The sequence below is a fragment of the Venturia canescens genome, chromosome 7 (assembly GCF_019457755.1).
Source record: "Venturia canescens isolate UGA chromosome 7, ASM1945775v1, whole genome shotgun sequence".
Lineage (NCBI taxonomy): Eukaryota > Metazoa > Arthropoda > Insecta > Hymenoptera > Ichneumonidae > Venturia > Venturia canescens.
Window position 1 is genome coordinate 9938359 of NC_057427.1, and position 142430 is coordinate 10080788.

The 142430-nt window shown below is 44.0% G+C and overlaps 8 protein-coding genes and 1 long non-coding RNA gene across 24 annotated transcripts in view; 5 read left to right on the forward strand and 4 right to left on the reverse strand.

Moving 5' to 3' along the window:
• Positions 1 to 767: 767 nt before the first annotated feature.
• On the reverse strand, positions 768 to 24919 carry for (cGMP-dependent protein kinase for). 3 transcript variants are annotated; one of them, XM_043424961.1, is made up of 11 exons: positions 16094 to 16123; positions 13623 to 13975; positions 12632 to 12798; positions 5478 to 5697; positions 5327 to 5390; positions 5064 to 5236; positions 4781 to 4927; positions 2868 to 3314; positions 2347 to 2646; positions 2188 to 2250; positions 768 to 2005 (listed from the first exon to the last, which is right to left on the reverse strand). In XM_043424961.1, exons 1-11 carry the CDS (start codon positions 16106 to 16108, stop codon positions 1840 to 1842), a joined length of 2115 nt encoding a protein of 704 aa, XP_043280896.1. In that variant the 5' UTR covers positions 16109 to 16123; the 3' UTR covers positions 768 to 1839. The 3 variants fall into 3 exon arrangements, with proteins under 3 accessions (XP_043280896.1, XP_043280895.1, XP_043280897.1); XM_043424960.1 differs by lacking the exons at positions 13623 to 13975; positions 16094 to 16123 and adding an exon at positions 23482 to 24919; XM_043424962.1 differs by lacking the exons at positions 12632 to 12798; positions 13623 to 13975; positions 16094 to 16123 and adding exons at positions 10351 to 11224; positions 11306 to 11563.
• A 7924-nt stretch (positions 24920 to 32843) lies between these two features.
• Positions 32844 to 61654, forward strand: Drgx (Dorsal root ganglia homeobox). Of its 4 annotated transcripts, XM_043424966.1 has the most exons (6): positions 32844 to 33376; positions 48118 to 48400; positions 53050 to 53255; positions 55661 to 56163; positions 56633 to 56708; positions 60659 to 60905. In XM_043424966.1, exons 2-6 carry the CDS (start codon positions 48316 to 48318, stop codon positions 60770 to 60772), a joined length of 984 nt encoding a protein of 327 aa, XP_043280901.1. In that variant the 5' UTR covers positions 32844 to 33376; positions 48118 to 48315; the 3' UTR covers positions 60773 to 60905. The 4 variants fall into 4 exon arrangements, with proteins under 4 accessions (XP_043280901.1, XP_043280899.1, XP_043280900.1 ...); XM_043424964.1 differs by lacking the exon at positions 56633 to 56708 and having other exon boundaries at positions 60659 to 61654; XM_043424965.1 differs by lacking the exon at positions 56633 to 56708 and having other exon boundaries at positions 60662 to 61654.
• Positions 61655 to 74191: 12537 nt separating this feature from the next.
• Mtp (microsomal triacylglycerol transfer protein) lies at positions 74192 to 83086 on the forward strand. Of its 5 annotated transcripts, XM_043425183.1 has the most exons (7): positions 74192 to 74459; positions 76318 to 76447; positions 76541 to 76637; positions 77473 to 77496; positions 78902 to 79095; positions 79540 to 80196; positions 80717 to 83086. In XM_043425183.1, exons 3-7 carry the CDS (start codon positions 76568 to 76570, stop codon positions 82472 to 82474), a joined length of 2703 nt encoding a protein of 900 aa, XP_043281118.1. In that variant the 5' UTR covers positions 74192 to 74459; positions 76318 to 76447; positions 76541 to 76567; the 3' UTR covers positions 82475 to 83086. The 5 variants fall into 5 exon arrangements, with proteins under 5 accessions (XP_043281118.1, XP_043281116.1, XP_043281117.1 ...); XM_043425181.1 differs by having other exon boundaries at positions 76318 to 76637; XM_043425182.1 differs by having other exon boundaries at positions 76321 to 76637.
• On the reverse strand, positions 82693 to 85530 carry LOC122414187 (protein decapentaplegic-like). Its single transcript, XM_043425193.1, has one exon. It carries the CDS (start codon positions 85492 to 85494, stop codon positions 84190 to 84192), a length of 1305 nt encoding a protein of 434 aa, XP_043281128.1. The 5' UTR covers positions 85495 to 85530; the 3' UTR covers positions 82693 to 84189.
• A 460-nt stretch (positions 85531 to 85990) lies between these two features.
• LOC122414185 (long-chain-fatty-acid--CoA ligase 1) lies at positions 85991 to 96977 on the forward strand. 5 transcript variants are annotated; one of them, XM_043425186.1, is made up of 9 exons: positions 85991 to 86437; positions 87783 to 87937; positions 91255 to 91378; positions 93116 to 93452; positions 93619 to 94087; positions 95015 to 95305; positions 95466 to 95687; positions 95763 to 96080; positions 96334 to 96977. In XM_043425186.1, coding segments are annotated over exons 1-9 (2055 nt in total). In that variant the 5' UTR covers positions 85991 to 86436; the 3' UTR covers positions 96472 to 96977. The 5 variants fall into 5 exon arrangements, with proteins under 5 accessions (XP_043281121.1, XP_043281126.1, XP_043281124.1 ...); XM_043425191.1 differs by lacking the exons at positions 85991 to 86437; positions 87783 to 87937 and adding an exon at positions 87965 to 88076; XM_043425189.1 differs by lacking the exons at positions 85991 to 86437; positions 87783 to 87937 and adding an exon at positions 88547 to 88712.
• On the reverse strand, positions 88963 to 93216 carry LOC122414189 (uncharacterized). Its single transcript, XR_006261714.1, has 3 exons — positions 92373 to 93216; positions 90186 to 90474; positions 88963 to 89094 (listed from the first exon to the last, which is right to left on the reverse strand). It is a non-coding gene; the product is annotated as an uncharacterized lncRNA (long non-coding RNA).
• LOC122414188 (Vesicle transport through interaction with t-SNAREs 1a) lies at positions 96579 to 99114 on the reverse strand. Its single transcript, XM_043425194.1, has 4 exons — positions 98865 to 99114; positions 98589 to 98647; positions 97867 to 98217; positions 96579 to 97667 (listed from the first exon to the last, which is right to left on the reverse strand). Exons 1-4 carry the CDS (start codon positions 98956 to 98958, stop codon positions 97509 to 97511), a joined length of 663 nt encoding a protein of 220 aa, XP_043281129.1. The 5' UTR covers positions 98959 to 99114; the 3' UTR covers positions 96579 to 97508.
• Positions 99115 to 99898: 784 nt separating this feature from the next.
• On the forward strand, positions 99899 to 105836 carry ergic53 (protein ERGIC-53). Its single transcript, XM_043425192.1, has 8 exons — positions 99899 to 100278; positions 101727 to 102054; positions 102466 to 102565; positions 102637 to 102748; positions 102874 to 103045; positions 103168 to 103364; positions 103719 to 103909; positions 104510 to 105836. The coding sequence occupies exons 1-8, from the start codon at positions 100110 to 100112 to the stop codon at positions 104750 to 104752; spliced, it is 1512 nt and encodes a 503-aa protein (XP_043281127.1). The 5' UTR covers positions 99899 to 100109; the 3' UTR covers positions 104753 to 105836.
• A 21013-nt stretch (positions 105837 to 126849) lies between these two features.
• rhea (Talin_middle and talin-RS domain-containing protein rhea) overlaps positions 126850 to 142430 on the forward strand; it is a 34662-nt gene continuing 19081 nt past the window's right edge. The window contains exon 1 of one of the 3 annotated variants that reach the window (XM_043425234.1): positions 126850 to 127155. The gene's annotated coding sequence lies outside the window, so the exon portion shown is untranslated. Of the gene's footprint in view, positions 127156 to 140500; positions 141112 to 142430 lie in introns of those variants that run through there. The other 2 variants (XM_043425236.1, XM_043425235.1) reach the window with 2 other exon arrangements.

Below are 142430 nucleotides of genomic sequence, written 5' to 3' on the forward strand. Positions count from 1 at the left end.
CTGCGATCGTGGCATTTATTTATGCTGAATTTTCAATGAGTTTTCAAAAGTTTTGAGCTCGATACGCCCACGAATATGAGAGGAGCAGGGACTGGGGATTGCTGCAGAATCGATGAATGTTCAAGCCTCCTTGTTTTGGGATCAAATTTTTTCTCTTTCATAAGATTTCCATTATTGTTGTTGATCCGTCCTTCGTGTCTTGATGCTCGTTTATTGTGACAGCTGAGACAACAGGATCACTGCAAATCGTGTTGACATACGCTCCGACGTTTCTTTTGCTTACTCAATTTTAACTCTGTTACAACATTGTTGTTTGTTCATTGAAAAATATTTGTTTGCCCCGGGCAAATCTCTTTGTTTGCCTCGGGAATTAGCATGAAGGTAAATTGAAATTTTTTTCGTACTCGCTGTACGAGGGGTATGAAATTCCATTCGGTTAGAGCTTTTTCCATCTCGACGCTATGCAAGACTCGAGCGTCCGATGGTTAAATCTTCGTGGGGAACGAACTTATTTTCCGTTGGTAAAACGGCAGAAATTTTACGCACGATCGATAACGAATCTCCCCGTTGGGTGCAAAAGTATTTTCTATGTTACCGATTGCGAGTAAAAGATTGCCTTTGAAAAACGCATTTTTAAGGAATTTTTTTAAGAGAGTCGACGCTTCGATTGCATTTTTTATCCACTCAATTCTTTATCCAGGAATGAATTAAGAAAACAAAGAAATTATTAAGATCGTAGGAAACAAAGCTTGTCACAAAAACGACGATTTTTAATATTCATCGAACTTTATTGTCCTCCGATTATTCGTTTGTAGATATTTGTGATTTTTTTTTCATTTATTTACACGTTCGTTTTGCTTTTCGATCTACATAGATTATTATACACATTGGATAATTCGTAATAAACTATAAGAAATGAATAAACAACAAATAAATTGAGATACGTTGGCTCTCTTCACCGAAAAATTCCTTTTTTTCCTCATTTCGTTTCATTTTCTCCAGAGCTCGTGTGATTCTCCATGTTTACTTTTTCATTTATCTTCGTTAACGAGAGCACATCGCCAATGGCAAGAAAAAATACGTCATTTTATGAAGTATTAGAGCTTTTATTTATCTGTTTCTGTTCTACGTTTTTTTTTATGATTTGTTTTCATGGCAAATGCTGAAGATTCATCTACGCTTTTGTGATAAATCAAAGCACGTTTAAAATTCGAGGTGATGGAGAAAACGTCATAAATAATGGCACTTGGCGCACTGGCACACTTACTTTTTCGCCCTATTTCATTTAGTGGGAAAATTGCGTTGACATTTGATTTTATTTTTTATCTTCTTCCTTCTTTCTTTCTTTCTCATTCGTCATTAGAATATATACTACAACAATAATACCGCCTCTATTCAACACTCTTCGCAATGATTCATTCAAACACTAATTATTCCATCACAGTCCCCAAATTTGTTTTAAAATCCTCCACTTTTTTGTACGCATGTGTATAAAAATCATTGTTTTCTTCTTTATTTCTCAATTCCCGAAACGAACCGACGATTATTCGCTCGATTTATAAAATTTTACAGTTTTACCTGCTTTCTTTTTCTCACGAGTGGTAAAAATGAAATTGATATTCGTGAAAAATGTCGTTGATTGGCGAATTTTTCTCGATGTCCTGCACGAGAGCCGCCTTCGTTCGTAATTTTTCTTCTATCTTTATTATACTTTCATTTATACTCGCATTTTTTTTTTGTTTACTTTCGTTATAGCAATTGCAGAATTGATGGAAGACATTTTTATCATACGATACATACGATTCACCTCTCCAATTTCGTTCTCATATCAATAAAATTCTAAAAGTCATTGTCCCAACCAGAAACGTCATCCGGTGGCGGTGGATCAGAATCTGGTGGATATTCGTCAAAGTTCGCTGTGTCTGTGGCACTCTGAACTCGCGGCATTATCGGCGGCTCTAAGGTTCTGGCTCGGAGACCTTCCCAATTGAAACCGTCGAACCATCTAAAAAAATCGCAAAAGTAATGATAAAATCTCATAGAATTTGTGTCTCTTGAGGAGGAAAACCGACTATGAGCCCTTAATCAAAAACTACATTCGCCAGATTTGTTCACAGGAGAAAGGCAGGGAGATGAAAAGATTGAAAAAGAGGAATTTGTAAAAAATTCTCTTTTCATTCGACTCACTTGTGTTTTTGTATTTCACTAATTCCACCTTTCTGATATCCAAGTCGCTCTGCTGGATTATCCCTGAAAATAAAATAATAGAGTCAAAAAATGACGAATTTATCAATAAATTTCGTCAATAATTCGTCATAATTGAACTAACGACGGCCAATAGTTTACCTGCAAAGTTTTTTAATTAGCGCAGTCGCGTTTCTAGTTATCGATCGTGGAAATTCGATGGCATCGATGCCCTTGAGAATAATATTGTAAGTCTTCATAGGATCAGAGCCAGTGAACGGTGGTGTACCGGTCAACAGTTCGAACATGAGAACACCGAGTGACCAATAATCTGCGCTTATGTCGTGACCGCGATTAAGAATGACTTCCGGTGCTACATACTCAGGCGTACCGCAGAACGTCCACGTTTTTCTTCCGTGATCAAGACGTTTCGCGAATCCAAAGTCGACGAGCTTCACGTATCTACATAGAAATAGAAAATTAACAAAAATTGATGAAACGATATTTCTACTTTTTGTGTACTTGAATGTTTTTTTTTTATTTTGATTTTTTTTTTCCATTCTACTCACGAATATCATGAAAAATATTCGAAAGCACACTTTTATAGGATTTAAAAAACTATGCGAAATCCGAATCTAACTTTGCGTTCGCTTGATCGTAATACAAAAATGATTGACGCTCACCCTTGGCCATCGAGCAAAAGATTTTCTGGTTTAAGATCTCTGTAAATGATATTCCTGGAGTGTAAATAATCGAAAGCCTCGACAACGCAGGCCGTGTAAAATCTGGTGGTACTATCGTCGAAATGTCCTTTGTCGCGTAATACCGTCCACAGTTCACCGCCGAGGCAAGCCTCCATGAGCATATAAAGATATTTACGATCTTTGAATGTCTTGAATAACTTTACTACGAAATCACAATCTGCCTCGCCCATGATTCTCTTTTCCGACATAATATGTTGTTGCTGTCTGGTCTCGACGATTTGGGCCTTTTTCATTTGTTTAAGAGCGAACGAGCGACTCCCGTCGCCGTTTATTTGGACGAGTTCGACCCGACCGAAACCACCGACGCCCAGAGTCGCCAAAGGTCGAAGATCCTGCAGTCTGAGCTCCCGGAATTCCTCGTTGAGCCTGAATAATTAATTGAATTATCAGTTTGTTACGATCGGGTTTCATTCTGATGGCGCAGTTGTGCCCAAACCTTTTTTATTCTTCGACTATAACTCGTTTTTTATCCATGTATCTCCGACATGATTATATATTTTTTTAACGTATCAATAATCGGATGAAAAATGTTAATTTTTATACAGAGATACTATGAATATTTTAGCAAGTCCTCAATGCCTCTCGCACGCAACTTTTTTGCTTAATCGTTTTTAATCACGATAGATTGGAGGATTAAAAAAAAATCGATTCACCGGACATGTGTCGGGGAAAGTAGAAAGTTCGTCAGTCGAATTAAATGTGTAGGTAAGATAATTGTTGGTTATGCATGTACGTAGCGGAAAGTTGCAAACTTGTGCTAAAACCATTCGACTCCTCCCCAAATATGGGTTGTTCGAGAATGATTAAACAAGCTCTCCTGATCATTTGAAACCTCGTGTCATTTCTCCTTTTGTAATCCTACTGCGAATTATTATTTAATTTATGACAGCAACGTCGATAACGTTGAAAAATATGGTTGAAAATATAAACTGAACTTGGTTTGAAATAAAAAATTTGTCGACGATTCTCCGCTGCGTCGAAAAGCCCCATGCGCTAGCGCAAAATTATTCTACACCGGTAATAAGCATAGAAAAATCTGCACTAACCGGTCGCGTGCCTCGAGTTTCACTCGACGAATCATCCGACATTTTTTTCATTCAACTTTCATCGATTCATTTTTCGCTCTAATGCAAATCCTCTAGAAAGTTATTTTTTGTTTCGTCTTTTATACTAAGAAATCGAGTCCCCAATCGCGCTGTTTCACTTTTTTCAAATTCACTGTTTCCAAATACCACTATTTTATTATTTTCATAGACCTTTTGAACTTACGTCTTCATCGACTGATCCTTGGATTATGCGTGAAACACGAGGATACAGACATGTTTACTATCGTTCTAAACCTTTCTCTACTTATTTAGAACCCATTAAAACGACATTCTACTTTCTCGGGGTTACAAAAAGTCCATTTTTTTTCATCCTTCTCTTCGGAAGTATGTCGATTCGGGGAGTAACGTCCGCCAGCTCGAGTATGCCGAATCTTCGACACGTTTTTTTTCCTTCTCAACTGTTTGTCTAATTTAGAAGAATCGATTGCAAAAAAAAGCTTGTACGATCAAAGGGTTCCCAATTTTTTTTGAATTCATCAACACTTCGTCCTTTTTATCACATCAAAAATGTGGGCAAATGTCTTTTCGACTCACACTTACAAAATGGGTCGTTTAATTTTGAATTTTGTGTCAAAGTTTCGAGCTTTCTTTTAGAAAAAAGAAAGCTCACAGTGGAACGGACGGTTGACCGAGAAAGTAGAATATTAAAAAAAAAAAAAAAAAAACAGCTAATTATTCAAATTCTGTCACGTGAATGATCGGTATCAAGACTTTGGATTCTCTAACCTTCTACGTTCAACGAGCTCATCCTTGTATCTCGTGCGAATCTCGTCCAGGGAAGAGATCAATTGGTTGAATGTTTCTCGATCGATTACGAGACAAGTGACTCCTTCGGGATCATCAGCTACGATATTTGCCGTTCTAAGATCATCGCTGTCAAATAAAAGTGAAAGAAAATAACGATTAAGCGTGTACGAATATGGGAGGAAAGGCAATGAACGAATGAACGAACTCGGGGAGTATTTGGTTTTGGATTTATAGGGGGAAAAAATAATTTTTTCTGACTCACCCTTGAAGGGCTTTTTCTCCAAAAAAGTCCCCCTTTCCGAGTGTTCTTATGAACTTTTCGTCAGTGCTTTCAGCCTGTTTGATCGTAACGCGAACTTGACCCCGGCTTATTATGAAGAAAGTATCGCCGCGAGCCCCCTGTCTTACTATGTAATCGCCATTGTTGTAGAAAGTCTGTCAAGAGCCCAAGGAAAATTGAATTTTAATTGTCCAAGTTTCTAATCCCATTCCCGTTATCTGAAAACGAGTTATTTTTGTTTTTACCTCTTCAAGAACGTCGGAAATTTTGATGAGCGTTTCCCCCGGAAGATTCTTGAATATTGGAACGCTGAAACAATCGTTTAAACGTATATCGGTATGAGAGCAAGAATCGTGCAAATACAGAAAAAAAATCATGCTCCGTCGATCGTTTTACCTCTTGAGAAAGTCGGTGTATTCGGCCTGTCGCGACAGACCGGTTCGCATCATAATAGTTTGGAAACATTGTCGATCGATCGCCCACAATTGACAATCGGTTGCTGCAGTTATCGTCGCTGTTCTTTTGCAGTTGTACAAAATGGCAAGCTCACCGAGTACTTTACCCGGTGCCAATGTACTCAGGTATTTTCCATCTCTCGAAACTTCCACTTTGCCTTCTGTGAAAGGAAACAAAAAAATGTGTTTATTACCGGAGGTTCGATGAAATCGAATTCAATCGTAAATTCAAAAAATAAACATTCAAAGTGAGTAAAAATAATGGAAAAAATGAATTTTGACGTTGCTAAATTTGAGCTTCTGACAGAAAAGTGAGAAAAAAAGTAGCTAAAACCAAATGCATTGAGATCACGGGCGCAGAGATGAAATTCTGGGAAAATAACGTAATCTGAATCACGAGATCTCCTGGCAAAGCTCATGAAATCCACGATTCCGGGTATACTCGTATCGTCGCGGTTGAAAGAAAGAAAAAAAAAGAATTTCATTGCCGGTCTCGCGATTATTCACGCTTGCTCTTTCCGTATAGTAAAATCGGTCGAGTTACGCAGACGCAAGAGCCTATTATTACGCAAAAATGAGTGCTACTTTGCTTTTTCTGTTTGAACGATCGCGGAGGATTTATGAAACCTGAAATAGACGGGGAACGGTCCACGGTCATTTATTGTCCGGTTCGTTGCTTTCACTTCCCTCGGGTACTTCACAGTGCAATAATACTCGTACAAACTAACTGTATTGTCTGCTTGAAGTGCAACTGTAACTATTCAGTAATCTGTGAATGCTCTGACAAGAGAAAAAGCAAAAAATTGTACGAGCAGCATTTGTTGCAATCAAATTTGTGCTGCATGCGTTTATTCATAGAGAAAAATCAATTTTCAGCTGAACAAGTTTTTCCTCGTTCATTGGAACAGTGTTAGCTGTACTTTGAGAGCATTAGCAGTAACAAATGGCTCGCGAAGGAACCGATCAATGAAGACGGAACAAAAATAATTGTGAGAAAATGCCTCGATTTTTCGTTCTTCGTCATAGAAAAAAAATCGACCGAATCAATTAAAAGAAAATTCCAACGTTTCCGCAATTTCATAAACCGGGAGTGTCGAGGGTGAGAAAAATGTCGGGGACACCGAAAATAATGCCGAAAAATGAGCAACGTTTTTTAGGAATCTTTCCAACTGAGACGAACCCACTTAAAAAATGTTTCTCGAGCTGCCAACTAAAATTGACACGGAACACGATAATCGGCATGATTACAGCCCAATTCATCCTCGCTCCAGCAGGAGCAGTATATCGATAACATTGTTCTCTTTCCTCGACACATCAATACACAAAGGCTGGGAGGAAGAAGAAAGGATTTCGAATGGCAAGAGGGCTTCGTACATTAAATTTTGCCCCCGCAACAACGTCCCACGTCTTGTGAAAAGAAGGAGAATAAGAAGAAGAATGATCGTCATTAGAGTAGCACTTGCTCGTGACTAACCAGACCCCATGAATTAATGCGCCTGATTTAAGATTATTCTCTCGCCCGGATGCTGGCCTATTTGTCTCTCCGCCCTCGTTCTCAGTTGTCGCACGTTATCATCGAGTTTCATAACTTTTCGAGTCGATTAAATGTTGTACGTATTTTCTCGCGTCTTTAATAATTCCCATGTACGCACGTCGTGATATACACACATCTTTCATGTTTTCTCGAGTCTTCTGCAATCTCCGGAGCCAAATAGAGCATCGAATGACTCGTTCGAGTGCCCAGAGGTTCCCATTTCAGTTTCCATAACACGCCACGAAATCGCTCAATCTTTGTAACGAGGAAAAGGAGTTTCGAGTGTCTGGATTATTGGAAGAGGAATCGACGAGACTTTTCAGTATTTTGATGGCTCGCTGTTCGTCATTTATCGATTTGAGAAACATTTAAACATGCGGGAATATTCAGTTTCCAGTTTGAGATGGAAACCTAACAGAAAATATCGATTTGTTAGAAAAAAAGGTCTTCCCACACGCTCGCGTATGCGTGACATATTCGTCAACATTTGTTTCTCGCGGAGTCGTCCCGATGTTTTGCAACGCGCATCCGGCTCTCGAGCGATGTGTTTGAAGGAGCGCGAAAAGAGAAACAATACAACAAAGAAAAGAAACCAGAAAGTGGTTCGAGCCACTTCCTTCAGCACGATCGCGTATATTTGTCCTCTCTTTTTCAACGACACTCGTAATTTCCTGTTTGCAAAAAACTATATTTCATCGGAGGGGAGTTTGTCGAAATACGAGAACGGCGACGCGCGGTGATAGTCGTCGTGGCACCGGTTGGCATTTAAATCCGCGAATCTGTGTTGCGAATCGTGAATAATAAATTAGGAAAAGTTGCCGATCGATTCCGATGCTTTTTTAATAACACGAAGAAAACTTGGAAACGAATTCAAAAGCGTTTGATCGCATTTTTTTGCACAATATTCACCTCTCATTCAATGGAGTAAAATTTTGTTTGAAACTTCGTCGGTCTATGAAGAAAAATGAATAAAAGAGACTGAAGAAATGGAAAATCAAATTCCACTGCGAATGAAGATACTCGACGACTTCAACGTTCTTTCAAACGCGAGTGACGAACGCCAAGATCTTTAATCGGGCTAGCTCCCGCGACGTTGATTATCAAAACTCAGATAAAAATGGATAATCTTCGATCCCTTAGGGCCGACAGATTTCGTCATCGAAAAGAGAAAGTTTGCGAAAGAAACGATTGTCTTATTTCGTTGGGGAGATCGAGAAACGAGGCGAAGGAATACGCAGCCTGGAAGGGCAGGGAGTCTGGTGGAATGCTTTGTGGTTGTCCGGGGAATATACGCCACTTACGACACACCCGTACAAGAAATATCGAAGATGTGTGAGCGCGAGTAAAGTAAGCATGTAGAGAGTCTAGAACGGCGACGCATGTAACCGGACAAAGAGTTCATGCCTCGCATACGATACTCTTTGCTCCCATATAGTACGCAGCAACCGTGAAGAATTCAGAAAAAAAATCGGCCTGCATTACGCCGTCAACGTAGGAAAGTTTGAACATTAATTCACCGCGGAGCAATGACAATGGACGGATGAGGCAAGAATAATTGAAGGGATCTGGATCCCTCGGGGATTGGGGAATTTCTATGATTTTTGTTGTGGATTAAAAATGTATAAATTTTGTGCTGAATCGGATCAGGGAATCGCGGGCACGAGCAGAAACGTCGAAGCGTCAGAAAATTTCATAGAAAGAGTTTTTTTGGCGCGATTCAGAGACGAAGAATTCCGAAACTATTTAATATTTCGTCATGAAATATCTCTCGATCGGGCATTGAGCCAAAGAAAATTTCAACCTGGCTCGAGACCAAGGAAAATGTCTAGGATTGAGAAAACTCTTGACAAATTCTAGAAAATAAGTGCAACGCGAGAGTCTCCTATATTCGTCGCTTTTCCAAGCCGCTTGCGATACTTTTTATTCAAGTATATGGAAAAGCGATGAAACAGTTTTATTACGAGAGAGAGTATATAACGAGAATCCGAACATGGCTTGCGGTAGAAAATCCTCGAGTCGCGTGTGAAAGCGGAAAAATAAGTGGGGCCGAACGCCATGTTTGTGTGCAATCGCGTTACGATTTAAACCGGGGGATTCCGAGCGAGTAATCGTCGTTGGACTTAAAAAAACAAATTTTCATGTTTCGAGAGCAAAAGGAAAACAGTGACCAGATCGATTGAAAGTTGGAAATTTTCTCCATTTTGTTTCAACTTCAATCGCCTATGCTTCAAATTATTGGACAAAATAAAAAAACATTCTTTTCCCACCAGCCAGTTTGAGGGGAGCAATTTTTGTCGTCCCGCAGCTGGAGACTGGTCGACTGAAAAATATGACACCGCAAACGTATAAAATCGTTTTGGTAGCCTCCATAATTTCTGGAGTGGAAACAGCAGAAATGAAGGTAACCGTACCGGGGCGGGGGAGGAGAAAGAGTCGACAATTGCAGGTCGTTAAAATGACCGTCACAGTGACCGAGTCATCGCCCTTCTACGATGGGTGCGAGTTGAGAGCGTTGTGACCAAATTAGATCGGAGTCTCCAGACGCCCCCCCCCCGTGAGTCAGATCGTTCGAGACTGAGCGAGCGCGAAAATGTGTTCATCGGTAGAAATTGACGAGAAATCCATGGAAAGTTTCCGCGACTCCGTAGTCGCGAGCGGAGCGAGAAAATATGTTGGAAGAATGTTGACGAATAAAATAACGCGGAGCTTGTCACGTTGGTTATTTTATTGATTGTGCCAAGAGAGCAACGAAGATCGGAGCTTCGCATCCATCGGCCAGCAAGCAGCATCGCTTCCCATTATCCTTGATCCGTTCGCCTTCTCTGTACTTTCTCCACGGTCCCGTTTTCTCGCTTCGTTTCCCTCTGCCGGCCCCCCGCCTCTTTCTACGTCTAAGAAAGCACCTACGATCTCGTGGCAATAGCGGACGAGAGGCCGCGCGAGAGCTCGACTACTTCTGGGTGGATCGGACGATCCTGTGTATAAAGACAATTGGCGCGTGCAGGAGGAAACGATTGGACGATCGACTAATGGCGAGAAGACAATGCGGTCGACAAAGTCAGTGTTGCTGTCGATCAACGTCCGGCGTTTTGTCTCGAAACGTCAGTACAGTAAACTACGGTGAATTTTGATAAGCCAAAAAGTCTGATGAAGAATAAATGGACCTATGAAGTCGTTAAGATCGAGGCCGAAAAGGCTGAAGATTAATTTTGAAGCTTTCCGCAGGAGATTTGAAAATCGGAGAAGAAAAATAGGAACGTTTCATTGGCTGGTCGTCTACCTTCCCGTTGTCGCCGCCTCGTGGGCTGAGGAGCTCCAGTTCTCCTCCGTCTGGCATAAGTGTGAACAGGAACAATGAGCCGAGGTCGCGGTATGAGAAATCCGCTTTGGTTGGTTTGCTGCTGTTCGATTTGTTGTTCCTTCCTCCGCCCATCCAAAGCAGTGAGCAAAGAGCCTTCGTCGCTCTCAGAGCTGGTTGTTCCGTTGCTGGATCTCGGGGACCGATCTTCGGAGGGGCTGGTGGATGAGCCACCTTCGAGGACGCCCTCGAGCTGAGTTATCACATCGGCGTAGGGCTTGTTCCTGGAGGCAGTTTCGTCTTTGGATCGATCGGTGCTCGACGCCGCGTCATATTTATTGGTTCTCGATGGGCTGGTCCAGTTGACGCCACATTCGCGCCAGCTAGCCTCGTAGAGGAGCTCCATGGCGCGACCTCTCGTAGCATCCGGGTCTAACAAGAGTTCCGGGTCCTCAAGGACGGCCCGACCTGGATAACTTCTCACTTTCATTTTTATATTATTATTTGGTTATCGAGGCACTGGCGATCTCGCGAAACAATGAATTTGGAAAACCGTCAGACGAGGAGGATGTTGACGTTATTCGAGGGTGTACGGTGGTTGCGAGTGTCAAACATAGTCGGCGGGCGTTGCACTGAGCTGCTCGGTGTCCATGAGTCACTGGATATCCCTGCACGATAAAACCCGAATCCCAAGACACTGTAACCTGACCGAATGAAAGTCCGATGATACGCAATTGGCAGACTTCCAGCCTCCCGCATGTCTCCCGCGTTCATCCGATTTCAATTCGCCTTGGTCCCATGAGAATTTCAAGGTGGTAACACCAGTGGCTGGTGTTGACTCGCACTTTGTATTCAGCTACAGAAAATTTGATCACAATTAAACACGAACGATTCGTCGGCTATGATCGAATGAAAAAAGGACCCGCTCGATCCCTACTGAGAAAGTATCGATTCGGGCTAGTTCAGCAGTGATTCACAACGGTCCCCGCAGTAGCACACAGTTAACTCGAGTGCAAATGGATCGTTCTCCGATCGTCTTCCCCCTCTGGATGTGCCGAGCAAGAATTTCATACTCAAAACTATGCCACAGACACTTGGGACTCTGTACCGAGAGTTGTTTTATCAGGCATTGGAACTAGAGAACCACGCGTCTTCTCACTGACAGCTCCCTGGAGTGTACTGGCTGGTAAAATAGCCAGTGCGAGGCGTCGAGCTCGAGGAACCACGAGCCGCTAACACAGCCGAGACGAACCTCCGTTCTCTTCCCCTCTTTTAACGACACACATTCTCTCAACACACAAGAGCGCGCACACAGGCCCACACTGACATGACCTTACGAGAGAGCAGCCAAGGCATACGGCATAAAGCGAGCGAGTGGGCAATCCTATGCAGCATAAGGAGGAGAACAGCAAAAGCTGAAGCACGGACAAGCAGCGTTTGCTGCTGCTCCGGTGCTGCACACAAGCCACGCAAATCCCCACTGCCTTCTCCAACAGCAGAGCCGCTCTCTTGGACGAGCGAGAGAAAGGACAGCGGTTCTCAAATCCTTCCATTATTCAGGACGTCCCGCGACCACAGCCAAAAGGCGCTCGAGGAACAAGGACGTTCTCCGCTGAGCCCTCGAACACCCTACACACTGCATGCAAAACCATCTTCTCTCCCTCGATGAGTCATTTGGAACAGCTGGCTCTTATGGGCTCCTCGGATTTAAGGCACTATTTTGGAGCCCGGAACTGCGGGGATTCTTCGATAGAGGGACAAGGACTGGTTCCTTCTGTTTTTTTTTTTTTTTTTTTATCTGGGACCGTTTTTTCCCGCCCTTTAGCGCGCGACTGCGAGAATCGAACGAGAAGAATGACGTCTTTGAAGAATCTTTTTTGCAGTGAGAGCTTGCAGTACATCGAACGATTGCGAGATCGAGAATTCCGAGTGATTCAATTTTTTAAATAAAAAATATTGCTGTATCAGCGCTATTCAAAGGAGGGAAATAAATCACGAACTTATCTAGTGGACGGGTTCGCGATACGAGTTTCTTAAAATAGTCGATCACTCGAGCATGTCATCGCGGGGGATTACCTTGAAAGGATTGCCGCAGGGAGATCTTTGTCAGCGGATTATTTTCTCTTTACTCTCACCCGAAAAAGATGGAATGGAAGGTTTGATAATCGTCTCGATTACAGGGTCGAACAATGGAAATAGTGGTTTAATGTGAATTACGAAAGTACAGTGAAATCATTGAAAATCGTTGACGTCTCGTTCTTACCTTCCATAACAAATACGATCGAGCCGACATCCCCCTCCCTGATAATGATCGAACCAGCTGGAAAGGTAACTGGATACATACAGTCGACGATCTCACATATCTGCGTCAGCTCGAGGTTCTTCATGAAGTCATTGTCCAGTATCGCAGCCTTGATGAGCTCCCGAGATCTTGGGGTGGAAGATTTAAAAATCAGTCTGTCGTTCGAGGCTCGTCTAGTTTTATTAAGTTTTTCATTCGTCTCGTGAGAACATTGATAAATCATGATAAATCAAGGATTTGTCAATATCTACAATTGTGTGAACGGGGCAGAATAAGTGCGATGGAACGCGAGCGTAAAAACATCGAAACTAGAATTGCATATAAATTGGAAACATTTTTTTTCGGCAAACGCATGAAAATATTCGTGAAATATATTATAATTTCGAGCACTTTTCTCTGGCTCGAGCTCCACGAACACTAAATAAATCATTTTTACTGCTCATAGCTAAACGGGATGAGAAATGAGACGAAAAAAACATTGAAAATGAAAGAATCTCGTATCAGGAGAGCCACGAGGCCGTGGATCAAAGCAGCGAGTCACGTATACGCGAAGTAGTCGCATTGCTCGAGGCAACCATCGCGGGGGAGCGCCATAATTTTTCTCTTCGCCCTTATAAGGCCATCCCTCCCCCCGGCCCTCTTCCGACCGCCACTTTACCTTGTGTGTACACAAGATCGAGAATGTTTCATGTTTGCACTCTCTCGAACTCGTTCGATCAGACGAGAGAGCCCTTTCGATGCGACCTTGACCCAGAGAGTGAGAGTTACGCGTGAAGGACGATTAAGGGCATCGTTCGAAACGATTCGGGGATGAAACATATTCGGAAAATTGAATTTTTCAAATTACGCCAAGACTACCAACAGTGAGAACATTTATTCTCAAAATGTTAAATTTTAAATCGCATTGCATTGAAAAACACTCGTTTGCTCGATTTTCATGATTTTTCTCTACCTTTGAGGCTTGTTGAACTTGATGATCGGCTTCGAATCGTTCCTCGATGGTTCAGCCGAAATAGCCTGTCTTTTCGACCTCTGTCCAGGGCTGAGTGAACCATCGGGCATGCTAAGTTCGACGATTTGACGAAATTTGTCAATCTCGTTTTGCAAATAGCGTATCGTAGCATCGCGTTCGTCGAGAGTCCTTTCGAGCTCTTCAACAGCTTCGTCCTTTAGCCGAAGAGCTTCTGTTCTTTCGTACAAAAGTCTTTTCAGATCCGCTATCGAATCCATGCTCCCGGAATCGCGCACTCGGCCAATTTCCTCACCGGAATTATGATTTTTATGTTTTTTTATAAAACAAATTCGCTTTTTTGTCAATTACAAAAACAAAAACAAACAAAAAAAACAAAATAATCAAATTATTCACAAAACTTGATTGAAATTTTCGACGATAATTTCCCACAATCCCATCGAGTTCCACAAAGCCAAAAAAAAATCGCGTAATGACATTGAAATTTTTAAAAAATCAAAAACTTCACAAACTCGATCCACGCGAAAGCCACGACAAAATTAGTCTGCTGGGCCCTCAAATATCAATTTCACATTCGAACGAACAGCCCCACGAGAGTTATAAAAATGAAAACGTGCCACTCCGGTCACAAAAGAAGCGCGAGTACTCCGACATTATTGAAGGCGGTTAGCGACGAATGTAGCAGTCCCCAAAACTAATCGAGGAAAGAAGTTAACTCGGGCAAATCGCGCGTAGATGGAGGAGAGGTTTGGAAAACGTTACGAGCTCGAAAGTGTTGAGCGATGTGAGAGAGAGAGAGAGAGAGAGACGATGTCGGTGGTGTGCGGCAAGATGGGAGCTATCCAGTCCCAATGGATATTTATTTTCGCGGATATACGAGTGGAAAATTGGCGGATTTGTGGAGAGCGAATGCAGAGGAAGGACGGAGCCGCGAGAGTGAATCCGGTGCGAAAGTTACGTAACTGTAAGCGAGAGAGCTCGAATCGCGCGGATACAAAATCGTTCGTTTCCACACCGGGAAGACGCGTGTTTTTCTTGGATCAATATCCCGATTTAAAGCAATCGATATTGCGACGAATTTTCTCCGATAAATTTCCGATTTAAAATCCCGATCAAGTTCATGGGCCGAAGATGCTGCGAGTGCCGGAGATTCGTCGAAATCGTTCCGAGGAATCACGTGGGGAAAGAATTTTTATTGAATTTTTTAATTATTTATCTTCGAACGTCGAAACGAGACTTTTTACGATTCAACAGACACGTTTGAACGATTTGTTTTTTTTTCCAACATTTGATACTCCCGATGATAACCCTGATTCAAGAGATCTCTCTCTCTCGTCTTCGCAGCTTAGATGCTCGTAGATCACTGTCATACCCGATCACTCTCATTGACGACGCTCGGATTTTATTCCCTCACTCCACTTCTTCACGTCGATCAATGATCATGATCCTCGCACGAGGAGAGAAAAAACGTATACACACGTATTTGATCATTCGTATATGTGCGGGTACCGAGTGGCCTACTAGTTCGAGTCCTTGGAAGTTCATACGTGGTCCCCGCGCATACCCTGAGGTTTCGATGCCAACATGAATTCGTGATTAATAAAAAACCCTGCTGGATGTAGTTCGTGGATATATTAATTGGTCGGTGTTAATTTGTGCTTCTGAATGGGGCATTGAAATTTATTAGAAATGATTATGTGAAAAGCTATAGAAATATGAAATTCTTTGATTTTTAACGGTCTTCTAAATACGAGGATGAAAATTGAGATTCGTCGCTAACTGACGAGCGTTTGATGAAAGTAGAAATTCCATAATTTCATTATGACGGATAAATAATTATTGTTTATTATGAAAACAGCACAATAAACTGCCAAATATCGCAATATAAACGTTCAGCAATAAACAGCGTCGAGGCAAGGAAAAAAAAGATAATATTGAGCGCGGAAAGTAACGGGACGAAACCGAGAAACTCGTGAAAAAGAATCGCTCGAACGTTTGGCCTTGCCTCACTTTCGTTCCTTGCCAAAGAAGGTACGTGGCCTAATACCCAAATGGTTTCACGTCATGGACTCTCGTACGGGTTCGAAATATTGCCATTCTCTCTCTCTCTCTCTCTCTCGTTTCTAATACGTATCAACGGTTCCTCCGATGTGTGTATGAACCTTATCAAAAAAGGCCTTATGAGTCATCGTAAAACATAAGTTATCTGACGATGAATTTTTTTCCAATAGCGATCGTATTTTTGGTGTGTCGAACGTGCGTAAAAATGCTTTGCTATCGGAACGTTCGTAACTGGCTTAGAACTTGAAAAATCTCGATTGAATTACTAGCTATTTTTCTCGTTCAAGCATCCTAAAAATGTCAATAAACGGAACATTTGACGACACAAAATTCGGGCCGAGTCAGTCGACTTCCACAGAGTAAAAAATCGTAAGTATACATTTCTCTTTTACCCAGTGACAAATCATATTTTCGATAAAGTTTAAAAATGCGCTTCTCCACGATCGGCGGCTCTGCCTTTCGTTATTGTACTCAACACACACGAACATGCGCGTATGATGCTTTTGAAGTATCGCCCGCACTTTGAATTATTTAAAGCACGCGTTTAAACGCTCCTTTTCATGCTTTTTTTTCCTTCGTCTCGTAACGATTTCACCATTATTCGTATTCGTCCATTTACGTAATTCACCAGGTTTTAACGAATTTCACCCGTGAATATTTAACACGCGCGAGCACTAACGAAATCTTAATTCGTCGCAACGCTGGATCCCCCTCCCCTGGACGTTGATTCACCCAAATGGTTTTTTCGAAGAGCAACTTCGCAGTGCGACGATTTTGACGCGTAAATATTTTCGGTACTTCATGAAAAATACAGCTTTTATTGGTTTTATTATTTTCGAGCACTTTCACAACAGACACGATATTAATTTGTGAAGCACGTTCGTGAAAGTGACAGTGAGACTCGAATTGCATCATCCACAATTAAAGATCCATCTTTTTGTTATTTATTCTCCTCTTTTGGAGCTTATAAAATGAAATATAAAATAGTCGAGAGACTGCTCAGAGCATGTTACAAAATATATACGTATATTTACAAGGAAAGAATTGAGACTATTTATGTACGGTTTGTGGATCGACGAATTCTCGCCCCGACGAACTCTTCAATGATCGTTGAACGAGGAGGCGTGTTTCGTCAATATAAACCAACGAGTTAAAACTCGTGACACTCTTACAAAATACGATTTCTCGCGATTCGAGAGACGACGAAACGAACGCGAGTCACTATTTTGCCGAGGATATATTTTCATTTTTCTCATCGTATTTTTAGTGTTTTCTTTATTTTGCAAATACTCTTTTTCTCACGATAAGACCGAGGAGACTCGGAACTTTTTCGTTCGCGCCTCACCTAGCCGCGACGAGACCCGCTGGCGACTAATTCCTCCCGATAAAAAAATCGTCGATTCAATTTCGAGCGATATCAATCGACCCATATTCATCGATGGTATTTTATCCAAAGGGTGTCATCGGAGTTACGACAACCTCGGATCTGTCGAGTCTCCCAGTCCTCAGAGAAACGCGGCCCAGAAATTTCTTCCGTAAATTTTCGTCGTTTTTCTCCCTCGGGGACCTGGCAAACTCGAAAATTCTGAAAAGTTCTTTGTCCCATTTCTCTGGGACGCACCGTTCACGAGATACCCGGTCGAATTGGGATCCACCAATCCGCTGGGGCGAGCGAAAGCGAGCGTAGTGGGGGAAGTGGCCCCGCCCCCGGGAGCTCGCTCCATTGGCTGGCATCGTTTCATCGATGTCCGATCAACGTTGCATCAGAGAGAAAAATACCTGCAAACTTCCCAGAATTTTGTGATAATTCTCCCCGAGCGAGTCAGTGACGCGACAACAAAATATGAGTGCGTCCAAAATTTTGGTGCTAGAACTCGCGACGACGCGGGGGACAGGAATAGAAAGAACGGCATAAATTTTCATACAGATGAAAATTAGCGACCCGGAGTTTTTTAGGTCGTGGAGTTCAAAAGTGATCTCAAGGAGCGCAAATTCGTCATCCTCCCACAACAATGGCACCAGAAAATGCTGTCGGAACGACCGCGTCACTTTTGGGACAATCTCTACACAAAGATTCGAAAAGCCCGAAGAATTCTTGGTCGTCAATGTAACAGTGGGATCAGCCAAAGGTATGCGCACGCTGGGTTACTGTTACAAATCTTGTTACTTCGATAGATTAGATTCGTGGCGAAGATTTGCGAAAATAATCTGAAAGGACAAGTAAGATAACGAGCCCGAGCGATTACGTGCCAATCACGATACTCTATACGTGCTCGGAACCAGTAATAGAAACAAAACAGCGGCTAATAATAACAAGCAGGCATATTGACATGCAGCGATGGTAGGATTATCATTATAATCATATCTCAGGGCTATTCTAATAGAAGCGACACAAGAACGGACGAGGAATGAATAACGGGGGGTTTCGAAGTGCCTTAAAAGCGAGAATTTCACTGCATACGGAGAGCCAACATTTCGAGAAATGTTAAAAAAATAAAACGATGGAATCGATGATCGATTGTGATGGGAAGCGAGGACGAGCGACTCGAGTGGAAGACAGGCATTCTTCGTCGTCGAAACCCAAGCGATCCCAAAAGACAAAGAGTAGCGGTTGAAAAGGAAGGAAAAAAGGATTGCGGGCGAGTGCGAATTCTGTTTTACCGGCCGATCTATCGATCTCCGTGATTCGTGAGAAGAGAATGAAAATATCGCGATGAGAATAGTCGCAGGAAGCCACGAGATGGCGTTAAGCTGGACTCGAGGCAAGAGAGCTCTCCGAAAAGACGAGATGCACACACGAGGGAAAAAAGTGAGCGGTAAACAAAGCGAGGTGGAGTGCGGAGTGGAAAAGGCGATGGTAGCGCCGCCTGAGACGATGCTCGGGATTCAGGCCTGTGCCAGGTTAACCGTGGCGGTTTATATTCCCGGCGAGCTCGTTTTAACATGTCGCCGGTGGCCGTGACAGCAGTTATTTTTAGCTCCGGTGAGATAAGCGTTTTGCTGCCGAGAGGGGAAATGACGAGGGAGAGAGAGAGAGAGAGAGAGCTGGCGATAAAAAGAGAGACAAAATCGTCGTGGAACGAGGAGAGGAAGGAGATTTAAGAGTGGGAGAAAGGAGTGCATATTTGACGGTCGTACGGAGGCGAACACAAACCCGTGGAAGCCGCAAGATCAACGAAAGAGAGAGAGAGAGAGAGAAAAGCGAGTGGGATCGAATCAAAGAACTAATTATCCGTGACGTCACAGTGCTCGCTGGTATCGAGCAGAGAGAGAGAAAGCGAGATTATAAAGTACGCATCACGAGAGTCGTCGAGTCGTCTCGAATTAAGGACAGCGACGGAGTTAAACGGACATACGATTGTACGACAGTTTTACTTTTTTACTCTTTCTCTCTCTCCCTCTGCTTTCTTCCCCGTTTTTCCCCCCTTTTTTCTCAATATAAAAACGATTCTACGGTCAGACGACACACGAAAAGGTTAAAGATATGGCGCGCGTGTTAGGCGAATGTCGACGAAACTCGACGGGATATGACACTACAAGCATTTGGATCATGGGAAACGGAATTTGGAGTCGAGATTGTTTTCCTCATTAGTGTAAACGTGGAGCCGGCTCATTTGATTCGAATCAGGAGAAAATGAAACGATCGGAATACTACAAATGGAACTCCGACATAGAAAAAACACAGTTGGGCTAATTTCGTTGATAAATTATCCGAGAATTGACCTCAAGTGCTGGGCGAAAAATACGGCGGGACGGGAGGAGCGGAGGAATCTCGGTCACGCGGCAAGTGGTCCACGAGCTCCGAGCAAAGGTGGGAGAGCATAAGCGCCCGTACGAATCTCGCGCGAGCTCGTGAAAGGGAAAGGACCATGAATCTCAAGATATTTAGGATGCACACAGCGGCTGAAAAAGTGCGTTTACTCGATTCGTTTCGCGCGGCCGCGCGGCGCGCTTGGAACATTCTCCCTCGCACTTTCGGTGTGTTGCACGAAAGAGTGAACGTACGCTCGACAAGATTTTCGGGCGAAAGTGCTACGGAAACTCGATAGCTTCCAGGCATATTTATCACTCGTTAAACAAGCGAAGTAAACTTATCCAAGCGGGGGGGGTTTGTGTAAAGCATGCTTCACCAAATCTTTGTCTCAAACAGCCGCGTCCAAAATTAGAATGAATTAGCATATGGGAAGTGGGACGTGTTATCGCAAAACGTGGACACGTGCTGGAAAAGTGGAAAGGAAAACAGAACGAGCGTTGCGACGCGATTGAATTCATTTGAATTTTCAATAAATTCGATCGGATGAAAGTCTTTTCCTTTTATTTCGATCTACTGTTCGCATTCGTGGCCGTAAAATCGAACGAATCCCAAAAATCGAGGCTCCATTATCACCGAAAATTTGACCAATGGAAAAAAAAATATTGAATTTAATCGTTGGCCAACGATTGCAATAATTGGCCTGCCATCGAACAGCGTGAAAATACGGAAATGTCGCGCATCGGAAATACAAGCACGTTTCATTGCTCGAGTAATTTTCTTATCAGGCTCTTGGGACGATTCGCGATAAGTACAAAAGAGTAGCCGCGTCATTTTTTTTCTTTGCTCTTTCTCTCTCCATTTTTCCACACCTATGCACCAATGTTTTATAATCTTTTTAGAAAGTCACAAGACAGTCGTGCAGCGCCTCTCGAAGCTGCGGAGGTATTGAACGTACGACTACTATTCTCGGGCTGATGGAATTCGAGGAGTGCCTCGACCGAGGAGACCTCCTCGAGCTCGTCCTCTCGCGTGCTCCTCCTCAGTACGAGAAGCAGGTTCGACGAGAATTCTTGCGATAAAAGCTGACACACGAGGCGCCAGTACTCTCGTCACCCTTTTTCTTCCTTCTTTTCATATTATAATATATTTCCTTTTATTATCCAATTCAATGAAGATTTTGTCGATTTTTAAATATCGAGATATTCGAAAGAAAGAAGCAACGTTCGAGCAAATGTTTTCAGGCTGCTTAAAAAATCAGTTTCCTCTTAAATCGCTTCGCGAAGATTCATCTTTTCGCCTTCCTTTCTCCGTGTCGTCCCTTTCGAGTATTATTCCGTAGTTAAATCGAATTAACGCGATTGACCGAGCGGTTATTGGCTGCGGAGGAGCAGCTCGCGATCGTTCGCATTGCTTCGATGACAGCGATTCGTTTGGTCACATGCTTTTTTCCCTCGCACGTATCTTTGTCTTGTTATGGAAGAACGAAGAGCGCTCGGAAGTGTGAACGAAAAAATCGTATGTCGAAACATTTAGCACTTTTCCAAGCCTTTTCCCGCGATCGTTGCGCAGCATTTATGGAAATTCGATCGCCGAGGACACACTGGCAAACCGATACCGATAGATCGGTCTTGCAGAGAGAGAGAGAGAGAGAGAGAGAGATCGACTCGGAGTGAGGAAGCAAACGGTGGCAGAGAGGAAGAGAAGTTTGAGAAACGAGAAGATGAGGCGCGAGGTAACGAGGCCATTAAATGCCCGTGTGGCTCGCGCGGTGTCTCTTCCTCTCGCTCTCTTCGCTGTCTGCGTGGCCACTTCGATGTGTATTGCCCGAGAAACAAGTTTCGCGAAGAGCATCGCGCCAGTGCCAGAATTAATCAAAGAGGGAGAGAGGGAAAGAAAGAAGAAAAACCAAAATGGAAAAGAAAAATATGGAAAAGAGAACAGAGTGAGTTTGCGTGGTCCATATTTGCTGCACTTTTGCCGGACCGCCGATGTCGCGCGACGATGACGTCAATCCAGAGTGCATACATAAGTTGGATATTGTTGAATATGTATAAAGACGTTGACAGAATGCATGCCTCGAGGTTTGCGGACGGCAGCAGCTACTCGAAACGCTCCGGGTACCCCCCCCCCCCCCCCCCCCCCCCCTCGATCGACCGAGTTGAGACATTTATAATCTCGAGAATAATCGTTACGATGCTCAGAACCTGAAAGAACGAGCGAATTACCTTTCGGGAAAAAACCTTTTCGATTTTTCAAACTAGTGAAACTGAAATCGGCTCGAAGCGTCTTTATGGCCGAGAGCGCCATGAAACGCTCACGAGAAACTTGAGTCCCGTGGCCCTCTGGCGGCGGAGCTTTGATCCAGTGAAGCTGCGGTAGCCCCGCGGTTGCCAGCACGTTTATCCATTTTTTTACAGTACCACATCTCATTTGCGTGAAGACTGCGCTCGTAATTGAAAAAAAAATAATAAAAATAATGTCGCTTAAAACGATAGTGTGAGTAATGAAAATGGAGCTTCTTCGGTTACGGCACATAACGAGGTCAAATAGTCGATATCGAACTGCGTAAGATGGTATTGTGGTTGAGTTGGCATAGCATACTTTGGCCCGGCTAATATTTATATACGCGTCAACTCGCTTGCTCTATCTTATTCTCTTGGCTAATAATACGTATATATATTTATGCGCATAATATGCGTTTGGAGTCGACATATTTGAGTATCGGGAGTCAACTGAGCATTGTGTGCGCCTGGTGAGAAGAGCGCGAGAGAGAGAGAGAAACACTCTCGGACAGAGATACGTACTATCGAAGTTGAATCGCGTGTTATTCAGTTCCCCGTGGGCAATAAGAGTAAATGTATATATATTTGTATATTTGTTTGTGAAGTGAGGGGCGAGAGAGAGAGAGAGAGAGAGAGAGAGCCAACGGAATGTAAATCCTGTCGGGCTCGTGCACACATTAAAGTTACTTGGTATTCGCTGCTCTGCTCCTCATCGTGATGCATATGATATAAATATACATTTGCAGATATAGAAATAATAAAAAAATGTATTCGATTGATGGCGAATATGTGAAACAATAGGAAGATCCATGCGGACGGAAATAGTTTGATTCTGTAGTGAAAATAACAGAACGTTTGAATTATAAAAAGAAAATGACGTGATTCTCGAAGAGCTTTTTCAAGTCGTTAAGTCTCGCTGAAGCGAGTAATAATAATTGTCGTTTTTCCACACTCAACGAAAAGTCGTAAATACTACAATCGAGCCTGAAGCTTTTTTATTTGATAAAAATGTTGATTGTTTACCAGTAATATTGACCGGGAATGAGTCGCAAGCGCGAGTGAAAATTACCAAGAATTTTTCTATACGTATACAGTATTTTTTGAAATGACGGATTTATATCTGTATGTGTTTCGTACACGTTGACGATTGAAACAGAGAATCGCGAGCCTGTGCAAGTCTGCAACCTCGTTATCTGTGACAGGTGTAAGCGCTTAACGGACTTGGAGATTTATCAGAGATAATAAAATTAACGTACAGTACTAGTTTCCTTTTTTTTGTAATTCTTCCGACACTCTATTCCGATGCTTAACGATAGGGGGAAGCGTGACTTTACGAGAAGTGAATCCGAGCAGCGAATCTTCGGTGATTAGGGTCGTAAAAAATTGTAGCAAAAAAATGGTAACCCGAGCGATAAGATAGCTCGAGTCCCGATGGTTTTTCGAGCTTAAAATTCTTCCGTTTTCAACGGTAATAGTAAATGGAAAAATTTCTATCGTAACTATTTATAAATTGAAAGATAGCGAGGGAGTCTAGAAACGTATTTTATTTTCAAGTATCTCAACTCAAGTCTCAAATCGGCAAAACAATTGAACGAAATGTCCTTGACCTTATAGGAGCTCGATCGTTGCTCATTTTTTGTCGCAATGCACGAAGAAAACCAGTAAAAACTGTGGTACACTAGTTCTGGACCAGTGACGTCCAGTTGAGCAGGCTGAAATGAAAGCATGAAAGAATAAAACGAACCTGTCATTCTTGTCATAGAAGACGAGCGGTGCGAGTTGTTGAAGAGGCGGTTCAGCGGAGATACCTTGCGCCCTTTGTTTTCGAGGTCTTGGTTTGGTCGGTGTGAGAGGTGATTTGAAGGGTAAGACGCTTAAAAATTTGTCAAGATGACTTCGCAACTCTTGTATTTGTGCGTCACGACGCGCGAGGATATTTTCAAGTTCGGCGATTCTTTCGTCCTTGATACGTAACAATTCGTGAAAGTCCCTCGAAACATCGATCGAACGATTCGATGCTGACGGTTGATGAACGTTCGTAGTTCCGGGGTAAGCCGCGTTGCTCCCACTCAATACGGCGTTTCCATTGTTATTGTTGTGGCTACTGTTGTTGTTGTTGTTGTTGTTGTTGTTGTTGTTATTGTTGTTGATGGGGTTGGTGTGGGCCGACGGTAGCGCCATCGCCGGTAGAGTTCCAACCGCACTTCCGGTTGTCGTCACCGTTGCGCTCGTTATTATTGTTCCTGCCTCGAGCATCGTCGGGCTTGTATTCGTCGTCATAGTCGTTGTCACGCTGCCGGTAAGACTCGACGAGTTGTTGTTTCCCAACTGATTAGCGTCCTCCTCGTCGGCGAGCCTGTGCTGCGTCGACGAGAAGCACAAACTGTCGAAACAGACGCGCATAGAAACGCACGCGTCGTTTATTATACCGCACTCGGCCCCGTCCATTCACCCAGATTTTATTATTAATCTCGTGGGTATTTGTAACGCTTCCGTCCCTATTTTATATACGGAGATCCGACAGCCGATTTTTTTATTCAATTTTACGATCTTGTTTACGTTTGCGAGAGCAGTTAAGCAGTTTTCTCCCTCTCTCTCTCTCTCTTTCCGTCTTCGTCGAACGGGAGCCACAGGTTGCTGTTTTTCTAACGAGGATCGAGAAACATCGTGTAAATTTGATCAAACAGCTGATGAGAAGGTGAAACAGCAAAGCGCATATTTAGTCACGTGAGACAAAAAATAAACACACGTGGTACGAGGTTATTCGGTATCGAAAGTAAATCGTGAACGAAACGTCACGATGCGTATCGACGTTCGTCTCGTAACCTCCGCCCATCCCCTCCGTTAACCGCCCACTTGTTTCACCGATTCCTCTCTAATTACAAAAGATTCGCGAGCCGAACGCGCTATTTTTCATCCAGAAAATAGTGTCTTACGACGAGCGCGATTCCGCACGCTTCGCAGTTGCGTTTCACTCTCGTTGTGACGTATCTCAATGGTGCTGCACCAAATTTTTCGTTGTTATACCAATTCCAAAGGATTCGCTTCTTTCCTTTATTCGCCCGTTTATTCAAACGGAGCTTCCTTTTACGCCAAGTAAAAACACGCGTCAAGTTGTGCTGTGTAGAGCGCGCAGCGATAAAGCACGCGCGTTCCTAGCGGCCACCGGCGCCAGTACTACCAAGTTTCCAAAGAGCCCATAGCACTCGGTCTCTTGCCGCCGCCACCGCCTCCTCTGGCCTCTCCGACAAGTAGCCCCCTCTCGCCCCTCTTCGACGTCCCAAACATCCACTGCACGACGAAGTGGGGTAACCGATCTTTTTATGCTTCTTTTTATTGCCCTTCCTTCTCTAGCCCTCGGAAGGCATACGCGGTTCTTGCATGAGGTCGTCGAGTTACCCCTCCTCTTTCTCTCGTCCACCGAGTCTACCGGTCGTCGACGAGGAGAGGGGCGCGTCGTTCGGTCGTCCTCCTCGTCTAACGCTAACGCTGTCACCATACGCGTTAAAACGCTCCGAGAAGAACACCTAGAGTGGGAGAGAAAACAGGCGCACGCACTCTCTGAAAAGAGAAGGATTTTTGTCGTTGAATCGTATCGGGGAACTTGGCTTTTTATTTACTCCTGTTGCGAGAGAGCGCATGCGTTTCATTGCGGGCGTTGACGACAAATGCCCTAACACATCGGGAATAAAATAAGAAGAAGCGCGTTGCCCTCGCCCCGACGAGACTTTAATGCGACGTTAAATGCACTGGAGATAAGAAGGGAAACTGCCGGAATTTTAGAACAGCTTTGTACCGAAGGGCAGCAGCAACCGCCGCCGTATCTTTATTCCCAGTAAAAATATGCCCTTAAAAGTGTGCCGGGTTCGAGAGGAATATTATTTTATCGAAAAAAGTTGATTTAATCGATGATAGATTCTCGATTAAGATATTTTCAGCGGATGATTGTGATCCGAATATACATTCCCCGATAAGATACAGTTTGTTTGGATTTTTCATTGGGTCTCGCTTGCGCAACGTATGCGTAATACGACCGTCCGCTCGTAACGGACAAACAGGTGGACGTTTTTGGCACGCCATCTGAGAAACGAAAAATCAAGTTCCACGACTCGAGCGTTGATAAAGGAGGGAAGGACGGTTGCACGGTCGACAAAAAAGCTCGCGGCAGATAACCCGAACGAGTTGAAAAACCTTCCTCGAAGTCTCAGATGGCATTGCGAAACGTCGCAGGATAAGTCCCGGCGGTAGATACCGGGAATCCCTTTTTTGGATAAATTTTTTCCCACGTCTTCTCCCACGTCCCGGCGACGATGGAAATCCGGATTTTCCGGGTTGCCGAATCGACGACGAGGCACTCGCTCGAAATATTTTTACCCGCATTCCGCGAGCCTCTTTGTGCAGCGAAACCCCCCAAGTGAGGAACGCGAAGAAAAAAACGAAATTAACCAAAAAAATAGTGCACGAACTTTGAGGTTGTTGGAAGTTCGACTGTAGAATTGGAATGGGAAATAGCAGAGCACGGCCTTGGGCAACTTGTGCGGGATTGCAGTACAGCCAGATGGGGAGAATGAGAGGGACGGCGATAAGGAGAGAGGGGCAGCGAGAGAGAGTGGCGCGTCTGGGTGGCAGGTAGTTACCGAGTTAGCTGATTGGCCGCCTGGAGGGAGGCGAAGGGGTGCGTAATGGGCACGCCGTCGCTTCTGTACCGCGCCCGCTCTCTCTCTCTCTCTCTCTCACTTACTCCGTTCAGTCGATGCTCCAGGCTCGTAGCTCTAACCAGCAGCCCTCTCTCGAGTGCCGCACACCATAATGTCATAATAGAATAGCGATGTTAGTAATACCATCGCGGACATCAGCTCTATACACCAGGAACATATATACGATGTTATATCTAGCCTAGTGGCGATATACTGTACAGTAGAGTAGAGCTTGCTACACTGTCGATTGACTGGCCCGAGCGAGACTCGACCAATTTGCATCGAATTGTGTACTCGTTACGCCTCCATCTGTCCCATTCCGGCTGCGATCGCTCACGTTCTATTCCACCCCTGCATCCCTCTGCCCTCTGAATGTGCTTCTCTAACGCAGTAGTCGATTTGCTCAATAGTCCGACTGCGTTTAAAGGTGCTTTGTACAGAGTGGGCCGAAAATCGTTTCCAAAGTTCATTCAGCCGATGGGTTGTGGAATCCTGAAGACAAAAGTCCTTTCTCATTTTTCTCTAAGATGCACCGTTGATGAGATATCAAGAGATTTGTAGCGAGGCCAATCCGGTGCTGCGAGTGCGGAGCGCCTCGAGTGGGGGTAGGAAGCTACGCCCCCTAGCGCTGGGCTCGTACGCTCGACACGCCCAGTTCCGCTGCGCCGCTCGCCCGATTGGCAAGTACGAGTTTTCGTGAATATCTCGAGAACCGTTAACCGCAGAGAAAGATTTTTCAAGACTTTTCGATCCGGAATCGCGCGGGCTGTCGAGCTTCAAATTTTCGAGCGCGAAATTAAGGACAGCCTATGTATGAGCACACGGAAATGGCTCGAATCGTCGCAGCTCTTTTTTCACAGGTGATTCGGAGTTTTACGTATCACCGAACAATCAGCGTTGCTCGGACTCGTAGATGCGGGGAAACACGTACCGGAAACTCGATTACCCGATCGCCAGGATCGCTCGGAGCTCATTAGAATCGGTTCATCGATTCGCTCGACTGACCCATTGAATCGCTGGGATCTAACGTCGATTATTTGGCGAAGGCCGATTGGAAATAATGAAATATCAAAGCGATGGGGATTGATGGTGCTAAAAAGGCACTCAATCATCCGAACGAAATTATTATAGGAGCGTTTCGCCGAGCAACCAAGGCCCGTCGAGAAATCCACGATATCAATTACCTTCACGCTTCTATATCGCAGTCAGACCTGCGAGCTTCCGCCCACGAAGTTGGAAAAACGCACACATACCATCACAAGATCAGGGATTAACGAAACCCCGAAGGCTCAACCTCGAGATTTCCCGTCTAACCCAAATATATTTCTTTCAACATTTCAGACTCTATTACACGAGCAAACCCGGTCATCGCTCTCTCTCTCCCTCTCTTTTCTTGAGTTCAACGCTGCTGCATGTATCCTTCGGGATTTCAAAAATAAGAGGATTTCTCCAACGATTTTCATTAGATTTCACCGTACCCCCGAGCATCTACGTGAAAGTAAACGGCGCAGTAGGGCTGAAACTTCGTTTCCCATCGTTTAAATCCACTTTGTCAATAGATTCGTGAAAAAATATTGTTTTTCCTCGTTATTCCCGATGTGATATAATCGTCCCAAAACATCGGATATGAAAACGCTCTTTTTCGACGTTTCAAATTGGCGAGTGCGAACGAAATACAAAATTTCGAAGGGAAAAGTTCTTTGAGAATTTTATGCGCCAATTAGCTGCGGGAGAGTAAAACACGCGCGGAGTGGGGGTAGCGCGCCACGCCCATCCGAGCTCAACGGATTGGCTGTGACTGTTTGTTTAATAACCGACGAACGGCGCCTCGGAGAGAAAAATGACCAAATACTTTTCACGTCAGAATCTTGCAATCCAACTGTTATTACCAGTTTAGAAATGACTTTTGGCACGTCCTGTATTACGATATACGTATATACGTTTATACACGTAGATTCAGGGCACTGGAGTACACCAACTATTATTCTCAAGACCAGACATTGAGCCAGCGTCCCAAGAGGGATGGTAGGGAGGCTAAAGATCGCAGATTGACACACCAGGGATATCACAAGTGAGATGAACCGAGATGCGAGAGAGAAAGCCTCGCAAAGGATATTTCACTTTGACCGGTCGTTTGTCCCTCGTAATGCCCTGTCAAGCGCGACAGCCCTCGTTATATACTTTCAATCCAAACGCATTGAGCTTTCTGCTCAAGAAGAAATTTCATTTTCATCAAAAAATATTTTTATCAATTCGTAACAACGTTGGGAGAATGAGAGTGAGTGGAGAGATAATATGAATTGAGGAATTCAATTGAAAATAACCGGGGGAAAATGGACTTTGCAAAGTTACTTGGTCCTACAATGTCATTGACGTTCCATTGCTAATGAATTTTTAATTAAGGATTGTTACTGAGTTTCTCTCGGTTGGGAGATCGAACGAGTCGAATTCTCCAATCGGAAAAACACACAAAAAGTCGTTGAATATTCGATTCCTTCATCCGCAGGTTGGAGTGATTCACGACTTTGTTTATATTGACAGGTAGACTCGGGTCGAATCCAAGTACATTAAGTAACCTGTCGGAAGGATGGGGTTTTACGATCGAGAGTTGAACCCTCCTCGCGGTGACCCCGAGCGAACCCTGTCTGTTTGCTGTCATTCGTTGTGTCGTATTACGTCAAACGTCACCCTTAGTACTGCGTTTGTACCTCTAATCGTATTTCAAGGGTTCAATCTGTAAGAGAGTCTCGAGAAAAAAACTAGAGAATTTATCGTGATTGTACGGTGACGGAGGAGGTCGATGATGCGTATGATTGATCGGTTTCACAGTGAGTCGAATGAAGGACGATTCGAGCTTGAACGACTGTGAGCCATGCTGGAACCAGTCTCGACTCAAAATGCGGCAACGATTTTTTGGAACTCTTCTGATTCACAAAGGAGCGAACAAAGATTTAAATTGGAAGAGATTTTCTCGAAGTAGGAATGGCGAAGCAAGGGAAAAGCTTTTCGATATCGTTGGCGGTTCGTTCGCGAAGGAAAAGCGCATTGCTTTGGAGAATGTCGCCGGTTCCCGTCGCGCCATCTTCGTGCGAGCGACGGCATTGGAGTTCAGCGTTTTTTTAACGCTCCCCCTTCTTCACCTCTTCCTTCGCATTCGAACTCTCATCCTTCGTCCTTTTATCCGCTACTCCAGCAGCTTCTCTTTCTCCCCTCCGTCGCGTCTCCTCTCTTCCGCCCCCTTCCCCCTTTCATCCCCCTTAATGCCCCTCGTTGCATTTTAAATCAAAGCCCGGAGGTAACGCAATCACCAGGCATCACGACGCTTCCACAATTTTCTACTTTAAGCTACTTTATGTATTAGTATACCCAACCCCCCCTCGTATTTTATACACTACATCTCCTTTCGTATTTTATATGTTACGCGCATATATACAGTACACGCTGCAAGAGTTATCGTGACCCGAGAGCACCCGTTGTTTCGGCTCCAACAGGAATTTTCCTATTCCCAACACAAATATTTCGATAAAAGTGATATTTTTCCAGGATCTAAATGATTGTGTCGATGTACCAGCACTTGAGAGAATATTCCTCATTGTTAAGGTAGTTCATTCACGAAACGATTTTATTAAGAAAGTCTTTTGAAATTTTAGACAGAGTTTAAATGGGTAGTCGACTGACACGCGTATCAACTTTTAAAGGGTTCGTCTTATTGGTTATTGAGATAAACGTGTTTTTTAATATGAAGAAAAATACACATGGCTATAGGAATTATGCGTAAAAAATCGTTTATCTTTTCATATTACGAAGCTTATGAAAAACGTAGACAATAACAATGAAGTATATAATGAAGGTTTGGGAAAAAATTCGAGACGATTGTCTTACCGGTAACAAGGATGCCTTAAAGATTGAACGATACTGGTAATGAGCACTCGTATAACCTCACATTTGCTTATTTCAGCCCTTTGTTTCTTCTTGGCTTGGGCCATTCTTGTCATAGCCTTCCGTTTTTTATAAATACTTTTTTCTTGATTCATTTCCCGTTGTGTTTTCCCCTTGCGCTCTCTCGCGCGATTTTTTCCATAAAAAAAATACAGTATTTTCGCCAGGAATGAATGAAATTTCGGGTTCAGTCAGTGCAATGGATCTCCGATCAATTAATGGCTTGTAATTTCATTTGCCAAAAGATAAGTTGAAAAAATGTATTTACAATTATGATCCACCTTAAAAGTGCTTATAAATGCTTATATAAATCGTTGAGCGGTGTGCAGGGATTGAACGCAGTGTCACGAGCTGTCAATCGTTTCTTCCCGAAAGGGAATGAAAGGCAATGAAAGTGTATAGGTAATCGGTAATCATTTTCTACCGAATGAATCCTAATAACGTTGGGGACGAAAGTATTTGCGGCGTTGTTCTAGTCAGAAAAATGTTCGACGTGATAGCGGAGGACGATGAATCGTAGAATTTTGGCCAGAGATCGAACGGAGCGGATGATGAGGCCAACTTTTGTTGGGGTTTGCCAAAAAAAAAGTGGGAAAAACCTATGAGGAAAATCGGATAATAAGGTAGTAGAAGGGAAAATTGTGGAATAACGTTAACGGTTTTAGTTTTAAGTAGACACCGAGGGTGTGAACGAGCGTGTGTCTGTATCCGAGTCCGTGGTCTTTTCACATGTGTTGTAGTCCGGAGAGGTTGGAAGCGTGCGGCGAGCGATGTAATCCAGTCACCACGTAACGCGATTATCCTGCTGGAGCTCTATATCTCGTTCTGGCGCGAGAGTTGGTAACCCGAGTATCCCAAGAGATGGACCGAGGAGAGAGAAGGGGGGAGAGGTAGACAGGAGAAGAGGTCGGGGGGGAGGGGGGGGGGAGAAAATGAAGTGAACTTGAGGGTAGAAGTGCGAAACACGTAGTCGCTGGCTGAGCAATCGAATGTGCGCTCCTATACGTCGAAGCTTGAATCGTGTCAGTAGCTCTGAGCCTCATTACTGACAATTGCCTACCCAATCATCCAAATCTTACAGAAACAACAATTCATTTATCCGCGAAGAGCCTTAAAAGCGTCGTTAACTATACAAGCATCCCTTAAAAAAAAAAAGAAATGAAGAAATCTCCGAAGAAATCAACGATTCAAAGACACGAAAAATCCTAGTCTCATATCGAAAAAAATTGATAGAAACGTCTACTCGGATCAGGAGAAAGAATTGGGGAGGTTGAGAAAAAACGTGGAGAACATCGATGGAATTGAACCCTTCGCGTATCCAGAGAGCCACGAGGGTAAATAATATAAAAATATATATTGTCGCAAGGACAGGATACGTGGGTCTTTGCAGTGGTTGCTACAACGTGAAATCACTCTGCGGATGTCGAGAGTCGGGCGGCGAGAGAGAAACGGGTGAAGGAGCGAGGGGGTAAACACGATTTACACCGAAACGAGAGTAGTGTAAGCGGGTTGTGCAAGGCTGCTTCGAGCAGGAGGAATCAAGGCAGAGCCGCGGGTATGACTGTTTTTCCGCGACGACTATGAAGAGAGGATCGCTGAGACGCGAGAAAGCAGAGACGCGGAGAGGGAGCCGGCAAGACGGGGCGAGGAGGAAGACACACAACGCGAGAACACAAGAGGGCATGTGTTTGTCGTAGGACCATTTCGAAGAGGGGTTTGATGATGGTCCGCACGAAAGGAGGGGTAGCAGAGCTAAGGGTGTATTTGTCCAATAAAACCACCACGTGGATCTCCACCCCCGTCCCGCACTCGGAGGCTTCAGCGTGGCGAACTCCTGCGAGGAGGAAAACGCGGCATAGACGAGGGGGCGCATTCCTATATGTGTGCGGCTTCGACTCGTGTGTATCTGTCCGCGGATGAACACGCTCGCATACAGATATATAACAGCTAAAGAGACATATCAGATGATAGGAAGCCACTCCCACGCCATTAAAGGGGGGAATACGCGCATGCTCGGGCCCGCCTACAAAACGAGATCACGAGAGCCACGCTGCTTTTTCATCTGCGGTCGTCTCGTCTTCGCAGCTTCACACATCCGCGGTCCTGATATCGCCGGACTACGACGAGACTCCGACGCGACGAACACGACTAAAACTCTCGCGCGACTTTCCTGCTTCCTTTATTATCTCGATTATCGCGGTTGTAGATGGATTTCGAGCGTAACGTTCCCCTCGCTTATTGACCACGATCGCAACTCGAATTTCGACAAATTACCAATGACATTTTTTTCGTTACGGAGCCGCGAGGATTTTGCGACAGGAGACACCTCCTCGGGACTCGGATTCGCTACGGTACTGTTCCTGTTTTGAACTCTTGCTATTTTCAATCGATTCAGTGACGGACTCGGACGGAGTGTGGTGCTTCGGTTACGAGGGGGGATGAGAGAGTTTAAATCGTACTTGAATCTGAGAAAGTTTTGTACTTCTTGTGTTGCGTGAATCGCCCAACGGACTTGCCGGTTCCCACCTCTCGATTCTCGCCGATGTTTCAAGAGATCATTTTCGCTCCTATGATCGCTACCGTCGATCCCTTGATTTGAGGCCTCGAGTCGAAGGCGAAAAGTTGGAAAAAATTATCGAACAAAGCCTCAAAGATTGGTGGAGGAGAAGCCGGAAATTAGAGGAATTGTTTATCGAGGCAACGAAGTTTGGAAACCGCGGAGCGGCGGCGGCTCCTCGGCGGCTCAACGCCCCGAGCAGCCAACACGCCGTTTACCAAAATATCCTCGACGATAGCCAAGTGGTCCAACGCCGGCCTGACGAGGTCTGGAGATCTTGGGAGGTCCGCGGACTCGCGGAAGACATCGGTAAAGTGTTGTTCACTCACGAGTCCAGGATTCTCACCCCCGGTGCCGGTAGAGTCTCGCCCGGGGGCGACGGGCCTCCCGCGAGCCCACCCAACTTGCATTACAATCCGCCTAATCACAGTCCAACCCTTGTCAAGGTATGTTTCATACGATTTTATCGTTAATCTTCGCCCTCGAATTGTTGTCAAAACTCCAGCTCAGAGTCCGACTGTCTTACACGTTCGTTGAGCTACGATTCATTCGTCGAAACCAATATTTAGTATGCGGGCAAGAAACGCGTCGTATCGACGCGGTGATTTATTGAGTTTGGAGAAACGAGCGTCACACGAAGCTTTTCCGTCGAAGGAACTATCGTCTCATAAAAACTTTCTCGCTCAAAAATAATGAAAAGAAGGCAAAGCGGAAAAATTGTGCTGTCCAATGGGACTTCTTTGAGTATTTGCTTGAATTTTTATGTCAATTCGTCGAGGATCGAAGTATATCGAGCTATACCGTAACGCTTCCCGATTGAAACATTTTTTTGGACATTTTCGGTCAGTGGGACTGCGAGTGCGGGGTTTTGGAACGGTGCGTGAGGTCGTACGAGTTGATTAATCGAATGGTAAATGCGCGTACTTAGAGGGAAGAGGGAAAAATAATTAATGAGCAACAGGGCGAAGCAGTTCGTGGGTTTGCGAGATTTTTTCGATCTCCTCGAAAAACGAGACTGCAAGAAAGAGAGAGAAAGGAAGAAAGAGGAAGAGCGCCCAGGTCGCAAGTGTGCTCCAAAGTTTTCTGGTGGGGAATTCATGACGTAGAAAGTAGATTCGACGATGATGGGTATAAGGGTGACTGTCAAGAATGGTTTTCGTCAAGCAGCGAGATCCGCGAGACTCCGGCGGCCCAAAACCCTGGGCGAAAGTCTCTTCGCTCCCCACGGGAAACTCTCTGGGCCGAAAGCACAGCTGTCTGCGAGCTAAGCTTTCCTACGACAGCAAAAAGCTCGTCAAAACTTTTCCTCCACTCTTTTTCCGCTCACATACACACCCGTCCGCGTATATACACGTTTGTATTTTCGGGATTGAAAAATTCGGATTCTTTCAGAAAAAAAAACGGAATTTTTAAACATGCGGAAACTTTTTGAGCGCGTGTCAAATTCTTTGGCTAATTATTTCACTGATTTTCCCATTTAAAATCCCCTGAACAAGAGTCCACAAGAACGCGCGATATTCCTACGTGAAAAATCAATGGAGCGTAATGTAATATTTGAAATTTAATGCGAAGAGACACTCGAATGAAGATTAGTCAATTGGCCGCTCCGGAGATCGAGAGATTGAACGGGGGTTCCCGAACAAACACCGAAGCCTCGGACGAACAGGGCGGGGGGGATCGAGGGTTAAGCCGAGTCTCAACCTGGCGCCTGGAAGGTTGTCGAATACCAATAAACAAATATGACCCAGAAAATGATAACGAAAGGCGCGTGAAGAATCGTAATTTTCGGGGGCCGCTTACGCGATCGAGGTTCATCATCACCGTAATTAGGAGAAACTTGGCAGACGTAACCGAGGCTTCGCGAAGTAGGTAAAGTGAAGGGGAGATAAAAAATAGTGGAAGAAAGGGGGAAGAAAAAAATAGCCCGGCGAGAGAGCTCTGGAGGAGAGTAACCGGGGAAAGAAAGCAGAAAAGAAGAGAGAAGCTTCTCACAACTCAGTTGCTCGCGCGCCTTCTGTCTGCCGTCCAATCCTGCCAAGTTAACCTCATTAATAAATTAATTAGATATTATTGTGTTGGCAGGGCGGCAGCTGCGGGTTGTCAAGCCACGGAATCTCTCTTTGCCTCCCTCGCGGACGTTTCGTCCTCCGAATAAGACGAGAAAATAAAGAAAAAAGTGAAACGACGCGAGAAGTTAAAGAAGTTGAAGATGAAGATGAAGGATGCTGCGCGAGCCCGCAGATCAGAGAAATATACGGACGCATGCACATATGAGCATTCGCGTTTAAAAAGGGGTCGAGACCCGCGGTTTGCCCCGACGCAGTGTGACGTCACCACACTACACAAACTCTGTCTCCTCACCCGCGTGCCCGCCTTTGTATCCACCACCATCGTATATAATAACGCTCGATCCGTCCTCATCTCGGTCTCCAACTCTTATAAAATTTAATCAACCGAAAGATCTCTGTGTAACTGGTGCGTGATCGAGTAAGCGAGCAATCATTTTCACGCGTTTCGACTCCAGTGATGACGGAGTTGAAAGTATCTTTTTTCTATTCGCTCTCAAAAATCCTCAACATTTTTTTTTTTTCACTTTTTTTACAAATGTATTTTGCCATTTCTGTCTTGATCGTGCTTCGAGAATCGTTTTAATATTTTTATCTCGTTGGGAAACATTTCGAGGGAATTGAAACGAAAATAATTTTCGAAATTTGAACCCAATTCGTAAGCAAACGTTTACTTTCTCTTGCGGTGCTTCGACATCGTCGAAATTTTTGCTGTAAATATCAAAAGGAAAATGCGGCTGCTCGAAATAATCCCCTTGGAAACGTGTTCGGTGGACAACGCGGCGAGAAAAATTGACGAGTAAAAACGGAAATCTCGTTAAGGCAATAATTTTGATTCATCATCGACGTTAGAACCGGATTCGTAGAGTAATAGATACAGACGAAGCACGTCGCGGATTGGGAGGAACGAGAAGGACGATAATGAGAGACGAAAAGCATACGCGAAGCGGCATTATCGCGTTCCGACGAAATGCGTGTGGCATACACACAGGCATAAGCATTAAAGTCTGTAGGGGGCCAGGATTAGGATGTCGGCCATTACCGCGCGTCACTGACCGTTTATTCTGCGCCGCGCGACTGCGAATGTTCGCGTCCGCGTGTGTCCACTACTTCCTTTCCACCTATATACACTCTTACGCTCCACAGTCTCATCTATTTTAGATGATAACTCAAAATCTTTGTTTTAAAGGAAACCGAGAAAAGGAACGTTGATATTCGCACTGGGGAATCGAAGGAAGCTTGCGGGGCCGGAAGTACCGCGCACGAATCTTCGTCCCGTGAATTGGCGATGAGCGAATTCGCGATTCTTTTTCATTATTATTTTTTAATTTTATCGTCAGTGTCGATAGGAATTTTGAATTTTGGTTTTTCGATGTTGAAAATGGGTTGGGAAGCGTGCTCGTCCAATCGTGGATGACAAAATCGGTTTCATTATTGGCGGCGCGATTGTCGATGATTTGAAAAAGTTAAAAACGAAGCTTTGCAACTTTTTGATGAGATTTAACGAAGGGACTGTGGGGAACAAGGAAAACCGGCATTTTGCGAGTGTGCCAATCACTGAGTGGCTATTTCAGAAAATATGGAAATTGAGAGAGTTAGAGAGGAGAGAGAGAAGCTCGTTTCATGAATAATTGGCCGCGTCACAAATGAATTTGACGATCAGCGGAAAACGGCTAGTCCGATCGGCGAGAGAGGGTGGCTCGGGGTCGAATTGGGGAAGGAGGCAAACGATTGGGCGACATAGCTCGGCTCCGCGGAGGGCGCGCTCTTTACCTTTCATTTATTCAAAGCCCACAGCGTTGCATCGAGAACGCGGCGAATCCATGGATTTGCAAACCGCCTTAACCCACCCCCTTATTCTCCCTCGCCGCCGATCTCGTTTCACACATTCCTCCCAAAACCAAGTCCAAAATGCGAATCGTCCTTCCAACGAGAAAAGATCTTCGCAATCATCCTCCGCTCATTTAAGGTAGTTCATGCACGAAACGATTTTATTAAGAAAGTCTTGAAATTTAAACAGAGTTTAAATGGGTAGACGACTGAGTCGCGTATCACATTTCAAAGGGTTCGTCTTATTGGCTATTGAGATAAACGTCTTTAAATATGAAGAAAAATACACATGCTGGCTACAGGAATTATGCGTAAAAAATCGTTTATCTTTCCATATTACGAATGAACGCTTCTTACGAAGCTTATGAAAAACGTAGACAATAACAATGAAATATATAACGAAGGTTTGGGAAAAAATTCGAGACGATTGTCTTACCGGTAACAAAGATGCCTTAAAGATTGAACGATACTGGTAATGAGCACTCGTATAACCTCACATTTGCGTATATTTCAGCCCTTTGTTTCTTCTTGGCTTGGGCCATTCTTGATAAATGAAATTTCGGGTTCAGTCAGTGCGATGGATCTCCGATCAATTAATGGCTTGTAATTTCATTCGCCAAAATATAAGTTGACAAAATGTATTTACAATTTCGAATCAATAACTCTGACATGAATTTAAAGTGATCATATCTTTAATAGGAAGTAAAAATCGGTCCAATTTAGACACCCATAAAAACCGATCCTTCAGGCATGATCTACCTTAACAATTGTTTTTGACTGTTTTTTAAAAAAAAACGTGAAAAATTGATGCACTTTTATGAAAATTCGTCCATTTTTATCGATTTTCGTAAAAATTATCAGCGCCCACCTGACGAAATTTCAATAAACGATGAATTCGGTAGCGATGATTCAATTTGCACTGGACGCCAAAAGTGTAACATTCAAAATGTGTGTTTTTAGTCGGCAATATAAGATTTTTCGCGTAGGGAAAAGGTAAAGAGGGCAAAGTTCCGATTGCAGACGAATTTGGTGTGTAAGGTAGCTCCTGGTTGAGAGTAAAACGTCGTACACGTGTGTGTGTGAAGAAGCGAAAGGGGCACTCGGAGTCAGTCGAGTGGAGAAGAGGTTGAGAAACGTGCTGAGAATGAATGCGTTGGAATGAACGGTTAGCCGGTTGGACAGAGTTTACTGGACGAGAGTGTTCAAAAAGCGAGTGAAATTCGGAGAAACGAGGAAGAGAAATAAACTCGGAAAAATATAGAATAGAGATGACTAGGAAGGACATTAAATCAGAAAGAATAAAGAAACGGGGATGAGCGAAAGCTGAGAGCAAAATGAAAAGGAATGGAGGAGAGAAAAACAAAAGTACAAGGACGAAAGGGAAAAGGCGCAAAGAAAAGTAAAAGGCGAAAACGAAAAAAAGGATGAAAAAAGAGCGTCGCCGCTCATGCGAGCAAGTTTTAGGACTTGGAATGTATGCGTGTTTGCTTCGCAAGTACGAATATACACGTGTAAAAGGCCCTTGCCCTCAGCGGCCCTTGCACGCTACTGTATTATTGCACGGCCGTAAATTTTGCCCGGAAAGCGATTTAGCAAGGAGCGCGAAGCGTCGGGAATAAATCTTGGAAAAGTCGAAAGGCGTAAAACTCGAGAAAGGATGAGCTCCTCGGCTCTCTCGCTTTCTCATTCGCTTAGAATGGAGGAAAAACTGAGAGAATAAATTGAAAAGGACTATGTGCCTGTTTCGTTATATTTACAAGCGTTCCGCTGCCTCCTCGTGACCCATCGCACCTCACATCTATTCTGTTTTCTATGTAGTAATTCGAACGATGATAAATTCGATAAAAAATGGATGAAAACTTCGTAGACCAACTATAAATATCGAAGGGAAAAAATTTATTGTAACTTGCCATGGCGCGTAACGCCTCGAGGAAAGAATTTAACGGTGAGTTAATATCGAAAGGAAAAATATATTATAATTTATCATATATACGCGTATAATACCTTAAACGAGAGAACATAGTTTGCAGATATGTGTCTAGGGATGGTTTGTGTTTGAGGGTTGTAACAAGCCGAATCGTTGTCTAGAGAGCGCGGGGGGCGCGACATATTGGACGAAATTGGTGCATATCAAACAGGATGGCAATTGGAATATAGCGAGCTCGGGGATCCCGTTCTGATATGCCTTAACACATACATCTATACATTTACGTACATAAATCTATATAGAGATTAGTGTCTATAGGTATGCGAATGAAGGATGGGCATGGCCCTGGCAGGAAGCGAAGAGGGATGGCGAACGTGGGTAGGGGTTGGTTGGCTTGGTTTCTGGTGGTGTTCCACCATTGAAAATGGTGCCCTCGGGGCTAAACCATGTTCCAAAACCCTCCACCCTCCTCCTCCTCCAAAGAGTATGCGTGAGTACACATCGAGCCAGCCGGCTTCCTCAGTCTCATCCCCCAATCATCCCCTCTTACCACCAGCGAAAGCCAAAGAGACTCTCTCGACTGGAAAATTCTCTTCCACCGTGAGGAAAAAGCTCTCCTCCAGGTTTCCCTCGCTCAACATTTTTCAAAATTCGCACTCCTGCACGAGAATCTTTTTGAAGATTCTACTGCATAGGCGATCGGGTTTAAAATATAGTCGCGAGATTGACTTTTTTCGCTTCGAAAAAAACACTTCGGTCATAAAAATTCTTTGATCGAAGTAAACGAGCGAGAATTCATTCGAGTTTTGATGAGTTCTTCAGAGAATATAACGAAAAATGACATTTTTCAATCTGTCGTAGAAATGAGACTGAAAACGCCCAAAAAAAACGGTTTTATCAAAGTTTTGCACCGAGCTACAGAGCAGTTCGACACGATTTCTTCGTTTTCTGCTGACGTACAAAAATAAAACCAGAAATTTGAGTTCGCAACGTCGAGTTAAAAAAAGTCGTGAAAAGTTGGTTTTTCGTAGCACAAAAATCCAGAGGATGAAAAGAATCAGTGACTCCCCATGCTTTCGAACCTAAATCCCCGAAATGTTCGATTTCAAGCCAAATTCGAGGGAAAATACGTCGAGCCTAAAATTATATCTGTATACAGAGAAATGAGAGTAGCACGCGGTGCACCAATTGAGCTCGTTGAATCTGTGCCCCGAGCCACGCGGTTACGTATGCCTTCGATGCATCAAGCACGAGAGAGAGAGAGAGAGAGAGAGGGAGAAAGAAGGAGATAAAAGAGAGAAAGAGTGCGAGCGACTGTTACAGATGAGCTCTATCGAGCTTCGAGTCTGATCCACTCGTGATCGATGAACGCCACGTTAATTCACTGTACGTATCTTCATACGAAGAGAGAGAGAGAGAGAGAAGGAGAGTGTGACGGAGTACGCGAGCACACATTCGAGGGTGTAGAGATGCAAGAAAGCAAACCAAACAAACTCATCCGTGTAATTGGCAAATTGGCAGATTAATTCAATCAATGTGATCATGAAGCCAATATGGCTCTTTGCTTCTCCGCAAGGTTCGTGCCAGTGGCAAAACAGCACGTCATCGCAGTTTCGATAATCACTTTATTTCTTCTCAATAGCCAATGAAAAATCATCGTGAATGATTTTTTTCTTGCTTTTTTTTTGCATATCATAACACGAGCGATGGCGATGCAGTAATTGAGTATCTAAATCGATCAATTGTGACGATTAGATTTTCAAATCTGAGACAAAAATTTTGGGAACGCGGTCATACATTTTTTCGGGCTCAACATTCTCCTGTCTTTTGTCCACAACTCTTTTTTTCCATTCATTTTTTTCATCGTTGTCCAACGAGAATGGAAAAAAAAAACTCCGAAACTTCCGAAGCTGAATGTTTTAGGCTGGAAATAACGTTAAACTATAATGGAGGCTCGAAGCGTCCGATTAGGGCAGATTCTGGATAAAAACGTTTCCTTTTTTTTTTTTAAAAAAAAAGCATATTTTTCGTTTTTACGGAAATGAATAAACGAATCACGCCCGAGAGGAAACAAAATCCCGGCCCCCCTGGTTTGTTCGACGGAATCGCAAAATTCAATTGGCAAATACATATATGCGCGGTGTTCACTTGTGGTATTAAATCTGTAATTCGAGAGAGCGATCATATTATTTCCGAGGCTTCCAATGAGAGTTGTGCAAACCCATACGATTTATATACACGTAAAATATGCAAAGTGGTATTTCACACCCTCAATTTTCATTCGCCCCTCGATGTCTCGTCCAAAAAAAAAGAGAAAAAAAAATTTGTTTTCGAAGCCGTATCAACAATTTCACGTTCGCTTCTTGGTGGAGGAAAAAAACGACCTGAGTACAGAAAAATGATGCGTTTGAAGTCGCAGCTGAAAACTAATTAGGCAGACTGACTGGAAAAAAAAATTGAAAATTGACAAACCATCGACAAAAAAGCCACGAAGTTTGTTTCATTTTTTTGAGTTATCGAAGGTTGACGCGAGCCAAGGGTGTTATTGGGAAACGAGTGCGATAACGTTGAGCCGTAAATAAAATGTAAATAAAAGCGGTGGAAAAGCCGCAAACGCAATGAAATGAGTGGGAGAGAAGGAAGGAAAAGAGAGGAATAGAAAGAGTGAGGAATGAAAATGAATGAAAAAAATAAACAAGCCCCCGTCGTGAAGTGATTTTCCGTTCGGTTCGCTCTGTAAGTGTTCTCCTCGTTGGTGGGCCCCTCTGGTTGTTCTTGGGATACATAAACAACGTTAGAAAACGAGAATGGGATCGATGGACCGCGTGCACATCAGACGAGCTTCGAAGGGTTGTTAGTTGGCGAACGTGTGACTGGAGCAGAAAAGATAAAAGAGGGAATGGGAAATAAACACGCAGAGAAAGAGCGAGCGAAAGAAAGGGAGGAAAACCTTTTCTTCCCTCTCTCCCGCCACCTGGGGAAGACGGAGAAGGAGAAAGGGAGAGTGCAAAATGTAATGCGGCGGAATCGAGTGCCGGGGGCGCAGCGAATGTCGGGTTTTGTATCGAAGAGAACACGAAGTTGGCACGAGGAGACAGAGAACGAACGAGATATAAAGTAAAAGAGGGTAGTCGAGTGGCTTCCCCCTCAGGGGTCTCCACTTCTGAAGTCAACCCATAAGAGCGACTCCAGCGAGAGAAAGAGAAAGAGAGAGAGAGAGCAGGGAAGTAAAACAGGGGTGTATTCCGGAAACGAATCGGAATCTCAATGGTCTCTCCCTTTCTACCGAAGCAAGACCCTTTGGGAAGATATCTGTACAGTTGGTTGACTCCCTGAGTGAAGCTTCTCAAACCTCTCGGTTTGAGACACTCTTGTGTCTCAAACCACCCGTAATGTATACGAAATACGCTCTCGCCTCTGTCCTCCATATCTGCGTCTTCGAATAGTCCCAGCCTCTCAGAGAATATACGCTCTGCTTCTGTCTCTTGTATTATATAGTTTTACTGATATTGGCCCAAGATAGACGCAACGACCTGTAACCCAATCTGCGAGAGCGAGTCGAGTACAAGAAGCTCTGTGTGTATGTGCGATACAAAATGGAGTGCAGATTCGAGGAGGATAAGAATCCTCGACGGTGTAGACTCTTTGGAATTCATTCATGTATTCTCTCCTCTCCTCTCCTTCTCTCTCTCTCTCTCTCTTTCTTTCGATTGTCAAAACATTTATTTTCATTTGGTTAGTTAAAGTGAAGATTTTCGGTCGACATTTACGTTCAATTTGTAATGCTTATATTTTGCTTAACTTATTGAGAAAGAGAGAGAGAGAGAGAGAAGGAGCACTGACGAAGGAAAGATCTCACAGCGCAAGCCCGAAGCATATGGAAAGTTAACCCCGATTAAATGCGTTAACTCGTCGACGAACACTACACAAACTGTTTCTCAGTTAGATGAGCTTAACCAAAATACATTACGCTAAACAGAGTCTGCATGCGCCCCGATCCGGGATCGCGAAGGCCAACACAACTAAGAACTACGAACATCGGATCACACACTCTGAGACACACACACGCGCGCACGCGCGCGCGTGTACTCATAAACTTCGTGCTGGTCTTCAATCAGCCTCAATTTAATAACTATATAATAGGCAGAGGCAACAAATTCATATTAATAAAGCTCGTGAAACGTGCTCGGCCACAATATTTTCGGCCACTATCCGGGTTGATGGTAAAACACGTTGATTTTGCTTGATGAAAACATTCGAATGGAAGTTTCTTACTCTCTCCTAATTACTGTGAAGCGTTTATTATCCCCTCCGTATGGGGATTTCAAATTGGGCTATTTGACGAAGGATTCAAGATTAACATGGCCCATCGCTCGCTCTCGGTCACGAAAGAGTTTGAGAAAAGAGGATAAAAAATTGTGGGGTCATAAGATTATTAAATTGTGTCCCATTGAGAGAGTAAAAATGCGATGATGAGGAGCTGCTGCTGCTGCTGCTCTGCCGGGAAGGGGGAGAAAAGAAAGACCCTTTAACGCGTTGCATCCAATTTGTGCTGGTTAATTAATTCCCAGCAATTTTGTGTTGTCGTTGCAAGCGGACAATCGCCAGTTGACCAATCATGCGTGCGTGGTGGTCGGTCACAAGCCAGACCGGCAGCAAACTAGGAAAGCTACTCTCCGCACCACACATTGGCCCTAATGAAATCTTCTTTAATCGCTCCCGACGCCGGGAATTGATTTAAAACTGTACGTTATTGCAGTTACTGACACAAATATCGTTCGCGCTACCCCATAAATAAGACGTACAAACTCTTTTTTTCTTGCCACTCAAAGATCGTCGGAATTTCTACATTTTTTTCACCACCCCGCATAAATGCTCAGCAACATTTTCAAACTTTTTTTCTCTACTGAGATTCGCCTGAGGATTTCCACTAGATTTTTACGCACTGCACATCAATCCGGCTTCCTCCGGTCTCATCCAAAAATTCATGACCCAAACGTTCCGTGCCATCGGAATTTCCGGATATTCGTGATGCACTAATCCCATGAAAAAAATTTTTCATGCAAATTGAAATAAAATTTTCAAGAATTTTACCATTATTTTATGTGCAAGAGCTTTTTACAGCTCAAATCTAATCTCCGTTGTCATAAAAGGAGGGGCGGTCAAATCAGTTTTAAAGATTTTCTGGACCGTGGTCCCGATGTGCAAAAGCTTCTCGGTAGAGCTCGAACAAATACCTCATTAATGCGTGTGCGAATCGAGGTCTGACATAAATATCCCAACATATGCACAAAATTTCATGATGTCAAAATAACCCAATGCAAATTATCCCCCGTACACAAATTAATCAAATAGTATATACAAAATGGGTATAAGAAATGTGAAAATAGTTTGGGAATATGTTGATATGAGGTGCATTTCTGTGTATGATTATTATCTTTAAGGTCACATGCTCTCATCACACTCATGCAAATTTGCATTTCGAATTTTCGAAACTTTTTATTGCATCCATGAATGTGTGGAATTAATCTTACAACGAGACTTTTTAGGGGTAGCAGTTCCTTAGTTATCGAATAGAATCATTTAAAAAATTGAAAAATCAAGTTTTATTATAGAAAAATGCTGGCGAAATTGAAGAAATAAATTCTGAAGTTCTCGACACTTGAAATTTTCGTGAGTGCAAACTTGCACCAGTGTCGTGTCTACGAGTTATGGATTATTTTTGTGGATTATTATGAATCACTCAGAAAAAATAAAAGTGGAACAAATTGTTCGTGGAGACGATGGTCGCACAAGCAAAAGTACCGGGATCAAAACAAGAGAATTGTAAATATTGTTGCTTCTATTACCGATTATTTGCGTAATAATTTTTTTGTTTCCGATCGAAAAAATATATTTTGGGGCATAACGTCACATATGCTTGTGTTGAAATTTACAATTTTATCCGTGCCACACGAATACACGATCGTATGTTCGAAGTGTTTAGTTAGCAGCAAAGCTCCTGTAATGCGTGACGTGAAAATACGAAGTCCGAATATCGATTCGAGCACCGGTGGGAAGCTCCGGCGAACAAAAATGTGTGAAAAGCCATCTCCTCGACACTGGAAATAGATTTTCAAAGGCTTAAGGAGGGTGGCTAGGGACGATACAATGTTGCCATGCTAAACCATGTAAAATACATTAAAAATTTCAAAATGATAAGAATTTAATAAAATTTGGTGAACATATTCTTTAGAGTTAAATTTGACAATACAAATTTTTTAAGATTTTTCTTCTGTACAGTTATCGAGTAATTGATCACTAAAGTTCACGTGTATAAGCATAGCGTTTCCATATATATAGGTATACATTCCGGGCATAAGAAATCTGCTTTAATGCGTAATTACTCGATAACTAAGCAGAAGAAAATTTTGAAAAAAATGGTGTCTTCGCACTTGATGTTGAAGAACATTATCACCAAATTTGATCAATTTCTTATCAATTTGACGAACGTAGCCACCCTCCTTAACGTCACAAAAGATTTCGATAACCAGATTTGCGTGCAGCACGGAAAAATTTCTCGCCTCTTCACGTTACAGTCCGAAAATCGATGTTCCTCAAAGCAAACCTGCTAGTGACTAAAATCCCATTGTATACTATTTATTCGTTTGAAGAGTGCCCGTTAACCCGATAAATTTGGAACAACGAGAATCGTTCTTGCATGTGACAAGTGTTACGTCCGTCTTGGATAAGTTGCCGCGGCACTACAGAGGCGCAAACAAAGAGCCAATTACGTAATTATCCCTTTTAATTGCACGAATATCCCGGGCGAAGTCGACCAGCCGGTTGAACGCGAGCGGGACAATGTTTTTTATTATTTTTAATTTTTTTCCCAGACACTAAGCAGCCAGCAGTATTGGAAGAGCGCAATGGAAGGAAAAATAATATCCTTGCAACGTCGAATTATTGGCCATTTGTGAAACTGTCAATTACCGGTAGCGTCTGACAAAGGCGCGCAGTGTAAATTGACGCCGAGCTGGGAACGAATGCTCGGCACTCGAGATTGTCGTCGCGTGCCGAATTATTGGATGCTGACGTAATTCGGTTGTCGGGGCGTTGCTTTTGCCGATTGCCGCTGTCCAGTCCCATTCGTTATTGGCCAATTATACAATTAACGAGATAGGCCAGGATAAATGAGCGGTGAAATTGTGACGCGAATCTCCACTTAAACTTTTCTCCCTAATACTCCGCAATCGACATAAAAAACCTCCGAATTGTGGCCCAGAACGAAAAAAGCTGTGCGAATGCTCGAACGAAGAGTGTCCACTTTCATTGAAATTCGTTCGTTCCTCGATTCCCTCGGAGCTGGTCCTATCGATGGAAAATCAGCGTTTGAGCAAAGCTCATCGTCGATTATACGAGACCCGATTTACCTGCGTAAGGAAGTCGCGCCCCGCAAAAGGAGGTCGACAGCAGCCCCGAGTTTGATGAAACACATCGGGACGCAGGCCACATGCCACGCGTTCGCCAAAAACAAACCCTTCGAGTGTTTTATCCTGGCGGAGGGCGAGCGGCGAAAGGGGGACGAGCGAGCGCGAGAAACGATGTTCTCTCGATCGCGTTTAGTTAATGGTCTATGCTGGTTAGCCGACCGCACGAGTATGCGCGGAGTGTCGATAGGGCAAGGCTTCGTCGAGGGGTGGGGAATAATGTTCCGAAAAGAGGGCACCCCGCGGCGCGGTGCCCCACGGATGGATTAGCCTCGCTACATTTCTTCCCTTATGTCGACGCGTATGTCTAGCTCGCACTTTTAACCCCCCCTGCACAGCACAGAAGCCATCGAAAGGGTGTTGTTTGACCTTCGCCTCATCCCTCCAAATCGAAAAGTAAGCATGATCGGAGCTCGTGTAGACACGCAGCAAAACACATTGCGGTGGCGAGGAGTTTGCCTGGTTTAATGGGCCGCTTGGAAACACTCGAAAGCAGAATGTTTATCATCGAGCAATAGATTGGGGCATGGTTTAACAGATTTGCAAATATTCATGGGGTTTTCAAAACGCGGTAGCTCGCGGAGCCGATTAATGGACGGGGATCAACCGCACGAGCACATACTTGCGCTCGAGGCAGAATGATTTTGAAAGTTTGTCTGCAGAGTGAGCCGAGAAATGAGAAGCACGAAAAACTAGGAAGGAAACCGACGAGTGGGAAATCGGACGTAAAATTAATGTGCACCGAACGAATTGAAAACGTTGAAGAGTCGAGAGTTATTGTTCAGAGTTACGGAATAACGGATTCGTGATCATTTCTTGAGATATTAACGCCGAGTTATGTAACGAGAAACGGAGATATATGGCTGCTCCAACTTGGCCAACAAAGGGAGCTCTGCAACAAAATTACTCGAGAATTTGGTTAAGTTTCGTCAGCAATTACTTTTGATATCCGACACGCGGGAGTAATTGCGTCGACGAGTCGAGAGTCCTACGGGCTTGGAGCTTTGGAACAGCATTGAAAGAGAGAGGCAGCAAAAGGGTGGATGCTCGGGACAGAGCGAGAGAGAGGGGCAAGTAGCGAGGGGAAACGGAACGGAGCGGGGATAATAATCCGCTAATATCAATTTCAAATTTCAATTAGTATCATCTCAGCGGCTGGTGCGCTCTCGGGGTACTCCCCGAACGCCCGTAGCAGCACGCCATGATCTAAAATTCAATTTGTCCCTTCGTGTAACGCGGACAAGTACGAGAGAGAGAGGAGCGAGACGGAGGCGATGCACGTACACGGAAATGCGTTTGTGTGAGAATGGAGCAAGTGGAAACACAACGCGATGTTTTGCCTTGCTTCCAAAACTTTCAAACCTTTCACATATAGTTTGCTTCGCGAAAGTACACGCACTAACTACGTTCTGAACACTCATGACATTAGTTCGTCGAAGCCCTCACCACTTTTTTCATTCTCACACGCATTAAAATGAATATTCATAAAGAGAAATCTAGATTTGTTCACAACGTCCACGATGGTGGAGCCGTCGGGATGGTTTAGCGGCAAATATCACTGGACGGTGGGCTCGCGTATCATGCAGGCGCGCGTGCATTTACGCTCGAGTGACATTCTACTCCGTAGACCATTAAAAATTGACGGATCAGCGTCGGTTTATTAAGTTTGACGAGCGCGGCGGCTGCTTAAACAAAGAAACGCGCTAAGCCCTTGTCCTTGCGCTAGAGCAATAATTCGTAACTTATTCAAGCGAATTTACGATCCCTTCAGAATCGTCGATGCCTCCACCGACTCGCAGCTAATCTTCGCGAACTTTATTGAATTCTCGTATATATAAATAAAGGAGGAAACCATATGAAAAATGATTAATAAAAATGAATTGAATCTGTTGAAGATTGGATCTGTTCACGCGCACCAGCCTCACAGCCAGCATCATCAACATCATCAGGCAGGTCCGCAGCAACAAACGTCACCGCAAGGGCAGACCCAGGTGGGAAGTGGTGGCGGGGGCGGAGGAAGTGCCGGTGGCGGTGCTCCCACTGCCGGAGGAGGTACCGGGAACACACCTGGTGTCACATCCAGGCCTGGAGGCATGTTTTGCTACCACTGCCCTCCGGATCTCCCGACGCCGCTTCTTCCGCCGACCCTCGAGTACTCGTTCGCACCGACTCACCCATGTAAGTGATGCTAATTAAATTTTAATCAACGCCTCCGATGTACATAGTCGCGAGCAAATGCCAAATGAGCTGGTCCGCACGATTAAATTTGTCGACGCGAGTTACTGCGGCGGTGGGCCAGCAGCATCGAGCGGCGTATTGTTCCCTGAGACGACCCTTTCTCGCACACGAGTATCAGAGGGTCGATTCGCCGTTCGTCAACCCCGCGCGCTCTTCCCGCGCCGCCAGAATTATTCTCTCTCTCTCTCTCCCTCGTACACTCCCTCGGAAGCCCTCGTACATGTGCATCCTGGCCAAGCCAAAGTCCCACGCGCGACTCACCCTTCGCAGGCCTCCCATCAAATTTATAACTCGCTTTACGTTTTTCAATTTCTCTCGCGAACGCTTTCCTCGAAGCCCCCCAGCCCCGATGGATCATCGGTTCTCCTGCGGCTACGCACGCTCTCCCCGGAATTCGTATCCTCGGAAAAACTGCACATTTATCGAAGCCCACGAGTCGTTACATTTCCGAGTATATATACATATATATATATTGCAAGGACGACGGATCCGTATGTTTTATTCAAATTTTCACATTTTCACGGACGCGTACGCGAACACCACCGCGCGCGTCGTCGCTGCAAAGGAATTGCTTCGCGCAAGGAGGGGGTTGTACCGGCGGTACGGGAGAGACGATATGTAGAACATGCAGCACTCGTACAAAAATGCTGAATGAAAACGAAGATCGACGAGATCCTGCCCCGGAGATTCACGACATGGTGCGATCACGCTGCTCCGGAATCGCCGAGAGTGCGTAGCAGGTCTCTCGGTGTTCCGTGGGTTGGTATAGTTAAATTATGCCTCCCAGAGAGCAACTCAATGTAGTTGAGTAAGCGAGATAGTAAGAAGAGAGCGAGAGAGAAAGCAAGGCAGAGACAGAAATAGGTGGTAGATTGGTTGTGCCGGCAGTTTGGTCGCCCCCTACAGGCGGAACACATCGATGAAGTTACATTACCGGAGCCGCACAGTAGCTAACATCGGACCGAGTTACGCAAAGTGTGTTGGCTCCGGGACGACTGCGGTGCGGTAGACAAGCCTCCTGAGCAGAGGCCGACGTTGACCGTTGCAAAACTGAGACCGCACGAGCGTCGACCTCTTGCCCGCTAAACTTAGTTTATCACTCGAGTTGGATCGAAACTTCCGGTCGGTGCCGATCCGGCGCTTTGCTACCGATGTCCGAAACTATTCAACTTCAATGTACTACAGAATTGTTGAGCTTCCGGAGCCCGCACGTGCTCGCCGGGATTTATCCTCCTTACAACGTTTCGCGCCTCGATGTATCGATGTTGTGGACAAGCTTAACTTTTCCAGCTTATTCCTCTTAACCCACCGGGAATCAATGCACTCGTATTTTTCGCGCTGGTCATGGAATCGGGGAGGTTATCGCGTGATGCGACAAATATTCAGGACTAGAAAGATCGACTCTGAGAATTCGCTGCATCCGCGATCATAACTAGATGAAAGTTGAAGCGAAAGTTCCCCGCGGGCTCCCACACCTCTCGGACTCCCATTCCCTATCCACCGGCGGACTTTCAACTTCCTTATATACGCTTCGCAGAGAATCCGTATGAGATGAGAATGTAAAAATTCAATGGAACATTTGATCTGTATCAAATATCAGAGTGCGCGTGCACATGGGATTTGGAACAGAAGCGTCGCTACACAACTGCCAAAGGAGGGGGGAGGGGGGCAGAGCGAAAGAGCGAGAGGAAAAATGTTCCTCAGGGACATCCGGCGGCACCCTTCCAGTCGTGGGCTACGACGCAAGGTCTAGCTTCCCCGTTCCCTCTCTTCGTCGACGCGAGCCAGCACGAAGGCTTTCCTCGTCTCGCTCACTGTTCCAGCTCAACCTGCTCTATTTCTCTTTCTCTCTCTCTCTCTCTCTCTCTTGTTCTCTGACCACCCGTTGGGATAAACAGATTAGGTAACTACGTGATAAGTCGGTAAGTGGGTTCTCTCCGGCCCAGCACAGTCCGGAGCTGCTGCTGCTGCTGCTGCTGCTGCTGGTCCGAGCACAAACCCTGCGCTCGTTCTCTCTTCCTCTTGCTCGACGGAGCCTCGGCCCGTCTTTGTAACGGACCAACATCCCGTCGGACGGTAGTCCTAAACAACACAGACACACACTCGGATACTGAACGAGAGACAAGTGAGGACGGACGATAGACGAATAGAGTGAACGAGGAGCGAGAGCTTTCGTTCGCTATAACATCTAACTACCTCGTTAGTGTCATTAGTGACGGTCGGGGTGTCATTGGATTTGGCTCTTGGTACGTGTAGTTTTTCCACCTCCGGTTTACCAGTTTCTTCCGTTGGATCTACCATCATCCATGTCCATACGAAGCCCCAGGATCTTGTAATTACTGTTTTTTTATCCACGTGCCATGAAATGCCTTCGTTCGTCTTGCGATCGAGGCAATAAAGGGGTTCACGAGCAAGCGATGAAGGCGCGCTTCGCCTCGATGTTTGAAAAAAAAAACCTAAAAATCCACGTGGAGCGTATTCAATAAAAGAAAACCTACTGACGTCGACATCACTGGCAATGAATCTTTTCTGTTTGAATTTTCAACGTGGATCTAAAGAGCATAAATCGGCCGGGATTATCAACAGGAGTGTCCTTAATCCAAACAATATATCCGGGCACGCGGTGATTAAGTCGCGAGCTTCCGTGCTAAACTAATTGGAAAAAAATCCTTCTATTCTGCCACTAGATCAAACGACGCTTCGTGTGCGGTTCCCTGTCGAGCTGAACGAGACTCGCCGTCACTTCAAGCGTCAAGGATCTCTCGTCCAAGCACGTACGTGAAAAAAATAAAAAACAACTCCTTGTAAATCCTTTCTGCGAGCTGACACGTTTCTTTACTTTTTTCGCTTTATTTGTCTATCGTTCTCGTTACCGTGGTCGTCGTGTACGGCTCGATTTTCTCGTGTTTTCATCAGAGCCCCCCTCCCCGGTAACAGGATCGAATGATAAAATCCTGACCGATGCGGTGTGTTGTATCTGGTAGGAAAGCGGGAGTCGAGGAAGGAGAGTGGTGAAAATCGAATAAAGAATATATATCGGGAAAGAAGGAAGGCGCACACGACTGTCGATCGTTGCGCGGCAGAGCGCAGGGCCCGTGCCATCCCTATCTATATTAAAGCCTCTCTTGCTTCATTCTCCGCGTTCACCAAACTCGTACCGTGTTCTCCCTTCCGCCGAGGCTAATAAATTGGATCAAGCCCTCAGCTCCGGCCCTTCCCTCCATCGAACTGCTGCTCTCTGGCATTGCTCTCGCTGCCGCGCTCTCTCTCTCTCTCTCTTTTTATATATCCACGAGAAAACGAGAGTCAGAGACCGATGAGTTGTGCGAGTTATCCAGATCCTGGGCTTTACTTTCCCAAACTCTAATCTAAGATCTTGAGTGGATTTTAGTTTCGGTGCGAGCGCGGATCGCGATGCTCTGTACTAGAGGGAAATACTACGAAAACGAGAAGTGAGAGGAACGCCAATTTTATTTACGAGATACATAAGCATCTCCCTCGCTCTCTCTGCGCTTTCTCTTGGGCCCAGAAGACTCGCGCATGTACATTCTACTTTGGTCCCTGTGAGATCTCGTACGTTCCATGATCACAGGCTTTAAGCTTGTTTACCTCTAACTGAAAAAGAACTCGGACTCGTCGCAGCGAACCTGTAACACGATTTATTAATTTTCAAGCTCTTTTTTCTAAACGTTAACGCGATTGCAGGTGGATTTTTTGTTGTACGACGCCGCAGCGTCAAATCCTCCATTTTGCTCATCTAGTTTCGGCTGCGTTCGTGAATTTTCATGAGTTCAGGAAATTAAATCGTCCACCTCTGCGTTTTTTCGTCCCGCTAAGCCAGAGGAGAGCGGAGTGAACCGGGGGATCAAGCTGGCTTAGCGGAGCAATAATTAATTGCTCTGATTGCTCTTCATTATTGATGAGCGGTTGTGCCGAGCTGCCGCTGCGCTCCATGCTCAGGTACAATCCGCAACGATCTCTTTTCCTCCTCTCTTTACCCAAATACTGCGCGTCCCGCGTGCTCTCTGTCTCCGTTTAAACTCACATTCGCCCTCTCTCTTTCTGGCTTCGCGAAGCTTTCGCGGAGCTTCGGAGAGCAACGAGGATGCAACGAGAATAAGGACAGAGATTCAAAGCGCTCTCTGTCCCAGACACCGCTTGGCTTTGCCCACTCGACCAACGGCCCAGACCAAACTAGACCTTCCGATTTCCGTCTCGCACTACCATATACGCAACATCTATATTATATGGGCAAAACTCGAGAGAGCTCGCGCGATTCATCCCGGAATGTGATTACGAAATTGCACTTTCCAACCCCCTTTACCGCGCTGCTTTTGCATCTTTTTAGTAATAAACACTGCGCGTCCGTCTTTCAAACCTTTGTCCTTACGTTCGCTCCGCTTTTTCACTTTTTTCTCCTCCCTCGATTCATTTTTTGGTTGATGAGTGCGAGAGAGATAGCTGCAAATTTGGAAAGTGGAATTTTTCCACGCCGTTCGACAATTTCCGCTCTTAACGAAATAAAGCAGTTCAAATATGTGTCTTTTCGAAGTATACGCTGAAAATGGGGTTTTCTTGAAAATTTTCAGACACGAGCTACTCGGCCTACCATCCAGCTCTGCACGGAGTCGGCGAAGATTCTTTCGTTCGTCGGAAGCAACGTAGAAACCGTACGACCTTCACGCTCCAACAATTGGAGGAGCTCGAGAGGGCTTTCGTCCAGACGCAATACCCCGATGTGTTCACCCGCGAGGACCTCGCAATGAAGATTAACCTGACCGAGGCGAGAGTACAGGTGAGATAAACGTTTGTTCGCTTTGCCGAGTGTCGCGGCAGGCGGGGGGGACCGAGGGAATGTGTGTTCATCTGTGCGTTACGATTCGAGGGACTTTCTGACACGAGTCCTTACGGTTGCTCGGGCTTTTCCGACCCTCGCGGCACCCTCGAACCCGCTGTAATCTTCCGACGTGGTGCGTAAGCCGCGGTAATCTTGTGGATTACTTCTCGAGTCAGTGTTCATACGAATGCGCCCTGGCTTTTCTTCCGTCATCTTGGAATAAATCAGCAGATGGACGAGCAGTGTACAGAGTTGGACGGGGCGAAAAACTCCGAGAGCGAATTCAATTTGGCCTAATTTTATAAGTTTTTTTAACTTCTCAGTAGCCTGCTCCAAATGATTTTTTAATCAGGATTAACGCGAATACTTCAATCAGGGAAACTCAAGCAAAACCATTAATCTCACAGGGACGAGGTAAATTGAGCAAAAGGACCAGGCGAGAGGTAGTCGTGATACGAGGATTTGACCGGAGCGTGCGAGCGAGCGAGAGAACCAAGTTGGCTTAACGAAAGGGGAGCTCGCGTCAGACATGACGCAATTATGCCACAGACTCATTGTTTCATTAGCGAGGAACAAAGGGAATCTGGAATAATGGACAAATAGGCGCGTTTATGCGGCACCTTCCTGTGGATGCTCAATACATACGTACGCGCGCGCGTTAACACACCGACGTACCCACGCAGGCAGCGCTCGCGCGCATATTATTCTCGTGATAGTGCTCCGGTCGAAGCTCTCCCCTGCTCCAATTATACTGCACCGAGTGAGGCACGTTTTCTCTATGACACGTGTAACTAAGCCAAGTTTTTCTTCGTCCTTACGCCCACATATTTTATTGGCTAAATTCGATTGTTCAAAGAAAAATTTATCGAAATATATTGCAAGGGGGAAACAAGCGCCATTTTTGAGCGTTCCGAACACAAATGTTTCTGGATTCGGAATAATTCTATTTTATGAAATATGGATTAAGCGACTGATGGAAATGTTATGATTTTGCGGTTTTTCCTTGACTAATTCACGAGGATCCTGAAAGGCCATTTATTTTGCAGCGTTGAATACAAAATGAGAGTGAATCTGGATTTAAATCGATTGAATTCGTGCAATTTCAATTGGCATGAATTAATGATCGTGTTGAATTTGAATAACGAATGTTTTTGCTGGTGCAGAGCGGCGCGCACACAGTTCATCCTTTCGTGCGAGTGTTTTTTTTACTCCGGATCGTGTGGAAGGTTATCGACATACATTTAGGATTAAATTCACATCGTAGTGAGAATAGAGGGCGGTTAAGGGGGCGCGAAGGGGGTTGAAAAAAATTCATCCGGTGGTCGAGGGTTGGTTTTCAACTTGGGAGAGGAGAAGAAGACTAAAATTCACTTTTTCTCTTTCTCTCTTACACTCGCGTGGCAAGCGAAGCCTCGGGGGAAAACGCGGCTTTGTTCCCGGCTATTACTCGCCCCCGCAACCCTCAGGATATTATTATATCTCCCGTCTGCCACGAAACGAACCCCCTTCTCGTCCTCCCTTAACGTAAAACCATCCTTCGTCCTCTCCCGCCGCCGCGACACCCCGGGAACACTCGCCTCAACCGCTATTTATTTTATTAAATCTATTCTACCGCGGCTAGCTCTCGTTGGGAAGAGCTTCCAGGCTCGTTCGTAAGAACTGGAGAATCGAAGAAAAACTATCGAGTTTGGAGCTCTTTCGGTTAAATGCGATTTTTCGATCGAACGTGGTCTTACACGATCCATCAAGCGATATTTTCTCACTCACAATATTTCATGATGCACGCGTACAGCAAGAAAGCAAGGACGCGAAAAATTCATCTTGTCGTAGGAATAAGAGCGAAAGAAAGTGGGAGCACAAAATATGACACCGAAGTGTCGGAAGCACAGCCACGGGGAATCTTAAAGTCTATTTCAGTCGGCATTATGTCAAGTTAGACTCGTTAGTGGCAACTTGAGTCTCGGAAAGGAGAACATAAAAATGAAGCAAAAGAAACGTCAAAAAACAGTATTAAAAGGGGGAGAGAGAGAGAGAGAGAAAAGAGGAGGAAAAACAGTAAAAAAACAAAGGAGACTAGCAGCGGTGCTGGCAGCTCGTTGAACATGCACAGAGTTCTCGAGTTCCCTCTGGGGGTTCGCCTACACCCGCGACACACAGCGGACGAGTACTCCCGGGAATGAAAAAAATCATGCTCGTGTCCCTTCTAACCGAATGTGTATTCGAAAGGTCTGAAATTTCATAAAAATTAATATTTATCACATTGAGAATGAGTAGGAAATCGTGTCCATGCTTCGCGTTTGTTTTTCAATCGTCAACAAATCGCAATTGACACTTGGACGATAAAAAGAACTTTGGAATTGCAGGTGTGGTTTCAAAATCGTCGAGCAAAATTTCGGAAAAGCGCGAGACTCATGAAGGAGCAAAGGGAAAGAGAAAAAAGCGTGGTCCTCGGTGAGGTCTCCGGTGGACAAGCGCCGCCATCATCCTCCAGCGGACCAAGTCCCGCGAGCCATCACGGCGACGGTGAAATTACCGGAGGAAGCGGCGAAGGCGAGGACGCTGCTCAGGACGGCGGCGTTGGATCGGCCGCCGGAAATGGCGGGGGCTCTCGCAGCCCGAGCACAACTTCCGCCTCGGTCAGCCCTCGACCTCAACAGTCACAAAGCAGCCAAGCTTCCTCGTTATTGGGCGGTGCTGCGACTCCACCCCCGACCCCTGGCCTGTGCAGCAGCAGTAGTGGCAGCACTGCCAGCAGAGCGCCCTCGTCTCAGCCTCATCAAACGACCTCAACCTCTTCGACTACGAGCAGCGTCAATGCCGCCGTCAGCCTCGGGACACTTCTCCCAATACCGAGCACCGAAAGCAGGTGAGAATATTACTCGATTCATCTGAATATTATCGGATTAGGGATTTGACAAATGGTGAAGATAAAAAAGTTGCTAGACGACATTTCGCTGGAAATAGTTAATGAGGCGGTTGCATCAAATATTCTTGAACTTACGAGGCTCGAATGAAACGTCGAAGCGTGCCTCAACGAGACTCCGGGCTTTTCCGTTTCAGGAGATGAAATTTTTGCGTTCGAGTTTAGTATATAGAAAAGTTGACGATTCGAGACACGAAATTTCGAGGCAGATCAGGCTCAATTTTATCTGGTCGAAATTCACGTTTATTTTACCCAAGGACGGTAAACAACTCGGGTTAATCGTTAAGAGTTGTTTTCGTTAGCCCGTGGAATAGCCAGTAGTTGCCACGATGACATTTGAACCTCCTTAAATCGTAGACGATATTCTCGTAAACGGTGCAAAAGAATTTTCACGACTCGTGTGTCTGTTCAGGCTTGGTTTTGGCACGGTGGTACTATCGCGCGCGCAGCGGGAAGTTCCCGAGGTGCCCGGGGCACCCCGTCGCGAGGTGAGCTCTTAGACCCCTCCGTATTTACGCCTTTAGGAAATATCACTGAACTTTATAAACCTCCGCTTGGTTTGCTCTGTGCCTGTCCGATCTTCTTTATATATACGTCGGCGCGTTCACAGACCGGAAGTTTTCCACGCGCCATTAAACCCGACGCGGACGCTCCATCGCAAAATTCACGGTGTACCGGCTCTCTCAGTTTTCCTCAGTGTGTGCGAGCTTTGATATGATCTTCGCACCGTACCCTCACTCGATTAATAGCTGTTCTCATATGTTTAAGGTAGTTCATGCACAAAACGATTTCTTAAGAAAGTCTTGATATTTATACAGAGTTTAAATGGGTAGTCGACTGACACGCGTGTCAAATTTTAAAGGGTTCGTCTTATTGGCTATTGAGAGATAAACGTCTTTAAATATGAAGAAAAATACACGAGGGTATGGGGACTAAAGAATCGTTTATCTTTCCATATTACGAATGAACGCTTCTTACGAAGTTTATGAAAAACGTACACAATTGCGATTAAGTATGTAACGAAGGTATGGGAAAATATTCGAGACGATTGTTTTGCTAGTAATAAAGATATATTACGTTAAAGATTGAAGAAAATTGGTAATGAGCACTAGTGTAACCTCACTATTTCGGCATTTTATTTCTTCTTGGTTTTTATCTTGGTTTTTGTCTTTTTATTAATACTTTTTTCTTGATCCATTTCCCGTTGTGTTTCCGAATGAAATTTCGGGTTCGGTCAGTGATGGATCGCCGCGATTAATGAATGGCTCGTAATTTCATTCGCCAGAAGATAAGTTGAGAAAATGTATTTACAATTTCGAGTTGATAACTCCGACATTAATTTAAAGTGATTATATCTTCAATTAGGAAGTAAAAATCGATCCAATTTAGACACCCATAAAATACGATCCTTCGGGCATGACCTACCTCAATATAATCCGAGTGCCGAAGAAGCTCAATGACATAGAAACCGATTACTCTTCGCAAAACGTAACTAGAAGTAGCCAAATTTCGTGTTACATTTGAATGAAATTCTTCGAGGGTAAGAATGGAGGACGAGCTCGAATCTCTCGGCTCAAAGGGATCGAGGTCTCACCCCATTTTGGAAATTATCGAAAATCTTAATTGCACGAGTTTGAATGACGATACAGCAGAAGAGCCGCGGCAGGACCGGTGGAAATTTAACGAAAATATATTGCGAATTTAATAGCTCGCGGTTCAGACTATCGTTTATGGAATATTCAGGGGACATTTGATCTCTGAATCAACGTACAAAGAAAGCAATGTCTTGAGAAGCTTCCTATACGTTTATGGAAAATTCAAAGAGGATTGTTCGAGAGAGCCGACTGTAAAAGCTCACCTCTATATATATATTTGCATTTATTTGTATTACGAATATACACATACACGAATTTATATACATTTTCTTACGATTGGTGGGGTCCAACGAACGCTGGATCTTCTCTCTCTCTCTCCCTCAGTCTTCTCTGCAGTTGTAATTTATTTAAAACCGCTCGCCGTAAATATATCCTCATCATTTATTCAACTTTGCCCGGAGCCTCCGATCTCGCCTGTGCTCCACCTCGCTGTACAAGCAACTACCCCTGCTCTGCGCTGCCTATTACCGTTTCTATACTGCTCCGCCGCGGCTCGAAAGATGCGAAGGAGTAAGCTGTGCCTCAGCGAGTTCAGCTCTTCATCTTGCTGAACCACACGAGACCCAAAAGCTACCTCAAGATGCCCCCAGCCCCTTGCTCCGGCCGTTATATCCTCACACTGTGGAAAAAAAGGAAGCCGGTTTTCCTCGCTTCCTCCCCTGAGTTCCGCGATCGCGTTTTACCTCCGTGCGCAGATAAGAGGCGTAGATCTCGAGGCGAGCAGACACTTTAACAATGTCATTGAATTTTCAATAATCTCTCGAGAGACGGAGAGGGAGAGAAGCTGCTTCCTAATGGACGTATTTTTTAAGCCAATTCAGAGCCCCTTTTATCCAAAGTTAATTCGAGCCATGCACGGGGTAAACTCTGCTTCGAAAGAGCTGCGAACGAAATTGCGATAAAAAATGGATCAACGCCGATCGTAAAGCAGCGTGATTATTTTTGACAAGTGACACTGCTCGCTGAGTAGCGTCGTGACAAGGCAACTTGCAAGATAAATTGCGTATCGTTCCGATGCCAGATACACTCTTCGCGAGAACGAGCCTGCTTTTTTAATTGGCCCTAATTAACACGCTCCGCAATACTATCGCGCTCTCTGCTTCGAGCTTCTCGAACTGCTTTCGTTCAAGTGCTGCGAGCGGAATCGGAACAGAGCAAATGATCGTACGGGCAGTTTCTCCTTCGCGAACACAGCAATTCAAACTACGCATAAATATTTTTGTGTACGGTTTTCAAAGCTTTTGCATTAAAAGCAAATGCGATAGCGGCCGAGTGTCGATGCCGTCTCGTTGACGTTAGCAGCGAACACTTGGCTGTACTCCGAACGCGTAATTGCCCTTAATTACCGCGCTTACCGCGGGGCCTCCGTTACTTCGAAATTACAACCCCCTCGCTGGTAACGCCACTGACGCGCATCCCTGCGATCCTATTTCCAGCGAAAGCGCACGTTCGAACTACACGTCTATAGGAAAACGAGAACACGGTGAAATCCTCCGTTTGCCCAGTTACGCCATTTTGCTCCCCCAGTATCTGTGTGTAGAAGCGAGCATGCCCTGCCGGCAAAGCTCCCAAAGTAGTCTGCTCCACGCTCTTAACGTTCCTACTCAATTTCTACCCTCTGACCGCCTGCACTCCGCGATACATTAATTAAGCAATATTTGCGATTAATATTTCAAGTGATCAACGCCACCTCAAAGGTACCAACGAAAATCCACCGCCCGCTCTCTCTCTCTCTCTCTCTCTCTCTCTCTCTCCAGACTCGGGTTGCAAACTCTCTAACCCTCTGGCTCACCCAATTGCACACGGGGAAAACCCTCCGCATAAGGAGCTCTGCTCAGTGCGAAAGGGGTAATTGGGTTATCGTAATGTCTGTGAACTCGATGCTGCAGTGTTAACCAGCCACGAAAGCTTGATGTAATTCCACGCAACAGCTGCTCTCCGCCAAACTAATATTCCGTATCGAGTCTCCTGGTCGAAGCGTTAACGTACTTTTATCTCGTTTCGCATCATTGATATTCGTAGTGATGTCAACTTGATGGGAAAACCAGAATAGAATGAGCGGCGGAATAACGACTTTACGGCTCTACTCGGAAGCGACGCTGCTCCAAACGGCCATACTCTCAAATTTGCTAAATCAATACAATCCGTTACGTCTTCTCCTTTGTCATTAATGATCCTTGTCGTCCGGCCAGACATAAAAAATAAATATCTTTAGAGCGGACGTGTTATCGAGTAGATTTATCGGAGTCGAGTCATGTTGCAGCAAGTCAACGATTCTACTTTCAGTAAATGTATTCAACAACGCTTCTCCTCTGAATACATGTTTCAAGAGCCGAGTTTTTATCGAGTAGAGCTGTGGTGAGTACAGTTATAAATATCTGCTAGTTAACAGCCCTGTCGGTAGCCATTCTCGATAACAAGTCCACTCCTTGATAACTGCGGATCGACGTAGAGAACGTCTACCCTCCTCCGTAACATATTTATTCCGGTGTGATATTAAATTCCCGGGATCTCTATTCACGATGATTTCGGAGCATTTCTCATCGTGAGTAAAGATATCGAAGATCATGGATTGTACATGAGCGGATGTAGAGTCGTTATGAATTTTGGGGTTAAGATTTTATAAGCAGAGTTGTTTTCGAGTAGAGGCGTAAAGAGGATGGTTGTTATTCTGCTGAACGAGTTTAAATAATCGGTTTCAAATGGCAATTAATTCGAAGCCCGAAAATAATGATTTCCACCACAATATCGTATTCCTTTGGAAAAATTTTGGTTTGTTTCAGCAGTGCGAGCAGCGGAGCTGGATTCAGGCCGGTCGAGCCGCCGACTTCGTTGTTCTTTCCACACCTAGCGGCACAATTTTCACCACCGTTGTTCGCCAACAAGATCGTCGGTAATGCGCCGACTTCGTTGACCTCGAGTACCTCATCGTTGTGGACAACGAGCGATCACCGAGCGAGCAGCCTTCAGGAGATGCTCTCCTGGGCACCCGCCGGTTGGCCTGGATCGTTGTGCAGCTGCTGCAAGCCCGGTACTGGTGACCTTCACAGAAACAGCAGCCTCGCCGAACTGCGACGGAAGGCACAGGAGCACTCAACCGCCACTGCCCTGTTAGGGGGCTTAGCAGGATTTCCTGGCGGTTTGCCATTGCCTCTACCGTTACCATTGTTGCCGCCGTTGCTTGGACTGTCGAGAAGACCGGAGCATCACCATCACCATCATCATCATCTGCCAAGTGTCGTCCACCAGATTCAGCCGAGCACCAAAGAAGATCCCGAAATAATGGACGATTCAAAGCGACATTGATAATCAAATTATTAGTTTAACCTCGACTAATTAAGAGTTCGTAAAACAATAAAAATGTGCAATCGAATATGATCTTTTGAATTCTGGCCTCCCAGAATCACACTGGGAAAAGCGACGAATAAAAGTAACGTCGAAGCGATAACAAAACCGACGTTTCGCATTGCCGGCACTCGCGCGCCCGCGCGCGCGCGGTCGCTTCGACAGAACGACATTAGAATGATCAGCCTGTAGAAACTTGTGTATTATAAAAAGGAAAATTCGGTTATTGTCACGGACCCGGAGCCACGATTATTATCAGGGGCTCTATACTTCAAGCCAATTTAATAAGCCAAAATAAAAACGAAATACAGTATATTATTATAAATAATAAAGTAATATCTAGCATTTAAAAAAACAACAGTAGATTCGATTATTATATAAATAAACAAGAAATATAAAATAGTTGTATAGAATAAATTTGTTCTTGTGACGAATTCGTGATGGTGAACGATCTCTCAATCGATTATATTCCTAAATATTATTGTCCCGATGTTTCCAGAATAGAAAGAGATTGAGTCGTCAACGACGCGCGCGTCACGATCTCAATCGTCGCACGAGTCCTCTCAGGCATTAATCCACGGGTAGTTGGAAACGAAAATTTCCATCTTTCGCATGGAACGCGATCCCTCGTGTCCGTAGATGATTCGGATCACGCACGACCGAGGGTGCGAGGGATAAGGAGAGGGAGAAAATCTTAGCTCCGTTTTCTCGTAGCCCATAAGACACACACGAGTTTTCCGGCAAGATGCCGAGACGATGGCGGGAAGAAGACGGTATGGCGGAGACGAGCAGGGAGGAGAAAAGAGGGGCGGGGGGCTGAGGTGGTTCCGACCACGTTTGAAAAACCCCTGGGGAGGAAGAGTGGAAAGAGGCAAGTGAATAAGGTAGAAGGAGGAAAAAGTGGCAGTAGAAGTAGACGAAAAAAGGTTCCGGAAAGAAAACCGGACGAAGCTCGTTGGCAATCAATGTTCCCACTCTTGAACTGTCTTGCACTCGTTTCGTCTTTCCCCGCTTCCTTTGGAAGCTCCGTTAAGACGCGCGCTCGGAGTCTTTCCCCCCACGCGGGGGCTCCTCTCCCGCGCGACGATCGCAAGCCCCGTTTCGTACTTTGCGCCGTCTTGAAGGGAGCGACCGCGTGTGGGGCTTGGCCCGGCAAACTCGACCAATCGGGAGGAAGACGCCATTGATCGGCACGTGGCAAGCCCGGTTTTCCCTGGCTCCTCCGTGTCAGCCTCGCCGCTCGAGCCGCTCAACGGGGCCAGGGGGAGCAGGAGGAGGACGCGAGCTTAACCAGTGGTGGGAAATCCTGGTGGCATCTGGTGGGAGTTCTCCATCCTAAAAGCTTCGCTGCCTCGACGATGCTGCTGCTGGGGAGTGCGCGGCGGGGATGCTACGAGCAAAGTGCTCCGCGTTTCCGCGGCCTCTGAACGCGCCTTTCCGAACGGTGGGAGAAAGCCCGCCGGGGAGGGAGGAAGCACGGAACTCGCCGCGGCGGGGCTGAAATGGGAGGCTTGCCGGGCGCCCGTACTATCTGCACACTCCGTTACACTTACTGGTAAACCGTATTAATCAACGACATCATGGTTTATCCCCCGGTGTGTATGCTCGGGGGATGAGAGCGTTGCCTGTGCTCTCGCGCGAGCCTCCGCACGAGGAGACTTCCACAGCGTGCCGCGCGCGCTCTCGCTTCCTTCCTCTCCTTTCCTCCCCTTCTCTTCTCTCACTTTCGAGCCAGCTCTCGCTTCGCTCCAACACGAATACTACACACACTCTCCGCTTCGTGCGAACACCCAACCATTTCATCCTGCTACCGCGCCACCCAACTCTCATCCGCTTCTCTGTGCCGTACATCAGGCCGCGGAGGGGGTGCCAGGGGGGGTGAAAACTGGCGCAGAACATTGCTAGCGCGAGCAGGCGCCAGGCCACTTTGAGAGACACGATCGACCCTTAACTGCGTCTCGAGGATATACCTACTTACGTTGCTTGCAACATTCCATCGTGATTCTATCCACGATGCTACGTGAGAGCAGTACCTACGAGGAATTTCGCGGTAATTGAACATTGGGTTAATGGTCGAAGGAGCGCTGGTACGGAAAGCATGTTTCACGTCCCCCTACCGAGGGATAGCTGCGCTCTCGAATCTCCAATTCCGGACGTAAGGGCCAATTCGAAGGATCCTTCGTCGTTGTGATCCGATTGATTTTATGAGAGATTAAAGATATCGTTGGACAAACATCGTTATGGGGAATACCGGCAAAACGGAACGAAAGGCTTATTTACGGTTATTTGGGGGAATTGAGGCCAATCGGATCAGACAATTTCGATGAGCCGCGCGCGATCGCTGATCGAAAAACGAGCTTTTCGTGTACTACTTGCGACAAGCGCGTTGCGAAGCGCGGTATATTTGAGACGAAATCGTAAAAGTTTTACTTCGAGAAATCATTTGGCGAGTTCGCGAAGCAAGAAATATCAAGTCGACGGATTTTTCGATAGAGTCGGTAATAAATTTCCGATACAATCCCGGGAATCGAACTAGCCCCGGTAGCGCTCCGCTATAGTCTCGAGGAGACCGAGCCGTAGGTAGGGCGAGGAGAAGAAGGAAGCCGGCGCTCACACCAGGCGGTATGGCGAGAAGAAATTCGTGACGTGAAAACGGAGAGGCGGCGGTAGCGGCGAGCACAGACAGTGATTAATACCGGGACGTCGTCCCGTGTCTTCCGCTTCTAGCTTCTTCCCCCCTTCCAACGCTCTCCATCTTCCTCTGTAGCTTTTTATCTCCCACTCCCGCCGAAACTCATCCCCCTTGACATTTTGCACTCAATCTTTCGCTCGCTCGATCCTTCTCCGCAGGCGAAGGAAAAGCAGCCTCGCGACGCGCTCCATTCGCAACCGCGCGCCGTGGTAAAAGGTTTTACAAAATTCATTGTCGGCCAATTTGCATGTCAAAGCGACGTTACTTCGCGTGCCACATTGATATTTAAAATTCTACGCAACTCTGCAACCAATTCGATAACGCGTATACGCAGACCGATGGCCAATTCACGACTTTCCCGTAAGATTATTATGCCAAGTTCGAAAGAACAATTGAACTCTCGTCAGCCAAAGAGCTCGCTCGCGATTCTTCGCCGAAAGACAGACTCCCGACAACTATTTTAGCAATATCTCCGAATAAATTCTCGACAACGGGACTCCTGCTGGTGCCCCGCTATTCGGGGACATCGATCAGGTGTTTTAAGGCCGAGGAGACTCGCAATCGCGGAATGCCATTTATTCTCGTGTGCACATTGTTCAGGAGCGTCAGAAGCGAAACTTGGAGGCAGAACAGAGGCAAGAACGCGAGCCCAACGCCGCTCGAATACCCAAGGGGTGCTTTCCGGCGCAAAAGCGTTCATAGTTTACTCCGTCGATAAGTAGATTTATCACGGTTCGTTGACGCGGTGCCTCGATCGTTTGGCACGCGCGAAAACCCTCGCCTCCGTGCGCTTTGGCGTATGTGTCGTGCGTGTATCCGCTCGATGCCCTTTGAAATTGGCACTTTGATGATCGGAGAGTACACACACGATGAAGCCCGTAGCACACGATACACGTAAATTCAATAAAGCCAAAAATAAAATGGCATCTACGCGCGCACTCGAACGAAAGGGGGAGTCGAACGCGATATTCCGGAAAACAAAAAAACCCCAACGTTTTCCGCCATGAATTTAACAGTTTTCATCGCACAGCGAACCTTTCTGCCTCATTAAAAGCCAGCAGCGATGATGGAGAAATGAAATATTTTTCAAGCCAGTGTGTACGCGGACACGCGCAATCGGATTATACTTTCGGTGGAGAGGATTGACGCGGAAATGAAATCCAGAGCATGGGCTAGTTTCACCATCGAATTAGCTCGTATGGTATTAAATACAACGCGGTGTGATTATTCAAGCGGGTTGCTGCCTGCGACCGACGCAGCATTACCGGAGTAAGCCCAAATCGATGTGGTGCACGCGGAGCTGGCACTCTTGAATAATTCAATAGTTTCCAATTTGCGGGTTATACATCGAGGGGCGCTTGTTTTTGACCAATTTTCATGAGCCATCCGATTTTTCATTGGTAAAAAAACAATTAAGCGAGACCGCATAATACGCGGCCTGGATCGGATGGCCTTTTAGCTCCGCGGCCACCCTGCGCGTATTTATTGAGTGATATTTATTTGATGCTTCCTCCGAATATTCTCCGCCGAGGCTTTTCGGGCTCGATCGCGGTGTAAATACGCGCGAGCGTGTAGCATACATCATATATGAAAACATGCACAAACGGATGTTTCCATCGCGGCAGGATCGAATGCGATTAATACGAAGCGAGTCGAAAAGCACGCGAGGAGCGATCGCCTCGCGCTTTTTTAACCTCGCCTCCCGTGGATTTTGCTACAACCGCGTGTATTTCTCGTCAAGCAGCCCGAATGGTTTCAGTCTCCAGTCTCCGCGAGCGGCCAATTATTCAGCAAATGTTATAATTGGCGCATTCCATTACGGGTAATGGATCGCACTTAGCGGCTCCCGGTGTGATTGGGGCCCCGTGAGAGCTTCCAGTAGAGCAGGAAGCTCGTTCGGCCAGAGAACTAGTAATGTACAAGGGGTTTGAGTCGGGGATGTTCCGTGCTCGACGCCATGAGGGAACTAGACCGAGGAGCACAGGGGAAGGAGAAGCGAGGGGGGTGGAGGTTCAGGTGCCGGAGCGAGCAAACCCGCTCAACCAATCTCGATAATACGGAAGCTAACCCTTTGGACGGTGAACCGTTTGTAATGCAGATGCACCACGAGCTCGACGCTGGATTGGAAAATCTTCGAGACGCGTCAACAATAAACGGAGTTATTGGATTAATTGGGATGTTGGGATAAAAGCCTTGCGAAATTTCGCGCCGCGGAATCGTCGAAGCGAGTTTAACTGCTCTTTCGTCATTGTCAAGCGGTCGCGGCTCTCATTATTTTTTGCATCTATTCATTAGCGATCCTCCGCGGAGTTTTAATCCACTTATTATCCTCGTTCAGGCTCAGGTGGATTCAACGGGTTCACCGATTAATCTTTTATTCCATTAAGTTCATTATTTACGTGGCCGATGTGTCTTGCGCCATGCTGACTTTTGCTGCGCTTGCACGTTCCATGCGGCCTGTCATTCGAGGGGAGACGCGAGTAGTCTGCTCTACCATATTGTTTTATACGAAAGTGGAGGAGCGCGGCACGCGTCAGAGGGAACGCACGCGTAACAATGAATATCCGCGACACGACGAGACGACTTAACATCCTCGAGTTTTGCACACACACCCCAAAGATTTTGAGCCCCCTGCACGAGGCCATTAAGCCTCGATGCGCAACGACAAAAAGCCCAATGTGTTCCGGCTTAATGGGGAACCGTGCGTCGTGCGTTTACAAACTTGTCGTCATCCTGACCACCCACCATTCGATCTGGCTTCGGATAAAAATCTTCTCCGCGAATATAACTCGGCCCTCCGGATTTTCCTTTTGTGAGAAATCAGACGTTGCAGATTGCTGTATCAACGATCATTGTCTTCCAGGTTAAACGAACGATTAACAGATTTATCCGAGGGCAAACGGAAACGGGAAGCAAAGCCATTCTCGAAGTCAAACACAGCAGGCCGAGCTTCCACTTCCGGATCCACCCCAACGCCATACTTTCCCCCTTTTCTATACCCCTCGACGCACACATCTGCACGTGGCCGGCTCACCAACACCCGCAGTAAACCGAATAATCGCCCCCATTATTTTCTTCTTTTTCATCCTAACGTGCTATTCATAAACATACTATGAATATCGAAATATCGAAATTACGTTGAAATTCCGGCTGTTTATTTGTTGGGGGCTCGCGTACCAGAGAACCCCCACCGAACCCTCATCAGAGGTTTTTCTCACGGAGAGAAAATTCCAGTTAAAACTACCATAGAATTGGGGTTCTCTAGCGTAATATTTGTCAATTATTACGAGCATACACAGACATTTTTTGTGAAGCGAGAACTCGATGAAAACTTATGTGTGTGATTGAAACGCGCGAATAAAATTATGCTACGCACCGTAATGAATTTCTACTTTGGCGGACCGTCGCGATGCTTGTTTTCGAGCTCCTAAAGTTCCACTGTGTTCAACCGTAAATTTAGATCGCGAAAAGAGCACTAATCATACCAAAATACGGCATTAATATAATTCTACTTTTTACTTTACAGTTCATCATCGTGTAAACGTAAATTTTAAAATGTTTCCTCGGTGAACTACGGAGGAAAAAATAGCACACGCAATTTAAAAGGTTTTATTCGCAATCGACTTGGAAAGTATAATGTTTTTTGTAAAAATCTCCAAAATCGGCGACATAGAACTCTCTAACACTACGGTGTCATGGTAATTTTTACAATTGTTTTCTCTCCGTGTGGATGTTCAAGCGCGAATGAAATTCTGCTACGTACCGTGGTAAATTTTCAAGCATTTCAAGACAAGCAATTGAGAAGTGTTATTCATGTCGAAAGGACACGAGAATTACAACGTTTTTGGTAAAAACCTCGAAAATGGGCGATTAGAGAAGCCTGACACAGCGACGGCGGCATAGTAATTCTTACTATTTATTTCTCTCCGTAAGCGAAACGATTATTGAGAGACTCGAGTCGATGATAAATCCAAGATTGATACGCCTCCACGTTTTATGTTTATCTGTATGCAGCATTTCATTCGATGATAATCCAAAAGTTTGGCTTCTTATATTCCGGAATCTTACATTATGCAAAAAGTGTATTCGCGTACAAAGTGCTGGTCTCATGCTCTCTTGGCTCTTTTATAATGTTAATAGCCATGAATATTATTATGGGTTATTAAAGTAGCATTTCTTCCTGGCTTGGGAAGCGCGCTCCCGCTGCTTCGGTCTCTTCTTCGAACCCTCTTCGCCCTCTCCGTTCCGCTCTATGATCATTAGATTTTTTATGCGCTCGCTCGTCATCCCTTATGCTAAAAACGAGCTGACAGGATCCGGTCGTGATAGCTTTTGATTCATATTTTGTAACCCGAGGAGATAACACGGCGCGGCATAGGAGGAGAGTGGCGGGGAGCGAGAAAAAATTGAGGCGCGGGTGGAAACGGTGAGATTTCGGTACCCGGGTCACTCCGCGATGGCGGGTTACACGCCCCGACGATTACGGCGAGAGTATCGTTCGATACACTCGACTCCGTGGCGGCACGTGCCGCTGCAAAAAACGGCTACGAACGCTTGAGAGCCTGGTGAAAATATATACGCGTAAACCGGAAGCTTTTGGGGAAAGCGAATGGAGCTGGGCATTGTTCGTGGAGCGTTATAGCAGCCGTTTCGGGTACGGCGACCCTCGATAATCCTGAGAAGATTCTCGATCTTACTGGCCGTGACGAATTAACGCGGAAGTCATAAGACCTCTCAAAGGCTTTTCCGAGTCAGTGATTTTCTCTTAAACGATTATCATCACGGCGGCCTCTCACGAAGAATGAAGAGCCTCGGAAAGGAAAGCAGTCGCCTCGGGGGCTCCGTTGTTAATATTTTTCGCGCAGTTATTTCAAGCATTCGTCAGAGAATGAGGCGCAACGAGAGCGAAGGTTCTCCCGCGATTTGCGTGGATTTGCTTGAAATTCCGTCGAGCCGCATCAGCTCCGTGTATCGCCACGCGGAGCCCGATCCCGGGAGCTCATACATAGCAGCAGCGACGTTCCGAGGCTTCCTTACTCCCGCGGCTCGTACCCGATTCGTGGCACCCTCTCATCTTTGGTCTATCGTAATATAGATTAGCTCGTACGGTGCCGCTCCCCTTCTGTTAGCTCGGATCTGGCTCATAGCCTCGAGTGCTCCGGGATTCACTATTCATACACGCGACAATTAGATAGGCATTACTCCGCTGCTTGGGTCGGATGAGTTCGGGTAAGAGAGCAGGGGAGGGTGTGGGCTAGGTTGGCGAGCACGAAACACGGTGTACACACCACTTGAGCCTGCTACTTTTGAGAGCGCGCGCGTATGTACACACACTTGGCACACGCATTATGCTCCGATGCCGTTGGAGGCTTGCAGTTCCGTACAATGATGCTGGGTAAACCGAAGAAGCGTCATAGGGGAAGCGCACCAAGATCCAGGTTTTCGGGATGATGATGCTGCTCGCGGTGGTGGCGCTGGTCGGAAGGAGGGGGCGCTGGTGGCGGTGGATAATGCGCGGACGTGCGGACGCTCGGTTCGCTATCTCCCTCGGATATATATACCCCCGACCTACTGGTAAGGGGTGGCTTGAGTCAACCCCTAAGCCAGTGTAAACACGTTTTAATAGAGATTCGCTCGAGCGGTTATAATAGCTTTGCCAATGTAGCTCGTGCTCCTGTCTCTCTCCTCCTCTTCCGCACCGGAGCCAATGCTGCCGCCATCAGATGTCTCCTTCTGAACCTCCTCCCCCGAAGAGCCCCCTTCGTCCATCTTCCATTATATAAATTCTATATACAACGGGGAAGGCTGTTCCGGAGGGCTCTCCTGCGCTCGCGGAATCGGCTACTCGTATCTTTTACGCCTACGCGTCGCCCCCTCTCGTCGTCCGCCTCGATCTCTTTTACCTCTTTTCTTTTCCGCCCTCCGCAGCCACCTTCTTCTTTCGCCCTTTACGTTCCTTCCTTTTTTATCCTCCCGCGTTTGTTTCAACTCTTTCTTTCTTCCTTTCTTTCTTTCTTTTTGACCTCGGCTCCTCTCTCTGCCCTCGCCCGACAAACGAGCGAATCTTAACCCTCCATTCACGGGAACACACACGCGCCTTTTTCCTCCTGCTCGTCCATAAAAAGAGAAATAATTATAAACGGCTGAGTGGCTTTTTCATCAGGTTTTTTCGACTACTCGCAAAAGCTCCGCACGCGTTTGCTTTCAGAACCTCGCACAACACCCAACGGATAGATGCTTCAACAAACTCGCGACAGATGATGACGTGTTTGATAATTTATAGTTTGACGATTGATAATGCAGACGCAATCGCCGGGGAAAGCATTTGTCCGCGAACCCGCTCTCGTGATTTATTGAGTGTGATGCACGAGCCAACGCATCTCCCCGTGGATTATTATTTGAAAGCTTCTATACACAGAGATCCCCGCACGAAAACGATTCAACTACTAGAAATCAATTTGTTTGAAAATCCATTACCGGACGAGAGAATTCGTTACACTATCAAGTGCAATATACGCGATGCCGCTGCCCCTTTTATATAAAAGAATTACAGTCATCATCGTTATCATCATCATCATCATCATACGCACATTAATATCGTATTTTATCGAGGGCTGTTTATAAACGTTCGAGCTACAATTCTGGCGGGAATAAAACGTCGAAATGATGCTTAAAAACGGATTTTCTTCGGTGATCCAGCCGAAGACACGACGTATGAGAAGAAAAATTTGAAAAATCCTTTTTTTTTAGATTGACAACTATAAATATGAGAAAAGGGGCAAGATCGTGTTTTCTTTTTCTTCGAATTTTCATCCGTCTTTGGCAGCAGAGTGTTCAGGTTAACGTGTGCAGAATGTACGGCTGCAAATAAGGGATGCTGGAATGGCGAAGGCGAGAGACGACCAGCAGTACTTCAGGTTGAATAATTCAAGCTCTCATTAGGGCGACAAAAGCACCCTGATGGATAGCTGCTTGGGCCCTCGCTCGCGCGACTGCTCCCGTCTGCGCTTTAACTCTAATAACTTGTCCGAACATAACTCATTCGCACATACCGCACACGGAGGAGCTCGCGTAAAACGCGCACACACGAAAAATCAGAGGGACCAACGTCATTCGGGAGCTCATCATTTTTTTTCTTATCTCCATCATTCATCCTTCTTCCTAAAGCTTATTTCACGTGTTATTCAAAACCCTTTTCCTCCCCGAGTCATTCGGCTTCAAACTTATTAAAACTTGAGGCAATTTCGCTCTGAATGGGTCTGAAAAAATGTCAATTGCTGTCCGAAATAAAAGTATTCCGCAGCGGCTCGTCAGAAATAGGGGCTTTTGAAATCTCCGTTGGAGACTCACAGTAGAGGAATTCACTGATATTCAACTTCGTCCCATCGAAATATGGTGGGGCAAACAAAACGAGATTCGTTTCGAACCAAAAGTTTGCTTCTTTCGGAGACTTCGTTTGCTATGGTTCGGTGAATATTTCTCGCCACGATAAAAGCCTCGTCGAATCAACAAATTTCGTTTTTTCCCGAACGAATTGTTGATCGAACGAGAAGTCTATCGAATCAGCTACTTCGGTTTTCCGTTGAAAAAACTCAACGAGATCAGGCGCGTCCAAGAAAATTCTCTCGTATCAATCGCGGAAACGAGCTTCTTCGTTTCGCTGCGAATCGAGGAGCTTCGTCGAGTAAGAAACTGTTTATTCAGAGAGAAAAGATCGGAGCGGAGTTGTAAAGGGGCTGTACGGGAAACAAGCCACAGCACGGACGGCGTCTCCAGAAGCGTCCATTGTTTTATTTCGAATGTTCTTTCATTTCTTAAAAGGTTTGCACTCGCTGGCTATGTACTACGCGGGCTTGATAATTAGGACAATGCGCGAGAGAGCCGGACATTAATTATTAGCCGCGCTAATTACCCGAGGATAAATCGCTCGAGCAAGAGGGGCCGGGGGCGGGGGAGGCTGAGGGTGCTGGAATAAGCGGGGGTTGTGGGACGTTGGACGAGGAAAATTTGCTGGGGTGTTGGGGGGCTCTCGTAGCTGAGTACTCGAGCCAGGGGCTTGCGAAGGGGCGAGGGGTACGGAAAATAAAGCATGGAGTGGCTGCTCGCGCTCTCTGTCCTGGGCTCTCCGAGTGGGCGGTCAGACCCATTACCGTTATTGCTGCAACAAACAGCTTCCAACAACAGCAATAAATACACGAGCATCCACAGAACGAGAGAGAGAGAGAGCGAGAGAGGGAGGGAGGGGAAGAAAGATGAAGAGAGGAAAAGAGGATTTCGCCCAACGCTTACGAATGGTTTTCCCTGTCCTCCTTTCCGCCCATTCCAACCCATACGAGTTATGATTATTTACTACAATCGTGCGTATGTATATACGTGAGTGACGATTGCCATGGCGTTCGCATAGTTTCAGCTGTTGGCAATCTAAAGTAGAGTTAAAAGTTAAAGGACAATTTGATCGATCCGAATACTCATCGATAACCAAATCGAATAACCCTTAAACGAAGATGGAGAACCTGGAAAATTGGAGAGAAAAATATGACTCGTCGGTATAACCAGCGGATATTGAACCAACCCAAAATAAATTGCCCCTTTATGAAAAAAAAAAACGCAAAAAAAACGCACTGAGTTACAGGGACTTTGAACTCTCCGTAATGGGAGATGCGAATCGTCTATCGGTTATTAATTATTTTTGTCGAGTGCTTGAAAATGTTTGAAATAATGCAACATTCGATTGCTACTTGACTGAAGATCGATTCGAAACACGAGAAATTCACAATTTTTCTTAAATATTCAGAGCTATGACGATGGCTTCGTGTAAACGCCGCGAGGAAAGTATTTTTTCCCGGGAAAGAGCAATCAAGGCTAACAGCCAAAGCGAGTTTTTAACGCTCTGTAAAAATATTTTTGTTTTCAATATTCGTTCCCCTGCGGCACGAGGACGCGTAAGCCGACTGAAATCTTTCTACTCTCCCTCGTTTCTCTCCTTTTTCTGTGCTATTGTGCTGCGTTGCTTGATATCGTAATTGGCGTACGTGGAGAACATTCCGAGATGGAAAAATAATATCTCGTTGTCGCACACGGATTCAAAGGCACGAGAGGCTGCGATAACCCCGAGGGGACTCTCTCCCATACGCCGGCACGTTACAAATATAGTATACGTCGAGCAATTACTAAAGAGCATTTTCCACTGCTAATCTCCAAAAAAACGAACATTATTATTTGACTAATCTGAGAAAATTCATGCCCGGTCTCTAACTCCAGAGCTAACGAACTTTGGAACTGTGCGAAGAAAAAAGGATCTGACGCACCCTGCTTTCGAATCAATTGATTGTTTAGATCCCGCAAAATCCCAGGTCCCAGGAAAGCGCACGTCCCTTCTTATCGCTATAGCCCGATTCGGATGTTACTCATCAACGAATATTTTTTGAAGCAACCACGAGGATGATCGCTTGACTGAGAAAACTCCTCTTCGGAATTTGACAGCTCAACGAATCTCCGTGTTTCTCCCTGACTTTTCCAACATCCCACAACTCAATGTTCAGTCGAAGAGCACGCACATTCGAGTGCGTAAATTCGTAAGGAGGGTCATGATTTTTTCGTCTGCTAGCCTCGTCACGCACTACGGTAAATATACGTCACAGTGTGTGTCACTCAGCGAGCAATTGCATCCGTCCGCCCGTATGACAAGAAGATCCCTCGATTGAATTTGGGATCGCTATTATATCGCGCAATTCATCCGGTCAACTCGCTCATCAATATACTTCAAATCGAATAGCTGATGAATAATGGAGCGTTGAAAAATGTTGATTCTTCGCCGTATTTCTGTTGACGCGTTTGAGCTTATCGCTGAATTCATTGAGCTGGGCTGTCATCGGGGGGGGAGGGGGAAAAATGTAGAAACGCGCGCTTTGGGAAAGTTTGTTTGCTAGCTTCGTTGAGCAGAGTGTGATAAAATGAAAACTAATTGGAAGTATTTCGTGTACGAGCAGAACTGTACGGAATGGCGAAATGTTGAGCCTCGCTCGAACGTAAATGAGGGAAGAATCGCGATGATAATAAAAGTAAAAAACGACCTCGAAGCCTACTAAACAGCATGCTAATGACGGGAGACAAAAAAGTGGAAAAATTCGTACTGCTGGGGAAAACATTCGTGACGAAATAGCTCGTGGCAGCGATCTCAATACACTCCCGAAACGAGCGTACATAGAAACAGGGTCAAAGGTCCCAGTCGGTTGTTCCAACGATAAGAGAGACTCGGCTTTTCGAGCGGGAGCTCTCGCTCTAGTACGAAACGAGGCTGTAAACGAGAACTTTGAAATTCAACGGTCGATTACGTAGAGATCTCGCCTCGCGCGACGCACATGCATCTTGTCGTTGTTCGAGCAAAGAAACGCTCGCGATTTTTGGTCTTCTCTCGGTGCCGAGAGCAAGTCGACGCTGTGCAATAATATTCGGACTGAAGAGAAGAATGGACCAGTGGATCGCAAAAGCAGGCTATGAACGGAGGCAAATCGAGTGGCAGTAAGATCGCAGAGGATTGAAAACTGGTGAGATTTTTATTGCCGCGTGGCTTTTTCGTGTTCGAGAAAAGAGTGCCTTTCGATCTGTTCTATCGTGGTAATTCCTCGAGATTCAGTACTGACTATTTTTGTCTACGGAGTCAATACGTTCGTTGGAATCTGCGCGGTTAGACAACACGGATTCATCGCGGTCGACTTGCAAATGCGTCGCAACGTTTCACTCACCGCGGAGCGGGAGGGAGATCGATTTTGGCATTTTTCACGTGGCATCGAGTTTCCCTCCGAAAACTCATTTTCAGTTCACAACTGAGTATCGTTTGAATGACAAAAGTTGCGAAAAAAGCACTCTTCGTAAGAGATTTTTGAAAGTCGATACGAAAACGTGCATCGCGAAGGGTTGAAATGCTTGTTAAAAATCGCAATTATCGAGCAAGGAGCTGGCGATGCCAGGCGGAGGGAGGGGAAGACTTCGCGCTCACGTAACGAGAGCGCGAGGGCTTGTGAGAGGCTCGCAAAGTACTTGTTACGATCCGGAACTGGTATTCCCCTCTCAACCTTTTTTCAATCTGCGCCAACTTTTTGTCCGTTCCCCCACTTTGCACTTCTTGTCCTCACCCGCTTCTCCTTTATTTTCTCGCACGAATTCTCGTGTTTTTCAATCAATTATTCAGTTCGGGGATCATTATTCTTGGGCGTTGTTAGGAGTTTTCGATGTGGAAGGAATTCGAAGATGCAACGATTAGAAATACCGAAGAGATTGAGCGATCACATTCGCCCAACCAATCGAAATAATCAGTGAAATTTTTCTATTCGTTATTTTTTTTTCATCCACTTGTTTATTGAGTGGATAAATTTTGGATATTTTTGGATATTCATTTGGATAAAGTTTGAAAATTTAGTGGAAAAATTGGGTGAATTAAAAATTTATCCATAAATTCATCCACTAAAAAGTGGATTAAAAAATTGTGCTGAGAAACCCTCAGTCTTTGATAAAAATCGGAGATTGGGAAGCCCAAATTGCTCGATTCTCGATCTCGAATACGACCTTTCAATCGTAGACACGAGTCTACTTTTGAAAGTGGTGAAAAATTACACAAATTATTGGGAAAATGCAAGATGATCGAGTCAAGTATGCGCAATGGGCTCCCCTTTTTCTGGCACCAGAGACCAGCAGAGAGCAATGAAAAATGGAGAAAATATATTTCAATAAAACAATACAACAAAAAATAGTAAACAAAGAAAAAATCACGAGAATACGCAGATAAAAATATGAAGGAAAGTAAAAGGTAAAACTACAACGAAAGGTAGAAAAACCCAAAGAGACAGGAACTGATTCGCTTTATATTTAGCATCCTCGGCTACTAAAATGATATTTCATTATTTACCATGAATTATAATTGTAAAACATGTAAATTGCTATGCAGTAAGAGCGAAGCGGCGATAATCAGGCTTCCATTCATAATGTATATTCTTAGAGCGGACTTAAAAGTATAAATCGATCCTGCAATACTTTTTATTTTTCTCACAAGTTGTTTGTTATATATTGATGATTTTATTTTAATTCCTTCATCGAGAGAGATGGATAGAAAGAGGAAGGAAAAGATGGAGAGGAGAAGAGAAAAAGAAGAAGGTTCCCCTCCGAGCGAGGATTCACCGAGTTGGATGAAGCGTGAGGACGCAGTGAGGACGGCGAGGACGGGCAGACTAGAAATAGCGGAGAAAGAGAAGCAGCCCGGCGTGGGGCAAACGATAACAGGCTGTGGCGAGCTCGTTTCTCTCTCGCTCCTTCTCCTTGTATTCCTATCTCTTATTCCTCCGCACACGCAACTCGTATTTTATCTGTCTTTCTCTCTTTCTCTAATTATTCCGTGTTTATTCGTACTAGCAGAAGCATCGTACGCGAAGCACAAGCGCGAAGGAAAATTGTACAGGAGGCTTTCGGAAGAAGGAGGTGGAAAGGCAGCGCGGCGGAGTTTCATCGTCGTGTTAAATCCTCATCTTCGTCAGTTCGATAAGTGAGCTCGAACGACTGTGAATTTTCGCCAGAGAATATTAGCGAGAGGATACTCATTGGCTTTTCATTATTTCTTTTTTTCGTGTGTCAAAAGTCGACTGGAATTATTTGGGCACGTGGAATGGCCGCTCCGAGACAAACGAGACCGCACGGACTGGCTTTCTCGCTCTTCTGTCTCGTCGCCCTCTTCGGTGAGTTACCGACCGTTAGTCACTCTCTCGCGCTGTCCCCGTGCTTGTGAAACTCTACACGCGAGAGCCCGTTCACCGCCGACGCTTTTTCCTCCTCTCTCTCCCTTTCTCCCGTGCCGCAATCATTCGCTCTCCGATTCTCCTCAACTTGGCGCCATTCTTCGTTATCCCCCCCGCCCTCTGCTCGTTTGATTCGAGCGTTTTGTCTCCTTGGACTCTTTTCCCTTTCTCGAAACTCGGTATTCTTACCAGCCGAGCCTTCGAACCGATCCCTCGATCGATAACGTCGCGCCACGTGTCCCGATTTCGAATCCAATGGCGGGAGTGCGGTGATGTCGAGATTTTTCTACCGCTCTTCTCTTAAAAATGACAAAAATTCTTTCCCCCTTTCAAATTATTTTGTTAAACGACGCGAAAACGTCTCTTCCCTCTCATCCGCTTTTATCTCGCTTTTTATCTCGAATATCCACTCGTCAGATATCGAATGTCATCTTGGTTGTCGACCAACAACAGTAAAAAAAAATCTTCAATTCGTCCTGTCACGGTCTTCCTTCTCAACCGGTTTCATTTCACCGACTCTAAAGACTCCCCAGGATCAACGCGGAATCGAGATTAAAACCGCAATGCCGTCTGTGGTAATGTCGCAAAAAATATACCGTTGAATAATGGTCAAAGCGAGAGAAAACGAGAGAGAGAGAGAGTGAGAGACGAATATTTCATCTATCGAGAGAACCTCCCATGAGATTTAGTCTTGTTGAAAATGACAATTGTTTGTTTAGTGTTTTCTCTGTTTATATTTATTTATTGCTGAGATCGATTATTGTTATTGTTGCAGGCTCGTGTTGCCAGATGGCACCAGGTAATTATCCAAAGCCAATTATGATTCTAAAAGTCATTTGCATCTCGCTAAACTGTGGGCATCGACGGAGCACCGAGTCGATGCGAGTTTCAAAATACAGGAATCACGTGACAAACGCATAATTCAACGCGCGGTATCGCCCGTCGCGAGCGACACACAAGTCCATCGACTAAACAGCAAATTGAGAGAAAAATGAGCGATAATTCTCGAAGATAAGATGTCACTCAAATTATTCCAGTTTTTCCTAAAACTCGATCAACACTTGGCGAGCAATAATCGTCAGTCATTTCGAGCGTTTGAAAAAAGGTTCGAAAAAACAACGAGTTTCTAATGCGAAGAGTGCACCGAAATCATGTTTTCACTTCCCGATGTACGAAGCACGCGAGCTGGCACGACGGAAGAGTCCTCGGCCAAACGGCTCGAAGAATGAAAAAACCTCGAGAGAATGAAATAATCGTTTCAATTTTCAATCTGCGTCCCAGAACTCGCGTTATTACCTCACTGTTCCCATTCGGGAACACGGAACTTCCGTTTCCTCACGGTTATGTACATTTTAGAAAAAAAAATATTCGTGCACACGATACGATCTTTGCCTCCTCTCGCGATATTTTATCATTTCCGAACCATTGTTCAATCATCTAAATACGATTTGCTGTGAGAAATGAAATAGTTTCACGTCCCCATCAACCAAACTGTACGGATTATTGAAAACGAGGAAGAATTTAAAAAAAATAAAATAAAAAAACGAACGCATCGCCCCACGAGCAGAAACGTTTGACATCCTCTAAAGCAAACAACAGCGTCGTGTAACTCGGGCCTCGAAGCGCGGTCTACCGATTAACGGTGCGGGCAGTAGCGTCGCGTCAAGAGTCGCCACGACTTACAAAACAGACGCACAATATCACGGACAAGTTTACCGATAGGGGTCTTTGATTGGACACAAGCATACACACAAAGCCGCAGTCGTGCACGCATAACTCGACGTCCATACGTTTCTTTGCACATCTATATCCACATTTGAATTAGTACAGTCCACGCGGCCAGTTTTATTCTTCGGTATTTTTGAGAGGGAGAGAGAGAGAGAGGGAGAGACAAAGAGGCTCCGAGCGAGTGTGCTCACGTTTGGCAGTCGACCCGTGACTCCCGGCTCGTTCACTCTTCCCCGATGCGTTTTTATTCGACGCTCGCAAGTGTGTTAATCCTCGTCAATAAAGTCAAATAAAAGTAACGAGGGATTTGAGAATCAAAGGAAATAAGCGAATTTCGAATAAGAGGGACGCGGGGCGACGAGGTTGGGGAACGAGAACCGAGTCGAAAAGTGTTTTCACGAGGAGTTGTCGATCGTTCGAGACGAACGAAATAATGAGAAACTCTAGTTGGGCCTTTGGTCTCTTGGTGCTTTCAGCCGTGGTCGGTGCTACAAGAGGATGGAACGTAGGAGAGGCCTTAAAGTATCAACTCGTTAGCACGATACTGTCCAGGGAAGCAGGAAACCCAAGAGCTGGCGGTGACGTGGGTTTTCAATTGACCAGCGATCTAAACGTAGCCGCCGTCTGGCACGATCCTAAAGATCCTGCTGTTACGCTACTTCAAATCCAGGTAAACATGGGGCTAAGAAAAAACAATTTCCTATTGCCTTGTTAAAGATCCTGTTTTAATCGAGCTTTAATTAAATCGTCATCAAGAATGTAAAACTTTTTATAGTGAATATTAATAAAACTCTTTTCATGAGCGAGTTTTTCCTCGAGACTATTGATGGGCAGCTTATCGCTCTTGGCGTCTCCGAAATGATTGTGCAGGGCAAACTTTAGTTGCGACTATGTTTGCTTTCACGATTGGCCGGGTCGTCGGTTAACGATAAACGAAATTCGATAACCTTTTCCATTCGTTTCGTGACGGGACGGTACTTGGGATTTATTTTGACGAATATTGAATTATTTGTTTAGGAAAAGTTGTTCGAATGCAGAACTTTGTAAAGTCATTGAGGATTATCCGCGGGGTTCGTAAGCGGCTCGATATTAATTCGTAATTTTTTTTCGTCAGCCGGGGAAGCCACAATTATGGATAAAATCGAGACGCGCCCCGGAGCCGGAGGGTTTCGTCGAGCACAATTCGCGGCTGGACGATTTCTCGTTGAAGCCAATATTCGGGCTCTGGAGAAACGGGCAAGTGACGAAAATATTTTTGGATCCGGACGAGAGCGTCTCGTCGAAAAACCTGAAGCGCGGTCTCCTCGCGCTCTTTCAGTATCGCACCCTCGACGGCAAATATCGCGAATACGACACTTCCGGTTGGTGCAACGTGACCTACGTCTCCGCCGGATCGAACGTATTGGAAAAATGGAAAGATCATTGCGACGATACCGGACTGAAGGCTAAAGACGAACATCCGAACCCCATTCTGGCCGTCGATCTCGTCAGCACCAGACGCACGACGTACCTGCTGAATCCTCGCCTCGTACCCGCTCGTGTCGACGAGTACGAACAACACGAAGCCACCCTCAAAGCCAACAAGGCAATCGGCACTACCGTTACCTCGCGAAGAACTCTCACCGAAATATCGTCCTCCAACACCGACCTCAAAAACCTCCAAGCACAAACAGCCCAACAAGCCATTGCTCACCTTCAACCGGGCTACAAAGAAGTCTCGATGGACTTACAAATCGAACCGGTCGCGTGCCCCGACTCTGGATGCCGAACGGTAATTATTCAATTCTTATTCTCGAGTCAAACCGCAGACGAATATAGACCGAGGGAAAACATTTTTTTTCACTCAGCCAAATTCAATCCCGAAAAATTCTCGTGGATCCTCAGCCGAGTCAATGGAGCCGAACGATTTTTTGGAATTGCATTTTTTTTCTGCTTGCGCATACTTTTTGTCCGAGAAACGACTTGTTGGAACGCCTAATTGAATGATTTTTTTTCAATATTTGGGTCGACCGATCACCCGATTATTGAGCTCTTTTGTATCAGAAATATTTTTTTTTAGCCGGTATCGAGGAACGAAATTTGTGTCGATCGATGTTGAATAATTAATGAGAAATTCTGTTCGGGCCCATAATTCTTGAGCTTTCGATTGTTTCGACGAGTTCGATCGAGCGAGCGAGGGTCTTTTTTACCGACTGCTAGAACTCGGGTTCCCTGTTTCGCTGAGAAAAGACAGTAAGGTAAAACGCGAGAAAAAAATGGTTTTGAGTTGTGGCGTTTTGATATTTTTTCAGCTGAAAGAGTTGATCGAGGAGAATCGGGAAGCTCTGGACGAGGCGGCATTGGGAACGGCGAAGTCGGCCTCGGCGTTTCTGAAGCTGATACCAGCAGTTCGCGAGGCGTCGGTTGAGGAGCTGACAAAATTATTGAAGAGTCCGAAGAACAGTGGGATAAAGACCCAATTTTTGGATGTTTTGGGTTCGGCGTCAACGCCGGTTGCTCATCAGGCAGCGATGAAGGTGCTTCGGCAAGACGAGACCGGGGACGAAACGGAGAGGTATCTGTGGGGACTGTCGATGTCGCCGTTGCCGAATCCGGAGATAATAAAGGACGTGATGAAGCGCTCCGAGGAAACGATGCAAAACGAGAAAGTATCGGAGACGTTGGCGTTAACGGCAGCGGCGATGGCGCGGAAAAACGGTGTGGCCAGCGTCGTGGAAAAAGTACGTTCGAGTTTGGAGTTAGGTCTGGAAAGCTGCAGCGGTGAGGAGTGTCGTTTGAAGTTTTTGCGGGCGCTGAGAAACCTCGGTACGAAAGCCTCGATACCAATATTGTTGGATTACGCGATGGGGAGGACGCGCTCGACGAGCGTGGCCGCGTGGCGGGCTTTATCGGTGATAAGTAGGAAACACTTGACCGATGAAATACGGAGTGCGGCTGCGAGGACTTTTTACCAGTACGGTGGACCGCGGCGGGACAGCAGTGCGCGTACGCTCGCTGTCGATATAATCCTCGAAAACCAACCGACGGTAAGGGAGTTGCGAGGGATCTTGGAATATCTTGGCAGTCGGGATCCGATGTTCGAAGTGCGCCGGTACGTCAGTCAACGGGTCGAACAACTGGCGCTGGAAGATTCGAGCTTCCGCAAGAATTTGGAGGAGGCTGCTGTCGCCGGGGTGAAGAAAGACCGGAACTGGAACGTTTTGGCTCACCGGGGTCTGAGCACGGCGTTTACGAGATCGTTTCTAAACTCGACGAGCAGCAACGGCAGTTTGGTAACGATCCAGGAGGTTAATTCGGGTTTGTTGAAACGAGGGGTCGTTGACGTCGTGATGAAGACTCCGGAGCACGAGGAAGCGCTCTTTTCTTTAGGTTTGTTCGCCGGAGGCCTCGGCAGTTTCGTCTCATCGTCAAGCCCCGAAGAAGACCAATCGGAGAACCCCGAGGAGGACGAAGCTGCCACAGCGGGAATGGAAATCTCGCTCCTCGGCGTCGGGGTCCGGCCGTTCGTCTTCTTCTCGGGCCAGGGCGAATTGATGGGCCACGTTTGGTCCGGCACCGCCTCGGAGAAGACGCCGGCGTATCAAGCCCTCGCGAACCTCCACCGGCACAGCGAATACGTGCCCCTGGCGAGCGGCTACCTCGCCGAGCTCGAAGTCGAAGGCGCCCTGAGCTTCAACCTCGGTGGCCACGTGCAGCTCAGTCTTTGGTCCAGATCGGCTCAATCCTCCGTAGAAATGGCCGCGGGTATTGCTGTCCGCGGAGAATCTCGAGTTCGTACCGAATTCGTACAAAGTTCAGCCGAATTCGCTCTGACGATTGAGCCCAAACTCGAGTTAACGACGGATCTTGATTTTTCGGGGCCCATCTCGCTGTGCATGAGGTTGGGACAACCGGAAACCAACGTGCGACACAACGTTTACAAAATTGAAAGGATACCCGGGAGCAGGCATCGATTGAGGAAAACTAAACGTTCCGTTTTACTCTCCCCAGCCAAATCGTACCTCCTCAATCGAAAGAACAACGAAATGTGCTCGAAAGTTCATAGTTAGAATCCAACGGAATCAACTGCGGAGGAAAACGTTGAGAGTTCGTCGAAAGTGTTTTGTTTCTGGCTTTTCTCGATTGAACATTCTGAGACAATCTAATCGTCCGATTGAACAACGAATGACGATATTTCACGACCATCTGATTTGCCATTAAAACTTCTACAATGGTCTGTCCGAACTCGATAAGGAAAAAGGCCGCAATTAATGCACAAAGACTTGTCAATATATTTATTATGTATAAATACCTTTTTTAATGTAAACTAAAACGACCGAGTGATCTTACTCGTTTGCCGAGTCTCGGCGAACCCAATCGAACTCGTTAACACGCATCGTGCTCATTTACAATTCTTAATCTAATTCGTAAAGAAAAAACAAAACAAACGAATTAAAGTCATACGAATAGTCGTATTTCTCGTTGTATTTTTCGTACCATATACGCACATCACGGAGTTATTAGCAACGTTGCCAATTTCCACCTGATCGATTAAACATCACTTTAGCGTGTATCGTTGACACGAGAATATGACGAACCTGCTCTGTAGATACGCCTTTTTATTCTTGTCTATAAATTTTCTTTTGTAATGTTGGTAATAATAAAATATTGTGACGATTCTATCGGGAGGCAAACTCATTTCGTTTCAAGTCTTTCATCGAGACTCGAGGGGCCAAAGTTTCAAAAAGTTTTTCACATACGAACCTAACAATGAAAAATTTGTTGCATAAATTAGAGGCCCTCGACGATAAAGCAAGAATCTAATGACTGAGAATGTAAGTGCAAAAGGCTTTCACAAGGAGGATTACCATGTTTGAATACTCGAAAAACCCTTTTTGCAGAATTGTTTTTTTTCTAAGCAATTTAGTCGGTTTTTCATTGGGTTTCGCTTGAGAAAACTCATAATTCCAAAAACTTAATTAAGGTAGATCATGCCTACAGAATCGTATTTTATGGGTGCCTAAAATGGGTCGATTTTTACTTCGTAATTAAAGATATTATCACTCTAAATTAATGTCAGAGTTATTAATTCAAAATTGTAAATACATTTTTTCAACTTATTTTTTGGCGAATTAAATTACAAGCCACCAATTGAATCCATCACTGACTGAACCCGAAATTTCATTCGTCCCTGGCTAAAATACTATAGTTTTTTATGTGAAAATCGCATTAAAGAGCACAAAAGGAAATGGATTAAGAAAAAAGTATTAATAAAAGTACAGAAGACTATAACAAGAATGGCCCAAGTTGAGAAGAAAAATGCCGAAATAAGCAAATGTATCTTTATCACCAGTAAGAAAATCGTCTCGAATTTTTTCCCAGACCTTCGTTATATACTTCATTGTTATTGTGTACTTTTTCATAAACTTCGTGAGAAGCGTTCATTCGTTATTTGGGAAGATGAGCGTTGTTTTATGAAAATCATTTCGTGGATGAGCTAGTTAAAAGTATCATCAAACTTGTTCTGAAAGTCCGAATGAAAGTTTGAGTTGACAATCGACACTTAATTACTTTCGAGTACACAGGCGAAGAGTGAAATTTCGTAGGGTAATAATGAACGATTTATCGTTTACTATTATCGAATGTAAATCGATTGAAACCCGAGAAAACCTTCGCTGGGGCGTTATTTATTGTGTTTGGAAAAAAGTTACTTGAAAAAACGTGTTTTTTGAGGGGAGCCCGAATAACGAGCTCCAAATTACGGGTTTTCGATGGATCGCCGGAATCATCTACAACCGCACTCGGCAACGACCATGTCCTCGTAACCATACTGATAAGTAAGAGTTCCACTAGCATCGATGTAGAGGAGGCTGGTGGGTGCGAGTCTAGTCGGTACGCAGCAGGCCCGGCCGACTTGTTTCCCGTTGACTGCGTCGGTGCCTTGGAGCGCTCCGTGTACGAGTGTCTGTACAATAGCGTGTTTAGTGGGACTGAGATGATCACCGAATGGATAAAAGCACTTGCCGACGCACTGGTAGGCCTCGTAGCCGGGTGGAGCAACGACCCACTCGTCGTAAGCGATCGAGGCGAAATCAACGTAGAGCGGTCGTCTGCGGCACAAATTCCGACGTCGGACTCGCCTGCCACCCTCTTCGATCCAGGGAGCGGCGGCGGCGGCGGCGCCATCCTCGTGATCGTCTTCCTGGACCGCTCGGCTGTGTCGTACTTTCGGTTTGGCGTAGCTCAGCACCAGAATCGGACTGGTTTCACGACTCCTCATCAAATCCATGCGGCCATTGACCAGAAGTTTGACGAGGTCGCCGGCTCTCTCGTTGACCACAGAAGTCACATCAAAAGCTCGCCAATTGTCATCTCTCCGCGATCGTCTGACGTCCGTAAAGATCCGCTGGTCCATCGCGCGTACCCGAACGATCGTTCCCAGAGCCCCAAACAATTCGGCACTCTGTAGGTCCTCTTGGGAGCGAACCGGTGGAATCTGGAACTCGAGGATCATGCCACCGGCGTCGCGGGAGGCGATGCTCGCCGTTGAGACGTGAAGAGGCTTCAGGGCTCGCACGATGTCCGCGTTCGGTCGACGATTGTACAAATGAATCATGAACCTCGAGACCGGACCGTGATGCCGTTTTTTCGAATGATGATTCCCACGGGCCGCCTGCCTCTTCGACGTGCCATTGAACAGGCGGTGGCTTATGATCGACGGCGAAGGCAGCGAGAGATCAACCTCTATGGAAGCCTTCGCCACGACGTTTGGGCTCGTCAAAGTTATCGAAGTTCGCCAGCAAAGACAACAAATGCCCACGGAGCCGATTAACAAAACGTACCAGTATTGAGGAGGCGGCACCATCGCGCGTTTTTCTCGTGGCTTGTAACAAATTCGAATATACTCGTTTCTGGAGCCGACAGAAGACTGCTCCGTACGGATGGATACGAAAAGGCAATCGCAGCCCCAAATAGCCGGCGCGGATTGAACCAGAGACCACTCAGCTCCCTCAAAAGAGCTTATCTTCAAAGGTATTCCTCTTGAGAGGAACTCCAGCACGAGCCAAAGACCTGCCCGTGGCATCAGCATCTTTTATGAGTAATGCTGCTCGGCCCTGCGTCTCGACGAGAGCATCAACCGGGGGAATCCGTTGAGAGTTTGCCATTCCAGCAGGAAATATCACTTCCCGTAGAAGAGAAGAAAGAAGCCTCGATTTGCCGACGGTCGCCACCCTCTGCAGATCCCTGCCCCGGGGCTTGACAATCTAGTCGGTAAAGGAACAATATTAATACAACGACAATTGATTTTCGGAGCAGTTTCGCGAGGATACGGTTATCAGCGAGGTGTCGCCACTTCACAGTCGATCTCGACTGTGAGACAGCTTGGCTAGCGAAGCCAATAGGAACGAGGGTGGAGGGGAAGAATGTCGGAGTTTGGTGTGTATACGAGCTTTTGAGGGTAGAAAACGGTGACGATAAAGCGGGTAGCGAGCGCGCGGGCCAAAAACATGCAGCATCGATTCAGCCGCAGTGACGTCACGGGGGGAGCCAGCAGCAGCAGCAGCAACAGCAGCAGCAGCAGCGTAATATACGCCAGTAAGAATCCGCATTGTCCGGGGATATCAACGAGGACGGAACGACGTATTTGACATGCGGTGGCCCTGAGTGTGATTTTCTTACCGGCTTCAACCAGCCAAACAACACAACATTCCAATATTGCCCAGACATTCAAATCCACCCTCGACTGTTCAACAACGCTTAATCGCCTCTTTGTATAAATCGCCTCTGCAAACAACATCGTCGTCATTTTTATGCAAATATCCGTCCGACACTCATCGACTATTTCGTTCGTCAATACGATTCAATTTATTCGCAAACGCTGCGAGTTCAATCGTCATAAATCATCGAAAAATATTTTCATCTCCTCGATACTCTCGTTGGATAACTGACCTTCTCGCAAGGGACAATCGCTCCGGGGGTTCTACAATCAGTGCATTTTATATACAAGTGTCTTGACTTCGCACCTACGAACAGTGAGTACAAACTCCGCTATTGTTATGCCCAAAGCTTCGTCTAAAAATACAAATATTTCTCACTCTCACGAAAATCTTTGACTCACTCATCCTCCCAACGATTCTCGGCTCGCTCTCACGATCCCCTAAGACAACGTGATAAAATATAGCCGATTTGTAACTGGTTTAGCTCAAAATCGATTTCTTCTCGCTACACGCCAAAGGCTGCTCGCGAGGGAGAATTCACTCCCCATGGAATACGATACAACGAATGTCAAGGGGTCTTGACTCGACGCGAAAGCACGTAGATTCGAGTAATCGATGTTACTGTAAAACCCAGAGTTTACTATTGTTGGAGAGAAACCATTAAAAATGTGTGTTAATAGAAAGCGATAAAGCGAAATGTAGAAAAAAGTGGATTGCTGTGAAAGAACGTGTTTTTTCAACGATTGCGACGCCGTGCTGGAAGCGAGTTAAAATTATTTCCCACTGGAGTTTTTATCTTTTGTTATTTTTCTTCATATCTGCAAAGTACGGGTCGTTTTCACGAGTATCGAAGCCTCGATGCAGCCGGTGGGAATTTTCTTCAATCACATTGGACTTTTGATCTCTGAAGCACTGTGCAACTTTCGACCTGTATTTCGATAAAACAAATCGATAAGAAAGTGCGCGTGCAATCGTAAAAAGCTTTTATTTTCCAGTATAAATAGAAACATTTTTCAACTCGATAAAGAATCGTGGAAATAAAGAAACACACGATCAATATTTGAGCGGTGTTTTTTCCACGTCCGTTTATCGGTATTGCTTCGAGAGAGGATTTTCGTTGCCACCCCTTCCCCGCGACCGCTTGCGAGGGGTGTTATGGATTTGATTTGCAAAGCGAGTTATCTGCTTGTCCGTTACTTACTCTCCCTACGCAGTACAGACGTATAATGAGCTTAGCTTCGCTTGCAATGTCTGCCCTTAACGTTACACCTTATCGCCAGACGCCCACGCTAACATAATCCAAAAAGTAAGAAATCAAAATATATGCGCTTGATCAACGTGCCTTTGATTACGACTGACGAACTCTCGGGCATATTTTTACTGAAGAAAATGAATGAAATTGAAATAAAAATAAAAAATCCATCATTTTCACTGGATTTTCATCACGGTGGATGCCACTAACGATTTTCTCGAATCGTTGTCACACGAGGGAACTTCAACCCAAAATCTTTTTTCACACGTGATAATTCCTGGGAATTTTGTTCGTTGAATTTGTTGATATTTTGGATAAATGAGAAAAATTGAAACTGTAACTAAATTAGCGATCGATCGACGACCATTTAGAATTGGATGATTAACAAAAATTGGGGTGAACAAAAAGTGTTGCAGGCTCATCTCGAGGACTATCTTGGATGGCCGTATTTGGGGGGAGCCGCTGGCGCATTGGTACTGACCGGGGTAGCGGCTTACTTCGCGACGAAGCCAACCCCGGAAATTCCGCTGATGCCACTTGACTGTCAATCGAGGTTACTTCCGGTGAGCGAGAGTGTAGCACCCCCTCGTGATGGCGATCTTTTTGAGGCGCCATCTAAATCGCGCATGCGCGGTACGAGCGCCGATCGCGATTCGATCGCGCATGCTCATTTTGTCGGAAAGTCTCTTATAGAATTCCATGGTAATTCATCATAGTGACATTTATATTTTGAATGTTTTATGCACCCCTGTAAATGTAAAATTTCTGTTTTTTTGTTCGACACCCCTTGACGTCTCCAGTGAATGTTTTACAAGGTTTTATAACGCAACACGTTACACCGATCCGCGGTATCGCTGAGGCGTTTTTCGTGAAAATCAATTTATCCACAAATTTATAGAAACTTTTATCGAGCTCGGGTTATTTATTAAAGAAAAAATTCAATTTCGATGAAAATTTTCGTCCACATCCTCGAGTCGTCGACGCGAGGATTTCTCTCAAAAACAAAAGGCCTCCAACGCCTTTTTCGACGTTTCGTGTGCGGGGGAGGGAACGTTCTTTCAAATTTCGGTTTGCTCCCGCGAGAGAGACTCTCCTCGCCTTTTTCCGTGGATCTTTCAAAATTGGCGATAATCCAACAGACAGCAAGGCAACAACTTCGACAGGAACAACAAGACACGAAGAGAGAAGAAGAAGAAGAAGAAGAAGAAGAAGCAGCTAAATTGTATGCATCGTCAAATTGCCACGGAGAACAAATCGCCGCTCGAGCTTGCGGTTCGAAGCAATTGGGACTATATTTAAATTATCGAGAATCATTCGCGAGACCGAATGAAAATCGAGGTGGGCGAGTGCATCACGCCGTTTTTTTTTATTCCTCTATTTGTTTGTTTTCCCCCTTTTGATGTATTCTTGTTTTTGTTTTCATACCCAGCTCCATAACTCTCCACTCCGATAAGAAATTTTCCAAGAATATTCCTTCGTGATAAAATTAGCCATTTATTGAGCCGATGCTGAAGCAACTTCCTTCGAATTCTTCCGACAGCTCCTCCTTCATCCGCAGCGCAAATTAATGCCGAATTATTTCCATGTCCAATAACTCAGTTCCAACGTGTTCACGAACTTCTGGCCTGGTACGAGTATAACCAAAAATTTGATGTACTTCTTCTCTGCATGAGTAGCGATACAAATTTCATCGTTCGTTCATCCGTTATGACTTCAGATCCTGAAACAGTTGAAACGAATTTTCACTTTCTGTTGTTCTCTCTGTGCCAAAATATATAAACAAAAGCGATAAACTACATTGTTAAACAATGATTTCATTTCAGAACCGATTCGGCCGATCGAAGGACGTTTAAATCGAGATTTTTGTGTCTTCGTATCGTAAATATGTCGATGGAACTATTTAAACATTGACCCTACAAATTTTAAAGCGCAACCGAACGAGCTGGGAGGAGAAAAAATTTTACGATTTTATACCTGGACGTGGAAAGCGAATTCGTCTACAGGGGGGACCACGGCGCGGTGGGCTACCTTGAAAATCGAGCATCATTTTTCATAGTTCACTTTTGATCGAGTAACGACGGATTTAAGATCCGTCGAAATAGAATTGATGGCAGACTCCGAGTGCTTTAGGGGGCTCCATCGACGTTGACGAGCTCTGAAGAAGCTCGAGCCTCGCTGCTGGCTTCAGATTAGCTTCGTTCTCGCTGCACGTAATTTCGGAGTCTCCTCAGCACGGGCAAGCTTATCTTTAAAACCTTTTTTTCGATCAATGATCACGGATGGAGCGCGAGGAAGGAAAATGTCAAGGCGGTTGATCGCCGAGTAGCGAGTGAGGCAGAGAAAATGAAGTTTATGAAAATCAAGGAAATGCGGTGCTCGCCGTGTGCAGGTACTCCGCTCCGGCCCGGTCTCCCCTGTATGAAAAAAACGCGGATCGGTATTTTTCGCATGCGAGTTCCGACACGCGAAACACACACCGCGCGCGGGCATCAGGCATTAACTTTTCTCGTGACGGAATAAAACGTCGCGACGTTGATCAGGCATCGAGAAGAACGACGATGCGACGACCACCACCACGAGAGGTGCTCGTCGAGCTTGCCAAAAATCCCTCAAAGCCGCGGCTGCTAGAAAAGCATTTTAGTTCAGTGCACGTTCGGTTATCGCACGGGGACGAGGAACCAATTTTTTACGCACGGAGCATCCTAATGCGATTGAATTGAAGAGAAAACGTTGGGGAGGAACGAAGGGGGCGAGAGCGGATCAATTATTTTTCAGTGAAATACCGAGTGCGATTAGGGCTTCAAATAGTACTTGAATAAACGGTTGGTGCAGTGGTGGTGTCCACGAGGGCAGACAGCCCAAATTTTCTGGGCCCGGTTGGAGCGTCCCGTCTTTATTTCGTCCCATCGAATCTCGTGCGCGACCTTCAGCCTTCGATAAATCCATCGTCTTCTCCACTTTGTTTTTCCACTCGGAGAATTTCGAATTTTCGCGCGAAAATATACCGCAAGCTGGTGCGACAAGGCCAGTCCGAGTACCGAGATGCCGGGCTGCGTCTTCCACGAGACCATTCGTCCGCCAATCGATCTCAGCGATCAGTCTGAAAGCATAAAGGTGCAGATTTTTACTCTTCGACCTTCTCCTCCGTATAAAATTCGCTCTTATTCTTATGGGGAATTCGATTGAATGAAACTATCGGAAAGTCTTAATTACGCACGGAAATTCGGATGGTTGAACGAACCAATAATGAAATGATTTTTCCTCATCGAAGTGTAACGCTAACGATTTATTGTTTCGCGATCTCGCCCGATGCGCGTACATCAGTCTCGTCACGTGAAAATAGATATAGAGAAGATGAATATAGGATGGTATAAAAATGGAGTAGCGAAAGAGAGTAAACGAGAGAGAAGGAGTAAGAGAATGACCAAGTAGTGGCAGCCAAAAATAAAAGTGCTGGCCAGCCGGCACCGAGGTCTCTTTCCCTCTACGCTCGACCGCGGCTTACGTGGGGGTGCGTCTCCGTATGTAACGCGCTGTTTTCTTTTATTCTTTTTTTTTCTTCGTTTTCCAACGAGGAGAAGTCCCTTGACGCTTCGAGTGCGTTACGAAATATCTGGCAACGAACGTTATCGCCGGAAACGATTTTGACAGCTCGTTAATTATAAATTGGCGGATTAAGGAGAAAAAAAAACAATTTTCTTTTTAACTTTTTGTTTATTTTTTTACTCTTCGCGCGGGAAATGAAATTTTTCCGGACCCCGAATTTCAGGGTTTCCCGAGCACGAACAACCGGCGCGGTGTCATCGAGTGAAAATCTTTCATTGAAATATGAACGAATTCGCCGAGTGTGTTTCATTCATCGATAACTACGATTTTACAGGGTGCGGAGCTCATCAGAGTCTCGAAATTCTACAAGGACAGCAAAGAGGGAAGATTCATTAGTTATTTACACGAGGACGTGAGGACACTCTACGACGCTTTTCGCAGAGGTGCCAAAGAGTCTAGTGAGTTCCAACACCACGTGAATTAATATTTTCATGTATCGTTTTATTTCGTAGGATAAAATACGCTTCGAACGAGTCGTCGGAGCGGCACACTTTTTTTCAAGGCACGCACTCATTTCGGCGAATTCTCAAACGCTTCTCAATGTCATTGTTAACATTTTTTTGAAGCTTGTTTCCAAAATACTTTTCCGATCGTTTCTGCACTCGAAAATATATTTTTCGTCAACGTCTCGCGTTATTTATATCCAGCACTCAAATAGCACGAAATAGAATAACTTTCCAGCTGTCACCGATTGACACTTGAGACAAATTAACGATGCAACGTATATTTCCTCAATGGAACAATACTTTGGATCGTCCAATCGTCAAATTTTTTGCACCCTCACTTTATCCGGACACCTCCAACTACAAGTGTTTTAACCGTCAATGAAATTTATCATCGTTTTGTCACGACACCAACGTCGGATAACCAAATTGGCGACGAAACGGGGAACGAGCTGAGACGATCTTATGCTCGATTTTGCGTGTGGCCATCAAAAGTTCACACTTGGCTCTGTCATTAAGTTCCTCAGGGGAGTCGGAAAATTCGCCAACTGCCGTCCGCGAATTATTATTATCGACATCATTATTCTCATTGTTATTATTATTTTTGTAACAATTATTATGATAATCGTTGTTGTCATTATTGTCACGATTATCGTTCCGTTTCATTATGATTTAAAAAATTGTGTTTTATCATTCTGGCGAGGAAATATGAGGCGCGGTTGACATAAGAACGATTTATTAGTGGACAGGTGCGAACGAAATTTGTCATTGAAAGAGATTCTCTCGCGACGTACGCTCGGAGGAATTTGAATAGCGTTATTTCTCGTTGTAAGCCTTTTTCCGGGTTCCAAATTTTTACTCACTCCACTAGAGTAAATTCTCGTGAATTATCTAAGCCACCGAGGGGAGGCGCATCGGAACGGGGAAAAAAATAAATAAATGTACATACACGAGACGTCACGAGTGGCGCGGTTGTCACGAGATTTAATCCTCGTAGGTGTATACGAGCCTCGAAAGTTTGACGCGTGCTCTTGCACGAGGCCAACGACGCTACGCTTCTCCCTCATTCTCTCTGCTGCTGGCTAATATTACTCGACCCATTCTATACAATTCCCTCGTGACTTCATACACGAGGAAGGTTTCAGAGTATCACAGAGAAAAATTGGCAGTTCGTTGTTCTCTCGGACTATACGAACGCGAAGCTCGCTAAATCGCGTATTCTTCGCTGCACTTTTTCCATCGCGGAAGTCATGAAATTCGAATTCTTACGTTTTCTTATATTTTTTGTCTGATGCTTCATTAAAAATACGGTAAATCGTGAATTATTTCTTGGCAAGGAGATCCCGCAACTTTATTTATTGCTGTTTTTCGTTGTTCATCGTTCGGTCTGTTGCTTGGAAAAAAAAATAGGCAATTAGCCTCGATTCTTCGGAGCTTTCTCTGTATTTTTCTCGACCTTTCGGAACGACCGTTACACTCTTTTTTTTTTACTTTTTTTCCTCTCCGCATTGAACGAAACGAAAAATGCCTTGATTCGTGTGCCCGATTTTTTCGTCCTGAATCGTTTCGTTGGACGATTTTGAAAAAAATCCTTAAATCTTGCACAATTCCTCGGGGCAAAGATCGTCCCAGGTTCTTTACGAGACTCTCCATGATTCACCACTTCGCTTTTGTTTTGTGGGGGAAAAATAGATAATGGACAATGCCTTGGCTGGAGAGACGGGCCCACCAAGCCCTACCAGTGGCTCCACTACAACGAGGCCTTATTGAGGGCGAAGAATCTCGGATCAGGTCTGATATCTTGCGGCCTCAGTCCTGGACCACAAACCCTCGTCGGTTTATACAGTCAAAATTGTCCGGAATGGATACTAACGGAGCAAGCTTGCTACTGTTATTCGCTGGTCGTCGTGCCACTCTACGACACCCTTGGACCAGACGCATGTGCCTACATCATAAACCAGGCTGAAATCAGCCTCGTTATATGCGAAGATGACAAAAAGTGTAATCTTTTGCTCGACAAGGCACCGAGGTAAGGAAAATCCCTCGGAAGGCTCTTTTCGTTCGTGTCAACGTCAGAAATGTGAGGCAGTTTTCAGTAAACGAAAAGTTGATCGATCGTGTTCGTTTTTCATTCAGCTGCGTCACTGGCTTTCTCCATTTAACGCCGTTGACCTGAAAATTTACGATTTATTCAGATGCCTGAGAAAGTTGATCGTCGTAAAAGAGACGAGGCCTGCAACTAACCAACGTGCGAAGAACCGAGGCGTAGAATTATTGAGGTTCGAGGACGTCGAACGTCTCGGATCCCAGAGGAATCATCCGGAAGTGCCACCGAGGCCATCGGATCTATGCACAGTTTGTTATACCTCTGGAACGACGGGGAATCCAAAGGGCGTGATGCTCACCCATCAGAACGTGATGGCTGCTGTTTCCGCAGTCATACTCCAGCTGGGGGATCACAAGCTCACCGCACGTGACGTTATGATAAGCTTTTTACCACTGGCGCACATGCTCGAGAGATGCTGCGAGAACGGCATATACATGGTCGGCGGATCGGTCGGATTTTATAGCGGTGACATAAAAACTCTTGCGGACGACATGAAAGCCCTGAAGCCAACCGTTATGCCAGCTGTCCCGAGGCTTCTCAATCGCATCTATGACAAAGTGAGTACATTCCCGTTTTTTCACGTGGAAATCGAATTTTGTGGCTGTTCGTCTCGAATTTTCTAGCGTCGGGTCATTCTGAAACGAGCAGAAGAAATTATTACTGCCTTAATTGCTATGCACACTCATTTTTGAGTATCGTCTGCGTTTAATTCGTCAGAAATGTCAATTATCTTGAGTATTTTGACCGAACCGCGTTGTCCGGGTCCTTCGGACCCAGGAAACGCTCGCAACTCACCCCTCAATTCCGAACTCCTGCGACATTTTTTTGGTCGTGAAGCCAACAGAAGATCCGAAAACTACCTGAAATCGGAGCAAAAAGTTAGTAATTTCAATTCAAGCGCTTCTGGTACAATTGAACGCCACGCGGTGGCGCCTGAACGCGATCACAGCGCCACGAACCGAGGACGAGTTGTTCTACAAAGTAAGCAAAGTTCCACGATCCGATGGACAACCGCGTTGCCAAAAATTCGAGAGGAGGGGCAAGAGCATTGGAATCATAAAATTCAATTCTCATTAGCAACGAATATTCGGACAAAATTGTTTTTCGCGGGCAGCGAGTGGGTGGCGGGAGAAAACAGAAGCAAACAGTAACGCACGGCTCGAGTGCGGTGTGTTAGAGATACTTTTAGTCGCTCAATGCCATCAACCGAGGACGCCAGCTGAGCCATAGAGAATTATAACGCGAGATCCACTCGGAAAGTACTCTAAATATAAATCTAAACAGCCACGAGAGATTCTCGAGCTTCCCGTTGAGCCTCTCGTCACGTGGTAGCAGCCTCGTTTACTTCGATGCTCCTATTGATTCAAGTGTTTATATCATCATCGTCATCATCACGACGCAGAAATGTTTATCGATTTGTTTCATTAAATTTTTGTAACTATGAAAATTGGCCCTCACTCTGTTTATTTACTGAACCGTTGCAGGTCCACGCAGAACTTCAAAGCTCCTTCCTCAAGAGGATGCTCTTCAACATGGGCATGAGATCAAAAGAGGCCGAGATAAAAAAAAGCATCGTCCGAACGAACAGCATATGGGACAAAATCGTGTTCAAAAAAATTCAAGAATCCATGGGCGGAAGACTGAGATTGATGGTCGTCGGATCCGCACCTTTGGCTGGCAACGTTCTCACCTTCGCCAGATGCGCTTTGGGCTGCCTCATCGTCGAAGGTTATGGACAAACCGAGTGCTGCGCACCCATCACTCTCACCGTTCAGGTAAAATCGTCCAAAAATCAATTCTTCATAGTCACTCGCAGCAAGAGCCTTTCGTCGAGCCAACGAAAATTCTCTCGAGTCGCAAAAATTTTCTTTTCCATCGTACAAAAAATGAAAAAATCTCTCCGAGCTTCGCTCTAGTTTCTCGTTGCTCCGCCAGGGCGACCACGTTCCGGAGCACGTGGGACCACCGGTCGCTTGTTGCTGTGTCAAATTGGTCGACGTACCGGAAATGGAGTACTTTGCGCGGGGCAATCAAGGCGAGGTTTGCGTCAAAGGGACTAACGTCTTTGTCGGATATTTCAAAAATCCGGAAAAAACTGCCGAAGTCGTTGACGAGCTGGGATGGCATCACACCGGCGACATCGGGATGTGGCTTCCGGTACGAAAATCAAAAAGTCCCCCTTTTCGTTGGAGCACTGCCAAGAAAATCATTTTATTTTCGACTCCTTTGCAGAACGGTTGCCTCAAAATAATCGATCGAAAGAAACATATCTTCAAGCTCTCCCAAGGCGAGTACATAGTTCCGGAAAAAATTGAAAATATTTACATAAGAAGTCAATACGTACACCAAGTATTCGTGCACGGTGAATCCCTCAAATCGTGCGTCGTCGCGATCGTCGTGCCGGACGTCGACGTCGTCAAATGTTGGGCGCTCGAGAACAAAATTCCTGGTACTTTGAGCGTATTGTGCGCGAATCCAGAAGTCAAGAGGCTCATCCACGACGACATGCTTTCCTGGGGCAAGGAAGCTGGTCTCAAGTCTTTCGAGCAGGTAATTCAACGTTTTTTCCTCTGTTGTACAATTTTCTATTCAAAATTCCCTAAAAAGAAGTTAAATTTCATAAATATCTCAGCAATACGATCAAATACCCAATTAAACCGAGACGCTTTTCTCGGGGATTAATCCAAAAAAAAAAGAATAGTATCAAAATCATTCAAACTTACAAAAACCTAACTCGAAACAATTTCAAAACAAAAAAAACATTTAAAAACCTACTGAAAAACCATTCTTTTCAAATATTCAGGTTAAAGACATTTATCTGCATCCCGATCCGTTCTCCGTACAAAACGGTTTGTTGACGCCAACGTTGAAGACGAAACGGCCACAGCTGAAAGCGTATTTCAAACCGCAGATCGAAGATCTGTACCAGCATCTCGACTGACGGAAATTCATCGAGAAAGAATCTTTCGAATTATCGAATGAAACATCTGAAACGACGATGAACGAGAGCGCCGAAATAAATCGAATTAGTAAATATTCCTCGATAAATTTGTTAAACGATATTATTATTCACGAATTATGTAACGAACGACTTAAGCGCCGTTTACACGAACACGAGATACGCTGTCCTTAATCTCTCTCCTTATAACGATAATTTTATTATTCTTATTCTTATTATTATTATTATTATTGTTGTTGATATTATGTTATAATGATTGGTTGATTGATTAATGAATGAATTAATAATTATATATCATTTTCACTCGTACACAATAGTCGCGCAGAGCAAAAAATGAAACACTGAATGAAGCTACGATATAATAAATAAGGTAATTGATACACAACACATATTTACAAACATTTATATTCATATATATAAATTAAGATATTTATATATATGTATATAAGTATGAATATTATACATAAAATAAAACCGAGTTATTGTTAGGCTGGTCTTTATTTGGACTAATTGCAACCTCCCGAAAAAAAAACGACAAGAAAGCTAAAAGGAAAAATAATTAATCGACAAACTGGCCTCGAGGTTGCGGAATGTGGGCGTGAGATCAATATTCGTTTACATCGCAATTCATCTATGATTCCGAGCGGAATCTCTCGTTCGGGCTTAGCGGTTCGATAAAACTAGGAAATTTCATAATTCCAGCGATTCGTTGAGTTTTGAAAAATCTTTTGACCTGGTTCATTCATTTTTGTTATCGATTTGTGTTTTGAAGAAAAAACAGTCTGGAGCACGACGAACGAGCGGAAATGCTGACGAAGCTCCAAAAGTTGGAGCATCGAAGAATCGCTGGAATAATGAAACGCGTTTTCGTGGTTTGCCAATTTTTTCACGCTCCTCCAATAACGAACGGTTGTTAAACTTTTTTTTCTTCTAGGTAAATTCATACGTTTTTACGCCCACGAGTATGCGCGTAGCAACACACGAATTTTCTTTCTTCATAAAGAATTATTTATGTTTAACTAATCTTTGGATCTAAAACTATAATATAGAACGAAACAACCGACGATCATTAAAATTAACGCGACTGCCGCGAGGATGAGCCTTTGTTGGAGGGCGCGAAAAATCATTCCGGATAAAAGCCTCGAACCCCGGCCGAGCTCGGCGTCTGTCTCTCGCAACTGGAAGAAAAAATTTGCACCAGTTAATTATCCACAAAAGTTTATTTTGATCATAAAAAAGCAATTGCCAATGGCTCTTTCGACTTTTCATGAGAGTGCTATTTGACCGACCGTTGGTAATTCTTGTGAATTTGAAAAATTCATTTCTCTTGGTCCCCGTTGATTACAGTCGCAGATTTAAACATTCGGAGCTACTCACCCTCGACCTTCCTCGCTGTATGGTTTCCCTCTGATCGTGAAGATCCTTCAAAACCTGCGAACCGATCTCTTCGCTCTCGAGAACCATTCGATATCCGTTCTGAAGTGTTCTGCCCGTTCTTTCGATCCTCTCCGAAGTGTCGAGCAATTGTTTTTTCTGATCCTCCGTAATTCCACCGTTTTCCCACGACTCCTCGCCGCTCATGTCGACTATGTCGTCCTTGGGCTTTTTCGCCGCTTGAAACTCACGCGTTAACCTCTTCAACTCCGCTCTGTGACTCTCCACACGGCCACCCAGACGACGACGCTGGTTACCGGATGTTCCGCGTACCTCCAACTCCATTTGTTCGAGCTAAAGCATTTTTCGATTTCGTTAATTCAGATTTTTAAAAAATTTTCTATTTTTAGACACATTTTTTGCATTATTTTCTTCCCACTCTGGTCAACACTTTGTTTATCGAAAAAAGGCCTAAAAAATAAATAAAAGTTTTTTCCCAAAATTGTGGGATCAAGCGATAAAAGAAAATGTTTTTTTCTCAAGTTTTGAACGTTTTCGTTCAAATGCTCGATGTTTACGGATCGTTCACGGGTTGCGTTTCCCGCATTATTTATCTAATGTTTTCAGATTTGGTTACATTCAGAATATAAAAAGAAATGATTTCAAGACATTTTAATCAGCTTTTGCAGGATTTTTATTTTCACGAGTGCGGGTGCAAAACTCACCAGCTCTTGAGCTTCCTCGAGTTGTCGGTCAACATCTTGAACGAATTCCCGTTTTTCGGCTATCAAAATCAAATTGAAAAGTAAAAAAAATATGTGAAACGTCAAAAATATCGATTGAATAAGAATTTTCGTCGTAAGAGGGCAGCACGAAACGGGCGATTCGCAAATGTCACGATTCCGAGTGCGAAAAGTACACTAAAATTCATCATTGACAGTTGCGGATAAATCGTTGATTGAAAATCGTGGAATAAGGAACAAATAAAAAGTTCGACTTACCTCCTAACAGAGAAACTATTCTGCCAATTTTGGCGGTTATGTCGGCTGTCAAAACGGCGTATTGTTGTTCGTAGTTGTCTATAAGCGTCGCCATCTTGACACTGGCTCACTGCATTTCGAAATTCGTCATGGAGGAGGCGCCACGTGACTCGCGAAACGTACTCGAAGGACCATGAAAAGCAGTTGATTGATAAATCGATGTGACTTCATTTTTCTTTCGCTGAAGGTTCGAAAACAAAAATCCCAGCAAGAGATTTTCGATTTCGCGCTCCAAAGAAATCGTCGTTCCAAATTTTTGTGGTTACAATCGATCGTTTTGCAGTTGAAACCCTCGCAGCTAGAGCTCGGTTTTACCAGCTGAGCAGCCACTATGGAAAATTATGTCTGGTCAAAATTTTCAAACCACTCGAAACATTGGTGAAAAAATTATGAATTCGAATGGTTTGCGTTAAAAAAAATGTAGCATCACGATCCAGAATTGAAATGAGTTCAAAAGATTCGAGGAAAAACGAAGGAATTCATTTCGTAAAATGAAATATTTATCCGATTGTTTGCCACTCATTGTTAGCTCAAGTTTAGACAACGTGGCGTAAATTTTCGCAAAGTTGCAACGCAGACTGAACCTTTCGAGAAACCGTGAAGCTTATTTTCAAAAAAGGGTCAAAATAGTGAGAAAAACGGGGTTACAATTTCTATATTACCGGTAGAACGAGCGAGAGGTCGCAGCGATCGACTGACACGTGGCCGCGCTGCTCGGAAACGCTGACCGTGTGTTGACTGGTGAAATTCGCGTGATATATTGAGAAGCAGAAAAATTGAAATTAGGAAAAAATAACAAGAGCCAAACTTGAGAAAAAAATATGAGATTGATATGCAAATTCTTCATAGGAATGAGCGACAAATATGAGGATTTTCATTGATAATAATGGCAATATTGAGAGTGAATTTTCGCCAAGAATCGTCGGTGACGTAGCGGCGAGAGAGATAGAAAAAAAACAAAGATGGCGCCCGGTGTCGAGAAGCCGGACACGTCAGAAGCGACGACGAATCGAAGAGTATCAAACACAAGACTTGTCGGCCTCGTCCAATCAGTTTCGTTCGGTATTACCGGGGAACGCGTTCCGTACGGAACGCGAGAGCTTTCGGGGAGTCTCGTGAAGTATACACACGGGATTTCATATCGAAAATCTCCAGTGATATAAAGTCCGGTTCTCGTAAGTTCTCGATCGCGCACAGTCGTGTAAAATGAAGATGGCTGCCGAGGTGAGGTGGCTCGCGCTATTTATCATTTTCCTCGCAATAACCTTTACAAACGGAAATTTGTTTCATCGTAAATTCGAGTACAAGTACTCGTTCAAGCCGCCCTATCTCGCTCAAAGGGACGGTTCCGTACCATTCTGGGAATACGGTGGAAGTGAGTAAAAGAAAAAAAAAAACCCCCCCGAACAAAACGAAGCAGTCAAAAAACAAACCCTTCATAAATAAACGCAACAAAATCCTAACCCTAACACTTTCCTACCGTATGTTTGCTCGATTAGTACTGACAAAAGGTGTTTTTTTGTTTTTTTTTTTTTTTATGTGTGTGTTGTAAATGTATGTACATAATAAAACTATGACGTTTTATATCCTGAACATATGGTTTGCTTTGGTTTTCAATCAACCCGCGTACATTTCCTTTCGTAATCGCTCACCGTCGTGTTTTAGCACGCGTGCCTTATTTAGTGTACACGTCACCTGTTATCGGCGAATCCCCGGCGTTTGACAGCTTTTTATAGCCATTATTTTAACGCAATTTTATGAGTCGGTGAAAAAATGACTTGCGAGTGTCTCATTGGAAATGTTCCATTTGATTTTTTTCTTTTAGGGATAGACGAATGTTTACGTTATTAAAAATTTGTTGCATGACTCGGTGGTGGTTAATTCTCTGCAAATCCGCATCATGGATTAAGGATATATTGCACAGGCGATACAATGTTGCCATGCTAAACCATGCTAAATACATAAAAAAATTCAAAATGATCAGAATTTTATAAAATTTGGTGAACATATTCTTTAGTGCCAAATTTGACAATACAAATTTTTTAAGATTTTTCTTCTGTACAGTTATCGAGTAATTGATCACTAAAGTTCAAGTGTATAAGCATAGCGTTTCCATATATATAGGTATACATTCCGGGCATAAGAAATCTGCTTTAATGCGTAATTACTTGATAACTAAACAGAAGAAAATTTTGAAAAAATTTGTGTTTTCGCACTTGATGTTGAAGAACATTATCACCAAATTTGATCAATTTCTAATTATTTCGACTTTTGTATCATTCACCCTTAATTGATTTCTCATTCACGAGGATACGAACTAGTGGGTTTCATTGTTTCATTTGATTGACTGTTTTTTAACCTTAGGAATGCACTTTTGGGTCTGACAGACCCGACCAAACAAAGCAAGACTCACGAATATTCTCCTCGGGAACATTTTTTGAGGGAAATCCGTGGGTAAAGGTTTTTACCTGCTTTTAAGGTTGAAAAAAAATGACGCTGAAGTTTGCAACGTTGGAGTCCAACGCAATGATCTAAAAAACCCTCCAACAATTCGAGTAATTCTCCAATTTCATTTCCTGTCGAATTCGCAATTCGTAGTTTTTCAATCTGCACTGATACTTCGTTCGTTTGTTTTTTTTTCGTTCATTTCGTTGGACTCCAACGTTGCAAACTCCAGCGTCAGGAAAAAAATCACTTGCACGCTTGACATTTTTTTGATTTTCTCCATCGTTGTTTTGCCACACTGTTTTATCGGCCGAGTGGAAATTTGTTAATCAATGATCAAATGGGAAAAACAAGGTCAATAAATATGAATGAATTTAGATGCAATCGCGAGCGCTGAAAACGTCAGAATCGCATCCTCGCTGAGGAGCCAAAAAGGTGCAATATGGACGAAACAACCGATTAATTTCGACTGGTGGAGCGTCGATCTCGTGTTTCGTGTTACCGGAAGGGGCAGAATCGGTGCTGACGGTCTTGCATTTTGGTACACCGCTTCTAAAGGCGCCTACAATGGCACCGTATTCGGAAGCTCCGACATGTGGAACGGCCTCGGAATATTTTTCGACTCCTTCGACAATGACAATAAGCACAATAATCCTTACATCATGGCTGTTGTTAATGATGGAACACTCATGTTCGACCATACCAAGTAAATTATTTTCATTCAACTACTAAAATCATTTTTACAATTAGTTTCTCGTTAAAACAATACTTTTCAAGCCAAATTTATTACAATTACCGACTGAGTTATTGTTCAGTCTGCTACCGACCGAGTTACTATTCCAGTCTAATTAATAATCACGAACTACCCTGATTGTTCGGAAAATTTCGTCGACGTGTTTGATAAAAATGTAATTTTTTTACTCTGTTAAATTAGCTTGATGGAATAACAATAATGTGTTACCTACCAAGCATTTTTCAAATCATAAACTTTCTCTTTACATTTCGAATGTGTTCGTAAATTCATTAACGCTCGCACCACACTACAATTTCTAAAATTCTATAAACAAGTATGCGAAATTTTTTAGTGTCGAAGCTCATGAAACCAATTTGATTACAGCGATGGAACGACCCAATTGTTGGCTGGTTGTTTGAGAGACTTCCGTAACAAACCCTTCCCCACTCGTGCCAAAATAGAATATTACCAGAACACTTTAACGGTATGCAGAAAAAAAAGTAAAGTATAAATACAAAATTGGGAGAGAAGTTATATAAACTCTTCTAATTACAGGTTCTGTTCCACAATGGAATGACAAATAATCTTCAAGACTATGAAATGTGTTTCCGGGTTGAGAATGTTTTTCTTCCTAAGGGTGGATATTTTGGAGTTTCTGCGGCAACAGGTATCAGAAGATATTTATATTGAATGTGATTTACTTACCGCACCGATGATTTCTGTAACTGAATTCAGGGAGAACGATTATCGACAAATGAGAGCACGGAATTCAATACTTTTATAAAATTTAAGGTGGTCTGGCGGACGATCATGACGTCCTGCACTTTTTAACGGACTCGCTTCATGTTCCTGGTCAAATGCCTTTGGATGGAAGACAAGTTTCCCAGGAAGACGAAAACAAGATAACCAAAGAGTACCAGGATTATGCGAAGAAGCTTGAGCAGCAAAAGGAAGATTACTTCAAGTGAGTTGCTCATTTTTTAAACCGATTGCAGCACCCGGAAAAAATGATACAGTAAAACGAATCTGGGAATATCAAATTTGCTTCCTTTGCAATACAATACATTTTGTTTTATCAAATTCTAGAACGCATCCTGATGCGAAAGCAGGAAAGGATGAATTCGACGAATGGTTCGAGGCTCCCAACGAACGAGAATTGCGTCAAATTTACGCTGCGCATTCTCAAATGTCTGAAGTTCTTAAAGTAATGGATCGTAAATTGGACGAAGTTGTCGGCAGACAAGAGAGAACTCTCAGTCTCATATCGCAAGTACAGGTTGGAGGTGAGAAAATAAATGGTTTCTTCAATACTCACAGCCGGTAAATTCTGCATCCCTGATTGGTACTGTTGACACATCTCGAAAGTTCACTCAATTTTGTTGTCACTCGATCACAAAAAAAATTATATTTCGAAATTTACCGGTGAACTTCGTATTTTGGTTCATTATAAAAAAAAAAAAAAAAACAGATGATCAAACATTAACGCTACGCGAGAAATTAACCGCAACAAATTAGAACGATTCACCAAATCACTCGTAAAATGTTGAATTAGCGTTTTTTGGATGATTTTCCGTTCGGGAACTTGTAACCAGTAACAATAGACACATCTTCAAATAACAATAAAAATGTCACTGCAGGTGTCCAAACAGCGGGTCAACCGGGACAACCGGTGCTCATCGACACGATCCGTCGCCAAGAGGTAGAAGCTGTATTAACAAACCAAAATGTCATACTCAACACCGCGAGAGAGATCAAATCTTTCGTTGGCGAAGTGCACTCGAAGGCAGATACAATAATAAACAATCAACTTCGAGCACCCACAGCACAGGTAAAAAATTATCACATCACTTGAATCACGTGGATTTATAACATTTCAAACACTCGAAAGTTCGACCGGGAATGAAAGATCGGGTGTGACATTATTTGCTTGAGCATAATATGTTCATGACGAAATTACTTCATGACTCGCGTACACTTTCCCGCTAGTCGCCATGTTGTTAGCTAACTGACTTGTTTATCCTTTACTTCTTTCGCGTGGCGCCACTTCACAAAAACAAATTAGAAGCATTGAATGCGCGGGACGAGCAATCGAAGATGGCGCCGGTGATTTTTTTTTCGCGCGTTTTTTAACAGCGTCATTTATTGATAATGGATCATTTTGGAATCGTTTTATTATTTAATCATCTTATTAATGGAACAACCATATCGATTACTCAATTGCTTAATTGACTGAATAATTCAGTATCATACGTTTTATTCGTTATTTGGACAATTATTTAACTCGTTCAAGTATTTTCCGTTACTCTTGCGAAAACTTTCGATTATTATTTTGAACGAAATTGGTATTAGCGTTTTATTTCTTTGTATCAATAATGTCGTTTAAAAAGATTCGAAAAAATGGCGAAATTATATATTTGAATATTCACAGGTACAGCCGATAGGTTACGATTACCAATCGCTCATATCCGAGATGAGAGACGGTCTAAACACGTTGAAGCGAGACGTGACACAAACAAACGCGAAACTTGGAAGTCAAACGGGTGATTGTCCAAATGGAAATTGTCTAACGACAACAATGTTCCTCGTATTCCTTGCAATCCAAATGGTTATATTGCTCGGTTACAATATTTACAAGGACAATAAAGAAGCACAGGCGAAGAAATTCTACTGAAACTGTACGTCAAGTGGGACGTGCGACTGGAGAGACTCGAAAAACAAATAAAAATGTAGAAAGAGTCAAAAGAATAAGAGGAGTAGTGGAGGGCGCTACGGTCGCTGTTTTACTGAGGCCGCTGTAGATGGCGGCACCGAGGCGATTGAAAAATACAACGGGTTCAAAGAAACATCAGTTTTTTTTCATTTTTTTTACATGCAACATTATTATAAGATATAGAGCAACTTAATAATAAAATATCATCATGTTACGAATGTTATTACGTTCCGAACAACTCATCACTTTTGGGCGCTCAAATCTACAAATTCGTCGTGATTTCGAATGGGCTTGGGTCGTGGCGTCATCTCTCGTCGATTTCCAAACAATGCGACAGATTTCAGTCATTTATGTGTTTGCTTGTAACTTGACTGTGCGAAAAAAAACGATAATTTTTTAACGTTTTTCGTTCGAAAACAACACGTTTTACAATTTTTCCCACATTTTTCCTCGTCTCGCAATTCGTTCATATGAATTCGCTTAGCGTATATATATTTTTGTACTCTCACGCGATATTTCTTTCAGTCATTGCGTATTTTTTTCTTCCGCGACGTTGTTGTTTTTTTTCTCGTACTTCGTCCGACAACGCTGGGGTTGCGTTCGTTACATTCTTCTGACATTTTTTTCCATCGTGTATACTTTCGCATTCCTGCGATTACAAATTTTTAATTTATAAGTAGAAAGGGCTGAGGAAATTATAAATCAATGAAATTATCACAATAATATATATATATATATATATCGATATATATAAATACATACTCAATGTCCATGAATAGTACCTACAAAATCCCATTCTGTCTTCTATTCGATTAATATATGTTTGCACGAATATATATATGTATAAATATATATATATTGTTGTAAATTAGATTAAGAATGTATTAGGCCGTTAAAATGTGTCCGAAAAGTATGAAATTTGTAAAAATCGTTTTTACCAGTGTTTTCGAGAAGTAAAATCGTAAATGGATTCGTTATTGTATATTCGGTCTAAATGAATGTGTATAATTGATTTAATGAAGGAGAACAAAAAATGGAAATCAAAGTGTCGCAGTGCGAAGTTGGTTTTATTCTTATTCCAAACACCCAAAAGCAGCCTCTATTGTGTTCGTGTTCTTTCGAAAGTGTACACAACCCAAGGATTTCGTTTTTCTCAACGCCAGAATGTTTTGAGGTTAGAATCATTCGTTCCTAAAGTGTCGAAGATAATACTAATGTTTTTATTTGCAGACGATGTTGAAATAATAATTAAGTAATGGATGGTGTTTTTTTTTTTTCTTTCAATCAGACGGACATTAAGGAACAAATGAAATTGACTCCTTCGCGGGACCCCAAAATTTCGAGTAATTCGTTTAATTCGGTAGTCGGTTGAGCTCTTCCTGATCATCCCTTAACTCAATATCCTGTTGAATTCGAGCATCCCTCTCAGAGAGTGAGTGTATTAGAAGACGAGGGGGAACGACGAAATACAGACAAAACCACGACAGCCCCATTACTGCATCGAGCACTTAACGTGAGTCAACAGACAAAGGGAGGGGGAATAAAACAGAGAGATGTAGAACTGGCCAACTTGGCTGGAGGAATTCACCCCTAATCCATTTTGTTACAGCTATCACGTGTACCATAAATTCTCAAACTTTTCTCTCTCTCTCTCTCTCTTTGTCAAGATAATACTTTCATCTAGAAAAAAGATTTATTTCATTAGTTTTCAATGACTTTTTTATGGATGCACAATTTTTTAACAATTTTCATCTGGTCACTGCGCGGAAATCATTCCTTCACGTTCACTACAATTAAAATTTCTGGGTTAAGAAAAATTTGTGTTTTTGACATAACAAGATTCTGCAATATTTTATTTCGCTGATCGAGTTTTCCTGTTTCAAACAATGATTTTTTTCACTTTACAGTTACTTTATAATCAGTGTATTTTTTTGGCGAATAATTTTTTTATCGTCGTTGATCGTCAGACGACATTCTCTTCTGTTCGCTTCTTCAATTATCCACAATATAATGTCCGGGCAAATTCATCATTTTGGATAAGACACATTCCAGGTTATTTTAAAGATAATGTTTGTCTGCTAAAAAAAATCGATCCCCAGTGCTTTTGTGATTTTAGTATCTTCTTTTAATGTGCCTTTTCGAGAATGTTGCATTCGCTTGGATTTTTTTTCGAAAAATTCATTGAAGTGATAAAAAACTTGGGTTTTTTAAATTAATTTTAGAACGTCAACGAATTCATCGATTTTTCGTTCGTATCTTAAGAACGAGTCACCAATTTTTGAACGATTGTCACAGTCCGAATCGGAATCTGTCACGAGTGCAAAATTGATGAATTTTTTTTGCTTCTTTCACTACGACAGCAACCGCGTTGCCATCGATCATGGAAATGTGGTCTCAAAGCGTTTTCGTTTTCTCCACATTTTAGCTGCATTCGAACGGTGCACATTTTTTCTGCATTTCGCATACAAAGTCCAAACGCTTATTTCGCCCTTAAAAATTCAATTGAATTTTATTATTCCCGTTCAATGTTCGACGAACGTTTTGAAGCACTTCGGAGTAGAAAAATCACTCGAAATTCTTCCAAATTTCGGAGGTTTGAGCCGGAGATCCAAGCTTTGAAAAAACTCGCGTAATTTTTGTCGTTGGTTGAACGACCTCCGGCCTGGGAGGTGAAAAGTTCCTGGAAATCGTAAGAGCTCGTTCGTCCGGGCTCTGGTACGACCGGACGTTACGTTTCGAGGAATTTTCGACGTTTCCACGATTCTTTGAAAGAAACATCGACGCTAGGTAAACAACGGAGACATCCCAATGCTTTCTGACATTTGTTTACAATAAAAGGAGCGAAATACCGAGAATCTTTTGCAACTTTTAACAACTTTGGCGCAGTAATCGAAAACTTGAGGTTCCAAGTCAACTTTAGTGGAAGGGGCCCGCCCTTAAGGGGGAATCCTTCCAACATTTTTACCGTCTTTTGAAAAAAAAACGATTCTAAAGAAGAATATCACTTGAACTTCCTGCAAATATAGAATTCCGCAATTTTTTCTGCTTTTTATAGATTCGTATGGAAAGAAAATACATGAAAACGGACAAAGAATTTGGAATTTTTGTTGCAGACAATAATTATACGATCTCCACATTGTGCGCAGCTGAGAAACTTGGACAATCAGACTTCGCTCATAAACCATGTACAAATAGTATTTCTCACATGAAAAAGATGTTTTTGTACTTTTTAAATGTCCTTGAAACTATACCGAAAAGTTCGCCATACGAGTTATTTCCGTCTATCTTAAAAACATTCCCAAAAACAATCGGTTTTTTGACTTTCTAAAACAGGATCCCCTTGACTAGGGTGGATGACGAAATAAAAATAATCAGAATTTGATAAAATTTGGTCACAACATTCTTTGGCATCAAGTATACAAATAAAATTTTTTTCAAATTTTTTTACCACATGGTTATCGAATAATTGAGCGTTAAATCCAAGTTCTTATGCACGAGAACTCTATGCTTATGCACGTGAACTTTAGTGTTCAATTACTCGAGAGCTATGTGCTAGAAAACTCTAAAAAAATTTATATTAATTTATATAGTCTTATTATACAAGGAGAGACTTTTATAGCAAAAGTTACTATGTTTTTATAGTAACGTCGGACCACATCGATATTATAATAACAATCGCTACGGAGTGTGTCAAATAATGCAAAAGTTTGGGGAACCATTACCACAGTTAATAGTAAATACCGCGCTGTACTATATCAAAAATCAACACCGAGCGAATTTTGATCAAAAGCATAGTAAACAATGAAATGATTTGATGAAAATTTAGGAGATAACATAGCAGTCGTTTCTCTGTGCTGTACGAAAAATTGCATAGTTTCGTATTTTCCCTTTTACCGCACTGAACTTAGCTCAACAACATAGCAAAATTCATGCGCCCACCAATTATACGAGGCGTTGCTCCGTATAAACATGAAAATTAACCAGTGGCACGTGGTAAAATTTCAAGCAATTTGTCCAGTCGAATTCACCAATTTTTAACATTTCGCCAAAGACACGAGTGACGCATTCGGATATCGACAGATCGTTCGATGTAAGAACGTCGCAGACCTAAATTTTGCCTGTTGTACACAGTAAAATTTGAGACACCTGCTTTCGGCGTCAAAATTACTATGCACTTTGATGAAATGTAATAGAATGGCGATATAGAAGAGCGCTGCTACGAAACGTAGCTAATTTTTCTATGTATTCATCCGAAATATTCGTATAAAAATCCCTCCGTGTACACGGAGAGAAAATTTCACTAAAAACTACTACGGTGCCATAGGAGCAGGGTTCTGTATCGTAATATTTATTAATGCTTACGAACATACATAGAAATTTTTGTGAAGCGACTCGATGAAAATTCATGTGTGATGTCAAAATAAATACATCGGTACACATGTATATCGGCATTTTATCGTACAATCGCGAATGAAATTCTGTTATTTACCGCAGTAAATTTCTAAACACTTTGGCGTATGATCGATGCTCGTGTTCGAGCTCCTCAAATTTTACTGTGTTCAATTGTAAATTTCAATTGTGAAAAGAGTACTGAGCATAGCCAAATGGCATAATAATTCTACTTGACAGTAGTTCGTCATCGAGTCAACGTTAATTTTACAACGTTTCCTTGCGCAATTTAAAAATTTTCATTCAGAATTGACTTGGAAATTACAATGTTTTTGGTAAAAACCTTCAAAATGGGCGATATAAAACCCCATTACCATGGCAGGACAGTAATTCTTGCTTTTTTGTTCTCTCCGTGTATATTTTGAAAGAATACATTTACGAAATTTTATGAAATTCTTAATATTTTTAACATGGTTTAGCATGACAACATTGTATCGTTGCGATCCACGCTCCTTAACCCTCTCAGACCGAGACCTATTTCGCGTTGACGGAAAATGATTCCCTTCATAATTTTATCTCAAAATACTTTCTAGTTTCCGAATCCATTGTGACATTTCGGTTTTTTTGTTGGGAAATATGGATTTTGGAATGTTCGCTGCGCGCAGCACCAGGTTCTTGGGGAACAAAATCAGGAAAATTTACGAATGAATCTAGCACCGAATACCTTAAATACATCATATTAGCTTCCCTTTGAAAGGAAATAACGTTTGGAGTACGAAAAAAAAATGTATACCCACTTTTCTTTTGCGATAACTAAAGCACCTTTTCACACAACGCCAGCTCAACATGAAACGCCGACTTCATATTGATATTTCGATGAGTTAAAACAGTTTATCTCTTGGTTTAGGAGTATCTAAGGTGCAATCTAACCTTGCTTCATGGAAATAGGCAGTTAGAACCCCGAGCTTACTGACCGATGCAGTTTTATTGGGCCTGGAGAGGGTTAAGAATCGGCGCATTGCTAGAATTGGAGAGCCTCAAAACGAAGGAATTTTCGTAAATGAGAATAAAAAGGGGGGATTTTCATGGATTGATTTGCAGGCAATCTCTGATCCGTGATAAAAGAAGCGAAAAGTTCGCATCCCTTTTACGGCTTTGCTCCCGTTCCCCCGACCGCCCTTTTCGCATTTTCTTTTATATTTTCATGCCAAGCGTGCTGTTTATCAGAGAAATTGGTTCGGCCATATTGTTGTTGCCGATCCAGGGAGTCGCTTCGCTCAACGTTCGGAGGACCATCCCCTTTTGAATTAGTTTTCGACCAATGAGAAGCGCGCAATCATTTAGTTCGGTACGAAGAAAAAATTCCTTTCCATCCCTTGGCGAAACAGGTGCATTCCATTGGCCACCTTCACCGGCCAATCCTCGCGCTCCACCGCATCGATTTTACCCCCGGATTTTCGCCAAATACGTCAGCCACCCTCAGCCATTTCCTCTTCAGCCCCTCCCCGCCCTCCGCCCGGCCAAATTGTCCCAACTTTTTTTATCATTCCAGTTGTAAAGTGCTTTACGACCTGCGAGCCCGTAACATCCATTATTTGTGTCCTCTTCGTGGTACACGCGTTACTCATTCTCGTTATAGAGTTTGAGTTACGAGAATTGTTGTCGCCGACTCTTCCGATGCTGGCGAACGAGAAGCGACGTTAGCTTGCGCACCGCGACGCAACATTTTCGCCCCCGGAATTCGTGCTGGGTGGAAAAGTGGCAAAAAAAAAATTGCACGGAAAGATTGTCAGGTTTTGAAACGCAACGACGCTCAAGTTTGCAACGTTGGAGTCCAACGAAACGAAAGAAAAGAAGAAAAAAAAAAAAAAACATTTGTAATCGACCAATTTTTTTTTAATTCAGGAAGCATCGGTGCAGCTTGGAAAGCTATACGAATTACAAATTTGCCTGGAAGCACCGAAACGGAACTCGGTTGACAGCATTCGACAAAATGTTTTAAGCTTTCAACCCGATTCGATCGAATTTCAATTTTTTACAGTCTTTCAAAAATACAAAATTCAGGATGTAGTTACTAGAACCGATGAAACGTCGGTGCTCGTCGAGTACTTCCGGTACCAATGTCTCGACCGGAAGTCGCGACTGGTTAGAAGCCCCTGCTGCACGAGTCATGAACGAAGGATCGCTTTATTCGTATTTTCAGGATGAAAATCATGCTTCAATTACTCGAGCGTTTTTCCAATCAATGAAAGAGCACGGGAACGAAAATTTTTAGAAGCGTACATCATGGCGAACTTCGATCCTCACTTTCTCCAGGTTCTTTCTTTTCTCATTGGCCTGAGAGGAAAAAAATCGGAATAATTTCGACTCAACTCTGGTGCCGACCGCTGAGAAACTTCGCACGGACGGTGCATGCAAATATTCAGTCCGCCTGCGCCAACCGGAAGCCGAAATATTCCGAGGCAGCAACCCAAAAAGCATGCTTTTCAAAAAACCTTTCTCAAGCCCGTACAATCGCCTCATTTTCGTTCAGAAAATCCAAATTTTCGTTAAAATAAAATCGCTTGAACTCGACAGAAAATGTTCATTCCATTTTTATCCAATTTTCATTGTATTTTTTAAGTAAAATGAACACTTGCGCTGTCCCCGTTTTCTGGTGCTTTCAACCAAGATAAATCTTAGCCTGAGTGCCCCAATATTTGGCCAGAAAAATATAGTTTCAGTTGCGTTTCCTCCCGCGCTTCAAGATGTTATTGATGTTTTTTGTACCCAAGCACCGAGTGCCCAGTTTTTTGGTGCCTCGATTTCCGAATAAATCTCTTCGAACAAGAGTTTGTACTCGGGCACATTTGCGCCCCTATTTAAGGGGTTGATTCGCAGGATATTATTGTTTTCATACGAAAATGCGGGTTCGTTATGATCCGGAGGTTCCGTTTATGTTCAGCAAAGGGAAAGAGTTGCTTTTTAGTTGCTGTGTGGGGTCCGATGGACTTGTGAAAACAATTTATCAGAAAATAAGGCTTCGTCACTTGGCTGTGAAAACATATCGTTGCAAAAGCCTTTTTTTGTCGCGGCTTCGTTCCCTGGGCGCTTGAATCGACGTCGATCCTCCGAGTGCCTTCTTTTTGTATTCATAGCCACAAAAAATGGAGGATGACAATGCGGTCGAAACGAAAATACAGCTGTCGTAGGGTGGAGCGATTTTTCCTGGTTACACAGATGCAACGAATCTCAGACTCCACCGAAAGTGAAAAAAGTAATGCGAAACTAAGAAAGTCCGTTCTCGAAGTTGAGACAGCGTTTCAACGAGCAAAACGAATTTCGTCTTTCTCGTTCAACCCCTTCAATTTGGCGGGAGCAACAAAGCGTTCTTCATTCGTGACAAAATCATTTGGGAATGTCGAGAAAAGTTATTTACCAAAAATCCAAATAATCGATTTATTCGTTTCTCTCGACGATTACGTTCGAAGTTTATTTGATTATTCAATAAGCCACTCAAAAATTAAGCAAAAAGCTCACCGTTGAACGGAACCATTTTTTAAAATTCGTATTTCCATCTATTTTTATCGCAATTTTTATGTTTTTTCAATTGTTTGGATCATTCGGTCGAAGGGAGTCGATCATCGATCAAGAAATCCGGGGCTCCGTCAATATTTCCTGCACCGAAACGATTAAAGTCCGACGAAGTCGCTCGTTCCCTCGTTTCGATGGCGGGAGAAGTAAAAAACGACTAAATGCGAAATACAAAATGAGATAGCGAACGAGAATGAATATGAAATTGATGAAAAATCGATTATTCAGTCGTGTCGAACGTGCGTTAGTTACGTATTCGCGTACCATTCGGAAGGGATCCTTGGGCGTGTCGAATATCGTCGATAGAGCGAAACGCACATAAATATATATTTTGCCCGGGCCTTTTGCGAGCATGACGAATGGAAATGGTGTTACGTCCGCGTGTACGTGGACTGGAGAAGTCGAGCCAGCCCTTTTGCTCGACGAACAAAAATTCTGTATACATTAACACGAACAGCCCTGCAACTGGTGCTGGCACGAGAGAATTTTCACTAATACACACCGCTCCGGGAATCTTTGGACGGAGCAATCGGGCGCAACGCACTGGGCTTTATGATTTTATTACGGCGAACTTTCGTTACGATCATATCTGCGGAAGATTCCCGGCGACGAAGCGATACATACAAATGCCTAATGCCTCTCGATCTGCACGGAAAGAAAGGAAGATGAAGGGAGAAATGAGGAAAAGGGAAAACCAGCGGCCCATCCGGCAACGCGCTCGGGGGGAACGAGCCGCAGATAGATCGCAATAGATTTTGATTTAGCACTCTCTCGTCTCGGGGACGCTATTGCACGAGCGATTTACTCGACACATAACTCCGAGTTAGCCGCCCTTTGCGCGCGATGCCCCTCGATCCGATTGATTAAAAACATCGAGCATTCATCTCGTCCGTACATTTTCGCTGATGCTTGTATATACGAAATATTTTTGATGAAATATCTCACAACTACGGTGTTTTACTCGGTGCTGTTTTGTCGGTGGGCAACGCACCGGAAACTGGAAATTATGTGAGAGCTGCCCGTGGCTCAGTGCAGTTGAATCTGTTCGGTTGAAAAAAATTGGGGTGCTTGGGAGACACGAATTGCTGGGACGATTAGAGTGCGGAACTTTTACGAAGTTCAAGACATTATGATTCGAACTGACTTCGTGGTTTTTGGATATTTGAGTATTTTGTTCGTTACGAAGTGAGGAGCGTTTGCAAATTTCGGGTTTTCGAACGCAAAAGCTTCTCAGTTTTTATGAGACGAGAAACGAGAAATGTTTAGCGAGCATTTTCAGCTGTTTGTTGGTAAATGAAACTAGCGAATTAGCTTTTGAAGATCGTCCGGAAACCGTGAATGCACGAGCGGCTCCCCATTTTCTACAGAAATATTGTAGAAATAATTGAACGAAATATAAAAAGTTGGAAAGAAAGTTGAAATGGAAATAAAACTGAAAAATGTCGACCCTCAATTTTGTTACTTCAGTTTTTCGACTGTAAATATCGAACGAAAAATCGTTGTAGCAATTTTAGTAATATGATGAAATTTAGAAAATTGAGAATCGAATTTTTGAATGGAAGAAAAACTGGCAAATTACTGTTGAGGCTTAAGACCATGCGCTACTTGTGATTCAAAAAGCAACTGAACTTTTTTGCTTATTTCATGATCGAAGAAAGGATTGAAATTTATTCTCCCAATTGTTAAAATCATGTGTAACTTATTTGTCGAGATTGATCAATTTTTAATATAACGATACCGGTTAAAATACTTTCGTAGTAATATCCTCAAGAAAAATGTGACAACAGCCATTCTCTATTTGTGTGCGTACAAATAAGTGTTTTTCTTTTTCCATTCCCAAGCTATTTTCACCGGTAACAAGGCTTTCTCAAGACGTCATTGGTACCTAAAAACATTCTATTTTCTTATTCTCGTTTTCGGCTCTTTAAAGTTGGGAGAATCGTATTTCATAAATCCAAATCGTCGCCACAGGAAGTGTGCCTGCTTATAAGCCTTAAAAAAATGTGATTTTCGTTAATTGTTTTCTCGACAAAGATTATTTTATCGACGTTAAAATATTGAGCGGGGGAACAAACAAAATTTGGCAAAGCCCCGAATGAGCCGGCGATTTGGTGATCGTTTGACGGATTATTCGTGAGCGCGCAGACAAAAAACTTGGTCCACTTAATCCCTGGGAGAAAAATGTAGTGACGTCACGTCGCGGTTCGCTTGCGAAGAACAAAATGATGAAAATATATGCGCCAGTGGCTCGATCTCCTACGATGATTTTCGAGAGCAGCGAGGGCTGAAAAAGTCGCGAGTGACGGGTCATAATCTCTCGGGCAATGCTCGGGCATAGATCACCGATGTTTTTGCTCCAACGACAAGGGTGCAGACATTCTCTTCCTAAAATTCGTTCCCCCTATATCTATACACGTTAATGTTTCACTCGGCGTAAGACAACGACTGTTTAATTATTATTAATAGCCCCGAGACTCTTGCTCGCGATCGAGCCCCAATTTTACGACTCTATTCTTCATTAATTCGTTGACTCGTTTATTCCACGAATTATTTCATTCGTCTTGATCAAGCCAACTTTTTGTCAACTCCTCAAAGAGATTAAACATTTCAAATTTACTCGTTTTCATCGAATCAAAGCTTCGTTAGCTCCGAAATTCATTAATTTTTTTTACTCCACCGCGTCATCGCTGCTCCGGGTCATCGCTGACTCAGCCAACCTTTCCTCGCTTTCAGCTCTCGCTACAAAATAGCTATTTTTCGCCACTTTTTTTCATACGAAAGTGCGTTCTCTGACTCGGCCAACATTCGCGGAAGCGAACGATTTATTTCGATTCTCCGGAAGTGGAAAACCACTCGGCAGAAAACAGACAAACTTTGAGTGAAAATTTTGGTTATGGATCGCTTCAGAGCCGAAATCGAATCGCACTCAAACTTCGATTACTGCACAAATCAATTCCGCAGCTTCCGACAACGCGTGTCGTTATTTACGCAATTATTTTGCTGTCGAACTTTATTGCAGTTTCCTTCTCAAGAACGTTGTCACCGCACCAACATCGAGTTTGATTCATTTTTCTATTATTTGCGAATAAATAATCGAAGAATGAGAGAAAATGAGATTTTATCGCATTGAAAAACCGCAATTTTACAAAAATTCCTTCCAAGAATTTTGGGGCTAAATATTTACAACACTTGCTTCCGCTAAAAAGCATACCAAATTATTTTTTAAGCATCATCATTGATAAAAAATGATACCGCGATTAATACGAAGGAGGAAAGTAAAATTTTCTTTTTAAATCTGAAAAAAATCACGAAGCAGGGGGTAAGAAAGTGAAAACACGAAATAAAAGGAAGATTTTTCGAACCAACGATTCCGCACGCACATCGAAAGATGTTCCGGACCCACCCAACCATGCATTTCCACGTGTTAAAAATAAGGAGTTGTATATGAATTTAGAACAATGAATACTGATCGAATAATGAAACTTCGTTCATAAAAACAAAATTGTATTTTTTTTTCACCTTCCCCATTCTTAAAATCAATCGTAAGATAATTTTTTATCAATATTCCACGTTGCCAAAAATTTTGGGAGCATTTTCCATTGATGACAATAGCGAAAAAACTGAAATTTCATTAAAATTTTCCTAGTTTTTGTACTTTCCCCCTCCTTAAAATGAGCGCCCGCATCATTTTTTATTGATACAATGGTGAGTAAAATTTCAGGACCATTTTTAGCAAAAGTGAGCACTGAAAATATTTAGCCCCACATTTATTTATCGTCCACGTCAATGAACAAGATTTCGATTAATTATTAGAGAGCATTAAGGGGGCGAGGCAGCACTTTAGGAGCACTCGGGCACTCTCCGATGTCCGCATAATGCGGAAATACACGAATATGGGAGAGCGAAATAGTTCGGTGTTGAAAAAAACTGATGGCGGAAGAGAGGAGAGATTTTCTCGTGGGCGTAACGCACCGTGATTCCATTCATTCTTGAGAAATAAATAACCATCGTACCGATTGAAAAGACCCGATCGACGGTGAGCATTTACTTTTTCAGCAAATATTTATGGCTCCGCTCGCGGAGAGCGCGCATCCCCACGAGCGGAAGGACCCTCCGCAAGCACGAATATAAGTCTCTTAAATTGGACGTTGACTTTGTCGAAATTCGGTTTTAATGGCGCGTCATTGAGTTACCGCAACGCTTTTGACCGATCCTCACTGCCCCCCCGCAATTTAACATCGTGCTTACACTCGAAAGGAAGTTTCAGGACGGACGATCTGTGGCTTGTTTTTAACGGAAGGGATCCTCGCCCTTCGGAGATTTCAATGCCTCAAATTTGCGTCAGGAACGTCCTTAAACTTTGCACACGCTCTCGTCGCTTGTTTCTCTCGAGTTGTTGTTTATCCGAAGTTTTTCATCGATCGCTCTGGCTGCCCTGATCTTTCGCCACCCTGCAAGCAACCTCGACCGGCGTCCCACCTGCAATGGAATTCAAACCGATTAAAATCTTGAATCACTCCAAAGCACTCCGAAAAAACGAACTCGAATCCCGTGAGCATTTTTTTCTGCTGTATAAAATGTAACAATTAACAATCCCCAATTTTAAAACGACTCGATCGTTTCTCAAAAAATAACATGAAAAAGTCCCCGATAAATAATCGTTCGTTGCGAACGAAAATTTTCCGAAAAATCCCAAATCTTCTCATTTCGCTCATTCATTGAATTCATTGGTTCACAAATAACCTTCGTAGGACGAGTTTGCTCGGGCACTCCGCGCGAAAAATTCATCGATATTATGCACAAATTTAGTGCAAAAAAAATGCCGATTTCACCCTTCTTAAAACCCCTCCTTAAAATGTTAAAATGCAGAAAAACTCGGAGAGTTTGTGGCCCCATTCTGGAAGAGATTGGCTCACGAAAGAGGTCGCGACTTTCGCACAACGGTCCAGATTTCATTGGACTATTCCATTGATATCGTGGCTGTATACGTGTACATTGGGGGATGCGATCATCCCACCAGGACTAATGCACCGCATGACCAAATGTTCGAGTCTCGAATAAAGCGCTGTCTCCTTTGCTCTGACGAAACGCGGTAGTTTAGGGTTTTACCCTACACTAAAAGTGTGAAACGTCGACACAAAGCTTTCGGCTTGGAAACACGCTACTTAACACCCTCGTGTCGTCCCCTCCCTCCCCCCCTTTCGACAATTACAACCCCACGATTTATTTACGTAACAAAGCACATCGCTCCCATCGTCCTTCCCATATTTTATTTATAACGCTGCATAATGTTCCTCGACACTTGGCACGGCCCGAGCGAACGGTGCTTAAAAATCTCCGGACGATGATTAAATGGGCCCTGAATGACACTCGTGGATCGGGGGGGGCTTTGGGCAATTAAGTGAATTTTCGACAACTTTTCTCTTGAGCGAAAGCGACTGAAAACATTTCTGCAAACGCCGAAGTCACGATTGACTGAGAGCAATGATTACTTTGATTTTTAATGGGCACTGGGAATCTCGCAGGGAACAAGTGAAACAACGGTGAAAAAGCTTTTCACGTTGCTTTACGGTCTGCGAGCAGTATGGCCTCAATAATGCATTTTTTCGACAATTTTTTTCGGGTCGAAGACAATAATTATATTAGAGACAATTGTATTTGACTTTACAATAAATTGTTAATGAAAATTCGAGAATGGCCACGCCAGAACCGTTCCCGTCAGGCCTGTTGAGCTCGAGGCGCACGCAATTGTTGATCCGGAAAAAAAACAACATTCACTCGTGGCTAGTGAAGTTCGTGGGGATAATTATTTGTTGAATAAAAATGTTTGAATGAACGTGCCGACGCGCTCGGGTCGAGAAGGGGTCTGAAATTTCAACAGTTTTTCATGTTCGAGTACCAACTTTTTGCCTCGTGTTCTCGAGGGTTCGAAATATACTTCAAGCGACTAGAAAAAAAAATATTTTTCTTCCGAAAACTCTGATTTTGCCCTTAAAACGATGCTAAGATTCCCAAGAATCCGTATCCACGAGTCATATTGAAAATCCGAAATTCTCGTAACTTAAAATTCCAAGGATTGGAAAATTGGACATTTATCTTCAGTTCGAAGGTAAACGAGGTTGAAAAAAATTTGAATATTTCGTTGTTATTCGAATGTGAGCTACTCAACCGAGGATCTCCGTCGGAATCCGAGCGGCAATTGCCTCCCGAGCTCATCGAGATGTGCCGCGTGAATATTAAAAAGGGAAACATTTGACGACGGTAATAATAATAATAATAACAATCATAAGGATCCTCGTAACGATAACAATGATGCGGCTGTGCTGAAAACATTGTTCTGAAGTGAGGTGGAAGAGGCGCGTGTCGTCAAATTGGCAGTATAATTTTGATGTTCTCCCGCAATAGGGGTACGAACGTAGTTTAATGAATCCCTTGGGAAGAGTCAAATGATGATGTCAGTGCCAGGCGATAGAGCACAGGAATCGTTGTTGTTTCGATGAGTTTCGTTCCATTATTTATTTGTTAAGGAAGTTGAGGCATTAGAATGAAAATGATGTCATGGCTTTTAAAGCGATTGCATATTATAAAGTGAAGTGTAAAAAAAATCAGTTAAATTTTCAGACAGTTTAGGAGCGTCTTAAAAATATGAAATTTTTTCGGCAACATGAGCAAGGCTTGCTGAATGTCAATTTTTTCAGATTTATTAGGAGATTTTCTGAGATTATATTAATAATAATCTGTTTCTCGTGCAGTTTTGTGAGGCAAATTTTGTTTGTGTTTGTGCAACTTTTGAAAGGTACAGGTCATAACTTTTGGGTAAAAAAAATGAGTGTACAGCCTCAACTTCCTTAAAATTCATCGAGGCTCGTACCATTATGAAAACTCTCGAACAACCAATTCGTTTGTTTGTCCTCGCGGGCTCGAATATCGAAATAATATTGATGAAACTTTGAGAAAAAGAAAATGCTGAGGAAGTTTATTCCCTGGAGGGAAATCGAGTAGATCGAATAAATTGTTTTTTCTCCCCAACGTGTTTTCGGGCCCTTCGAAGTTGCGCGACTTCCTGCGCGCCCGCGATCGACTTCCGGAAGTGATTTTTATGCCGGTCCTGTACGGAGGCCGAAAGGGGGATGCTGCGACGTGCACAATGTATCCAGAGAGGTACAGATATAGCTGGGGAGACGAACGTTAGGAGCGGGATGATTCCACGAAATCTGAAAAGTCAGTGATGCGAGAAGAAGAAGGGCTGGAGCCCGGGGTGCGTCCTCGCTCCGAGAAAGGGAGGATTCGACGTCGTCGAGCACAGCAACGAAACTTCTGGAGGGTCGTGGATAAAAACGGCCGCTCGGGATGTCGTCACTTCCGGCAAACCCGAAAATCCCCAAGTCATTTGTCAGCTCGCCCCGGGGAAGGGGCAGCTCGAACGCTCTTCGCTTCTTTTATCTTTCGCATTTATTTTCCCTCGTTTTCCTTACGTATGTACGAGCGCACTGTCTAATTGTACCGGGCGCGTGACTCGAGAGTTCACCGGAACAGCCATTTGTCCGGTCGCGTGTACGATTTCCCCCCGATTCCGTAAAAATTTTGCCTACGAATCCATCATTTCCGTGGTATCCAAAGGTTCAGAAAAACTGTGATCGATGTGCAGCCAGTGCGATTGATTTTTCTCATCATTCCGATTAACGTAGTTTTAGGCTTCGCTCAGTCTTTCCGGATTCGTCACTCGTTTTTCCACATTTTCCTCGCCAATTCTGGGACCACATTATCCATCAGGGTGCTCCAAATTGCCACGAACTCTGCTGTGCTACTATCTGAAAATGGAAAAATGATTTATTGTCGAGGCTAATGTCATACCCCCCCGCTGAATAAAGCTACGAATAAATTCATTTCTGTGAAAGCTTCGCTCCCGCGTCTCTTCTGCTCTCACTCCCTTTTTCATACACATCGATTCATCGTATCAAGCGATTTGGTGGTTTCAGACATTCGTGCTTTTGGGATGTTGCGCGCGGATTTCTTGGCATTTCTTCGTTCGATCGAATGAAATTTTTTGACGAAAATAACGAAATTTCCATTTCCGTGCTCCTCTTTTCTCATTTTTATAACTTATTCCAAATTTTTTGGAATCCGGTTCACAGAAGTACTTGAGAGCGAAATCCAAAGTTTCCTTTGTCCGCTCTGCTTGAATTCCCAGTTTTTCCAAGATCCACAAATTTTTAGTGATTTTCCAGTGATCGGAGATCACCGAAACGCGTAAAAACGGCTCCCTCCTGGCTGAACGGTCCCCATCGGAGTACTGGCTACGCCCGGAGCTGCCGAAACCACCGGATACATCGGCCGACAGCGCAACGAACGTTTCCCGAGTCTCGAGGCTATTGTTGAACAGAAATAATCGAATTAAATGATAGCAATGAAAAAATGATGGATTTTCAATTAAGATAATTGAAGGGATCGAAGCGAGAAGGTGCGGAAGTGAAAAAACAATTTTTCGGTATAAATCCACCGGAGAAATGTATCGAAGGATTATTGGAACGGGAGCAAAAAAGTTGAGGGAGTGCAAGAAAGAATTCGCTGCCCCCCCTTTCAGCGTCCGTATCGTCGGCATTATTCATAGAATTCTGCGATCTTTCTACCTCATATAGTTTACGATTATTTCATGGAGGGTATTCCTGCGATTTTTTTCAAGACGAGAGTATATAGGGAATGATGAAGGAATATGGCTGCACCCCTTGGAGGGTGTTCTGGTTGAGTTTGTGCGATGTAAAACACAGCGGGGACAATAGAAAGGATGAAGAACGAATAAGTAATGATAGAAGAAAAAAATAAAAAATAAAAAAATTGAAGATGTTACGAGAAGCGATTTTTCAAGCGTTCCCCACGCGATGATTCGACGAATAATTCTTTTTTCTCCTTCTCTTCCGCTCTGGCGTTCGAATCTCTGTCAAAAAAAAAGTTAGGTTAGGTGCAAAAAACAGCTCGTGCTTGAGTCGTCCCTTCCGGGGGATTTTTCGTTCGTTTCGCGAGCGCTGAATCACGTCCATTTCGTTCCGTTCGGTTTCCAATGTTTGCGTTATTACGTACGAAAACACGAATTTTATGTTGAGCACATTTACCATCGCAGAGAAAGTTAGAAGCAATTATCAAATATTCGATTACGATGTCACACGAATTTTCATTTGAAATGAGGTTAGCGTGCGAGCATAGAAAACGCGAGGATTTTGGAACGCTTCGAGATCAAATTGACTCCCCTCTCTGATCAATTAAGAAAAGAAACTCGATCCCGAGCGGAGAAATGTCTCTCCGTTCAGCAGTTGGCGCGAGGGGGGTTTCCTCGATCTCTTTTGGAGAGCGAGGGCGAAACTTCGGAAAGAAAAAAAAAGATGAGACGAGCAAAGTTTCTTGGTGACATGCGAGGCTTGAGATGTCACAGAATACGAAGGCGACAGAATTAAATTGACAGACGGAAAATTCCGACAAATTCTATTCAATTTTTCTGACCCAACTCCGCTCTTTCATTGTTTTTTTCCTTTTTCCCGCCTTTTTTCTCTATTGTACCGTCTTCTCTCTTTGCGCATTTATTTTTTGTTATCCCACTGCTTTTCCCTTCCTTTCATTTTGTATTTGTCTTCTTTACGCAACGTTCGTTTCTCTTTCCACGACTCTATCTTTCTATCGCTTTTCATAGTCTTTCTCTTTCTTTTCTCCACCCCAAGCCTTTATTCTCATCTTTCTCCCTCAGTACTTTTCTTACTTTCTAACCTCTTTTTCGTTTTTTCTCCGTCTCTCTTTCTCTCTCTCTCTCCTTGTGTAACTGTCACTCCGGACCATTTCGATACGATCGCAGAATGGTGTTATAGTCGCCGGATGGCTCCAGACTCCCTGGCGCCGTCTCGTCGCTTTTCCCTCAGCGAAACTGGCTGGGCCACAGCCCAGCTTTTTGGCAAAACATATCCACAGGATCCGAGACCCGGAGATCGCGTCACGGAACGGGAATGGCGACGCGCAGACCAGAACAGGCACACCGAAACGGCTACGCTTCAGTTTTATTTTTCCTTTTTTTTATTCTTTTCTCTACCCTCGCCCCGTCCCACAACCTCATATTTCTCTTCGTTTGCTCTCATTCGAGAAACTCGCGCACAAATACAAACATTTGTACATTTATGCTTCGAACAACCCGGGGAATCCCGGGCGAGTTGAAGTACCTTGGAAGTGGATAAAAAATCCTGTTCGACTGCTGCGACACCGAACCTCAAATTCGGCTACTTTCGAGAACAGCTGATTGCAACACGAAAATCGAGCGGTTGGATATTTTTGAGGTTATCAACGTCGCGCGGACGATCGATCTTCGCCTTTGGCTTCACTCGTTTCATCAAATTCCTCCGACTTACCTTCGATTCCGCAGTTGGTCGCGTATCACGATTTTTAACAACGAGCGTTGAACAACGCGAATAGTTCAAATAAAAGTTATTGGACCGTGTGAAAAGCAAATTTGCAATGACGAGTGAAAGTGAACAGAAAACATCGAATCGAATAAACAACGATACATTTGCGTACGTGTACGTGTTCCGTGTGTTTACATTTACATTTACTTATAGCTCTCGAAATACGAATAAATGCTTCATAACCTCTTTTACACAGTGGATAACTCGAAAATCGCTGTTTTATTCAGACGCCATGTTTTCTATCTGCATTGCATGCCATCGGCAATGAAACGGTATAGTTTCACAGAATTTTTATCACAAATAACAGACAAAAGGAGAAACGACTCATCTTATTCTCAGGAGGCTGTATAGCTCGCCATTTGTCAGCCGAATTGCTACCGGATAAAGATCAACTCATTTCAGGGGCGAATGTCTCAAAGCGACACACGCGCTTCGCTGATCTTTCCCTCAATCTTGAACGAACAACGAACACCCATAAATAAACGAATACGAGGTTTTCCCTCTCTCCTTCGATAATATCGCCCTTTTCGTCATTTTCTTGTTCTGCAATGACAGTTCACTTTTACTTCGCCGCTTTATTTTCTTTATGCTGCCAATTACATATCGGTGAAGTTCCAACTACTATTATCTATTTCTATGCCTCGCAGACGTATCGACGTTCCACGTTAACTTTACCCATTAATTCAAAGGACAAATTTTATCACCCTAACCGATTTCATATCGTTCCTCTTCCCACTCGACGAGAACTGTCCATTCCCTGTATATTCGATGTGTGCATGGCGCCTACTATCGTAAAACTGAATCGAATCTCATTTCCTGGCGATATCGCCTATATAGATGTGTATACGCCATAATGGACTTCAACTCCATGTCGTAATTGAGATTGGGAATGAAAAAAAACGCAACGAGCACACAAATCGATTAACAATTAAATACAAAGTTCGGGGCTACTTTCAAATTAGCTGCGTACGTCATAGCTCTCGATAAACGAGTTTATAGCATGGAAATTTTAGTTCGCGGCCGGTTGATCAAATAAATACGACAAAATACGGTTACAGGTTGTTTATATGATAAATTGATTCGGAATGAATGGATGTATGGGACGAAATGAAAAAAAAATCTTCAATATGGCGCCCCAACAGGATGAGTTTTGGAAAAATCGAAGAGAAACGGATGAGAGGTTAGAATTTTTGATTGTCTTTGTTCTCGAAGCCTTGAAGAGGGCAACACACTGTAAAATGATTTATTTTGTGGTGATGTGATATTCGAAAAAGAAAAACAAAAAAAAATTATTCCGAACGTTACGACTATTTTGAGTGTGGAAGACTCTTGGAATTTCGAGATTTCGTTCCTGCAAAAAGACACACTGTCACTCGAGATAAAAAAATGTTTATCCTTTGCCACTTTCTTGCTCGATTGAAAGCTCACTTTTAGTCAACCAAACTTTTCGATCTAGAGAAAAAGAATTTCGAAATATCGAAGTGATTGGAATGCCCTTAACCTAAAATGCACTAAACTTGAACTACCGAGAATTTCTTCGTGATTTTAATGTTTGTTTTTATGCGGTTGACCGCCAAGTGGCGCCCTCGCTTTTGTACGCAGTCCCACACGTCGCGAGTAAGCAAAAAAAATGGGCGCGATCGTTTTCGCCCACCTTACGTTTTGCAAAAGCAACGCGTTCAGACGAAATGTAACACCAAGATCGAAGGAATGAAGTTTGAATAATAATTCATATTTCGTAATTAAGGTTTTTTAAATCCTCTCTTTCGTGCGTGGTCTGATACAAGTGCAACCATCGTCATCGCCAGCTAGCAGCGCCCACTCGGTTGTAAAACGTCACTACAAAAAATGTCGTTTGGAATGTTTATTGACGGGATTGAGAGAACGTACGTGTGCTGTGTGTCGAACATTCTACATCTCGAATAATAAGTGCTCGACATGTTTCCAGTCACTGAAACTTCAGTAAGGAATCCCTGCACGTTGAAAAAAATGAGTTCGAATTTTCCAGACTTTTCCCAACATTCTTTTCATTTACCACGATTAATTGAAAATGAAAGGCTAAATATCAATGAAAACTTGCAGGTGGGAGAAAGTGACGGACATCGACTTGAATTTTTCTTTTTTTTCATAAATGTCAAAATGTTAAATTGCGATGAGCGGAATGTGCGGTTGTCCGTGTGAAAGAAATATTGTGAAATAGCGTTGCCCTACATTGGCCCCCAACCTCATTGTAGCACGAAGAACCGTGTTTTTTCCTCAGTATTTATTCATTTCTTGGTCATTCGAATGTTGAGAAAATATATTTCTCGATTTTCGCAATCTGCGATGAAGGTTTAACTATAGTTGCGAATGAAAACGAGGAGAGACTTTCGACGAGCCTTGTTTGGCGAAGAGCAGGAAACGTGTGACTCGAACAACTTCCTCCTCCCCTCTCTCTCTCTTCTTCCGTGCTCAGAGAAAAATGTAAATTTTACAAATTCGCGGAAAAGCCAGTCATTGTATCGAGGAGCGATTTTAATTCCGATTGGTGTGAATCACAAAGTTATCGAAACAGAGAAAGAAGGAAACGTGCAGTTTTACAAAATGCAGGGTTCGATAAACTTTTACCTTCCATATTTGTTTTCTTTTCGTGCGACGGAAGATAAGATATAACGCGGTAGGCGCTCCGAAACAAAAGAGAGCAAAGTAAGGGGCACGAATAGGACGGAGAAAGAGCGCGCGGGGCGAGGGGGCAGAGAGAGCGAGCGCGTACCGCGAGCGCCGCCCAGTGTTGGCTCATTGCATCATCGGCCGGCTACGGCGAACGTTCGTTTCCGAATGGTCTCCCCTCGTGCGTGCCTGGTCATGACCAAATTTGGCGCGTTCTCGCGCCGTGTAAAAACGCTTGCGGAAATACCACAATAACTTTTTACTGTTGATAAATTCACAATAATCGTCGTTTGAAGTAGAATTGCAAAGACCTGTCATGGAGTTTCCAAAAAATTACCAGTGGGCAAAGTCGTATCGAAAAACGAGCGTCACTTTGACCATGTAAATGCATTGTTTAGTAAAAACATCCGGAACAGGTTTTCCGTACGTCATTTTCCATGAAAAACTTTCAAAAAACGATGGCGGAGCTGCTTTCAGCGTATATACCGACTTTTAAGATATTTGCAAACGGTTTTGAGAGAGTGAAAAATATGTGAATCGCAAACATTTTCATACCATACAACTTATATATAAATAGATGTATGACGATATAAATTAGGAGGAAAAGAGAATCGGTCGTTATTACTTCATCAAGGGGGAAAATATAGGTTATGATATTTTTAGACGAAAAAGTCCGTTTGTTTGGATCGTTTATATTTGTTGAGTCTGGAAAGGCGCGGCGCGAGAGAAGCTCGCACGGTCGTGCACAAGGCAAGCAAGTGGCGCCGCGACTGAGCGTCGTAGAACTTGAGCGATCGATCCGCGCGGCGATCGCGCGAACTACGAGAACAGACACTCTACTGTATTCCTTTTATTTCCCTTTTTCTCCATCTTATCCCGACGAAAATTGGACGAGTGCCAATAAAAATAAAAAGAAACAAGTATCATGAAATCGAAATAGGAGCCGATCAATGGATGAGATAGCGTGAAAAAACAGCAAAGAAAATAGTAGCGATGCGAGAAACGTTCCTTCCGTCCATGTTTCGTGAAGGCTGCGGATTATCTTGGACAGTAGGAACGCGGAGAATTCTCGTTGTAAACTCTCGGAACAATTCGGAAAGCGAACCGTCGTAGTCGTCAGAAGTGTTGTGTGTGTTTCGGACGTGAGAGATCGAAAGCTCGTCGAAATAAGTGACAAATTGATAATTCAAAAAAAAAGGAAGACGAACATCGAGGTAACGACGAAGTAAAAAAGTTTATTCGGGCATAAGGGAGAAAAAAGAAGAGGAAAAACAGCGAACGAACGATCGTAATTACATATGGATATTTATAACGGTGAGTCTCGCAAGAATCACTTAGTGTATAAGAGTGAATCTCAGCGATGAGTGAAGTAAGAAAAAAACCATTGAAAAATTGAGTTGGCTTCGAAAAATCGTACGTCTTATTGATTCCTGGGTGATATATGAGCGACAGATGGGCGTGCGCTTTAAGCTGAAGCGAGACGCGTATACTCTGATTCTCGCTTCCATTTGCCAAACTCGCGATAAATGCGAATAAAAACATTTTTTAAATGAAAATCTTTCAACTGTGCGTTTTTCCATCAAATGAAAAGTGTCATCACGTAGATACTCGTTCTATTTAGCAGTTCATCTTTTCGTGTCCCCGGTATGCCGGGGGACATCGTAATAATGTTTAACCTCCAACTTTTCGATCGTCGGCTATATTCTCTCTCCGTCTCTGTCTCTCCCTCTCGTTCTCAAAGCGTCGAGTCCGCAAGCAACGGGTGCTTACGAAAATAGAAATGATTCATAAACCAGCGTAATAATTGACTCGGTTTCTTTTCCCTTCGTTCTTTCGTCCGCAATTTTTTTTACTTGATTTTTTCGAGACTCGCCATGCGCGAACACTGACAAATCCGAATGTCCCGAAGTTTCTCTTTGCGACAGGGTAGTTTTTCTGTCTCATGGCTCAAGGATTTTTTCCTCTCTTTCCCTCTCTCTCTCTCTCTCTCGCTCTTTTTTCGGGACCGCGCGGCTGGATAGCGTCGAGGCGACAAGTACCCGTACTAGACGTTAGCTTTCGGATTTTCCCGTTGTGCAAAGAGAGGCGGCCCCAAACCATGCGAGTACGTGCCAAAACAATAGGGGAACCCGAGGAAAATCAATAGGCCAGGGTGTAAGAGGTTAAATAGTGAACCACGGCTGCTGTCTTCCAAACCCAAACGATTCTCTTTTGCCATAAATTATTATCAAAATTCAAAATTATGCTAGTCAAAATAATTCGTGAGGTGATTTATTATCAGCCAGAAAATAATAATCATCCACGATCACTTGTTTCTCCCAGTCGATAATTGTTCCTTTCCAATCATTATTACAATTATCAGAGCACTTATTCGCAAATAAATTGCGAGACCTCAATTAATCTTCCGTTTACGCTGTTCCCCTTTTGAAATGTTAAGAAGAGACGAGCAATCTCTGACATAATGACAGAAGAAGACGCGATCGCGGTCCTTGAAATGAGATCGAGAATGGGGGAAAGTCATGGGCGCTCGGAGACAGTCATATGTTTAATAAACGCCCTTGTAAACGTCCCTGATATGTTTGTATATTTCAGTGTATCCAGCCACAAATCAATTTAATTATTAATTAATTTTTTCAACTTTGATCGTGTCAAATTCATTCGAATTCTCATATTTCTAGTTATGCCTGGATTAGCACTTGCTTCGAGGAAATACTGCGATTCCCGAAGCGACACAAAACACTCTTGTTTTCTATCGGTTTTATTGAGATTCGTAGAAATGTATTAAATCTTATGAAATTCGTTGAAAGCTTATTCAACGTAACTTGATCAATGAACGTGAAAGTACTATCTTATCGACATTTCTATATCGATGAAAACGTGTCTCTAAAGATTCTGTTTTCTTGGCCTCAATTTTTTTTACCTTTAGTTTCCTTTTGTTTTTTTTTTTTTTCCCACCAGTTCAGTGGGTGTCGACAGCCACCCACAAACTCTTCGTGACGTCGTCTAACGGGTGTTCTGCACGAAATGTGTATTGATAGATCTTTTTTTATTTCTTTCCCGAGCGGAAGTGTGCTCCGGTCGTCATCGAATATTTACATAATTCTATCGATACTGTGTGCTTATGCCCATTTTTGTTGAAGGCCCCTCTCAAGACAATGTATTTTGAAGAACCAGTATTTCCATGTCGAAACGTTTTTTCTGAATTCCCCCCCCCCCCCCCCCCCCCCCCCCCCCCCCGAAAAGCGCAGCGTGATTCGTATGAGACAATTGACTTATTCGTAGCTCCATTTTTCGCTCTGGTCGCTTGAATTTTTTAGCGATTAAAATATGAACTTGTGATTGAATTCACTTGGAGGTTTGAGGCACCCAGAGCGCGCGGTCAAGCTATCGGATAAGGAAGTGTGCGGTACCCAGGGTTAAAGATACTACAATATCGTTTTAACTCTGGAATTTTCCGCCTTGGGTGGTTTATTACTCCGAGCAATATTAAATTGCTTTCCGGAATACACGCATTGTATTATTCATATTTTATTCTTATATGTTACGATTCAGATGAAATGAGCAAAACAGAATCGCCTTTTTAAACAATTCATTATAAATTTATAAAATTTATAGATTGACCAAAAAATGACGCTGTTTGCAACGTCGGAGTCCAACGAAATGATCTTAAAAAACTCTCCAATAATTCCAGTAATTCTCCAATTACCTGCCTGATTTGCAATTCGTAGTTTTTCAATCTAAACCAATGATCCGTGAAATAAAAAATTGGTTAATTACAAATGTTATTTTCGTTAATTTCGTTGGACTGCAACGATGCAAACTTCAGCGTCTTGAATAAAAAAAGTATTTTTTGATCCTGAATCTGCGAACGATTCGTCTAATATTGTCGATGGCTGGGCCACGCTTCCTCCTCGATCCCTTGTATACATTGTACGTCAACTGGCGAAACACGTATTCCTGTCGAAACAGAAAGTAAAGTTCCGGTCTGCGAAGAATTATAAATAAACGCGTGCGTAATGTGCGTGAGCATCGAAATAGTAGTGGAAGCGCCACTAGGGAGAGGAAAAAAGATACTGATTCGTGTATGTAAAGGGTGTCTCAGGAGTGGCAGTTCGTATTTACAGGGCGAACAAATCGCGTGATTCTGAAGAGAAAATCCGGCGACCGTTTTCCCCTGTCGAGTGTCGTTCACGAGATACTAAGGAATGTGCGTCGGTCGGTGAGGAGCCCCGTAAAAACTGGGTTCGATAGGATGAACACAATTTCAACAATATTTCAGGAAAGATGCGTCGGAGAAAAAAATTGCAAAGGACTTTTCGCTTCAGAATTACTCGGTCTATCGACAGTAAAAAATTGGAGACACGACTTTGGGACACCCCGTATACGGGCATTCTCAATTGACCAATATCTCGGGAACGGTGCGTCCGAGGGAAAATTCGCTAAGGACTTTTCGCTCCAGAATTTCGCCATCTATCGACAGCATACAAATGCAAGAATGACTTTTGGGACACCCCGTATAACATTTTCCTAATTGATCAATATCTCGAGAATGGTGCGTCCGCGAGAAAATTCGCTAAGGACTTTTCGCTCCAGAATTTCGCAATCTTTCATCGATCAAACATTTCAACTTCGACTTTCGGGACACCCCGTATAATTCGAAGCGCACGCACGGAGATTTACTATCTTCGCGCTTGAGACAGTCGGGACGCCGTCTCTCTCCTCTCCAACTCGTGTGTAACAACCTCCCACTACATCATATAGTATTTCGTAGTACTGCTAGCTCTTGGAAATGAAAATAAGTCACGATGACGATGTTATCGTTACGTATAGCAATGATGCATTATTGAATCATGCGTTTCACTTTATTCGCGGAGACAATGAGTTTATCTCGACTTCAGTAGCATCCGTGCCGCTGACGAATTTCACATTTTAATACACGCAGGCAAACGCTGAAATCACGAGTGATGCTGAGAGCTCGATATTTGTCATGGTCGGCCATGACATTAATGCTTTTTCTTCTTCTTCGTTTTTTCACGATTACATCATCGAATTTCAAAACTTCAATCCTTTTACGTTCAATATTTATCGTACTTTGTGTCCGGAGTTGATTTTTCTTTAACTGGCGAAATGAGGTCGCGCCATGAAACTCAATAAAACATCGCATTTTTATTCACCCGCAGTCCTATCATTGTTTCCCACTATTCTTATCACTCTCGAGACGAATAAAGGATCGTAATTTTGCACAAATTGAGCCAACTGCGCACATCCGAGCTTTGATGCTCTTAGTAAAATATGAAAATAATGATTTTTCTCAATGGAATTGATGATTCGAAGGAATTTCGAATTGTTCAGTTCTCATCAACGAAATAAAACATAATTCGACGCAACCGAGTCTTCGTTGCGTGTGGGCTACGTGGATCGAGTGAAAATAAGCCCCCAAAAAGTGGGAGCTCGTCGGAAGGGCACGTGGCGCTTCCCCGCAGAGGGGGAAAGAATAAAAATCAAAGCAATTTAGTGCAATCATCCAATTCTAACGTATGGGGAATCGCGCGTCTTGTTTCTGAGCAGACAAATGGTCTCGTTACAGCGAGAGGATCACGCGGATCGTTATGCGCTTGGAATGATCTCGCCCCGTGATACGAAACGATAATTATTCCTTATAACCCGAACCCTCGAGCTTTCCTCTATTGACAGGGGCGAGTGAAATATTCGTCAATGTGCTCGACCGTGGAGACATAAAAAAAGCTCGTTTTTTGGCGTTTCTTTCAGAAAGCTTCGATAACTAAAAACAGGAAAATGAAACGATCATTATCTTCGTTTTCGTCAAAAATTTTCAACGTTTTATTCCCTCGTTTGGAACAAGCTTTTCGGAGAAGCCAAAAACTTGAGAATTTCTGCAACCCTCCGGAAAACGCCATTCGCGGTGCTCCCGTCGAACCGAATTCTCACCTCGAATAGGGTATTACACCTTTCTTTGAAAACTGTTTTAAAATAATCCTGAGATCGCAATAAACCAGTAGAATTTTTATTTCAATTTTATAAGACCGAAAACTGTCTTAAAAACTATTTTTTATTTATGATTTTCAATTTTCGCGCGGAAACGCTAGCCGCCGTGTTGTTTCGGTTTGTGACCGAAACAAACGTATTATTTACAACTCCGTTAGTAAATAATACGATTGTGAAAGACCGAGTAACAAGATTTCTCAAAATAATGAGTTATAATGGTATATCGTTGGTGTCTCGTGCCTGAATGCAATAATACAAGCTGAAGTTTGCAACGTTGGAGTCCAACGAAATGAACGAAAAGTAAAAACTTGTAATTCGCAAATTTTTTATTTCACGAAGTATCGGTGCAGGTTGAAAAACTACGAATTGCAAATTTGGCATGGAACAAAATTGGAGAATTACTGGAATAATTGAAGGGTTTTTTAGATCATTTCGTTGGACTCCAACGTTGCAAACTTCAGTGTTATTACAAGCGTGAAAATGCTACAAAAATTGTGGATTAATCGCCACCATCAACGTATCTATCATTGGTAGATTTTTGTACTTTCTGCTTTCACAAAACCGTTTTCCATAACGTGATTTTAATCAAATTAATGTTAAAAGTCCACAAATGTGCGTAATAACTTGTAAAATTTCAAAGTAACACGGAGCGCACAATAAGAATCTAGATTGTTTACTATCGGAGTGACGTCACGTTGGAATCCAATATGGCGGATGGCGTTTTAGACATTTGAAAAACAGATGAAAAAAGGCGATTTTTAAAATTGAATTATAAAATTTACATTGCATATTTATGAATAAATATTGACGTTTCTCGTTAACGTTTTACGAAATCTATCACAATGTATTTTTTGACATGGCGTAAAAGACCCTATTGAGACGCTTTCCAGCCGATTGCCAAGCCTCCTGTCAACGCGGTACGAAGGACGATTGGCCTGTGTCCGAGTCGAAGGAAAGCGCCGATATTTTTCATCTTATAAAGCTGAATCCGTCGGGTATCAATTGCAGTCCGACGACAAAGTTCAGCCTCGTGACGAGTCTCTTGTCACGCAGAGACTCGTAACGGAGGCGAAAGAGATAAGACAGCGAATGGTAACTTCATCCGGAGAGAGGAGCATTAATATCAATCTTGAATATATACAATTACGCGAATGTCCGTAAACCGAGTTGGAAATCGGAGTCGCAGATGCGAGAATAAACACAAGACTGATAGAGAATCGGGGCCCTGGGAGCAGCGTCCCTTTTAATTCCCGATTGGACCTTCACCGCGTTCTTTCCCTCTTTTATCTTTGGTTACTTGATCAAAACGGTTCTATAGGTTGATGGATAATGCGAGAGAAATCTTTTCAAGGGCTGCGCTAACAATCGGTCAAAGTTTTCCTCCAACATTTTTCATCCCATTTTAGTGTGACGCTGAAGTTATTGCAACGACATTATTTTAAAAAAGCCTCCAACAATTCCAGTAATTCTTCAATTTCGTTTCCTGCCGCATTTGCACTTGGTAGTTTTTCAAGCTGCGCCGATCCTTCGTGAAATGAAAAATAGGCGAATCACAAATGTTTTTTTTCGTTCGTTCCGTTGGACTCGAACGCTCCAGCGTCGCCCGTTGCTTCGATTCCCGCCCGATTACTTGGGGCAACTCTTCGAACGCGATTTTTTCTATAAATGCAGAAAACCAAATGGAGCAAGAGCTTTTAGAGATTTCTGATACACGCTGGAAAACCAACACCGGGTTTTCATCCCTATATTTAATCCAAGATCACCCTTGTTTGCCCAGTTTTGGGTTACCATTCGTCTAATGGATTATCCTCATTTTCTCCCTCCCTGCTCGAGAATCGAGTCCCCTCACATTTCCCCGTTCTCTTGGCCTCCTCTTTCCGTCCCTTCATTCCCCGCACAAATTTTCCTGCTGTCTATCGTCATTGGACTCCTCTCGCGACACACACGCCAATAACAATGATATTCCCAATGTTTGTTCAAGTTATTAGCGAACCTGAAAGTCCCCGCAACTTGAATGACGCTGGAGTACGAATGCTGCCGCTTTTCGGAGCCTGTTTGCAAATGTCAAAAAGAAAAAAAGGATACTCTAATTCGATATTTAAATTAAAAATATTTGTCTCAAACATGAAGCACCGAAAGAGCGTTTTCCACGACTTTTTTGAAGGAGGGAAAAGCTGCGAGGGGCCGGCCGATTGATTCAACGAGATTTACGAGGGATCGTTAAATATTTCATACGAACGAAATTCCGCGCGAGATACGTGTCGAACCGGATCATTACAAGATTATCCGTTATGATATTACTTCATGTTGAAATTAATTCGTCGTCGAACGTTATTGCTTTCGCCTTATTTACGATCGTTGTCGTGAGAAGCCGAGAAAAAGGAGCGGAGCCGATGGAGATAAGCCTGAAAAATTGGTCGGTCCGAGATGTCGAATGAAGTTGCTGTCATCCGATCATCCAAGAAGTTTCATTACCCTCGATTTTCTCGCGAGGAATTAATCGTGAAAATGAAGGTGCTCTCGGGCCCGATCGTCTTCCAGGTAACATTTAACAGGCGAGGGATTAACCAACTTCGAAGACGAGATGTCGAGAGGCGACTGGGAGAGCGAGAGCGAGAGAGAGAGAGCGAGGAGAGACGCAGAGATGTGTGGGATGCTGCGAGAGGCGCCAAAGCGTCGCGGCGCCACCCCAGGCGTCCGACGAACCGACGCCAAACTCACCCTTCCGTGCATCATCCCCTCTGCGCTTGTGGCTGCGGCTATAGAAATCCACAAAGTCTCCGTACCCCCGTTCGAGTCGAAGATAGGCGTGTCTCAATTTGGCGAAAAAATATTGACGAAACGAGAATGAATTTGAAGAAAATCGAGGAAATATAATTGTTCGAAAGACATTCCGAGTCCCTGCTGCTCCGCGCGGCGGACTCGAAAATCAAGCTGGAAACTCGACGCACTCATTTTCATCGTCAGACTATTTTATTAGCAACGAAATGAAGAAACGAAATTCCACGAATTTTCCTATTTTTAATGCGGTTTCGAACTCTCGGAAAAAGTGCTCAGACAGCTCGCCGTGAGTCACTCTAACAAGAGGTGATCAACCCCCACGTACGTACGTACGTATTACGAAGGGGACAACATCGCGTCGTAAAATCCACACGTTCGTCCTTCTCGAGTGTCCTGTACGAACTGTCTGAAGCTCGGAGGAACGTATAAACGAGCGCAATTCCTCGCGAGCCAATATGAAAATACTTCCGCACCTAACCATTTGTCGGCCCCGCGACCTCCGACCCCCCCTTAAATATATAATACTTAATTGCGACAAATATGGTCCGTTAAATTTGAATAGGCACGCGATGATGAGCGAGTCCGAGGAGGGGTCCTTCTCCGACTTGAATCCCTTGGAATTGAGTCGAGCGCGGAGCGGAGTTTCTAACTTTATAAACTGTCTATTGCTCGAGAAAAATGCCGAGCGCCGTTTCGAGCTCGGTACGCGGGTCGTCAATTTCGGGCAAACATTGTTTGATGAAAGGGGGAAAATATTTTGGGGCTCGCTTCCGTTCCCATTTCCAGCCGAATCCTTCGCAGTATTTTGGGCGACTTCGCACGGACGCAAATGCAGTTTTACGCTCTCGGAACAGCCTACTTTGCAATAATTTCACGCTTTTGCCTCCGGAGCTTGCGAGATTTCAATCTCACGAGAGAGAGAGCTCGTCTCACGAGCAGGTAGAAAATCGAGCCTCGTTAAATTCGAGATAAATTCGATGAGATCTTTATCGCTCTGTATCTCTCAATAAGTATACGGATATATGCGGAGAGCGCAATTTAACAAATGGCGAACGCGGAGCCATTCGCGTCTCTCAGGATCGCTCCGAAATATTCTCTCACGAAAACTCACGTGCATTATCTTTAATCTGAATGACCAACGCATCTCTCCCGATTGTCATGCCTATCCTCGCGTACACACACTCGCGCATCTGTCGTCGTGTCCTCCGGACTTGATCGGCCCTTGACCATCACACCCCATAACTAAATACGACTTTTCCCTCATCCTTCGATCCTTCGTGTCCAATCGAGGATCCAACGCTCCCGAAACCACGTGCTCGATCATAATAATTCTTCAATTTTGCTCGTTGTCTATTTTTCCTGTTTATTCGATTGGTAAGTGAGAAAATTTTTTTTCTCGTCGTTGCGATTCGACGAAGTTTTTCTCTCAGTCTTTCCATGCTTTCGGCGCAGTAGAAATATTCATTTGTGCTTTTCGAGTGTTCGAATTTCCGATTTTCGTTGAGGTCAGCGAATTTTCGGTATGCTCGCCCACGACGAATCGGTTTGAATTCGGTGAATCCGGTGCTCGATCAGCTTTTTTCGAAATTATTGATCGCAGTGCTCACCGACTCGGGGTCCGGTGGCACCTGCATCAGTTTCGACGAACCTGATCATTCGTTTGACTCGTTTTTTATGGTTGTCGCTCTTATTTTTTCTATTGGGGGGGGGGGGGGTGTTCACGGTGCCTCAAAAGTGAGTGACGGTTGGATCGTTCCCCGGATAAACGAGACCGCGGGTTCGTGCATGGCATTTGGAACGAAGCGGAGGATTTAATTGAGTGGGAACTTTGATGAAACGGGTGGGAGGCCTCCTCCAGCCAATGAAAACGATTCGGACAGTTTGGCGCGAGTTTCGGCTACTGAAACTATTGAACTCGCCGTTCTTTTTTGCTTCGCCCTTTTCCGCGATGAATAACAAAGAAAGTGCTTCCACAGCGTTTCTCCGGATTGCCCTCGTCCCGTCACCACTTCGAACTCCGTCGATCGATCGAGGCCATGCACGCTTAAGGAAGTACCTTCGGTAAATCAATTAACAAACAGAAAATTATAAAAATTTGTAAAGATGTCAAAATCTTTCGAAAAATGACTCAGTTAAAATTTTGTGACCTTTGGTTGACTTTGAAAAGAGATATCAATGATTTAATTTGAAGCAGTTAACATGGAGTCTTATGTGAATCTGTGATTCAGACGCACTTTTTAATTTATAACGTTGAAGTTTTGATAAAATTTGGAGAAGATATAAACAAATGTCCAATGAACATTTTTCTTTTTGGAAAACATGCAAAGCTTGCTTGTGTTCTAAGAAATGACTGGAAGTAAGACAAGATTTTTGAGCAACACGCAAATGTGGCAACACCGCAGAATTGTAGGTTATGGCGCTTCATTCAAATATAAGTTACAGCAGCACTTTCGAAACCGTCCGAACACGCGCAAATTGAGTCAACGATAGAAACACAGTATTGTAAAAGAAATATTATACATTTGTAACGAACATTTTGTGTGTTTCATACATCAATTATTTTCGGAAACAATAAGAAATAGAAAATATGAAAAGAAGACACCGTCAATTTAATCATTTTTTAAGTCTTCTTTGAGGTTAGGGATGTTTCTTTTCCCGTATACACTTCGGATTTCTTTACCCACTGATGAAAAACGAAACACGCAGAAGCTGGGTTTCCTATACGCGACTATACGCAGATTCAATGTTTGTACGTGAACACGTACACTAACCCAGGGGCTACGGTGTTGCCGAAATATATACTACGTTACTCATATTGAAGACTAAAACTCTCTGACTCACTACGTACCGAGGGTACTTCGTTAAACGATTTTGTACCTCGGTCCCGTGAAGGATCGTCGAAAAAATGAATTTTCGATGTTAAATTGAGGGAAATTTAATGATGAAAATAAGGAGAAATGGACAACGACCCGGTTGCAGGAGTCGCGTGTGAAATTTCGTCATATTCTGTCACGTTTACACAGAACGAAGAGAGAATTCGGGGCTGGGATGGTCGGCGAAAGGAAACCTAAAATCAAAGTATTTGTGTGTGTCCGTTGGGATGACGATCGGGTGAAGTTGAGCGCGAAAATCGACAGGCATTGTCAGACCGATCAATCGTCCGATAAGTTACGAGAGAGCGGTGCGCCAGCGGTGAAAAAGAGAGTGAGAGAGGAGAAGTTTGATTGACGCCCGAAACGATAAGGGTTGACGGGACGAATCAACGAAACGTAGAGCGAGAAATCGTGCCAGAAAAGCTCTGTATGCGCCAACATACAAATTAATAAATCATATACAGCGATGAATTTCAATGCATTTCGAAAATTTGTCGCGATTTTTGCTCCAAAGTTGCTCGAGTAAGTTGGGTGGGGTTCACTAGGTCAAATAACCGAATTGTAGAACGCTCGATATTTCGAAATTTTAAGAGTCGTAATATCAGACCGGAGACAAAAAAAAGTCATTCGAAATTCTTATTTTCGATCGTCTATTTAGCAGATTACGCGTTTAATCGAATATTCCTTCTTTGACTTCGTATTTACTCGAAAACACATATTTCGATAGTCTTCATTTCGAATGCAATTTTGACAGACCATACGAATGTCAAAAGTTCATATTTTCGAATTGAAAATAGAGAGAGTAGTTGTTTTATAGACAGGCCAGAACATGGAGTAGCAAAGAATCGAAAGCGAATTTTTCGAGCCTGTAGAGCTTGGATATGCGGAATGGCGATGACCCGAAATGCCGAAAGTCAAAATGGCGATGATTTAAAATCGAGATCACCGGTCTGAGTGAGTGAGTGAGTGAAACGCGTGTATTTTGAGCTCCGCTGCGTTTCGACATTTCGACCGTTCGACTTTTTGGTGTTTCGGTATTTCAACCTCAGTAATATTTAGTCTTTCGTTATTATATTATCGAAATAGTGAATATTCGTATAGTATCGTTGATCGTAGTACTTTATGAATCTGAAGAGTGATAGTCGAATTTTCAGAAAATCGATATTTCCCTCGTCGTTCTACGGGCGCGATTGTTACATTCCATTTTCGGCGTAAACACGTTTCGAACCTTGTAGTATCTACTTCATTTATTTTCGCGACATTCAAAGCTCTAATCGAATCCGTCTGTCCCCGTATTATCATTCGAAGTTTATAAACTCGACATTTGTTCGAAATTTGATCGTTTCGAGTGTTGATTTCTTCAGCACCGTTAAAAAATCTTTATCTCCGAGATTGAGTAAGTCGGAATGCTGCCGATGTGATAATTTCCGTTTTTAACTTACGAAGCGCCCCGCGTTTCCGTCCGCAGGATAAAAAATCGTTGCGGAATGAGAATTGGTCGTTCGGATGCAGCGGGGGGGTCGAAAGGAACGAAGAAGTTGGGAGGGTGCGTTTTTTCCACCCCCGTCGTGGTCCGAAGTCGAAGTCCAAGGGGCTGTCAGCGGTTCGTCCTTCATCCTTCGTAATAAAGTAGGGAAGACTTGACCGTATGCGTAGAAAGACGTATACGCGATCCCTTGCGAAAAAACCCCCTTAACTTCCGGGCGAAAGTGCCGCTGCATAAATAGCCTGTACATCTCAATTGACCCCCAACGGTGTGAGCATCCCTTACACGTCCTGCCTTCTCTCGCGCTTATATATATGGACATAAAAATATACAAGTATAGAAGGGCCCGTGTCATCGGAGCCCCTCGCTGCGTCTTCGCATTATCAGCCTCCCCTGAGCCCTTCCTCTTCTCTTTTCAGCCCCGAGGGCCATTCCGCCCGGTGTGTCTTCGCAGGAGAAACCTTTTTCCCCGGCCGCCCGCTTAGAAATCTCTCTTTCACCTCGTCGACGTTTCACGAGTCATCGTGGACGCGGAGGCAAGAAAAAGCGGACGACGACGAATCGTCGCAGCCCCGAAACCGCCCCGCTGCGAGATGAGAATTTCCAAAGCATCGGTATTATTCTTCCGGCTTTCCTTCTGGAGTCTCCATTTTCAGAATCGATTGAATTAATCGCGGCCCTCGGAGCCCCCGAATCCGTTGGATACTCGAGAGGAACAAACTTTCTGTTAAATTGTTAGAAAACCGTGAAAAAAGCGTGGCTTAATTCGCGCATGAGCGAGCGCGATAGGGAGCGAAATGAGTCCATTTTTGCCGACTTTGGAGTGCTCCGATCCGGAGAATTTCCTTTTCCGCGCCAGCCTCCAGCATCCTCTTCCATTCCAAGGGCCTGATTTTCCTCAAAGTTTATCGTAAACGAAGGAAAGTGGAGAGGAGGAAAGAGAATTCATATAGACGTATACTGTACACATATAAATTTGAGAATTTGAGTGCCCGCGTGAGTTCGTGGTAGGGATGAAATCAGAAGAGACGCGGCGAGGGGAGTTGAGAGTAGAAAACAGGGAGGCAGGGGGGTTGCAATTACTATTCTTACGAGGCCTCTCTCTCTCTCTCTCTCTTATTCTTCTCTCCCTCGAAGCATATCTCGCTCTCGAGATATTTCGTATGCGACCAATGGGGGTTGAAGTGCGTGCGCACAGCCCCTGAGGATCTGCGAATCGTCTGGGTGGCGCGCGCTAGTCGAGAAACGCATCACTTCTTTGGCGACAGCCGTCGGGGTAACATCCTCGTTCTCTCTACCCTCCTCGCGATCATCCCCCTTCGTCGCAAAACCCCAGAAATCCCAACACTGAACCACCGATCTCAACTTTGTACCATTTTCCCAGTGATTTTTCGCCACGTTGATTCCGATAAACAAAACCCTGGACACGAAGCTGCCCCGCTTCATTCGGTATCGCATTCTTTCATTTCTCACCAACCCCGATCGCAACTTATGAAAAAAAAAAAAAAAAAAAAAAAAAACAAAAAATATAACACGGTTTCGAAAAACATTGATATTTGTTTCGGTTGTCGCTGCAAACTCAGCTTTGAAGTGCCTTAAAACTGCCGTCCACGATCACCTTTGTGCTAAATTTCTCACTTTTTCATTAAACTTCCCCTCTTTCGTTATTTCCATTCATTTAAATTTCTTTGATTTTTCACTCTCTTTTATCTCGAGTTGCCTTTTCATTACATCACGCTGTAGCCTTCAATATATATATATATAGATATACACAGACAAAGATGTAAATATATTTATAAATGTATTTGTCGACTCGACGAGTCGAGGATCCACCGTCCGTCACCTCGTGCCTTTGACAAAACCCGAGTGATCGCTTTCCTGCCCATTCTCTCCCTCCGAATACTCCAAAAATCGGCAAAGCTGTGATTTCCTTACCTCTTCTTTCTCGCATCCCCCACCAAAAGTACGATTTTCTTTGAATTTTCTCTTGTGATTCGCAATTTGTGATAAGATCGCGATTCCGTCCGTATTATCTACTCACAAATAACGTTCGGTCGAGAAGTTTCTTGATCGAGTGAAGAACTTCGGGGCTGCCGGAGACGAAAACACCATGACAATAAACCGGTGAGTAGCGAGCGACTCAAAACCAAGTTTCGCTTGATTTTGGACTCCTTTTTTCTCCCTTTCTGTCTCATTGCACGAGCTTTCATTGTAGAGTGTTGAATTTCGTAATAGTTGTGTCGTCTTTCGTCGAATTTATTGCTTATTTTAACGACTATTTTTACGACGTCGTGTGGGCTTCGGACTAATAATCGAGTCTCCGGTGAGTACGTATCACTTTCGTCGGACTCTTTTCATTATATTTGTCTCTCTTCGCCTCTCGCAATCGGATATCCTTAATAGCGGGGTACGAATTTCGTGCAATTTAAACCCCTTCGTTCCGGCTGCTCGCTCGCTTCATCGTAATCTGCCGAAAATTCACTCTCCCCTCTCATTCGTTCGAGTCCGTCATCGCGAAATGTGATGTAGCCCTAGCCATGAAAGCTCGTGTCGTTTGGAACACTCGGCGTGTTACTCAGTAGGGCTATCAATCCGTGTCCCGAGCAAACAATTTTCGTATTCGCTATTTTTAGTCGTCAACGCGTGCGAGGGCGAATCCGCATGTTCGCAAACGTAAACGTGTCCATTTGTTTGAAATCGAGGCTGCGGATACGATCGAGAAAAACCGCGAACGTACCGCACCGCGAAAACAAATTTCCGAGGGCTCGGTCGGATGGGGGATTATTGTCCGCGGCGAGGGCTGCGACCGCCCTCCGTTTTCGACGCGACCAAAGTCCTTGTTTCTTCGTTAATTTTATCCGCGATTCTCCGTTTATTTGCTTAACGAGGAGCCAAGTTGGCGATGGTCGTAGCAGAAAGTTCGCGAACCTTCGGGGCTGGGGGGCAAATTTTTGTCATTTTTTCGAATTCTTATTCAATTTTTCGTTCTCCTAATCGTCGGTTATTTGCAACTATGAAAAACCCCCCCTCGTTCGACAATTTCTTTTCCACCGAGAATACAAGTTTGAGCCGCAACAAAAACCAGTGGGTCACGAGGCGAAAAAATTGCTCACTTTTTCTTTAGGCTCGTGGTTTTTTCTTGCACGAATTCGTGGTTAGTTCGTAGTCACCCCTAGATTCCGGGGGTGTGTTACTGGGGCACTAATGCGCAGGAGCCAGTCGACGAGATTTCGCGTCCTCACCCTCCCCCCCCCCCCCTTCCCCTTCCCCCTCTGCTCGTTTAGGTGCCGAGTTTGTCACCCCTCCCCCACCCTTAAGATCGTGCGCAACCCCCGAAAACATGGGGTGGTTCCCCGAGGTTTCGGCCAACTTTTATCCAGTAATGCTTTGCTCCTCGGCTCGCGAGGTTCCGGGCTCCAAAATAATCCTCGTTCTCGTTCAAT

Bases quoted from the DNA above. Each gene is read 5' to 3' on its own strand.
- ergic53 (XM_043425192.1), top strand. From the start codon at position 100,110: ATGAAGATGGCTGCCGAGGTGAGGTGGCTCGCGCTATTTATCATTTTC. The intron at 102,055-102,465 runs GTAAATTATTTT...ATTTGATTACAG, and splicing joins CTCATGTTCGACCATACCAA to CGATGGAACGACCCAATTGT. The intron at 103,910-104,509 runs GTAAAAAATTAT...GAATATTCACAG, and splicing joins TTCGAGCACCCACAGCACAG to GTACAGCCGATAGGTTACGA.
- for (XM_043424960.1), bottom strand. From the start codon at position 24,185: ATGGACGGGGCCGAGTGCGGTATAATAAACGACGCGTGCGTTTCTATG. The intron at 2,647-2,867 runs GTGAGCGTCAAT...ATTTCTATGTAG, and splicing joins CTTTTGCTCGATGGCCAAGG to ATACGTGAAGCTCGTCGACT. The intron at 2,006-2,187 runs GTGAGTCGAATG...CGATTTTTTTAG, and splicing joins AGTGAAATACAAAAACACAA to ATGGTTCGACGGTTTCAATT.
- Drgx (XM_043424964.1), top strand. From the start codon at position 48,316: ATGTTTTGCTACCACTGCCCTCCGGATCTCCCGACGCCGCTTCTTCCG. The intron at 53,256-55,660 runs GTGAGATAAACG...TTGGAATTGCAG, and splicing joins TGACCGAGGCGAGAGTACAG to GTGTGGTTTCAAAATCGTCG. The intron at 56,164-60,658 runs GTGAGAATATTA...GGTTTGTTTCAG, and splicing joins ATACCGAGCACCGAAAGCAG to CAGTGCGAGCAGCGGAGCTG.
- Mtp (XM_043425181.1), top strand. From the start codon at position 76,568: ATGGCCGCTCCGAGACAAACGAGACCGCACGGACTGGCTTTCTCGCTC. The intron at 76,638-77,472 runs GTGAGTTACCGA...TTATTGTTGCAG, and splicing joins CTGTCTCGTCGCCCTCTTCG to GCTCGTGTTGCCAGATGGCA. The intron at 80,197-80,716 runs GTAATTATTCAA...ATATTTTTTCAG, and splicing joins CCGACTCTGGATGCCGAACG to CTGAAAGAGTTGATCGAGGA.
- LOC122414187 (XM_043425193.1), bottom strand. From the start codon at position 85,494: ATGCTGATGCCACGGGCAGGTCTTTGGCTCGTGCTGGAGTTCCTCTCA.
- LOC122414188 (XM_043425194.1), bottom strand. From the start codon at position 98,958: ATGGCGACGCTTATAGACAACTACGAACAACAATACGCCGTTTTGACA. The intron at 98,218-98,588 runs GTGAGTTTTGCA...AAAATGCTTTAG, and splicing joins TCGAGGAAGCTCAAGAGCTG to CTCGAACAAATGGAGTTGGA. The intron at 97,668-97,866 runs GTGAGTAGCTCC...TTTTTCTTCCAG, and splicing joins TACAGCGAGGAAGGTCGAGG to TTGCGAGAGACAGACGCCGA.
- LOC122414185 (XM_043425186.1), top strand. The intron at 93,453-93,618 runs GTAAGGAAAATC...CGATTTATTCAG, and splicing joins TTGCTCGACAAGGCACCGAG to ATGCCTGAGAAAGTTGATCG. The intron at 95,688-95,762 runs GTACGAAAATCA...ACTCCTTTGCAG, and splicing joins ACATCGGGATGTGGCTTCCG to AACGGTTGCCTCAAAATAAT.